We start from the raw sequence: 144,179 nt of genomic DNA, 5'->3' as shown, positions 1-144,179 counted from the left end.
ACTCATATAAACTATGAGATAATAAATGTGTGCTTTTTTAGGCCACTAAGTTTATGGGGATGTAGAGCCAGGCAATTAGGGACTGGAGGGTCAGTGGCTTTGTGAGGGACTTCTGGAATGAAAGCCATAACATCTTTCAGGAATGGTCAGCGTTTAGCTGCTCCATAAGTCAGTTTTGGAAACTATGCGGGTCAGTAACTGGCAGTCTGGGAAGACGGATGATTGGAAGCCTGCTGGGGGTGTGGCACTGGTGTGCCCGTGTTGGGCATTATTCAAGGTTCCTGTGGTCATCATGGATTAATGATATGAGGCGCATGGGCCATGCCAGTGACCGGGGGACTTTGAAGTATCCTCTGGCAGTCCCTGTAGTCCAACCATAGGTGGCTTCTGCTGGTCAGTAAATGATGGGCAGCCAGAGGAATCAGGGGCATGGTCCCAGGGATTTGGGACCTCACGTGACCAGAGATCAACTTTCCTGAGTTCGTCAATCACTGGAGGACCTGGTGCACACCTGGTTTTCAGTGTCTAAGAAGTGGGTGGGGAGGGTGAGTTTGAGTTTTCATCTCTGTCAGAAGAGGGAGGACCAGCTAGGTTGCCCTGGATGTGCACTGAAACATGCAGAAGCTCAGTTTATGCACACAAGATGTTGTCTCCCCTCAGCCTGAGCACTTTGAAGACAATGGAAAATAGGAATATTGTTTATTGGGAGCCAACCCTGCATGGGGTTCAGAATCGCAGAGTGACAGGGACTTCCCTGGTGGTCCAGTGGTTAAGACTCCGCGCTCCCAATGTAGGGGGCATGGGTTTGATCCCTGGTTGGGGAAGATCCCACATGCCGCGTGGCACGGCCAAAAAAAAAAAAATAAAAGAATCGCAGAGTGACTGAGTATGGGCACTTTGGAGTCAGCTGAACTTGGCTTAAGTATTTCCTGGTCCTTCTACTTGCTAGCAGTGTGACCTTGGGCAACCGACTTCACCTCACTGTGCTTCCGCTGCTTCTACTGTCAAATGGTCCAAATGATGATCATTGTCAGGTAGCTGACAAGGTTGCAGTGAAAATTAAATGAGGTACCTGATATTGATCACCAGGGCCTCAGGGCAGAGGCAAGTTCCAGACTTGGTGTCCCTGAGACAGGTCACCATCTTCCTGCTGCATGAGCACCACGTGGCTGGTGTCCCACATCCAGAGCCCTTCCTGTTTCAGTGGAAAATGTGGTGCAGCCGGTGGAAGAAAGGTGAGATGGGAGGGTCAGCCCCACAGCCTAGAGGAGGGGGAGGCAGCTCCCTGCAGGGTGTCTGCGAGCGAGGTCTGGGTCGGGGTGACCACCGGCCCCAGTCAGGGAGACGCTACCCCCTGATGCCCCGCACAGGCCCTTCAGTCCTCACTGGCTCTGTGCACATGCTCAGTTGATCCCCACCAGAGCTGCTTTCCCCCAGCACAATACTGTTAAATAAGCTATAGACCTCATTCAAATTTCACCATTTTTCCCACTAGTGTTCTTTTTGTTTCAAGATCTTCTCCAAACTTTGACTGTTCCTCCGTCTATCCTTGTCTTTAATGACCTTGACACTTTTGAAAAGTACAGTTCAGGTACTTTGTAGAATGTCTCTCAACTTAGGTTTGTCTGTTATTTTCTCATGATTAGATTGTGGTTTTGCATTTTAGCAAGAATGCCACAGAAATGTCCTCAGTGCACTTCTTGAGGAGGTACGTGATGTCGATGTTAAACTTGATCATTTGGTTAAGGTAATATCTGCTGGTTTCTGCATTGTAAAGTTTCTATTTTTCGCATTGTACTTAATAAATACCTTGGGGAAGATACTTTGAGACTATGCGAATATTCTGTTTCTATTCAATCTTTTGCCCACTAATTTTAGCATTTATCAGTGGATCTTGCCTACAACAATTATTACCGTGGTGTTTGCCCAATAGTGGTTTTGTATTTCCTTCATTCCTTCTACATTTATTAATTGGGATTATTCTCTAAGAAAGAGCTGTCCCTCCCCTCTCACTTATTTATTGTCTTTTTATTCACTTTTTAATTTATATCAGTATGGACTCATGGATATTTATTTTATTCTCTGGGTTATCCTCCAATACAGTAGCCCCTCCTTATCCGCAGTTTAGTTTTCCACAGTTTCAGTTACCCATGGTCAAATGTGGTCCAAAAATATTAAATGGAAAATTCCAGAAACCAACAATTTATAAGTTTTAAAATTGTGTGCCATTCTGAGTGGTGTGATTAAATCTCCCGCCATCCCGCTTCGTCCTGCCTGGGGCTGTGAATCATCCCTTCATCCAGTGTATCCCACCCGTTTGTTGCAATATAGCAGTGATTGTGTTCAAGTAACCACTATTTTACTTAATAATGGCCCCAAAGTGCAGGAGTAGTGATGCTGGCAGTTTGGCTATTCTCTACTGTGCCTAACTTATAAATTAAACTTTATCATAGGTATGTATGTGTATAGGGAAAAATAGTATGTATGAGGTTCGGTACAATATGTGGTTTCAGGCATCCATTGGGGATCTTGGAACATATCCCCCATGGATAAGGGGGGAGCTACTGAACTAGCATTATTTATTGTGTTGCTCACATTGTCCCAGCTGTGGCCATTGGGAGCTCCTTCACGTTGGCTCCTGTGTCCTTTTTTTTATTGTTTAAATAAACTTTAAAAAATCTACAATAGCTTTCGATTTATAGAAAAGTCTAAAAGATAGTTTTCTCCATCGTTAACATCCTACATTGCTATGGTATGTTTGTCACAACTAAGGAACCAACATTGGTACATTACTGTTAACTAAACTACACACTTTATTTGCATTTCTTTGGTGTTAAACTAATGTTTTTTTTTTCTGTTGCAGGATCTCATCCAGGACACCACATTACATTTATTCATCATGTCTCTTTGGCTTCCCCTAGACTGTGAGTTTCTCAAACTTTCCTTGTTTGTGATGACCTTGACAGTTTCTAGGAGTACTGGTCAAGTGATTGATAGAACATTCTTCAGTTGCTCTTATCTGACATTTTTCTCATTACCAGACTAGGGTTTGAGATTTTGGGAAGAATACCACAGAAGTGAAGTACCATTCTCATCACTTCATATCAGGGGTACATGCTATCAACCTGACTTATCCCCAATAATGTTAACCTTGATCACTCCCTTGGCAGAGGTTTGCCAGCTTTCTCCACTATAAAGATACTCCCCACCCCCTTTCTATACTCCAGTCTTAGGAAGCAAGTCACTAAGCACACCCAGGGATGGGGAGAGGATGTTAACCACTACCTCCTGGACGGGGAAATATCTACACACATTATTTGAAATTCTCCAAGTTATCTGTCTCATCTCTCCCATTTATTAGTTTATTCAATCATGTATTTATACCAGTATGGACTTATGGATATTCATTTTTATTTCATGGGTTATAATCCAATACTATTGTTTATGTTTTGTTGCTCAGATCTCTAGCTTTGGCCATTAGGAGCTCCTCTGGGTTGGCTTCTGTATCTTTTTGACATGCCCTGCCTTTTTTGAGTACGTTCTTACTTTTTGGCACCACAAGATGTTTCAGGTTCATCTTGTAGTTTCCCTGCTCCAGCCCTGGACTCAAGCACTTCTCCAAGAAGCCCTAACTCCTTTTATTGGAGAATGGTATTGAGAAACAGGATCTGGGCACTAAATGTGCTCACTGACTAGGCAGAACACTCCAGTGTTACCTAGTATATTCTTAGAGCCCAATCAAGAGACAGAAATCACACAGGAGTTTGAAGAGAGCATGTTTAATATAAGTAATTAACTATAACAGGGAATTGGAGGAATGGGAGATTGGCTACTAAGAGGTAAAGAGCACTCCAAAGAATAGCAAATATAGGGAGTAGCCTTTATCCCTAGTGCTGAGATAAAGCACCTGAGAAAGAGGCCACTCCCCATCTCTCCACCCCGGCTTAGAATTTGATCTAATTGGAAAGGGCACGACCAAGACCCATTGGATGGCAGAGAAGTTTGCTGAGCTGGTTGGCAGGGCTTGATGGAAGTCTGCCCTCTGGGATGACGGGGGAAGACGTTTATGGGATGTGCCACATGCTTATGGCCGCTGGGTGCTACTGTCCACCTAGGGATGCACTGCAGAAGCCATGGGTGCTGCAGGAACTTGGTGAGAGCAGCACACCAGAGCTAGGAAGAGAAGTCTCTTCCTCCTCCAGTGTCTTTCTATGCCCTCTACTGATAACTGAAATACTTAGGCTAATTTCTTTCCTTTCCCATCCTCTTCAGTGCCGTTATACTATTCATTTTTAATATAGGTATGTTCATTTGTTAGTGTATATGTCATTTAGGGTTCACCCCACATTGTAGTTAATTTTAATTTTTTTGGAGGATGTGAAACAGTATGGTTTCATGAATCAAAGCTACACAAAAAGGTATATTCAGAGAAGCGCCACTTATCTCCTTGTCCCTACTATCCTGTCCCTTTCCCACCTATCCCATGTAGGTAAGTGAGCTCTTTAGTTTCAAGTGTATCCTCCTGTATTTCTTTTGCAACGACATGTATGTCTTCTTATATCCCCTTCTTTCTAGACACTCTTTAAAGCTTCACTTTTTTCATTTAACAGTATGAAATCATTCCATATCCATTCATAGTCTTCCTTTTGTTGGAGATCTTTAAGATGAATTTCTAGATGTAGGATTGCTGACTCAAGAGGTAAGAACAAATGTAGTCTAGTTAGATATTACCCAATTCCTCGCCAGAAGGATTGAAGCAGTTTGTGTTCCCAACATAAATATACTAGAGTGCTTTTTTCCCCACAGCCTCACCAACATAACATATTGTCACACTTTTAATTTTTACCAGTCTGATAGATGAGACATGGCATCTTGGTGTTATTTTAATGTGCATTTTGCTAATTGTAAGTAAGTTTGAGCTTTAAAAATATATTTGGTGGCCATCGTACATCTCTTTTTCTTTTTGTGAATTACCTGTTCATGTCTTCCCATTTTTTAAATTTGTTTTGTATTAAAGTATAGTTGATTCACAATGTTGTGTTAATTTCTGCTGTACAGCAGTGATTCAGTTATACATATACATACATTCTTTTTAAAATATTTTTTTCCATTGTTTATCCATTCCATATATAATAGCTTGCATATGCTAACCCCAGCGTCCCACTCCATCCCTCCCCCACCCTCCATCCCCCTTGGAAACCACAAGTCTGTCTTCTACGTCTGTGAGTCTGTTTCTGTTTCGTAGATGCATTTGTGTCAGGTTTTAGATTTCATATATAAGTGATATCATATGGTGTTTGTCTTTCTCTTTCTGACTTACTGCACTTAGTATGATAATCTCTAGTTGCATCCCTGTTGCTGAAAATGGCATTATCTCATTCTTTTTGATGGCTGAGTAGTATTCCATTGTATATATGTACCACATCTTCTTTATCCATTCATCTGTCAATGGACATTTAGGTTGCTCCCACATTTTTAAAATGAGGTTTTTAGGCCCATGTTTCTCAATTTTTAAGAGTTCTTTATATCAGGGATCAGCAAACTAGAACCCATAGGCCAAATCTGGCCCACCACCAGTTTTTATAAATAAAGTTTTATTGAAACACAGCCACACTCATTTGTTTACATATTGTCTATGCTGCTTTCACACTACCCCTGCAGAGTTGGTAGTGTAGATTGAGTCAATTCTTTTCGTTCTTTTTTTTTTAAGAATTTACCAAGTGTAATAAATTAGAGGTGAAGTCACAACAAAAGAATTTATGGCGTCCAAAAAAATTCACAAGTAGAAGTTTCCTTCTATCAACTTCTCAGAGTCCCATGAGCTCTCCCCTGACCTCTGAAAGATGGGTTTTACCAAAATCTGGTTTACACTGAACTTTTCAGGTATATATGATCTGAAAAGAAAGAAGTATCTGATAAGAACCTGCCTGGTGCTCCTTCCTTGTTGCAGCCCTTCTTTGTGTAAGTGATCAGAATCAGGTCCAAGTGACACAGAACCAAGCATGACATATCACACCAAACACCATTTCCTGTCCAACCAATTCTCATCTCTCTCCAGTAATGAAGAGGTGGACGTTCTTCTTGGACTGCAGCATCTGTGCAGCCCGCTCGACCCCGACCACAGCAGCCAACCTCTGGGCATCGTACTTGGAGTAGAGGACAGTGCAGGTCCAGGCAGCTTCCTCTCCTCTGGTGGTGGCTTGCAGCATGTTACAGACTTCACTGTAGAAGTGGGGATATGTTGGCAGTTCATAGAAAATCAGGTTCCTGATGCCTTTTATTGTGTATCTTTTGTAGAAATGGAAGCTCTCTGTGAGGAGCAGGAACTGCTTCTCTCCTTGAAGGAAGAAGTGTCTGGCCCTGGAGACACCAGACTTCTGGGCACACTCGCAGATATGAGTGAAGTTCAGTTCCTCCTTCCTGAAGTAATTTCGGAGACGCACAAAGTCCAAGTAGGAGGGGACATAGATAAGCGTGTGAGACATGACTGCATCACGATACTGAGGCAAAATCTTGTTGACGAAAAAGTTAAACCTGGCATCAATCACTGAAGCTAGGTTTTCAGCTTCCATCCTCTGGAAGACACGTGGGAGCTGCACCAGGACATGACTGATGCAGCCTGTCATCGGGACGTTCCTCACAGCCACCTGGCCTTGCCCATGGACGCAGTATTTGATGAACACAGAGTTGATCTGGGCATCCTGCAGGGCCCCAGACAGCAGCGTCTGACGATAGTACTTGGACCAATTATTGAGGCTCCACATGCGCACTCGAGAAAAGTCCACCCCATGTGAGTCCAAGGGCAGTAGGTCCATGTGGTTCATCAAATGCAAGACATGCTCCCAGTTCTGCATCAGGTAAATGTCAGCTTGATCAATGATGAGAAGCTCAATAGAAGACAGAAAGTCAAAATCTCTCTTCTTCTCTCCTTCTCCACCAATGATGGTCCTCAAGCCCAGAGGGGAGGCAATGAGGATGTCTGACGAATAGAAGGGGGCATAAAGTCGGATGCTTCTCTGCAGTATTGCCACTCCAGTCCTGAACTGGTCATCGATGTTGCCGACAAATACAGCTTCATAATCCTCAGGCCTCTTCAGGTTGGGTGGTCTCTCCTCGGGATCTGAGCCATACTCTCCATTAAACCTTTTTGTTGCCTACAATTATTTTCTTCTTGCTGTCGCCCTCAAGAAGACTGATGAAGAGCTGTACCACCCGCAAAGCAGCTTCCCGGAATGGCACCACTATCAGCACCTTGGGCCTCGTTAGCCCTTGGTCCCTGAAGTCATCATCATCACCCACCCCAAGTTTCTGGCTTCGGCACCTGCTGTTGTTGGTAAGCACCTGGGCATTGGCTTTGAGGACGTGATTTATCACATGCAGGCAGTACACGTGGCGGATCTCTTCCCCATTCTTCAGGGCAGTCCTTTCTGGGTAGAACAGGTCCCGGTAAGAATTCATAATTAAGAAGAGCTCTTTCTGGAGGGGTGTGAAGGGGCTACTTGAATTTGGGGGACCAGAGAGGAACTGGCTGTTGGTCTTGATCCAGGTGGATTCCAGAGGCTTCTGGAGATGAAGTGACTTTAAGTCAATGTCCTTTGGGGGTTTACAGGTTTCCGGTTTCCAACTGTTGAAACCTGGATGAAAAGACAAGCTGGCCCAGGATGGGCCATTTTAGCTGGTGGGTAGTTTTGGGATTTGTGGCAACAGCCTGGATTTCTTTTTCTTTCAGTTCTTTGTTTACATGTTGTGCAAATGGATCTTGTAATGCTTTCAGAGAACAGTTGCCTTCTCTTTCCTCTTCGAGAGAGTTGGTTTCTAGGCTGAAGAGTGACTCATGTTTTGCATCTGTAAACTCCTCTGGGGATTCCTCTGATGTGCCAGGTGGCCCGTGCCCATCTTTTCCCTTAGGGTCAGCAGGTAAGGCCGCATTCTTCTGCATGTCAGTAGACGCTACTGCCGTCTCTTCCTCCACACTGATGTCACTATCGCCATCTTCAAGATTCATTTCTGTCTCATCTATAACACTGTCTTCTTCTTCCTCTTCCTCCTCCTCATCTTCCTTGGAAACATCCTTTAATGTGGCAAGTAGTCTGTTGTAACCAGAAACTTGTTCTGGTTCACTCTCTGCTTCACTTTCAGAACTTGAAGTATCTAAACTCTCTGACAGTTGACAAGTCTGTGGTTTTGCTTCCTTTCTGGAAACCCTTGGAAGGTGGAAAACAGAAGTTCAATGTTTTGAAATAAAAGATTTGGTAAAGCTGTCTTCTCTTGTAACTTAGAAAGAAGATCAGTGGACGAAAGCAGTTCAGGAGCTTGTAGTTCTAAAGAAGTCATGATCCACACCATTGTAAAGAAATCATACCCCAATAAAGATGTTAAAAAAAAAAAAAAGTCATGATCAAGTGGGGTTTATTCCAGAGACGCAAGGATAGTTCAACATCAGCCCGAGAGGCTTGTCTGCTCACCCGCCGGGGTGGGCGGGGCTGGGAGCTCAATTCTTTTCATTCTTGTTTCTTTATTCTGCTCTGTGGTAGTTATTTCCACTATTTTATCTTCCAGGTCACTTATCCGTTCTTCTGCCTCAGTTATTCTGCTATTGATTCCTTCTAGAGAATTTTGTATTTCATTTATTGTGTTGTTCATCATTGTTTCTTTGCGCTTTAATCCTTCTAGGTCCTTGTTAAACGTTTCTTGTATTTTCTCCATTCTATTTCCAAGATTTTGGATCATCTTTACTATCATTACTCTGAATTCTTTTTCAGGTAGACTGCCTATTTCCTCATCATTTGTTAGGTCTGGTGGGTTTTTACCTTGCTCCTTCATCTGCTGCGTGTTTCTCTGTCTTCTCATTTTGCTTAACTTACTGTGTTTGGTGTCTCCTTTTTGCAGGCTGCACGTTCGTAGTTCCCGTTGTTTTTGGTGTCTGCCCCCAGTGGCTAAGGTTGGTTCAGTGGGTTGTGCGGGCTTCCTGGTGGGGGGGACTGGTGCCTGTGTTCTTGTGGATGAGGCTGGATCTTGTCTTTCTGGTGGGCAGAACCGTGTCCGGTGGTGTTTTGCGGTGTCTGGGACCTTATTATGATTTTAGGCAGCCTCTCTGCTAATGGGTGGGGTTGTGTTCCTGCCTTGCTAGTTGTAGGGTGTCCAGCACTGTAGCTTGCTGGTTGTTGAATGGAGCTGGCTCTTAGCTTTGAGATGGAGATCTCTGGGAGAGCTTTCACTGTTTGATATTACGTGGAGCTGGGAGGTCTCTGGTGGTCCAATGTCCTGATCTCGGCTTTCCCACCTCAGAGGCACAGGCCTGACACTTGGCTGGAGCACCAAGACCCTGTCAGCCACATGGCTCAGAATTAAAGGGAGAAAGAAAGAAAGAGAGAGAGAGAGAGAGGGAGGGAGGCAGGGAAGGAGGGTGGGAGGGAGGAAGAGAGCGAGAGAGAGAGAGAGAGAAAGAAGGAAAGAAAAAAAGAAAGAGAGAAAGGAAGGAAGGAAGGAGAAAAGAAAGAAAAAATAAAGTTATTAAAATAAAAAAATATTAAAATTTTTTAAAAAAAGAAAAAAGAAAGAAGAGAGCAGCCGAACCAAAAAAACAAATCCACCAGTGATATCAAGCCCTAAAAACTATACTAAAAAAAAAACCAAAAGCAAAAAAAAACGGACAGACAGGACCCTAGGACAAATGGTAAAAGGAAAGCTATACAAACAAAATCACACAAAGGATACACATACACACTCACAAAAGGAGAAAAAGGAAAAAATATATATATAAAGGAAGAGTAACGAAATCAATAAAGATATCTACCAATGATAATAAACTCTAAATACTAAACTAAGATAAACATAAAACCAGAAACAAATTAGATGCAGAAGGCAAACTCCATGTCTACAGTTGTTCCCAAAGTCCACTGCCTCAATTTTGGCATGATTCTTTGTCTATTCAGGTATTCCAGAGATGCAAGTTGATTGTGAAGATTTAATCCACTGCTCCTGAGGCTGCTGGGAGAAATTTCCCTTTCTCTTATTTTTTGCATGGCTCCTGGGGTTCGGCTTTGGATTTGGCCCCACGTCTGTGTGTAGGTCGCCTGAGGGTGTCTGTTCTTCGCTCAGACAGGATGGGGTTAAAGTAGCAGCTGATTAGGGGGCTCTGGCTCACTCGGGCCAGGGGGAGGGAGGGGTACAGAATGCGGGGCAAACCTGTGGTGGCAGAGGCCGGCGTGACATTGCAACAGCCTGAGGTGCGCTGTGTGTTCTCCCGGGGAAGTTGTCCCTGGATCATGGGACCCTGGCAGTGGCGGGCCGCACAGGCTCCCGGAGAGGAGGTGTGGATAGTGACCTGTGCTCGCACACAGGCTTCCTGGTGGCTGCAGCAGCAGCCTTAGCGTCTCATGCCCATCTCTCATGTCCGCACTGATAGCTGCGGCTCACGCTCATCTCTGGAGCTCGTTTAGGCGGTGCTCTGAATCCCCTCTCCTTGCGCACCCCCAAACAATGGTCCTCCAATACTTCTAGGTAGGTCTCTGGACCTGCTGTGGCACTGTGGGGCCAGCTCAGACTCTGATCTGGCCTTACTCCTGCATGTACTTGTCTCCAAAGTCCACAGTTGCCCCCAAAGTCCACAGCCTCGATTGTGGGAACACTCGTTTTCTCTTCAGATATTTCACAGATTCAGGTTTTACCAAGCCAATTGCAGGGGTTTAATCCGCTGCTCCTGTGGCTGCACGGAGAGATTTCCCTTTCTCTTCTTTGGTCGCACAGCCCCTGGAGTTCACCTTTGGTTTTGGCCCTTCCTCTGCCTGTCAGCCACCCTCAGGCATCTGTTCCTGCCCAGCCAAGAGGGGTGAAAGCAGAGGCTGATTAGGGCTCACTTGCTCACTCAGGCCGGGGAGAGGGAGGGATACAGCTGTCACAGTTGGGGTGTGGGGGGAGTGCCTGCAGTGGCAGAGGCCAGCAGGAAGTTACTACAGCCTGAGGCATGCCATGCATTCTCCCAGGGAAGTTGGCCCCAGATAATGGGACCCTTGGCAGTGGTGGGCAGCACAGGCTCCCAGGAAGGTGTGGGCAGTGACCTGCACTTGCTCCCGGGACCCTCGGCAGCAGCAGCGGCAGCCGTCGCGCCCGCCTCTGGGATCCTAGGTAGCAGCTGCGGCTCGCATGGGTGATGCCCTGCCGTCTGTGAGTGCATGTAGGTAGAAGCTCCTATGGTGGGATTGCCCCTCTCCTTGAGCACCCTGCAACAATGGTCTCTTGCCTCTCAGGAAGGCCTAGGCTTTTTCCCAGACTCCCTCAGTTGTGGTGCACTAGCCCCCTTCAGGCTGTGTTCACGCAGCCAACCCCAGTCCTCTCCCTGGGGTCTGACCTCCGAAGCCTGAGCCTCAGTGCCCAGCCCCCACCTGCCCTGAACAGACAAGCATCTCAGGCTGGGGAGTAGTGGTTGGCACCAATCCTCTGTGCGGGATTCTCTCTGCTTTGCCCTCCGCACCCCGTTGCTGCGCTCTCTTGCATAGCTCCGAAGCTTCTGCCCCGCCACCCCCCATCTCTGCCAGTGAATGGGCTTCCTAGTGTGTGGAAACTTTTCCTCCTTCACGGCTCCCTCCCAGAGGGGCAAGTCCTGTCCCTACTCTTTTGTCTCTGTTTTTTTCTTTTTTCTTTTGCCCTACCCAGCCACGTGGAGATTTTCTTGCCTTTTTGTAAGTCTGAGGTCTTCTGCCAGCGTTCAGTAGGTGTTCATTAGGAGTTGTTCCATGTGTAGATGTATTTTAGATGTATTTGTGGGGAGGAAGGTGATCTCCATGTCCTACTCCCCTGCCATCTTGAAGGTCCTCCTGGAAGTTTTATATTTTTTAATTACAGATTCAATTTCACTTCTAGTGATCAGTCTGTTCAAACTGTGTTTCTGCTTGACTCTGTCTTGGCAGGCTGTATGTTTCTAGAAATTTGTCCATTTCTTCTAGGTTGTCCAATTTGTTGGCATATAACTGTTCACAGTATTCTCTTATGATTTTTTTTTTTTTGCAGTACGCGGGTCTCTCACTGTTGTGGCCTCTCCCATTGTGGAGCACAGGCTCCGGACGCGCAGGCTCAGCGGCCATGGCTCATGGGCCCAGACGCTCCGTGGCATGTGGGATCTTCCCGGACCAGGGCACGAACCTGTGTCCCCTGCATCGGCAGGCAGACTCTCAACCGCTGCGCCACCAGGGAAGCCCTCTCTTATGATTTTTTTAATCTCTGTGATATCATTATTATCTCTCTTCTTTCATTTCTTATTTTGTTTATTTGGGTCCTCTCTCTTTTCTTCTTTGTGAGCCTGGCTAAAAGTTTATCAGTTTCATTATCCTTTTGAAAACCCAGCTCTTGGTTTCATTTACCTTTTTGGTTTTTTTATCTCTATTTTTTTTTACTTCCTCTCTGATCTTTATTATTTCCTTCCTACTTCTGACTTTGGGCTTTGTTTGTTCTTCTTTTTCTAATTCTTTCATGTGGTAAGCTAGGTTGTTTAGTTGAGATTTTTCTTATTTCTCGAGAATGGTCTGTACTGCTATGAACTGATTTTGCTGCATCCCACAGATTTTGGAAAATTGTGTTTTCATTTTCATTTGTCTTGAGGTATTTTCTGATTTCCTCTTTGATTTCATTGTTGACTTTTTTTTTAATAGCATGTTGTTTAGTCTCCACGTGTTTGTTCTTTCCCCCTTTTTCTTTCTGTAGTTATTTTCTAGCTTTGTGCCTTTGTGGTCAGAAAAGATACTTGAAATAATTTCTATCCTCGTAAATTTGTTGAGGCTTGTTTTGTGACTTAGTATGTGATCTATCCTGGAGAGCGTTCCATTTGCACCTGAAAAGAATGTGTATTCTGCTTTCTTTGCACGTAGTGCCCTGTAGATATCAATTAAGTCCAACTGGTCTATTGTGTCATTTAGGACCTCTATTGCTTTATTGATTTTCTGTCTCAGTGATCTGCCCGTTGATGTCAGTGGGGCATTAAAGTCTCCTACTCTTATTGTACTATTGTCAATTTCTTCCTTTATGTCTGTCAGTATTTGCTTTACATATTTAGGTGCTCCTGTATTGGGCACATATATGTTAACGAGTGTAGTATCCTCTTCTTTGTCTTTCATTATAGCCTTTGTTTTAAAGTGTATTTTGATACGAGTATTGCTAGCCCTGCTTTCTTGTCATTTCCATTTGCACAAAATAACTTTTTCCATCCCCTCACTTTCATTCTGTGTGTGTTTTCTCACCCTGAAGTCTCTTGTAGGCAGCATGTTGAAGGGTCTTGTTTTTTTATCCAGTCAGCCACCCTGTTTTGTTTGGAGTATTTAGTCCATTGAGATTTAAAGTAATTATTGATAGGTATGTATTTATTAGCATTTAATTCCTTGTTTTCTCATTTTTTTGTAGTTTTTTGTTCATTTCTTTTTCTTTTTGTGGTTTGATGATTTTCTTTTGTAGTATGCCTGAGTTCCTTTCTTTTTGTTTTTTTTTGTGTATCTGTTGTTGATTTTTGATTTGTGGTTACCGTGGGATTCATATATGTTGACCCATAATTGTATCTACTTGCTATAAACTGATAATCATTTAGGGTCACACACATTCTAAAAGATGTACATTTTTTACTTCCCTCCCCCACATTTTGTGATTTTGATGTTCTATTTTACATGTTCATGCTTATCCTTTTGCTGTTAATTGTAGTTACAATTGCTTTTACAAATTTTTTGATGTTTTTTAATCTATGTACTGGCTTATTTAAGTGATCATCAATCCTTTTATATATCTGCCTTTCCAATAGATTCTTGCTTCTTTTCTTTTTAGAGAAAACCCTTCAATATTTCTTTTAGGGAGGTTAATATTGCTGAATTCCTTTAGCTTTTGCTTGTCTGAGAAATTCTTTATCTTTCTTTCTATTCTAAATGGTAATCTTGCTGGGTAGGGTATCCTAAGTTGCAGGTTTTTCCCTTTCAGGACTTTGAATATATCATGCCACTCCCTCTGGCCTGCAAAGTTTCTGAAGAGAAATCAGCTGAGAGCCTTATGGGGGTTCCCGTGTAACTGACTCCATGTTTCTTTGCCGCCTTTAGAGTCCTCTCTTTATCTTTAACTTTTTCCATTTTAATTATGATATATCTTGGTGTGAGTCTGTATGGGTTCATCTTGCTTGGGACCCTCTGTGCTTCCTGTACCTGGATATCTGTTTCTTTCTTTAGGTTTCAGAAGTTTTCAACCATAATTTCTTCAAATACATTTCAATTCCCTTTCCTCTCTTTTCTCCTTCTGGAAGCCCTATAATGCGGATGTTGGCATGTTTTATATTATCCCGTAGATCTCGTATGTTGCTTTCGTTTTCTTTTTCATTTGTCTTTCTGTCTGCTGTTCTAATTGGGTGATTTCCATTTTTCTATCTTCCAGATCAGTTATGTGTTCTTCTGTATCACCTAGTCTGCTGTTAATTCCTCCTAGTGTATTTGTCATTTCAGTTATTTTATTCTTCAGTTCTGCCTGTTTCTTTTTAATATTTTCTTGTTCCTTGTTAAAATTCTCACTGTGTTCATATATCTGTTTCCTTCCTCGGTTAGCATTTTATTGCTAATGCTTTGAACTCTTTAATAATAATAAATAATTTCTGTTTCATTAGTTGTTTTTTCAGGGGTTTTCTCTTGTTCTTTCATCTGAAAAAATTCCTCTGCCTTCTCATTTTGCTTAACTTCCTCTGTCTCTATGAAATTAGGTGAAATAGTTACCTATACCAATCTTGAAGGAGGGTCCTTGTGTGGGAGCATCACAATACTGTCTTCATGTGCCCAGTGGCTTTGATGGGAGAGCTGGATCTGAAGTGAGCATGAATCACATCTTCCCCCAGAGTGTGCTGGTAGCTATCACATTGGTAGAAGGTGGGGCTGGAAATGGAGGGGCTAGAGCCAGGGCCAGATGTGGTCTAGGGCTTCTCCTCTGCTCAGTGGCCAACACCACCCTGTTGGGGGTGGGGGTGGGGGTAGGGGTGGGGGTGGGTCCTAAGTTGCTGGAGCATAAGTCCTAAGAGTCTGGTCTGAGCTGGCTCCATTCCCTCTAAGTGTGTGCTCTCCCGTCTCCCAGCACGGGCACCCTTGTCCCAAAGGGGAGCAGTACTGGAGCAAGAGGAGCTGGAGCAGGTGCTTGGTGTGGGTCAGGGCACAGGCTGTAGCAGTACCAGCACCAGTCACTGTTCTGGACCATTCCTGCAAGTGCCAGCAATGGCTGCCTTCACCTTGTTTAGATGCCATGCTGGGTCTGAGCCAGCTCGGTCCCTCACAACTGTGCACTCCCCTCTGCCATGGTAGCCCTCACCCTAATGCAGAGCTGCACCATGGAGCAAGTGGGGCCAGAGCAGAGGCTTAGCTCAGGCTGGGTCACATGCTGGGTTGGTCATGGGAAACCAGCCAGAGTCCTGGGTAGTTTCAATATGCTTCCCCACCCTTGTTCCGGGGAGTAAGCAAGCATGTGCATGCTCTTCATGAGTGGTGTGTAGGTTTCTTACAGCCCTCCTATTAGTCTCACTGGTTTTCAAACCAGCTCCAGTTTCTTGTCTTCCCCGTGTCAGACCCCAAGGCTGGGTGCTCAATATGTGGCTTGAACTTCTCACTCCCCAGGGAGGACCTCTGAGCCTGTGCAGTCCCCTTCATCTTCTGTGCCCTCTCTCAGGGGTGCATGTCTTGACCTGATTGCTTCTCTTCCCTTCCTAGCTGATTCTGTGTGGATCATTTTTACAGCCATTTTGCCAGTCTCCAGTTTGTTTTCAGTGAGAATTGTTCCACACGTTGATGTATTTTTCATGTGTTTGTGGGTATAGGTGAGCTCTGCATCCTCTTCCTCTGCCATCTTGATCTCCCCTTCTCTCTTCCCTCCTCCTTTTTTCAATCTCCTCTTCTCCTGAACTTTGAAAAACTTTAAGAATGACAGAAACAGTTTTCAAAAAAACTGTTCTGAAAGCTGCAGGCATGAGATTGCACCTATGATCCTGAGAAGAAGGCATGGAAAACTGGAACAGTCCCTCAACAGTTCGAACCACAAATTTTCAGCAGTTACAGATAAGAAAAATTGCAGCCTGGGACAGACCACAGTCATATGCCCTTCTTGCCCTATATAAATTAATCCTGCCTCAGCTTGGGAAGTTTATCGTTCTTAAGTTTCTAACTGATGCACATCCGTTGAGTAAAATCTTTAAGTACTCTTAGAGTCACAGTTTTTCTCTCGACAGGTTCATTCTGTAATAATAAAGGGGTTAATTCATCAAAAGGACATAACAATCCTGAATGTTTAGAGACCTAATAACAGAGCTTCAAAAAGTGTCAAGAAAAACCTGATAGAACTGCAAGGAGAAATAAATCAATCCACAATTACAGTCCAATATTTCAACACCCTTCTCTCAATAATCACTAGAATAAGTAAACAGAAGAGAAGAAGTAAGGATATAGAAGACTTGGATAACACTATCAACCAACTTGCCCTCATTGACATTTATAGAGCATATCGGCAGACTACACTTCCTTTGCAAGAGCACATGTAACCCATTTACCAAGATAGACCATATTCAGGGTCATGGAACCAATCAAATACATTTAAAAGTATTCATATCATACAAAGTATGGCCTGGGACCAGAACTGAATTAAATTAGACATCAAAACCAGAAAGATCCCTGGAAAATCCCCAAATGTTTTGAAACTAAATTACATACTTCTAAATAATCTGTAGATGAAAGAAGAAATAAAACTTGAAATTATAAGATATTTTGACCTAAATGAAAATGAAAGCACAGCATATAAAAATTGGGGGATTCAGCTAAAGAAATATTTAGAGGTACATTTATAGCACTAAGCATTTATATTAGAAATTAAGAATGCTCTTAAAGCAGTAATCTCAGCTTCCTTCTTAAGAAACAAAAGCTGTACGAGCAAATTAAATCTAAAGTAATTAGAAGAAGGGAAATAATAAAGATCAGAGCAGAAATCAATGAAATAGAAACCAGAAAATCTATAGAGGAAATCAATGAAACCAGAAGCTAGTTCTTTGAGAAGATCAATAAAATTGTGAAACCTCTAACCAGAATGATCAGGAAAAAAAGAGAGAAGACACTAGTCACTAAGATTAAGAATGACAGAGGCGAAATCACTGCAGGTCCTAAAGATGTAAAAAAGGATAAAAGGGAGCACTATTAGCAAAGATGGAGGAGTAAGGACCCCTGGAATTTCACCCTTCCATAAAAGCAATGAAAAAACTGGCAAAATATTGTCAAAATCAACTTTTTCACAACTCTGGAAATCAACCAAAGTTTTTCAGTTACCTGGGAAGCATTTAATCAAGACCATATACTGAATCTCAGTACGAACAGCAAGTTCTGTGGCATTTTAACTTTCCCTACTCCCACCCCCAACTCCCCAGTTCAGTGGCAGACTTGAAAAGACCACTTTCCTGGTACCGGTAGGAGCAGAACGGAGTTATTGCTCTTTCTAAGAGCTGCTATAAACATGGGAGGACAAATATCTCTTTAAGACCCTGCTTTCAATTCTTTTGAATATATATCCAGAAGTGGAATTGCTGGATCATATGGTAGTTCTACTGTTAATTTTTTGAGAAACTGTTATATTTTTTTCATTAGTGACTGTACATTTTACATTCCCACTAACAGTGCACAAGGGTTCCAATTATTCCACATCCTTGCCAACACTAGTTATTTTCTGTTTTTTGATAGTAGCTCTGCTAATGAGTGTGAAGCGGTATTACATGTAGTTTGGATTTGTATTTCTCTAACAATTAGTGATGTTGAGTGTATTTTCATGTGCCTGTTGTCCATCTGTGTGTCTTCCTTGGAAAATGTCTATTCAGGTCCTCTGCCCACTTTTTTTTTTTTGGCCGCACTGTGCAGCTTACGGGATCTTAGTTTCCTGACCAGGGATTGAACCCGTGACCCCTTCATTGGAAGCACAAAGTCTTAACCACTGGACTGCCAGGGAAGTCCCATGCCCACTTTTTAATTGGGTTGTTTTGTTGTTGAGTTTTAGGAGTTCTGTATATATTCTGGATATTAATCCCTTATCAGATATACAGTTTGCAATTATTTTCACCCATTTTGTGTGTTGCCTTTTTCACTCTATTGATAGTGTCTTTTTAAAAATTAATTAATTAATTTTTGGCTGCATTGGGTCTTCGTTGCTGTGCGTGGGCTTTCTCTAGTTGTGGCAAGCCGGGGCTACTCTTTGTTGCGGTGCACAGGCTTCTCATTGTGGTGGCTTCTCTTGTTGCGGAGCCTGGGCTCTAGGCGCGGGCTTCAGTAATTGTGGCACGTGGGCTCGGTAGTTGTGGATTGCAGGCTCTAGAGTGCAGGCTCAGTAGTTGTGGCACACGGGCTTTGTTGCTCCACGGCATGTGGGATCTTCCTGGACCAGGGCTTGAACCCATGTCCCCTGCATTGGGAGGTGGATGCTTAACCACTGCACCACCAAGGAAGCCCTGATAGTGTCTTCTGATGCACAAAAATTTTTAATTTTCATGAAGTTCAATTTGTCAAATTTTTTTGGTTGTTGTTGTTGCCTATGCTTTTGGTGTCATACCCAAGAAACCATTGCTGAATCTAAGGTTGTGAAGTGTTTGCCCTATGTTCTTAGAGTTTTAGATCTTACATTTAGGTCATGGATCCATTTTGAATTATTTTTTTAACATGGTGTTAGGTACGGATCCAACTTCATTCTTTCCCATGTGGATATTCAGTTTTCCCAGCACCATTTGTTGAAATGGCTGTTTTTCCCCCACTGATAGCCTTGATAGTACTGATCGCCTTGATAGTCTTGATAGCCTTCTCAAAAATCATTTGATCATATATACAAGGGTTTATTTCTGGATTCTCTGTTCTATTCCATTGGCTTATATGTTTGTCTTTATGCCAGTACCATATTGTTTTGATTACTGTACCTTTGTAGTAAGACTGAAATCAGGAATTGTGAGTCGTCCAATTTTGTTCTTCTTTTTCAAGATTGTTTTGGCTATTCAAGGTCCCTTGAGATTCTATATGAATTTTAGGATTTTTTTTGTGTGAAAAAAAATTGGGATTTTGATAAGGATTGCATTGAATCTAGATCAGTATTGACATCTTACCTATGTTTTCTAATCTATGAACTTGGGTTATTTTTCCATTTATTTCTGTCTTTATTTTCTTTCAGAAATGTTTTGTAGTTTTCATTGTACAAGTCTTTTAACTTCCTTGGTTAAGTTAATTCCTAAATATTTTTATTCCTTTTGATATTATAAATGCAATTGGTTTTTAAATTTCCTTTTTGGATTGTTCATTGTTAGTGCATACAAATGCAACTGATTTTTGTGTGCTGACCTTATGTCTTGCTACTTTGCTGAATTTGTATATTAGTTCTAACAGGGTTTTTTTTTGGTGTCTCTATGGAATGTAGGGTTTTCTACATATAAGAGCATATTATCTGTGAACAGAGATCATTTTACTTCTTCTTTTCCAATTTATATGCCTTTTATTTCTTTTTCTTGCCTAATTGCTCTGGTCAGGACTTCCACTATTTTGAATAGCAGTAGCAAAGGTGGGCATCCTTGCTTTGTGTCTGACCTTAGAGGAAGTTTTCAGTCTTTTACCACTGAGTATGGTATTTTCTGTGGGTTTTTCATACATCAATCTTACTATGTTGAGGTAGTTTCTTTCAATTCCTAGTTTGTTGATTTTTTTTTATCATGAAAGAGTGTTGAATTTTGTCAAATGCTTTTTCTCCATCAATTGAAATGACCATTTGGCTTTTCGACCTTTCATTTTGTTAAGTTGGTGTATTACATTGTTCAGTTTTCATGTTGAGCCAACCATGCATTCCAGAAATAAATCCCACTTGATCATGTTGTATAATCCTAATATGCTGTTAATTTGGTTTGTTGACTATTTTTGCATCAATGTTCATAAGGGATTTTGGTCTGCGATGGATTTTTTTTTTCCTGTAGTGTCTGTCTGGCTTTGGGATCAGCATAAGGCTGGCTGATTATGAATGAATTATGAATGAATTAGGGAACATTGTCTACTCTTCAATTTTTTATTGAAAAGCTTGAGAAGGAATGATGTTAGTTTTTCTTTAAATGTTTGGTAGAATTCATTGGGAAAGCTATTAGGCCCAGAGATTTCCTTTCTTGGGAGATTTTTGATTACCGATTCAATCTTTTTACTAATTATTGGTCTCTTCAGATTTTCTATTTCTTCATGGTTTAGTCTTGGTAGGCTTTGTTTTTCTAGGAATTTGTCCGTTTCATTTAGGTTATCCAATTTGTTGGCATACAATTGCTCAGAGTACTCTCTTTTAATTCTTTTTATTTCTGTAGAATCAGTAGTAATGTACTCACTTTCATTTTTGATTTTAATAATTTGAATCCTCTGTTTCTTTCTTAGTCCATCTAGCTAAATGCTTATCCATTTTGTTGATCTTTTCAAGAATCAGCTTTGGGTTTTGTTGCTTTTCTATCACTTTTCTATTCTCTATTTCATTTTATCTCTAATCTTTATTATTTCTTTCCTTCTGCTAGCTTTGGATTTAATTTTTTCCTCTTTTACAGGTTCCTTAAGTTGTAAAGTTAGATGTTGACTTGAGATCTTTCTTGTTTTTTAATGTGTTTATAGCTATAAATTATCCCTTAGCATTGCTTTCACAGTGTCACATAAGCTTTTCTTTTTCTTAATTTTACTTATTTTTGGGCTGTGTTGGGTCTTCGTTGCTGTGCACAGGCTTTCTCTAGTTGTGGCAAGCAAGGGCTACTCTTTGTTGCAGTGCACAGGCTTCTCATTGTGGTGGCTTCTCTTGTTGCAGGGCAGGGGCTCCAGGCACCAGGCTTCAGTAGTTGCAGCACGCAGGCTCAGTAGTTGTGGTATGCGGGCTCTAGGGTGCATGGGCTTCAGTAGTTGTGGTGCGTGGGCTCAGTATGTGTGGCTCATGGGCTCTAGAGCGCAGACTCAGTAGTTGTGGTGCATGGGATTAGTTGGTCCATGGCATGTGGGATGGTCCTGGACCAGGGATTGAACCCATGTCCCCTGCATTGGCAGGCAGATTCTTAACCACTGCACCACTAGGGAAGTCCTCCATAAGCTTTTGTATGTTATGTTTTCTTTTTCATTTGTCGCTAAGTATTTCCTAATTTCCCTTGTGATTTCTTTATTGATCCATTGGATGCTTAAAAGTGTGTTGTTTAGCTTCCACAGATTTCTGAAATTTCCCGTTTTCTTTCTGTTATTGATCTCTAATTTCATCCCATTGCTTTTATTTTTTTAATATTTTATTTTATTCTTATTTTTTATACAGCAGATTCTTATTAGTTATCTATTTTATACATATTAGTTTATATATGTCAATCCCAATCTCCCAATTCATCCCACCACCGCCCGCACCCCACTTTCCTCCCTTGGTGTCCATACGTTTGTTCTCTACATCTGTGTCTCTATTTCTGACTTGCAAACCGGTTCACCAGTACCATTTTTCTAGATTCCACATATATACATTAATATACGATATTTGTTTTTCTCTTTCTGCCTTACTTCACTCTGTATGACAGTCTCTAGATCCATCCACGTCTCTACAAATTACCCAATTTTGTTCCTTTTCATGGCTGAGTAATATTCCATTGTATATATGTGCCACATCTTCTTTACCCATTTGATTGTCGATGGGCATTTAGGTTGCTTCCATGCCCTGGCTATTGTAAATAGTGCTGCAATGAACATTTGGGTGCATGTGTCTTTTTGAATTATGGTTTTCTCTGGGTATATGCTCAGTAGTGGGATTGCTGGGCCATATGGTAATTCTATGTTTTGTTTTTTAAGGAACCTCCATACTGTTCTCCACAGTGGCTGTATCAATTTACATTCCCACCAACAGTGCAAGAGGGTTCCGTTTTCTCCACACCCTCTCCAGCATTTGTTGCTTGTAGATTTTCTGATGATGCCCATTCCCATTGTTTTTAGAAAAGATACTCTGTGTGATATCTAACTTTTAGAAAATATTGAGATTTAATCTGTGGCCTAACATGTGGTCTATCCTGGAATATGTCCCATGTACACTTGTGAAGGATATGTATTCTGCTGTAGTGGGTAGAGTGTTCTGTATATGTCTGTTAGATCGAGTTTGTTTACTGTGTTGTTCATGTCCCCTGTTTCCTTAGTTATCTCTTGTCTGGTTGTTGTATTCATTATTGTGAGTAGAGTATTGAAGTCTCCAACTATTATTGTAGAACTATCTATTTCTCCATTCAATTTTGTCAATTTTTGCTTCATATATTTTGATGTTCTGTTATTAGGCATGTAAATGTTTATAATTGTTATATATTCTCACTGTTTTGAACTTTTTATTAATATATAATGTCCTTCCTTGTCTCTTGTCAAGAGTTTTTGACTAAAAATTTATTAGTCTGATATTCGTATAGCCATCCCTGCTCTCTTTTGTTTATTATGCATGGAATAACCTTTTACATACTTTCACTTTCAGCCTATTAGTGTTCGGGGATCTAAAATGAATTTCTTGTAGACCCCATACAGTTGGATCACTTTTTTGAAAAAAATCCTTTCTGCCAATCTCTATCGTTTGATTGGAGAGTTTAATCCATTTACGTTAAAGTAATTACTGATAAGGAGGGACTTACTTCCATTTTGGCATTTGTTTTCTGTATGTCTTTTAGCTTTCTGTCCCTCCTTCCCTGCAACACTGTCTTCCTTTGCGTTTAGTTGTTGGGTTTTTTTTTTTTTTTTGATAATGAAATTTTAAAATTCCTTTGTTATTTCCTTTGGTGTATATTTTATAGCAATTTTCTTTGTGGTTACCATGGGGGTTTCATTTAACATCCTAAAGTTATTACACTCTAATTTGAATTTACACCAGCTTAATTTCAGTAACATATACAAATTTCTCCTTTAATAGCCCCATCCCCACCTCTTTCAGTTGTTGATTTCACAAAATTACTTCTTTATACATTGTGTGTTCAATAACTTAAGCTAATAATTTTTAAAGAATGCATTAGCCTGTCAAATTATGAAGATAACAAAATGTGGAGTTACAAACCAAAGTTATAATTATAGTAGCTTCTAGATTAATAATTGCTTTTTTTAATGTAGTAGTCTTTTAAATCATGTAGAAAACAAACAATGTGGTTATGCAGCATTGTTACAATAATTCTGCCTTTTATAATTGCCCATGTATTTACCTTTACTGAGATCTTTATTTTTCATATGGCTTCAAGTTACTGTCTATTGTCCTTTCATTTCAACCTTCAGGACTCCCTTTATCATTTCTTTTTTTTTTTAACATCTTTATTGGAGTATAATTGCTTTACAATGGTGTGTTAGTTTCTGCTTTATAAGAAAGTGAATCAGTTATACATATACATATGTTCCCATATCTCTTCCCTCTTGCGTCTCCCTCCCTCCCACCCTCCCTATCCCACCCCTTTAGATGGTCACAAAGCACCGAGCTGATCTCCCTGTGCTATGCGGCTGCTTCCCCCTAGCTATCTATTTTACGTTTGGTAGTATATATATGTCCATGCCACTCTCTCACTTTGTGAAGACTATTTCTTAAAATAAACCTTAAAACTTTGGTTTTTATAACATCCAATATATGAATCACCAACAACTGTTGTAGGAACACTGTGCTGGGAGTCCTTCACACTCCAGCATTGCCTTAACTGTCTAGTAGAGGAGAGAAACCTGCAACCCACACAGTGACACAAAGCAGAATGACAGAGGTGTTGTGAGAAAACTGAAAAAGGAGGAGCAAAGGGTTTGGGGAAGGCTTCCCAGTGGGGCAGGCACCTGAGCTTAACGTTGAAAGATAAGCAGAAAGTTGACAGGCAAAAGCAGACAAATACAAAACAGACAAGTACAGGCAACTCTCCCCCATCCTTTATAATTCCAAGGTTAAAATAAGAGGAACACCACTCACTATTATAACTATTTCCACAAGTGCATTCAGAAGAGAAGCAGGTCACTTGGTTGGAAAGGAAGTAGAGGGAACTTCCCAGATGGTGATGCCAAAGCTGAGTCTTGAAGGGTGAGCAGGACTAAGCAAAAGAGAAGGACAAGCCTGAGCAAAGGCCTGGAATGTGGAAACCCATGCTGCATTGACAAGAGAGTGACTATCCAGGATGTCCTGAGTGTTTGACACCTGGAGGGCCTGGGAAGAGGATTTGTCTATCACAGGAAAGTGGGGCCCTGTCATAGAGAACTTTGATGGGCACACCACAGAGTGGAGAACTGATTCTGAATACCCTGGGAATCCAGGGAAGATTCCCAAGGAGAATGGTGACATAATTTTTTCATCTGTGGCCCTTTGGGAAGACAACCCTGGAGGCAAAATGGATTAGCCAGCCACATGTCAGAGGTGGGAGTTCATTATAATGTAAAATACAGGAAACCTGAACTAGGGCTTTGGAACTGGGAATGAAAGAAATCAGCAGTAAAGAGACAGGAGATATTGGAGAAGTAGGTCTGAAGTCAGAGATGAAGAGCAAAACGCTGTCCGAGATTCTTTGAATGAGCCACAGTGATGAAAAATAACTCAAAGGGAAGTTAAAAGTTTAGCTGGGACAAAACAAGTAGTGCTTATAAACATTCACAGCCATAGAGAGGTAGTAATGCTTTCTTTAGAGCTCGCAGACTACTTCTTAGTTCAGCTCGAATTTCTCACCTCTTGCCCCAATCCCTAAACTGGATTTGATAAAAACTGTGAAGATTTAGCAGGGGATACTGTTGTAGTTTATCTTATGACAGGGCCGAAAGTAAGCTCATCACACGAGATGAATTGTGCCGAAGCACAGCAGTAGAGGGCTGCCGCTCGCTCAGGCAAAACAGCCCCGTCTGTCCTGCTGTGGTAGCTTTTATTAAAGCATTATCTACGTTTACATTTTAAGACTTGTTTTCTTAACATTTCAGAAATGCCAAAGCAGCAACCTATGTTTTTATTAATTATACAAGCAATAATTGGCTTTCTTGAAAACATGCCGTGCTTCGTTCTTGAGCGCAAAAGCAGCACAAAGTTCCCACCATTATTTTGATTATACTGAAGTAGCACAAGGACATTTCCTTGCGTTCCCACCACTCTGATTATACTGAGGACATCTCATGGATCAGTGCCCAAAGCGCTCAATGCTTCTTTTGCAGGCCCCCGGTTTGCTGGGGTGGGGGCTCAAAGCAATCAGGACTGTTCAAAGCTCTGGCTTATTCGCATGCCCCCAGCTTGCCGGGGAGGGGGGGCTCAAAGCAATCAGGACTGTTTGCAGTTCTGGCTTATTCGCCAGCCCCCAGTTTGCTGGGGGCGGGGGGGCTCATGGGTCACGTCTCCTTTCCATGTCCTCAGTTATTCCATTACAGGATACTGTCTTTAGAGGCTAGGCTCGAACCAGGACAATAGCTTCTTAACAGCAACTTCTTAACATTTTTGAACTTTGCTTTTCTACATGATTATTAGTTAGATGCAACTCTAGTGTAAATTACAGCATTTATTTGCTCTTATCTTCAAGGAATAATATGCAGCCAGATAAATTGCAGTAATTTGCCACTTTGCAACAACACCAGGCAAGGCACCTGATCATCAGTAGCTACTGGACACTCGTGTGTCATGTGTAAGCAGGGCACTGCACAACCAGTAGTGAGCAAGACCAACATTGTCCCTGCCTTCATTTCTAGTTGAGGAAGATGGGTGTGACAAAACAGGTGTGAGGGGTTCAGACAATGCCTCCATTTACTTCTTAATTTCAAGATTAAAATAAAAGAAACATTCTTGCTATATAATTATGTCCACAAATTCATTCAGAAGAGAGGCTGGTCATCCAGATGGAAAGGAAGCAGAGAGAGCTTCCCAGACGGTGATGCCAAAGCTGAGTCCTGAAAGGTGAGCAGTGTGATTGTAATCTTTCACAATGATAATGTTTTTTTCTATTTTACTTTTGTTTTACTTTTACTAATATATTTTTCTTTATTTTCATTTTACATCATTTTAATCATGTATTATATAAGATTGGAATTTTTACATGTTCATGGTGAATCAAATCATTATAGAATGACCATTTGAACCCCAATTAATACTTTTTGTCTTAGTATTTTTAGTCTGATATTAATATAATTGACCTTGCTTTATTTTGATTAGCATGTACCTGGCAAATTTCCTTCCATCCTTTTATTTCAAACGTTTCTGTAGCCTTATGATTTGCCAGGTTTGGCATAAACAGCATATGGCTAGACTTGTTAATTTTCATCCAAAATGACAATCTCTGACTTTAACTGGAGAGTTTACCCCATTGACAATTTTTTATTACTGATTATGTAATAAAGTATAAATTTCAAATATGAACTTATTACTACCTTCTTACATTTTTCTTTCTATTTTTCCTGCCTTTCCATAAATCTTTTTCTACTTTCTCGACTTCTAAAAGCTGATTTACTTGTTTTTCTTTGTTTTTCTCATTGCCTACCTCATGATTGAAATAGCAGATAGTAAAATGGTACTAATATGTAATTATTCAAAATAATTGGAAATGATAAAGGGATCAATTTTCCTGCCACATACAATAATGCGGTGAAGATCACTCGGATGTGTGAAACAGTGAGGCGCTGACGTCAAAAGAGACTAGTGTATCCTTCATGACGCACAGAACACCGTGCATGTAACTATGGTTTCTCTGTAACTATGGTTTCTCTGTAACCATTTGCTTCAAACTTTGGGCTGTACAGCAGCTCCGATATTAAGGGTCTGGAGCAAGTGCAAACACAGTACTTTCGGGAAGGGGTGGCGCTAAGTTCGATACCGGACTGGAAGTCGCTTTGCTGCCATTTTTATCTCAGCTGCCTTGAAGCTCTCCTCCGTGTAGCGCCTTCCGGGCGCTGAGGTATCTTGTGAGGGCTTTGAAGACGGAGGGGTGGGTGAGGGGGTCGTCGAAGGGGATTTGGGGGTTGATAATGGGTGGCTTTGGAGGCAGTATAGGGACTTGTTCGAATTTGAGTTGAGCGCTCAGATCATTATTTTCTGTCTTCTTATATTGTCAGCTGAGACCACAGTTGGGTATGTATTGCTTTCGTTTTCGTTAAGTTCTAAGTACTTTCTAATTTCCGTTGTTATTATTTTTTTTCCTCAGAGTTTAGATATCCCTTTTCAATTTTCAAAAGTTAAGGTTTGGGCTTCCCTGGTGGCGCAGTGGTTGAGAGTCCGCCTGCCGATGCAGGGGACACGGGTTCGGGCCCTGGTCGGGGCGGGTCCCACATGCCACGGAGTGGCTAGGCCTGTGAGCCATGGCCGCTGGGCCTGCGCGTCCGGAGCCTGTGCTCCGCAACGGGAGAGGCCACTAAGTTAAGGCTTTTGTTTCTAACGCGACTTCTCTGTGCCCTGTGTGATGCTTACTCATTGGAAAGTGTTCAGACTTCCTTTAAGACTAAGGCCAGGGTGAGTTTTTATTAATATTGCATCTGTAGCTCGAAACTAGTATGTGTTCTCTGGTTGATAACTGTCTTAACCAAAACGTGTGTATTCTTTGTGTGTGTGCTTGCTCTTTTAATCTTTGAGAGTAATGATTTGCGTGTGTGTGCAAATGCACGCAAACATTTAAAAACATTTGTATATTTATATATTTTAGCAGGCGTTACTGGGTTCAGGTAGGAGTAGTTTTCAGAATAAAGACTGTCAAATTATTCTAGGTGAGTGAGTCAGGGCAGACAGCGCACAGCGTGGCACGTGCAAGTGGGGGAGGGGGCAGGGCTTGGCATGGCTCAGCATGTGAGAGGTAAGGCAGAGCAGAGTATGTACAGGAAGTGGGGAGGGGTATATGAGGCTGAGAGTCTGGGAGGCGGGCAGGGCCTGGCAGCACATGGGACCCACAGGGCTGGGAGCCTTAAGGCAAGACAGAGTGTGTCCAAGAAGGCAGAGTCAGGCATGTGGAGCCTGGAGAGACTAGGCAGACTGGGCGGGACAGAAAGGTGGGCGGAGCATGTCTGAGGGGCTGGGCCGGCTGGGCAGAGGAGGCTTGTCTGGGACCATGGTGTAGGGCAAGCAGGGTAGCAGGTGTGTCCTGGAGGGTGGACAAGGCAGGCTGAGCCCTCTAAGTGTAAGGAGGTGGAGTCTAGCTTTTCTGGGTGGATATGCAGGGCCTTATGAATTCAACTGGGCAAGATGCAGCCAGATGGACTAGCCAAGTGTGTCTGGATAAGGTGGGCAAGCAGGGCCAGGTGGTGCCAGTCATTCCCAGGCAGGCAAGACCTAGTGCATCCAGGCAGGTGCTGTGGGCCCCAGCCACAGTGGCCAGAGGGTGAGGCCAGGAGTGTTGGGGCAGGGTGAGCCCATCCCCACCCACTTAGTGCTGACCCAGAGCCCTCCTTCCATCAGCACAGGAGCGCTACTTATAATCCCTGGTCTCTGGTGAATCTAGGACACAGGGTGGTTGGGGGAATGGAGCTGGTGCGAGGGTCTGCCCGTCAGTTCTTAACTGTGATACTCTCAGAGACTTTGCCATAGTCCCCCTGACAACTGCTCACTCGATCACACCTGCCTCAACTACAGAAGTCTGAGCTGTCCCAGAAGTACCAGGTGGGGGCAATGCCATCGGCAGGAAAGGAGGCCATACACCAGCTGTTGTCTGAAAAGGACCTGCCTCAGTACTGAAGCTTATACCAGGACTTTTATATACGAGATTCTTGACAATCAAAGCCTGATGAGTGTATGGCAGGGCCCCTGCGTGGAAGGGTAAGGACATTGAAGGCAGGGAGGCTCAGCAATGAAGAGAGAGGCGGCACGGAGTGTCCAGAGGTCATTTAAGAAACAAATTGGGGAGACCTGTCAGCATTTTTCTCGCCTACAGCCCTGGATGAATGACACTGAGGACTTCCCATTCCTAGATTCTGCACTGCAGAAGCAGGCAATGGATACGAAGAAAAGGAAGAATTTGAAGAAAAAAGTGGAGTGGAAGGTGACAGAAATGGTGGAATGGGGGGCATGGAGGCAGAGGTTGGGGGCAGAATGCAAGGTAGTAGTACAGGGTTAGGGGCTGACACTGATTCCCCTGCCCCTGCTTTGACCACTCTTGTCTCACAGAAGGAGAAGCAGCAGAAGCTCATGGAAAAGTCAGAAGACCCAGAGCAGTCAGGTGCCGAGCACCCAGCCTCACTGCGGCAGTGCCTGGGGCCTGACTGTGTGCACCCCACCCGGCCAGGCTCCAAGTACTGCTCGGACGACTGTGGCATGAAGCTGGCAGCTGAGTGAGTGCACCTGGAGGTTAAGCAACAGGGAATAAAGTAGGGCATGATCTATGCCAGCTGTAAGTCCATCTACCCCGCTACCTATGCATCCTCCACCATTCGTCCACTCATCCACCTATCCATCCACCCTTACATCCACCGACCCGCTGAACCACCCATCCACATTCCATCCACCAACCCACTCATTCACACTCAACAGTCACTTACCCACCCAGCTGTCTAGCCATGCACCCAACCATCCACCGTCCAAGCACGCATTCACCAACATTCACTCATCTACCATTCATTATCCTAAACATCCACCATTCGGCCACTCATCCATTTCTTCTTATTTTGATGCCCCCACATACGCATTCCATTCTTGCTGTCTCCCCTTCCAGCCGCATCTATGCGATCCTGCCCAAGCGCATCCAGCAGTGGCAGAAGAGCCCTTGCATTGCTGAGGAGCATGGCAAGCAAATGCTCGAGCGCATCCACCGTGAGCAGCAGGACACCCACACCCGCCTGAAGGACTTAGAGTGCCATTTCCATGAACTTGAGGCCATCATTCAGCGTGGCAAGCAGCAGGCTGTGTGCAAAGATGAAGAGGTGAGTGGGAATGGGTGGGGTGGAGCAGAAAGGTGCCTGATATCTTGCCCTGCCGTCCCCACCCTGCACTGCTTTACTGGCCCTTCTACTGTCCTATGCAGAGTGACAAGCATGGCAGGAACAGCGTCAACCTGCAGATCTTCTGTGTCTCCTGCGGGCAACCCATCAATACGCAGGTTGCCCTGCGCCACATGGAGCGCTGCTTCGCCAAGGTTGGAGCATTGGCTGGGGGAAGATGGGGCAAGGGTGTTTTTGGCTGGGTGGGGTCCATGAGGAGGGGGGCAGGTTTGGTGCCCGGGTATTTGTTGTAGAAGACAATACAACACACATCCATGGCTCTACCCATTTGTGCTTTTCTTCCACCCCCAGTAAAGGGGCCAAGATTTGGGCATCAGCCACTGGTGAGGGGGGGACATCGGCTGAGCAGACAGGAGCGTAGGGTCCACAGGGAGCAAATGTGTTGTTTGGGGCTTTTTCATGGGAGGTTACGCAGTGTGTGTCTATAGTTCCTCCCATTTGTACTCTTTTTTCCCCAGTATGAGCGCAAATCGCCCTTCACGTCCATGTACCCCACTCGCATTGAGGGGTGAGTGTGAGTGCTGCTCAGGGTCAAAGGCACGATGTGGACAAGGTCAGGAGCAGGGTGTGCAAGATCAAGGGCAGGATGTGGGTAGGCTCAGAGACAGAGGTGGGCAGATTAGCGGCAGGGTATAGGTGGGGTTGGGGACAAAGTGTGGGCAGGGTTCAGGGTGGGACCAGCCTCCTCCTGACCCTTAGCACCTCACTTTCACCTCTCCCCAGAGCCACAAGGCTCTTCTGTGATGTTTACGACCCACGGAGTAAGAGGTACTGTAAGCGACTCCAGGTGTTATGCCCTGAGCACTCGAAGGACCCCAAGGTGAGACTTTTCTTTCTCTACCTCATCGCGCTCCATTCCTCCCCTTCTCCCTACCTGACCACCTTCCTCTCGTCCTCCAGTGCTTGATTGCCTCCTATTCCTTCTTCCTTCTGCCTGACTGCCTTCATGCCTCCTGACCAATCCCTATGTATCCCCTCCTCCTTTCCTGACCTCCCCTACACCCCCCTCCTCACTGCCCAATCACTTTCTAGTTTTACTTTTCTCCCTGCCTGTTTATTTATTCATAATCTCCTTGCCTGACCCCGCACCCCAACATTTCTCTCTCCCTCTGCCTGACCAGCCTCCGTTCCTCTGCTCCTCACTGCATAACCATTCCCCATTCTTCCCTTCTCCTTGCTTGCTCATCTCCCTTCTTTTCCTAGCCCCTGCCTGACCACCCCACAATCCCCCCTCCCTCCCTGCATGGTTACCCTCAATTCCTCTCTTCTCACTTGCTGACTTCCTTCCATTCTTATTCTCCCTGCCTCACTTCCCCAATCGCCTTCTCACTGCTTGTCATGTCCTAAATCCCTTCTTCTTCCCTGTTTGATCAGCCCCCATCCCTTTCACCCTCCCAGCCTTATTCCTCACCTCCCCCATGCTTTACCAACCCTCATTCATCTACTTCTCCCTGTCAGACCCCCCCTCCATCCTTCCTCTCCTTCCTGTTTGATCTCTTTCTGTTCTTCCGTCCTTCCTGCCTGATCACCTCCATTCCTACATCCCTGCTTAACTTCTTCCTCCATTCTCCATGATTGATCATCCCCCTTTGGCCCCCTCTTCTTTACCTAATCACTGAATTCCTCTCTTCCCCCCGCTAGGTCACCACTCCCCATTCCTCTCCTTCCTGCCTGCCTGCCCTCTATTCCCCTCTTCCTTGCATCCTGCCTGCCTGATCACCCTCCATTTGCCACCCTTCACGTACCTCAGCATCTTTCATTCTTCCCCACAGGTACCGGATGAAGAAGTGTGCGGTTGCCCACTAGTGAAAAACGTCTTTGAGCCCACCGGTAATTTCTGTTGCCTCCCCAAACGCTTGTGCAATCACCACTACTGCTGGGAGAAGCTGAGACGTGCCGAGGTGGACCTAGAGCGCGTGTGCATGGTACGTTACGTGGTACGTTACATGGTACATTACATGGTACGCCCCTTAGGGGCTGAGAGGCGGGATGGAATCCTAGAAGGCCCTTCTCATGCTTGCCCCCCACAGTTGCTCAAGCTGGAAGAGCTGGTTGAGCAGGAGCACAAGGTGCGCACAGCCATGAAGAATCGGGCAGGGCTGCTGGCCCTGATGCTTCATCAGACAACCCAGCATGACCCGCTCACCACTGACCTACGCTCCAGAGTAGACAGCTGAGCTCTGCTCAGCTGAGGTCCTGTACTCAACACCCTGTGCAAGGGAGACACTCTACGAATTCCTCACACACCTCTTCCTCTAATATATTTTTCAGGGCATCTCAGAGTTTCTCTGTGCTTCTCTGTTCCCCATTTAGTCTCCTGTCTCGGTCTACGCCTCCTTGAGGTGGGGTGGTCCTCAAAATCCCCCTCTTTCTGTCCGTTCCTGTATCCTCCGTCTCTTTCTTTCCTGAATCTGGGTGGGGCCAGGAGACTGCCCTGCCCTCATCTCCCACCATCCAGAGTTTTGTTTAAAAACTTTAGAACAAGAGATTTTAATATTCTTTGGTGGCCCCTAAGCCGTTCTCTCTGGCCACAAACCCAATTCCGAACCTCCAGTGGTGGTGGGTGACAGTGCAGCTTTACTTGGGGGGTGGGCTACAGTGCACATTTGGGGGTGCCTGTGATGCCCGGTGTGCTCAGTGCAGGTCCTGGTGCACACCTGGTTTCCAGTGTCTAAGAAGTGGGTGGGGAGGGTGAGTTTGAGTTTTCATCTCTGTCAGAAGAGGGAGGGACAGGTAGGTTGCCCTGGATGTGCAGTGAAATATGCAATCAGTTTATGCACACAAGATGTTGCCTCTCCTCAGCCTGAGCACTTTGAAGACAATGGGAAATAGGAATATTGTTTATTGAGAGTCAACCCCATATGGGGTTTAGAATCACAGAGTGGCTAAGTGTGGGCACTTTGGAGTCAGCTGACCTCGGCTTAAGTATTTCCTGGTCATTCTACTTGCTAGCTGTGTGACCTTGGGACAACCAACTTAGCCTCACTGTGCTTCAGCTGCTTCTATTGTAAAATGGTCCTAAGGATAATCATTGTCAGGTAGCTGGCAAGGTTGCAGTGAAAATTAAATGAGGTACCTGATATTGATCACCAGGGCCTCAGGACAGGGGCAGGTGTGTCACAGGAGGAGCAAATTCCAGACTTGGTGTCCCTGAGACAGGTCACCATCCTCCTGATGTGTGAGCACCATGGGGCTGGTGTCCCACATCCAGAGCCCTTCCTGTTTCAGTGGAAAATGTGATGCAGCCGATGGAGGAAAGGTGGGATGAGCGGGTCAGCCCCACAGACTAGAGGAGGGGGAGGCAGCTCCCTGCAGGGTGTCTGCGAGCGAGGTGTGGGTGGGGGTGACCACCGGCCCCAGCCAGGGAGACGCTCCCCCCTGACGCCCAGCACAGGCCCTTCAGTCCTCACTGGCTCTGTGCATACACTCAGCTGATCTCTACCAGAGCCTGCTTTCCCCTGATCCTTGGGGATTTGCTGATTTCTCCTCTATCCTGATCTAGGGCAGAAAAATCCCTTTTCTTTGGAACTTAGAGAATGGCAGGGTAGTAGGGTGACCACGCTCTCTAGGGCCCTTCTGCTTCTTCCTCCTCCTCTCAAAGATGAGTAAAGTGGCCTGAGAAGGTACATGACTTGCCCAGGCCTCTGGGATTGTGAGTGACAGCAGTGGACTGGAACCTGGTCTCCTGACTGTGCCTTCCACCCTCAGCACACAATAGCCAAGACCAAGTTTCCCACTAAAAGTTCCCCTCAAGGGATTTCCCTGGTGGTCCAATGGTTAACACTCTGAGCTTCCATTGCAGGGGGCACAGGTTCAATCCCTTGTCAGGAAACTAAGATCCTGCATGCCGAGTGGTAAGACTAAAAAAAAAATGTTCCCCTTGAGAGTCCGTAAACAGAGGCAGACGATGAGGGAACCACACCTTGCCCCACAGTTCCCTCCTTCCTGTGGATGTTGTCACCTCTGGGGACAGGCTCATTTTCACAGGGGCTCAGGGTCATGTGGTCAGTAAGACAGTATATATGACAAAACTCATTTTAGTTTTGTTTATTATACAGTTATATTTGTAACTATTACAAATATAACTATTTGTATAATAAAACTAAATATAAAGCAAGTTACACACTACAAATAAGTAGAAAGAATAAAATTTAAATGACCTCTGTTATCTCCTAACTAAATTCTATTAACATTTTGATTTTTTTTTTTTTTTTTTTTGCGGTACGCGGGCCTCTCACTGTTGTGGCCTCTCCCGTTGCAGAGCACAGGCTCCGGACACGCAGGCTCAGCAGCCATGGCCCATGGGCCCAGCTGCTCCGCAGCATGCGGGATCTTCCGGGACCGGGGCACGAACCCGTGCCCCCTGCATCGGCAGGCAGACTCTCAACCACTGTGCCACCAGGGAAGCCCCATATTTTGATTTTTTTGCTTTCAGATATTTTTTCTGGCTCTGAGCTTTGGTGTTTATGTTCATGAGTGTTTAGTATATTCATACATGCACATTTAATTTAAATGAAAACAAGAATTGTTTGGTTACCTTCTCTCTTTGCTCTGTATTCTAACTTAAGTATTTTTCCACGTCAGCAAATATTTTTGTATACAATTTTAATAGCTGCATAATATTGAGTCTTTGAATATATCATAATTTTTATAACCAATATACTGTTAGGTAACATTTATGAAGGATAGTTTTGGTTTTGACTATTAACATCACAGTAGTGAAATTCCTGCATTTAAATCTTCATGCACATACATGATTGTTTTCTAGAAATTGAAATCTTGGATCAGGGTGCAAGGACAGATATTAAACGACTTAGGAGGCGATAGTTGTACACTTGGTCCCAATGAGAAACCTGCCTTTTCCAAGTGTCACACAATCATATCAGTCACAGATACACAGATTGTGGCCACAGAAATGTGGTGCCCCCTGGGTCTCCCACAGGGTGTGGCCCCCAGCTGAAGTGTGGGTGTTTCCGGGCTGGTGAATCTGATCTCTGCAACGTACCTGCACATCATCCCCTCTGCAGCTTTGACTTCACAGACCCAAGCCCCTTCCCAGGAACAGCAGGAAATAACCAAGTTTTTAATAACCAAGTTTTTAATTTAATAGATTAATTCATGTATTTGTTTGTTGTACCCATTGCTTTTCCAGTGTTTTTAGGGGGCATTAAAGAATCCCTGTAGTAAAATGTCCAGGTATGACTCTATTTTAGGTCAGAGAAGATATAGACAGAACGAACAAAGTCAGCACTAGAATCTATTTGGACTATAGGCATTTGGGCCTGATGGTCCTGCAGAGTAATTAAATTTGAGCTAGAAGTTTTTTTCTTATCTTCCTATCAGATATAGCTGGAAAGGAAACGCAGTCGTTTGTAAGATTTACATTGGCCACAGGGAGAAAATGTGACAATTCTTCCAGGGTAAAGGTTTCCTGATAATTGAATTTCAAAAACAAATTTGATCTCATTATGGAGTATGGGTGAGGTAACCTTATACTTTATCATCCAAATCAGGACACTTTAGAATGGGAAGGGGCATCATTAATAATTATGCCGGAACAACAGGTGTAAACTGGACAGAGGATCAGCCTAATGAAAAAGACGAGTGTCGTCAACAGTAATCTTGTCATAAGTGTATGATGATAGGGTTTGCCACAGCCATCTTCTAGAACAATGGTTCTCACAGTATGTTTCTTGGACCACCACCAGCAGCATCATTTGAGAGACTGGTAGAAATGCAAATTCTCGGGTCCTACACCAGACTTTTGGTTATGAGGTTTAGTAGTCTGTGTGTTGACAAGCCCTCTAGGTGATTCTGATGCATGCTCAAGTTTGAGAACCGCTGGTTGAGAACCATCTAAAAGAAGCCGAGGGCGTAGGGCCCAAGCAGAACACAGTGGATAGGGTTCTTCATGTGCACACCTCACTGATGATTTCATTTCATACAGGTGCAAACCATCCTACATTTTAACTTTCCTCTGGGGCTTTTGACACTACTTGGGCCTTAGGTAGGTCAAAGTTAAAAGAATATATTTATATCAAAACACCATATTGGGGGCTTCCCTGGTGGCACAGTGGTTGAGAGTCCGCCTGCCGATGCAGGGGACACGGGCTCGTGCCCCGGTCCGGGAAGATCCCATGTGCCGCAGAGCGGCTGGGCCCGTGAGCCATGGCCGCTGAGCCTGTGCGTCCGGAGCCTAGGCTCCGCAACAGGAGAGGCCACAACAGTGAGAGGCCCGCGTACCGCAAAAAAAAAAAAAACCAACCTTACCATATTGTATACCTTAAGTATATATAATTTTTAATTTGTCAACCATTCCTCAATGAAACTGGAAAATTTTTTAAATATTTAAAAACATTGGTAATAGAATATGCCATTTTCAGTCTGGGCTTAAAGTTCTGTGCAAAGACTCTGTGGTCAGTTCCTCTTTTAATGTTGTTTTTAAAAATCTCTACTTAAAATATATTATCCTGAAATATAAAATACAATTGCAATAGGGACTATAATTCTTTCAAGATACAAAAGTTAGTTAATATATCTTCCCTGCATATATAATCCCTCCATGGTGATCCATTAGATCAAGGAAAAAATTCTTACTTTTTCTATGATGGAGTCCAGCATTTGTCCTCAGATTTTAAATTTATTTTGCTTCCCTGAATGTCACATAGACCCTTCTTCTTCTACACAGAGCTATTTGACATCAAATAGTTTTTCTTTTTCACTTCCATACCTTTGCACTTTGTATCACATGCCTTATCATCCAATTTAAGCTTCTCCAACACTGGCGGGTAAACTTACTCCCTCATGGAGAACTTACCTTTCCTACCTACCTGTATTTGTTTTTCACATTTCAGGGTTGCTACAGGACAAGGGGTGTGTGTATAATATATTTCTCCCTTCCCAATTCCTGGCATAACATTTGCTACTCGGTACTCAACGGCCCAGGAAAGGTGTTTCTGGCAGTTCTCAAAATAGCAGGAGGACTTAAGAGGGTTGTTTAGTCCTTATTTTTATCAATATTTTTTAAATTGAAGTATAGTTGATTTACAATGTTGTGTTACTTTCTGCTGTACAGCAAAGTGATTCAGTTATACATATATATACATTCTTTAAAAAAATATTCTTTTCCATTATGGTTTATCATAGGATATTGAATATAGGTCTCTGTGCTATACAGTAGGACCTTGTTGTTTATCCATTCTATATATAAAAGCTTACATCTGCTAACCCCAACCTCCCACTCCATCCCTCCCCAGCCCCCTCCCCCTTGGCAACTACCAGCCTGTTCCCTATGTCCATGATTCTGTTTCTGTTTCACAGATAGGTTCATTTGTGTCATATTTTAGATTCCACATATAAGTGACACCATATGGTATTTGTCTTTTTCTTTCAGACTCACTTCACTTAGTATGATAATCTCTAGTTGCATCCATTTTGCTGCAAATGACATTATTTCATTCTTTTTCATGGCTGAGTAGTGTTCCATTGCATATTTGTACCACATCTTCTTTATCCATTCATCTGTCAACGTAGTTCTCATTTTTAGTAAAGAATAACTTTTACTGCATGAACACAGTGAATTGCAGAAATTTCAATTATATTTCTTTCTCCTATAAAATATTATATAATATTAGGTATTTAGTAGTAGGCATACTATGTTATATACCAGGATAAAAACTCATTAAAAAATTATTAACTAGGAGATGTGGGTTATTCTGGGCTGGGGTGGGAAAAGTACCGGATGAACCTGAACATTTTGTTGTACCAGAAGGTCAGGATGTGCTCAAGGAATCATGGGACATGTCAAAAGGACATAACATTCCAGCTGCAAGTGACTCCCACTGGCCAAATCTGAGAATATTTTAAAATTCAAATTAAATATAGTAATAAATTATTAGAGAAATGCAAATTAAAACTACAGTGAGGTACCATCTCACACTGGTCAGAATGGCCATCATTAAAAAGTCTACAAATAACAAATGCTGAAGAGGGTGTGGAGAAAAGGGAACCCTCCTACCCTGTTGGTGGGAATGTAACTTGGTACAGCCCCTATGGAGAACAATATGGAGGTTGTTCAAAAAACTAAAAATAGAGTTGCCATATGATCCAGCAATCCCACTCATGGGCATATACCCAGACAAAACTATAATCCCACTTGTGGGCATATACCCAGACAAAACTATAAAACCACCCCTCTAGGTGGTCACAAAGCACCAAGCTGATCTCCCTGCATACAGGTCTTTTGTCTCCTTAGGTAGATTTATTCCTAGATATTTTATTTTTTTGTTGCAATGGTAAATGGGAGTGTTTTGTTAATTTCACTTTCAGATTTTTCATCATTAGTGTATAGGAATGCAAGAGATTTCTGTGCATTAATTTTGTATCCTGCTACTTTACCAAATTCATTGATTAACTGTAGTAGTTTTCTTGTAGCATCTTTAGGATTCTCTATGTATAGTATCATGTCATCTGCAAACAGTGACAGCTTTACTTCTTCTTTTCCGATTTGGATTCCTTTTATTTCTTTTTCTTCTCTGATTGCTGTGGCTAAAACTTCCAAAACTATGTTGAATAATAGTGGTGAGAGTGGGCAACCTTGTCTTCTTTCTGATCTTAGTGGAAATGGTTTCAGTTTTTCACCATTGAGAATGATGTTGGCTGTGGGTTTGTCATATACGACCATTATTATGTTGAGGTAAGTTCCCTCTATGCCTACTTTCTGGAGGGTTTTTATCATAAATGGGTGTTGAATTTTGTCTCACACCAGTCAGAATGGCCGCCATAAAAAAATCTACAAACAATAAATGCTGGAGAGGGTGTGGAGAAAAGGGAACCCTCTTGCCCTGTTGGTGGGAATGTAAATTGAGACAGCCACTATGGAGAACAGTATGGAGGGTCCTTAAAAAACTACAAATAGAACTACCATACGACCCAGCAATCCCACTACTGGGCATATACCCTGAGAAAACCATAATTCAAACAGGGTCATGCACCACAATGTTCATTGCAGCTCTATTTACAATAGCCAGGACATGGAAGCAACCTAAGTGTCCATTGACAGATGAATGGATAAAGAAGATGTGGCACATATATACAATGGAATATTACTCAGCCATAAAAAGAAATGAAATTGAGTTATTTGTAGTGAGGTGGATAGACCTAGAGTCTGTCATACAGAGTGAAGTAAGTCAGAAAGAGAAAAACAAATGCCACATGCTAACACATATATATGGAATCTAAAAAACAAACAAAAAAATGGTCATGAGGAACCTAGAGGCAAGACGGGAATAAAGACGCAGACCTACTAGAGAATGGACTTGAGGATATGGGGAGGGGGAAGGGTAAGCTGGGACAAAGAGAGAGTGGCATGGACATATATACACTACGAAATGTAAAATAGATAGCTAGTGGGAAGCAGCCACATCACACTTGCATTGGAAGAATCAACATTGTGTGGTGATATGTCTGGATAGAATTTTGAAAGCAGAATGCTGTTCTCCTCCAGCCAGCACTATGGTAAAAATTCTTTTAGGATTTTCCCTGATTTTCCCAGTTAACAGGTAAGTTTCCTGGAGGAAAAGCCTATAAAAGCTTGGAACACCCCATGCCTATAGGCATCAGGGACTTCACACTAGAACAGTGACCCACACATAAACTTTAAAAATTTGTTAAGTATTTCTAGCTGAATCTTCTTACTAGCTTAAATGGCATATGGTAGTATCTGTACCAGGTAAGCAAATGATGGCCTTTTTTCTCCCTGTAGGCACCTATTTTTCTCCAGATATTGGGTTACAGTCATACTTCATTTTATTGCACTTTACTATACTTCGGAGATCTTGCATTTTTTGTTTGTTTGTTTTTAACGAATTGAAGATTTGTGGCAAACCTGCATTGTCAAATTTTGGTTAGCATATTTTAGTAATAAAGTATTTTTAAATTTAAAAAAAAGAATCAACATTGTGAAAATGACTCTACTACCCAAAGCAGTCTACAGATTCAATGCAATTCCTATCAAACTACCACTGGCATTTTTCACAGAACTAGAACAAAAAATTTCACAATTTGTATGGAAACACAAAAGACCCCGAATAGCCAAAGCAATCCTGAGAACGAAAAACGGAGCTGGAGGAATCAGGCTCCCTGATTTCAGACTATACTACAAAGCTACAGTAATCAAGACAGTATGGTACTGTCACAAAAACAGAAAGATAGGTCAATGGAACAGGATAGAAAGCCCAGAGATAAACCCATGCACATATAGGGTCACTTAATCTTTGATAAAGGAGGCAAGAATATACAGTGGAAAAAAGACAGCCTCTTCAATAAGTGGTGCTGGGAAAACTGGACAGCTACATGTAAAAGAATGAAATTAGAATACTCCCTAACACCATACACAAAAATAAACTCAAAATGGATTAAAGACTTAAATGTAAGGCCAGACACTATAAATTTCTTAGAGGAAAACACAGGCAGAACACTCTATGACATAAATCACAGCGAGATCCTCTTTGACCCACCTCCTAGAGAAATGGAAATAAAAACAAAAATAAACAAATGGGACCTAATGAAACTTCAAAGCTTTTGCACAGCAAAGGAAACCATAAACAAGATGAAAAGACAACCTCGGAGTGGGAGAAAATATTTGCAAATGAAGCAACTGACAAAGGCTTAATCTCCAAAATTTACAAGCAGCTCATGCAGCTCAATATCAAAAAAACAAACAACCCAGTCCAAAAATGGGCAGAAGACCTAAATAGACATTTCTGCAAAGAAGATATACAGATTGCCAAAAAACACATGAAAGAATGCTCAACATCATCATTAGAGAAATGCAAATCAAAACTACAATGAGATATCATCTCACACTGGTCAGAATGGCCATCATCAAAAAATCTACAAACAGGGCTTCCCTGGTGGCACAGTGGTTGAGAGTCCGCCTGCTGATGCAGGGGACATGGGTTCGTGCCCCGGTCCGGGAAGATCCCACATGCCGCAGAGTGGCTGGGCCCGTGAGCCATGGCTGCTGAGCCTGCGCGTCCGGAGCCTGTGTTCCGCAACAGGAGAGGCCACAACAGTGAGAGGCCTGCATACCGCAAAATAAAATAAAATCTACAAACAATAAATGCTGAAGAGGGTGTGGAGAAAAGGGAACCCTCTTGCACTGTTGGTGGGAATGTAAGTTGATACAGCCACTATGGAGAACAGTATGGAGCTCCTTAAAAAACTAAAAATAGAACTACCATATGACCCAGCAATCCCACTACTGGGCATATACCCTGAGAAAACCATAATTCAAAAAGAGTCATGTACCAAAATGTTCATTGCAGCTCTATTTACAATAGTCAGGACATGGAAGCAACCTAAGTGTCCATCAACAGATGAATGGATAAAGAAGATGTGGCACATATATACAATGGAATATTACTCAGCCATAAAAAGGAATGAAACAGTTATTTGTAGTGAGGTGGATGGACCTAGAGACTGTCATTCAGAGTGAAGTAAGTCAGAAAGAGAAAAACAAATACCATATGCTCACACATATATGGAATCTAAAGGAAAAAAATTGGTCATGAAGAACCTAGGGGCAAGATGGGAATAAAGATGCAGACCTACTAGAGAATGGACTTGAGGATATGGGGAGGGGGAAGGGTAAGCTGGGACAAAGTGAGAGAGTGGCATGGACATATATACACTGCCAAACGTAAAATAGATAGCTAGTGGGAAGCAGCCGTATAGCACAGGGAGATCAGCTTGGTGCTTTGTGACCACCTAGAGGGGTAGGATAGGGAGGGTGGGAGGGAGGGAGACTCAAGAGGGAAGAGATATGGGGACATATGTATATGTATAACTGATACACTTTGTTATAAAGCAACAACTAACACACCATGGTAAAGTAATTATACTCCAATAAAGATGTTTAAAAAATCTTTTTATTGGAGTATAGCTGATTTACAATGTTATGTTAGTTTCAGGTGTACAGCAAAGTGAATCAGTTATACATATGCCCACTCTTTTTTTAGATTGTTTTCCCATATAGGTCATTACAGCGTACTGAGTAGAGTTCCCTGTGCAGTCGGCTCTTATTAGTTATCTATTTTATATATAGTAGCGTGTATATGTCAATCCCAATCTCCCAGTTTATCCCTCTCCCCTTCCCCCCTGGTAACCATAAGTTTGTTTTCTACATCTATGACTCTATTTCTGTTTTGTAAATAAGTTCATTTGTACCATTTTTTTAGATTCCACATATAAGTGATATCATATGGTATTTGTCTTTCTCTGTCTGACTTACTTCACTCATTATGACAATCTCTAGGTTCATCCACGTTGCTGCAAATGGCATTATTTTGTTCTTTTTTATGGCTGAGTAATATTCCATTGTATATATGTACCACATCTTTATCCATTCCTCTGTTGATGGACATTAAGTTTGCTTCCATGTCCTGGCTATTGTAAATAGTGCTGCGATGAACATTGGGGTGCATGTATGAATTCTTTGGATTAGTGTTAGCATGGTACATGTTTTGCCATCCATTTACTTTTAACCTATTTTTGTCTTTATATTTAAAGTGGATTTCTTGCACAGAACATATAGTTGCGTCTTGCTTTTTTATCCAATTGAAAAATCTCTATTTGCCATTTACATATAATATGATTATAGATGTGGTTGTGTTGAAATGTATCATATGGCTATTTGTTTTCTATTTGTTCTATCTGTTCTCTTTTCCCTTTTTCCTTTATTTCTGTCTTATTTTGAATTAAGTATTTTTTATTATTCCATTTTATATTCCTCGTTGGGTTTAAGAGCTTTAATACTTTCTCGTTTTATTTTAGTTGTTGCTTTAGAATTTATAGTATTAATATCATTAACTTATTACAGTCTACCTTCAAGTGATATTATAGCACTTTATGTATAATTCAAGAACTTTTACAACATACTTCAATGTACCCTCCTAAGTTTTGTGCTATTGTTGTTATATATTTCAATTTGCATATATTATAAATGGCATGATTCATTGTTATTTTAATTTTAAACAGTTGATTATCTTTTAAAGAGATCCAAATAATAAGAAAAGTATTTATATTTACCCATGTAGTTACCATTTCTGGTGCTCTTCATTCCTTTGTGTAGATGTAGATTTCCATCTGGTATCATTTGCCTTCTGCTTGAAGGACTTCCTTTAACATTTTTTGTAGTGCAGGTCAGCTGATGATGAATTCTTTAAACTTTTGTATGTCTGAAAATGTCTTTATTTTGTCTTCATTAAAAAAATAATTTTGCAGGTAGAGAATTCTAGGTTGCTGGTTTGTTGTTGTTAATTTCAGTAAAGTTCTTGCTCCACTGTTTCCTTGCTCCACTGTTTCCTGGCTTGTTACTGACAAGAAAACTGCTTTCGTCCTTATCTTTGTTCCTGTGCATTTTCTTTTTTTCTCTAGGATTTTCTCTTCACCAGTGGTTTTGAGCAACTTGATTATGACGTGCCTTAAGTAGTTTTCTCATGTTGTTGTGCTTAGGATTTGTTGATTGTTGTATCCTTGGGTATATATTTTTTATCTTATGTGGAAATATTTCAGCCAATATTTTTTCCAGACACCCATCTCTCTCCTCTCTTCAGGAAGCCCCACCTCCTAATACATTTATGAAATGACAAAATTTTGGAAATGGAGACCAGGTTAGTAGTTGCCAGGGGTTAGGGAAAGGTATAGGAGGGGGAGGTAGGTGTGGTTGTAAACTGCAACACCAAGGATCCCTGTGATAGAAGTGTTCTCTACCTTCATTCAAACCTCTAACTGTGATAAAATTGTATGAAACTAAACACACACACACAAATGAATACAAGTAAAACTGGGAAAATCAGAATAAGATCAGTGTACTGTATCAGTGTCAATATCCTGATTGTGATCATAGTTTTGCAAGATCTTACCACTGGGGGAAACTGGGTGCTATGAACTAAATGTCTGTGTCCCCCACAGATTTCATAGGTTGAAATCGTTACCCCCAAGGTGACAGTAGTGGGATGTGGGGCCTTTGGGAGGTAATTATGTCATGAGAGTGGAGCCCTCATGAATGGGTTTAGTGCCCTTATAAGAAGAGACATGAGAACTAGCTCTCACTCTCTGATCTTCACCATGTGAGGATACAGTGAGAGGATGGCCACCTGCAAACCAAGAAGTGGGCTCTCACCAGACATCAGATCTGCTGGCACTTTGATCTTGGACTTCCCAGCCTCCAGAACTGTGAGAAGTAAATTTCTGTTGTTTAAGCCACCCAGTCTATGGTATTCTATTATAGCAGCCTGAATGGACTAAGGTACTTGGTAAAGGATACACAGGACCTCTCAGTATTATTTGTCATAATTGCATGTGAGTTCACAATTGTTTTAATTAAAATTCCAATTTAAAAAGGCATGTATGGGACAATTAAAGGACATTTGTATAATAAGTAGGTAACAAATGATATTAAGAAAATATTGTTAATGTTTTAAGTATGTTAATGGTATTGCAGTTAAACAGAGATACATACTAAAGGAAGTAAGGACAAAACATATCATTTCAGTGATTTGCTTTAAAATAATCCTTCAGTAGTAGATAAAACAAGATTAGTCATATGTTCATAACTGTTGATAGTTGTTGTACATGGGCGATGGGTACAAGGGGTTTATTATACTATTTTTTGCATTTCTGAATAGCTTGAATATTATGCAGTACACGTGGATAAGTTCTGTAATGCCAAAAATTAAAAGATAATTTCTAAGAAAAAGGGAGGAAATGACCACAGGAAAAAACTGGACTGAAAATGTTGTATATGACTAATGCCACTTATAATTTTGACCTATCTGTTCCTCAAGCAGTGTCAAAAGGCTGACCAAGAAAAATTATTACACAGTATTACTGAAGTGCATTTAGCCCACGCATTGATACATATAATTTAGTCTTTTCTGTTTGTATGATGTCAGACCATCAGAAAGGTGTGCCCTCAGACAGTTTTGATTTCTTGTTATAATACATTTGCTGAGATCTGCTTTGACTGTAGGGCTTTGGCTTCCTCTGGAAAAAAATGCTCTAGAATAGGGGTAGGCAGCTACACTCATTTGTTTACATATGGACTATGGCTGTTTTCATGCTACAAAAGCCGAGCTAAGTAGTTGTAACAGAGACTATGAGCCACAAAGCCTAAAATATTTACTACTGGGCCCTACAGAAAATATTTGCCAAGGGCTGCTTTAGAAGACAGCCAAAGAAAACACACAGTACTACATGCAAGATGGGGTTGCTATAACAGGGAACTATATTCAATATCCTGTGATAAACCATATATATATATATATATATATATATATATATATATATATATATATATATATATAACTGAATCACTTTTCTGTACAGCAGAAATTAACACAACATTGTAAATCAACTATACTTCAATATAAAAAAGTAAAGGACTTCCCTGGAGGCACAGTGGTTAAGAATCCGCCTGCCAGTGTAGGGGACATGGGTTTGAGCCCTGGTCCAGAAAGATCCCACATGCCGTGGAGCAACTAAGCCTGTGCGCAACAACTACTGAGCCTGTGCTTTAGAGCCCACGAGCTACAGCTACTGAGCCCGTGCACTGCAACTACTAAGCCCACGTGCTGCAACTACTGAAGCCCGCGTGCCTAGAGCCCATGCTCCTCAGCAAGAGAAGCTACTGCAATGAGAAGCCAGTGCACCGCAACTAAGAGTAGCCCCTGCTCGAGAAAGCCCGCACGCAGCAATGAAGACCAAATGCAGCCAAAAATAAACTTTAAATTTTTTTTAAAAAGTAAAAAAAAAGATGGGGTTGCTGTAAGTGACATCGTTTCTCTATTATTAGGCTGACTATATGTCCAAGTTGTCACAGCATAATTATGAACAGAGTCCCCTCTATCAATTTATATGAATATCTATCAAAAACCTTTTGAAAACCCCATACCAGGAAGTTTCTACCACAGAGGAACTGTCATGCTGTCCTGTGGACAATTTAATCACCTAACTGCTTGTGTTTCTTTTATTCTGTATCTGCCACAAAGAACACAAATTTGCAGTTGGATTTTAATAGCCATGTTACTAAAATTCATTCAGCATTGTGTGAATAGCTACAGTCTAATTGTGCTCTGTTGTTGACTTTGTCCACTCTGTCTATATTTTCCCTGATCCTAACTTTATAGATTCATATGTGTTCATTTTACTATACTGATTATAAACCTCATAAATCCAATGGTAAATGGAAGCAGCAACTAAACAAATAAAGGAACAAACAACAATGCACCAGAGACTGAGTATTTTCTAGTTCTTTTTTGGGAAGGAGAAGAGATCTATGGTCAGAGCTGGGGAAATGAGGGGTTACAGGTGAGAGGGTACCTTCCAGAGTCTGGAATCAGCTGGGAGCTGCCTCCCCCTCACCTAGGCTGTAGGGGTGACCCTCCCATCCCACCCTTCCTCCATCAGCTGCATCAGTTTCCATTGAAACACGCAGGGCTTTGAATGTGGGACACCAGTGACTTGGTGCTCACGCAGCAGAAGGATGGTGATCTGTCTCGGGGCAGCGAGTCCAGAATCTGCTGCTTCTGTGAACCACATGCCCCTGCCCTGAGGCCCTGGTGACAGGTTAGGGCCAACTCCTCACTGAATTCCTGCCCCTGGAGACCCCTCCCTCCTCACCTCACACATGCTGCCATGTCCCTCTGCAGCCAGGGCTGGGGACCACTGGGGAGAGCTCCAGTTGGCTGGCATCTTCTTGCTGGGCCTCAGCCCCCAGGCTCTCTTGCTGACAGCTCTGCTCTTCCTGGGAGCCCGAGGCCAGGTGGGCACCCATGGACTCAACCAGAGCTGCTGAGGCCGGAAGGAAGATTCTGCAGCCTTCACTATGGGGTCTTACCCAGGGGCTCCGCAGAGACTTCAAGAAAACTGGAAAGACAGTGTCCACATGGTCAGTTACTCAACATTCATCCCACGAACACTTCCTGCAGGCACCAAGGAGTGGCTAGCTGTGTTGAATACAGCTATTCTGTATTCAAAATACAGATACAGCTATTCTGTATCTGAAAATACAATTTTCTCTGAAGAGAAAAATTCAGAAAAAAACGAACTCTAGTTTATAGTCATGGTGGAATATAGGAAAGATGATAAAATTTGGATTAAAATTACTGAAGGTTTGAATCCCAGGTCTCCCACATGTTAGCTGGGAGTATATGAAGAAGTTACTTTCAGATACAGGTTCCAAAACAAGACAGATATGCGTATCTTAAGAGACAGTAAAAACTACATGAGATGATACTTGTAATGGTAAGCATTGAATAAATATTAGCAATTACTGTTATTGAAAGGCACACATCAGGTACCTCATTTAATTTTCACAACTCTGACAATCAGTTCTGACTATTATTATTCTACCCATTTTACAGATAAGAAAATAGAGGCGTAGAGATTTTTTAAGTCATGTGTACTAAGATCACAAAACTAAGTGGAAAGACAGGATTCAACCCAGATCTGTTAGTTCCAAAATTCACACTCTCAGCCACTCAGTAATATTGCATCAAATGCCCAATCCCTGACCTGCTCTGGCCTGTTGATAATTGGTCACTACGGGTCCCAGATCCCTGAGACCACATCACTGTCATCTCTGGCTGGTAGTAGAAGCCATCAATGACTCACTGAACCACATCAAATGCAGGGTGCTACTGAAAAACTAACCAAACATTGACATGGCACAGACTCTTAACATTAATTCAAACAGATTGCAAATTACTTTTCCAAGAGGGTAATTAGCCTGGCTTTCAAAGGCCCCTCAAATAATCCCCAGCAGAGGATCCCAGTAACATACCCCCACCAGGAATCCAATCATTGATCTGTCTAGACAGCTAATAACTGATCCTTACAGTACCTGAAATGGACTAAAGGAGAGGCCAGATGCTGACCTTCCAGGCCCCAATTAACTGACTTCACATGGCCACAATTCCTGATACCCATAGGACACCAAATCACTGATCCCAAGTATTTTCAAAATAAGACTGCCCCAAAGTCTCCAGTTGCCAAAGCTCCAAGGCTCTCAGTCAACTCACTGACTATGTCAGCCTTTCAATCATTATCTTGCAGAGATCTTAATCACTGACTTCTACAATCAATGATTCCTACAGAGATGTAATCACTTTCCCCCAAAATGCCCAAGTATTATTTGCTAAGGGCTCCTTCAAATGCACATTCACTGCTGACAAATTAGTAACTCCAGCAGGACTTCCCATCACTGATACCATTAGGCCTGAAATCAGTGGTTCCTAACTCTGCCTGCACATCAGAATCAAACTAGGATCTTCTAAAATCTTCTAAAAATGCTTATGCAAAGTTCCACTCCTGAATGAATGTAACTTAGTATCTGTGGGCCCAGGCATCTGTATTTGTAAAAACTGCATAAGCGATTCTGATGCACTGTGAGGAGTGGGAACCACTGTGTTAAATCTGATCCTCCCCCACATGCATCCTCCTAGCATCAGACTTCTCACTTACAACAATGGAAGCCAGAGTCATTTAACATCTACAGACCATGGAGAGAAGAGGACTTCAGTGTAAGGAGATTGTATCCCTCCTAAAGATCCTATTTCTCAGCCAGAACAAAAGAAGGACAGTTTTAGACATGAAATAATTTGAAGAGTGTTCCATCAATTTACCATAGTGAAGGAAAACATTCAAGGAAGTATTCTAAATAAAAGAAAATTGAATCAGAAGTGAGATCTCAAAAGAACAAAACAATGCATATGCAAACACACACGTTCACCAGGTCATCGTGAGATCTTTGAAAACAACAGGACTTGTATGTATGTAAGTGCGTGTACAATCATAACAGAGGAAGAAAATGTGACTGGGAATTTGAAATTTAAAATGCTAAGTACCTTTTAAAGCAGAAACCTAAAGAAAATATAAACGACCTGTAATAAAAAATTTTAATTATCTTTGAAAGGTCCAGAAGTATAACTGTCTTGCTGAAGAAAATTGAAAGGAGAGGGCATGTCTCTATAGGTATAAATGGGGAAAATATAAACTTAATTATGTTTGATAGAAATGGGAAGATATACCTTTAAAGATTTTATAAAAGTTAAAATTCCCTGACTTAAAAGGTGAGTGGGTTGGGGAGAGAGGGGGTGAATGGTCATGCCTGCATTAAGTCATCAAAAGTAAGAACAGGAAAAAGAAAGCAGAAAATAATATAAATAGTAAACATAAAATAAGAAACAAGGCATAGAATTAGGTATACTATGGTTATGTGAAATTGAATCAGTTGATTCATTCTGTAGAGAGATAAGATTGGAATAAAAAAGCAAGCACAATGAGACATAGTTATAAGAAGCATAACTAAAACACAGCAGCAATTTGCAAAATAAAGGGCTGGGCAAAGATATGCCAAGCAAAGTCCAGAAAAAGGACAGCCAGTTTGGTGATATAATTATAAAAGGGAATTTCAAGGTCAGAAGCATCCAATTGGTATAAACAGGTTATATATAAAGGCAGAGCTAGTAGACTAAGGAACTTAGGAAGAGTGAACTTAGGAACTCTAATTCAAAAAATTAAACCCAACCCCAAATAGCCCAAAACAATCTTGAAAAAGAAGAACAAAGTTGGAGGTCTTACACTTACTGATTTCAAAACTTATTACAAAGCTACAGTAATCAAAACAGTGTGGTACTGGCATGAAGACAGATATATAGACCAATGGAATAGGGAACCCAGAAATAAATGGGTCATATATGGTCAAATGATTTTTGACAAAGGTGCCAAAAGCATTCAATGTGGGAAAGGTTAGTCTCCTCAATAAATGGTGCTGGGAAAAAAACTGGATATCCATGTGCAAAAGTATTACCTTACACCATATACAAAAATTAATTCAAAATATATCAAAGACCTAAATATAGGACCCAAAACTATTAGAAGAAAACACAGGGGAAAAGCTTCATGACATTTGTATTTGGCAAAGATTTCCTGGATATGACACCAAAACATAGGAAACAAAAGCAAAAATAGGCAAATTGGACTACATCAAAATTAAAAACTTCTGTGCATTGAAGGACACAATCAATAGAGTGAAAAGGCAACCTAGGGAATGGAAGAAAATATGTGCAAATCATATATCTGATAAGGGGCTAATATCCAGAATATATAAAGAACTCCTATAACTCAACAACAACAAACCCAGATAACCCAATTAAAAAATTGGCAAAGGATTTGAACAGACATTTCTCCAAAGATGATACATGAATGGTCAACAAGCATATGAAAAGATGGTCAACATCAATCATTAGGAAAATACAAGTCAAAAAAAGTGAGATAACACCTCATACCCACTAGGATGTCTACTATTAAAAAAAAAGAAAATAACTAGTGTTGGCGAGGATATGGAGAAATTGGAACTCTTGTGCACTGCTGATGGGAATATAAAATGGTGCAGCCACTATGGAAAATAGTACAGCTTTCCTCAAAAAAAGAAAAATAGCAATCTCACTTCTGGGTATATATCCAAAAGAATTGAAAGTAGGATCTCAATGACAAATTTGCACACTCCTGTTCATAGCAGCACTATTCACAATAGTCAAGAGGTGAAAGCAACACAAGTGTCCATCAGGAGATGAATGGATAAAAAAAATGTGGTATATTCATGCAATAGTATATTATTCAGCATTAAAGAGGAAATTCTGACACATGCTACAACATGGATGAAACTTGAAGACATTATGCTAAATGAGGTAAGCCAGTCACAAAAAGATAAGTCCTGGATGATACCACTTACATAAGGTATCTAGAATAGTCAAATTCATAGAAACAGAAAGTAGAATGGTGGTTGCCAGAGGCTGAAGGAGGGGGAAATGGGGAGATGTCGTTTAATGGGTATACAGTTTCCATTTTGTAAGGTGAAAAAGTTCTAGAGATTGTTTGCAAAACAATGTGAATATACTTAACACTATTGAACTATACACTTAGAAACGGTTAAGATGGAAAATTTTATAGTACATGTTTATTTTTGCCACAACAAAGGTAATTAAAAATAGATAAAGAAATAAAAATCAAACTCAAAATGCACCCACAACACTGAAGTTATACACTTTGTACCAGATGTTATTTCACACAGCAAAAGCTATATTTATAAGAAAATGTACAGTCCTACATGATTCGTTATTAAAATGAGAGAAAACCTCAAAAAAGCTAAGTACTCAATCTGAGTAATTAGAAAAAGAAATTAGAAAAAACTCAAAATATGCTAATAAATCCCCTAATAAAACCTAAATGCGATATATATTTGTATATTATATGTCCATTGAGAGTATAAATAAAGTGAAGAGCTCATCCTTTGAAATGACCAGTTACATGAATAAATTTCCAGCAAATCTGATAAACGAAATAGAAAAAAAATACAATATTAGGAAGGAGGAGATATTACTACTAGAGGAGATATTCCACTAAACATTATTTCTAGGAGAATATTATGTGCAAATCCATAGCAACATTTAAATATGGAGGTGAAACAGGTGCTTCTCCAGCAAAAAAATATTAATGCAAAAAAAGAAAGAGCAAAAGAATCTCTAAGTGACCAGTGTATAGAAGTCAGAAAGTTTGTAATGTGTATAATTTTTAAAAAAACACCAGCTTTGGGATTTCCCTAGTGGCGCAGTGGTTAAGAACCCACTGTCAATGCAGGGGGCACGGGTTCGAGCCCTGGTCTGGGAAGATCCCACATGCCGTGGAGCAACTAAGCCTGTGGGCCACAACTACTGAGCCTGTGCTCTAGAGCTCGCGAGCCACAACTACTGAGTCTGCATGCCACAACTACTGAAGCCTGTGAGCCTAGAGCCCATGCTCCACAACAAGAGAAGCCACCGCAATGAGAAGCCCGCGCACCGCAATGAAGAGTAGCCCCTGCTCGCTGCAGCTAGAGAAAGCCTGCGCACAGCAACGAAGACCCAACGCAGCCAAAACAAAAACAAAAACAAAAACACCAAAAACCCAGCTTTCTGTACTATTTTTTGCAATGTCCTGTGAATCTATAATTATCTCAAAATAAAAAGTTAAATACAGTATGGTGACAGACAGTTACTAGACGTATCATGGTGATAAATTTGTAAGAAATATAAATGTTGAACCACTATGCTGTGTACCTGAAACTATTATAATATAGTATGTCAACTCTACGTCAATTAAAAAAGGAAAGTTAAGTACAAAAAAAAAGGTACCAGGATGAAACTGACTTAATATGGAGTGCAATCTAACTTTTAAAAAACAGTATTTCTACAGTTTTTAAACAGTTCTAGACCAGGGGATGGCAAACTACAGGCTGCAGGTCAAATCTAGTCCTTGGCCGGTTTTGTAAATAAAATTTTATTGGAAAACAACCATGTCCGTTCGTTTACATATTGTCTGTGGCTGCATTTGCTACAGCAGCAGAGTTGAGTAGTTGCAAGAGAGACTGCAGTACTGGCAAAGCCTCAAATATTTACTATTTGGCTCTTTACAGAAAAAGTTTGCTAATCCCTGTTTCAAATAATAATAGAAAGTTGGAAATCTTCCAAATTTATTTTATGAAGCACTGTTACCTTACCTAAAAAATATAGTCCTAATACAAACAGTTATCTGGAGATTATTTCATCTTATAGATGCAAACATCTTTAATAAAATATTAGCAATTTGAGTCCAGTAAGGCTCAAAAGAAAAATTTACCCCATGAACAAATTGGGTTTTCTGATAAGACAAAGATGGTTAATGCTAGTCCATTTATCAATTTACCTATTACATCAACAAATTAAGAAGAAAAACTATACAACCGTATCAATGGATATAAAAAGGGCATTTGACACAATTCAGCAGTAATTCTTAAAATTTTGTAGGAAACTACAAAAATTCGGCAAAGATCATAGTCTCAAAACCACCAGGAAGTATAAAACTAAAAGGTAAAATGCTGAAGACAGTTTCCATTAAAACCAGTAACAACATGGGGTTGTTCCTATGCCAACAGTGTTTGAAAGCTCTAGCTGATGCAATTAAATATGAAGATGAAATAAACTGCTTCAATATCAAGAAAGGAGAGAAAATCATTTTTATTTGCAGGTTATATCATTGTATACTCAGAAAACTAGCACAGGGAATTTTGACAAGGTGATGGGGTACAAGATTGAAACAGATGGAGAGGAAAAAAATATCCTATTTCCAATAATGACAACACAAAATACCTAAAAGTGAATGTAACAAGAACGGTGCTGGACTCAAAATAGAAAAACTAATAGTTATTATTCTAGAATATAGTATAAAACTTAAGCACATGGAGAGGCAGACCATATTCCTGGGCAGGAATATGGTAAAATAAAAATATCACTGGTTCAATATTAACCGTATTGACAAGTGCCAAGCAGAATTCCAATTCTTTTCCAGCTTGGTAAAACAATTTCAAACTCTGTATGCACGTATAAATAGCCAAGAAAATTATGTAAAGGAATACTGAAGGGATGCTTGGACTAGCAGATATTAACATTTACAATAAAACTAATGCAATCAAAACAGAGATAAATAGGCCAGTAAAATAAAAGAAAATGTCCATACTTTGATCTTAATATGTACAGGAATAGATATGACACCAGCGATGTTCAACTGAGGGAGTACAGAAAAGTTCACTATGTAAAAGCCAGGGGAAAGAGGAGGAATGAACAAAGGCTATGGAAATGCAGAGAAGGAATCAAAGTGCCCAGATAACCAGAAAAGATCTCAACCACTAATAGGTGGAAAAGGTAAAACAAAACTAGATATAATTATTCAGCCCTCAGAATAATAAAAAATGAAAAAGAACATCATACAGTGCTGGAGAAGATTTGGGGAAATGGGGGTATTTATATATTGCTGATGGGAATATTTCATACACATTTCCGTATACATAGATATATGTATTACACATTGTATATATCGATATAATATATACACAATGTATTATAATATATATATAACACTTTTGAGAGGCATTTGGCAATGTCTATTTTAAAAATACACACACTTGTACCTAATAATAAGGTTCAAATACAGCAAAAGCCGACACAAGCAAAGAGAAACGCACAAATCACCATTACACTGCCCTCTACAGAGCAGGTAGGTGAAAAAAAAAATCAGAGAGGGTATACCAGTTTTGAACAACACAATTAACAATCGGAGAACACATATTCTTTGAAAGCAATAGATGGCACATTTACGAGACTTGGCATAAGGCAAGTCTCCACAGGTTTCTAGGAACGTTCATGACACAAATCACATTATCTAACCTCTGAGAAATTAGGTTAGAAATCAATAACAAAAGGATTAACTGTTTATTGCAAAACAGAAACGCGCTTCAAAGTGACACGTGTGAAATGAAGAAAAATCATAACTGAATTTTAAAATACTTGGAAATGAACAATAATGATAATACGATACAACAAATCTTGTGGGTCTTAGATGGAAATGTATAGCCTTAAGGCTTAAATTAGAAAGAGAAAGGCTGACTAACAATTAGCTGGGCATCCGATGTAAAAGAGCCCACCACTGAATCCACAGTAGCCCCATCACCCACCCAGATTCCGCCCCCCACCATCACTCAGCTCAGAGTAGCCAATCCCCTTCAAAATCACCTCTGCGTGTCGCTAACTCGTAAACAGCTGAGAACCGCTTCCCTTCCAAGTGCCGACCTCTAACACCCGGGTGTTTAGTGGAGGGGCGGGGGGTATCTCATGCGCATGCTCAAAAGCACTTGCGAAGCTCCGTTCCCCAATCAACAGGGCACTTTCACGCAGAGTCCGTGAGAGTTCCCTTACCCTCTGCGGCTTTGCTGGGCTCGGAATATGGCCGCATCCAAATGTTGCTGCTTCAGGGGGCCGCCATCATGGAAGGGTGTCCGTGCCGTACAGTGGAAGAAGCTGTTGCCTCCTGCCTCACGCAGCAGAACAGTGGGGCTGCCTTGGGAGGAGGTGGACTACCCTTCTTTGGGTAGACTTCCTGGTGCATGGGGGTCTTTGCATTTAGCCTCTGAGGGGCTCCAAGGGACATGGCACGGGTGAGAGGGGAGCCATTACTAATGAAAAGAGTAAGAATAAGAACCCAGAGTGTGTCTGGGAGATACCACTGGAGTTGAGGGGAGAAATGTCAGGATGGTACCCTCCCCTGGCCGATACTATGGAGTGTTGTAGAAGGGAGAGTAGGAGCGATACTGTACCCCTCCCCCCCGATACCACGAGGGGAGAGAAGTCGGGGTGGGAGCGTCGGGGTAATCTCAATCAACCCTCACACTAGTCACTCCAACTGAAATAATTGGTATCAACAAAAATTAGTTTATTTATTTTTGGGCCGCACCTCCTGGCTGGTAGGATCTCAGTTCCCCAACCAGGGATTGAACCCGGGTCACCACAGTGAAAGCCCAGAATCTTAACCAGCAGGCCACCAGGGACACCCCCCCCAATTAGTTTTAAATTGATATGGCTAATGGTTGTTTTCTCTGTCTAATGTAATGTGTCAGTAAAAACATCTTCCAGGATTATTCATACTTCCTTGTAAAATAACATCTAAGTAATAATTATGCAAGTACAGCCTTACAACAAATTTCCAATCCTGTCCCACAAGGAGTTTGTTGCCCCTTAGGGCCTCAAATATGGAAATTATGGAGAAGCCATTGCCCCTATGGGAGATGTCGTGGGGGCAGAGGTGAGAAGAATCCACCATATCCCCTCAATGGATGAACTGCTACACATTCTTCAAAACCCATCTCACATGTGTCCTGTGGGAAGCCCTCTCTGACGGTGGTAGAGGCTCAATGCCAGCTGAAGGTCCTTCTGACGCGCAGGTCCTATTTGAAAGGACCTGGCCCTGAGCTCTGGTGTTCTCTATGTCTTTGTGCCCTCAGACCAGTCACGTCCTTTTTGAGCCCCAGTTCAACATTCTGGACAGCAGAGGGCTGGACTCTGTGATTACCCAATAATAGTGTGAAATTTTTCCATTAAAAAGCTGGGTGTAAAATAAATAAGCTATCATTGCCTTCTATCTACTGACACATGTAAATGGTTGTGGCTGTTTGTCCAGAGGTCCCTGCTCAGTAAATATTGTAAACTATTTTTTACCTACTAAAGGAAGGCATGCAAGACAAGACTGATCAGAAGACTGTGGATATTACTCCTTGCATCTACCGTAGGGCAAAGAGGTACTCATCATTACATCCTTAGCTGCAGATATGAAAATATTCTGACCTTGCGTTCTTCCTCGTTTTCAACTACATGCCCATATAAATGTGAGGATTCGAGACTGGCCTGCTCCAGGATGCAGGGCAGTCGGTGGTAGAGTTTAAAAGGAGACTCTGATCTTCCTAGTTAAAGTGCAGTCCTCCAGCATTTCCAATTCACATCACTCTGCCCTATCCACCCCTCTTTAGCAGTTATCACCTTTCAACAATGTTTATTGCCTCTCTTCCCCACTAGGAGGTCAGGTCCAGGAAGCTAGGGACTTGGGGGCTGTTTTGTTTTACCAAACAACAAGTACCAAGAGCAGTGACTGGTGATCAATAAATATTTGGTGAATGAACGAATAGGGTCTTACATACTTAGAAGTTCTCCATCTCTAGTATTTTCTGCATTACTCTAGAAGACAATTTTATAATTAGTCATGTCATCCAGAGATGCCTGTAGAGTCTTTAGGAGGGAGTAATTAATCTTTTAAGAAAATGAATCCAGTGCATGTGTTTTGCTGCTCTCTACATGTATGGTAAGATACTAAAAATAAGGCAGTTGATTACTCCACATACGTGAGAAGCAGAAATCACTGCAGTATCAGCACGAACAAAGAAATGTGCAAACAGTAAATGAATAAGATAATTTCTGATAAAAAGGAAGGCTATGAAGAAAACGAAAGCATGGCGAGGAGCTAGAGAGTTGTGGGGGTAGATCGGGGAAGAAAAACATCCGAAGAAAGGACATTTGAGCAGGTGCACGAGTAGTGTGATGGAGTGAGCCCTGGGGCCAGAGCACTTTTGGCAGGGGCCACAGAAAGTATCAATGCCATGGAGCTTCTGCCTCCCTGCTCATCCCACAACTGAGTGGCATCTCTGGGCTGGAGCCAGAGATTTTCTTACCCCATTCAAGAAAGGGACATCACTTTTCTCCATGCAGACTTCCTCTTTTTACATTTAAGTGTTTATCTAACAGTTTAATTTTCCCAATTAACTTAAATATTAGTTAGTTTCAATAATATAATTAGCACTTATGCACCTACCACCCAAAAGAAAAGGTATGGCCTTAATAACCTCCATCTATCCATGTGTTCCCCCAATTGATGGCCCTGCCTGCCCTCAGCTGAGGTAAGTATCATCCTAAATCCCAAGTTCATCAATTTTTGATTTCCTTTTTATATAATTTTATCACAACTATACAAAATCCTAAATAGTTCATGTTCTTTATATTAGTAGCTTTTAATTTTATAAACGTGTGTTATGTTTTATATACTATTTTGGGAATCACAGGGTTTGTTTTTTCCCTTAAACTCATCCTTATTGTTGGGTACTGTTCTAGTTCATTCATTTTGACTCCATCCATTTTTGTTTCCAGGTCTTGCTATTGTGAACAGGATGCCATGCATATCCTAGGTTTCATGTGCAAGTGTTTCTCGTGGATATATTCCTAAGAGTGGACTGGATAGATTGTGAGGTATGTACATATTCGCTGTAGGAGGAAATGCTAACTATTTTCTAAAGTAGTTACACTGGTCTATATTCCTTCAACAGGGCAAAAAGATCCTGTAGCTGTACATCCTCTGCAACACTGTACTGTCAGACTTAAATATTTGCAAATTGAATGGGTGTAAAATGTCATCTCATCCTGTCATGATTTGTATTTCCCTGATCGCTGATGACTTTGAACATCTCTTCATATGTTTTTTTTTTTGAGCCAGCAATAAAATGAAGACTATATTATTAAACTTACGTAACAAAAGTTCCAGTCCCCAACTCTAACTACTTGAATATGTTGGCTCCTTTTGGTCATTTTTTATTCTTCAAAGGAAAACAGCCATGAAGTTGATACAATGCAGAAAAGAAAACTTTACATGCTGAAAGGAAAGTAATAGCACTCTTATTTGCACTTGACTCAATCAATTATGCAACCTCAGGAACACAATAAATGCACTTGACTGTTTATACATCATTAATATTGCAAAATCAACTATATTATCATAAATTTTCTTTACTTATCTCAGAATATAATCTCCAAAGACTGTAGTCTCCATGAAACAATTGTCCATCTGGAATTACTTTGTCCCCCTAAATGAGGCTAGTTACTTTTTTCCTATTAGGAAGCCATCCAAAGTTTGATTCCTTTCAGAGTCATATCTCAAATGTCTATTTCTGAATTTATTTTGTTGCAAGCTTACAGTTAGCAGTTGACAAAACCTTTAACTTTTTTTATACCCACAACAATTTGACAAAATATTTTTTACGTTTCATATGTTTATTGGCTCTTTTTTTTTTCCTTCTCTGAAATAGTCTAATAGACTTAGTTTTTTAAAAACGTAACCATAGTGCTATTACGACACTCACATTAACAATGATTCCTGGAGCTCTATTAGACATGTATGCATGCCAAACATGCTTCCACTTATTCCATTTCTTCTTTCATTTATTCATTCAACAAACACTCAGACCAGGGCTATAGGGGCAGAAAGAGAATCTGGGATAATCAGAGAGTCCAACCCTCTAAGAAAGTAAAAATTAGCTCAGGGTATAAAAGTCTGCTCTGCCACTCATAAGGCTGGGAGAACAGACACAGATTAAGTCAGATGCGAAATTAACAGAAAATATTATTTCTCCCAAGGATGTCCTGCAGCTGTAATGCCATAAATAACTCCTACTTTGAGTGACTACTGCTTTTTTACTCACTGAGAAACTGTTCTCTACAATCATAGGCTATCAGAAACTACTGTTTGAAGTGATATCAGTACAGATAAAACATCTCACTCTTGCTGAAGATTATAAGTCACTTAGACACCGCAGCTAAGATTTCTAACCCCAGTGCAGAGAGAAGGGGTATCTAGATACAAAATTCTGTATCTATCTTAACTTTATGGTTTCCAAGGAAACAGGATTCTGGGTTCACTTCATAGTCCACATACAGCCCTGCTTTGCTTTGAGTTTACCAGAACACTGCTTCATTCACATTTCACCTGAACTTCACCATTCCTCAGAATTCCATAATAACTCTATTTTTTCCTTGTTTAGTGAGCCACCCCATGGTTCCTCTGGCGTGTGGTCTCCCTCACTGACTGATAGATTTGTCTGACTACAGATTAATCCCAGATGGTCTTAGGCTAATTGGGATAGGACACCCTTACATTCCAGATTGTTAAACTGAGGCCCAGAGGGGATGTGACCGGACTGAGAGCATCCAGCAAGTTCACACCTGAGCCCCTCAAAACACCTTCTTCACTTGAGGATTCAAAAAGGCCTTCAGAGGGTTACAGAGCCTTCTATCTCTTTCAGGAAGATTCCCTGGAGGAGATAGCTGAACTTGGTTTTGAAAGATAAGTAGGCATTCCCAGGTGAAGGGTAGCATGACTTCTTCCCCTTCTGCCCCAGTAACATCTCCCAGAAGGCACAGGCATCTCCAGAATTTCCATATTGGGGGTGATAAGGGGCAACAAATTGGTTGAAGGGCAGAATCAATCTTGTCTTAAAGCTACAATTTCAAAGTAAGGGCACTATTACTATATAGATTTTATTTTATAAGAACATAAAAATAAATTTTCCTAAAGATACTTTTATTGACATATTGCATTAGATTAAGGGAAAAATCAAAAACCTTTATTGGTAAGAACTTCTACTTTAGCTCGGGTAGCTGGAGTGGGAGATAATGTAGATTATGGGAGCATCCAAACCCCACAGCCAACCCCAACAAGCCCAGCAGAGGGGAATCTAACACTGACTCCTCCCCCTTTTCCCCAGGGCTATATCCTAGGAGGACTTGCAGGTCCCTGATTTCTTCCCTTTCTCCCCTCGTGGTATGTTCCAGGAGAGGCCCGCAAGCAGTCCTACTTCTTCTCATCCTGTGGTATCTGCCAGGAGATAACAGCCACTGGCACCTCTGCGTCTTTCCAGAGGCCTCTCAGCTTCTCTGAACATTATTACACAGATCCCAGGATGCCCGCCCAGAGAAACGTCCCCACCCTCTCTCCCCACCATCTGTGAGACAGCGCCAGTGCTCAGCAATGTGAGTTTAGAGGCTTCCTCATCCTCTGTACGGAATGGACACTCCTCCAACATGGCGTACTCCATGAGGAAGCGCAACCTGGGCGCGGCCATGTTCCCCGCCTGACAATGCTGCCTAGGGGCACTGAAGGCAACTAAACACAGACTCCGTAACATCTCCATGTTGGCTCTGGCTGACTGCGGCTTCGAATGTGATTTTGCGCATGTGCAGAACCACGCCCCTTCGTGTAAAGCCCCAAACCCCGAGAAGGGGCGGTGCTAGGGGTGGTGACCGGAAACTGCTGCGGTTTTCGGCCGCGGTTTAATAGTTGTTGTCAAGAGGATCCCAGTGCTCTTTGCCGGAGGGATGTGGAGGTGATGGGGACCCGGGGAGGGTGAGTGTTGAGGAATTCTGTGTGGTCAGTGATGGAATCGGTTGTCTGAATGTAGTTGGATGATTCGCTTGTTATTTTTCAGGCTTTCCTCTTTTCTCATATCAACGTTAAGGTCTTAAAATTCACTCTGAGACCCACAAGGTTTGGTGCATTATAAGTGTTTTCTAAGAGTTGATTATTATTTTTTTTGCTCATGAATTATTTAAAAGTGCGCTTTCATTTTACAGAAGTTTATCTTTTTACTAGACTTCTAACCTTAGTTTTCTGTGGTTAGAAAAATGTCTACATGAAGCTCATTCCTTGAAATATGAGGGGAGTCATGGCCTAGTCCTTGGTGAATTGTTTTATAAATGTTCCATGTATAATTCGAAAATAATATTTAATTGTTTAGTCGTCAATTGTGTTGTACAAAATTTGTACTTTTTTTTCCCTGCTAGTTCTATTACAGAGAAAGGAGAGATTAAGTCTTCACTGTGATGATGATTTGTTCATTTCTCCTTCCTGCTGTCCATGATACATTTTGAGTTAAGTTTTGTATAAAGTGTGAGACTTAGATCAAGGTGCATTTATTTGGCTGTCCAATTACTCAAGCACCGTTTGTTAAAAAGACGGTAGTTCCTCCACGGACTCGTTCTGTACCTGTGTCAAAAATAAATTTGCCATACTTTTGTGTGGCTATTTCTAGGTTCTCTATTATGTTCCATTTATTTATGTGTCTATCTATGTGTCTTTTATCATGAATGTGTGTTGAATTTTGTCAATACTGTGTGAATTTATATGGTTTTTCTTCTTTGGCTTGTTAATATGGGGGAATGCCCTTATTGATTTTTGAATATTGAATCAGCTTTACATTCCTGGAATAAGCCTCACTTGGTTGTGGTGTATAATTCTTTTTTTATATTGCAGGAATTGATTGGTTAATGCTTTTGTTTTTGAGGATTTTTGTGTCTAAGTTCGTGAGAGATGTTGGTCTATAGTTTTCTTTTTTTGTACTTTCTTTTTCTGGTTTTAGTATTAGAGTAATACTGATCTCAATAAATGAGTTAGAAAGTGTTCTCTTCTATTTTCTGGAAGAGATTGTGTAGAATTATGTTATTTTTCTTTAAATATTTGATAGAATTCTCCAGTGAAACCATCTGGGCCTGGAAATTTCCTTTTGGAAGCTTTTGATTATGGCTTCAATTTCTGTAGTAGTCAAATGACTATTCGGGTTATCTATTTAATATCTTTTCAGAGTATCTTCATATTTAATAGTGGGTAAGTTGTGGGAGTCTCTGTTTTGTGAGGAATTGGACTATTTCATCCAAGTTGTTGAATTTATGTGCATAAAGTGGTGTGTGGTATTCCCTTACTTTTCTTTTAATGGCTGCAGGATCTATAGTTATATCTCCTGTTTCATTTCTGATATTGGTAATTTGTGTCTTATCTCTTTTTATCTTTGTCAGTCTTGCTAGAGGATTACCAATTTTATCGGTCTTTTCAAAGAACCAGCTTTTGTTTTCATTGATTTTTCTCTATTGTTTTTGTTTTCAATTTTATTGATTTCTGCTCTTATATCTATTACTTCTTTCTTTCTATTTGCTTTGGGTTTTCTTTGCTCTTCTTTTTCTAGTATCTTATGGTGGGAGCTTACCTTACTGATTTAATACCTTAATTCTTTTCTAATATAAACATTTAGCATTATAAATTTCCCTCTCCATGCTGCTTTATCTGCATCCCGCAAATTTTGATATGTTGTATTTTGATTTTCATTCATTACTTTTTAATTTCCCTTGAGACTTCCCCTTTGATCCATGGATTATATAGAAATGTGCTGTTTACTTTCCAAATGTTTGGAGACTTTCCTGTTACCTTTCTGTTATTGATTTCTAGTTTGATGCTGTTATAATCAGGGAACATATGCTGTACGATTTCAATTTATTAAGGTTTGTTTTATGACCCTGGAGAATGTAGCACAGGTGCTTGAAGAGAATGTGTATTCTATTAGTGTTTGGCTGCAGTAGAATGGGTATGTTCAGTTAGGACACCCTTTTCTTGGTCCTTTGATTAAGGGGAGCAGGCTTTTCTTAGAGCTTTTTTTGTCTGTAGCTATTGATGGTTCTGAGTTATAAGCTTTTCTAGTGCCCTGTTTGTGATATATGGGAGGGAAAATGAAACCCAGGGAACTCACCGCTGTGTTGTTCCTTAGGCCCTGAGGTCTGTGGACTGTCTGCCTTTCCTTTTTACCTTTCAGAGTCTTTCTGTTTGTATTTGCTGTTATGTCATTTTTTCCCTGGTCTCTTCTACATTCATTATTCTCTTCTACCTGTATTTTCCTGTATTAACTTTGTTAATTTACATTTTGCTAGGGAAGCATCTGCTTCACATCAATATTAAAATATGTTGCTATACAGTTATGCATAATATCCCGCAATAACTACTTTGAAACACTGCCTGATCTGGGAAAGATTCTCATTCTGTCTCTCTCTCCCTCTCCCTCTCCCTCTCCCTCGCTCTCGCTCTCTCTCTTTCTCTCTCTCTGTGTGTGTGTGTGTGTGTGTATATGTTTTTAAACTCTTCTTTATCTCATTTGCTAGGGGGTTATCTGTGACATCCGTCATTTTAAAGGACCAGCTCTTTGTTTTCTTTAAACTCCCATTGTTATATTTATTTGACTTATTTAAGGTTTTTATTAGTTACTATTTTCCTTTCGGGGGGTTGCTTCATTTTGGTTTTTTTCTACTTCTGACGTTCTCGATTGAATACTTAGCTCTTCTTTGTTTTTATTTATTTATTGTATAAAACATTTACTTTGTTGGTCTTTGGGGGCAGTTTGATACATCACCAGTGTATTACAGCTGAGCCATTAATCTTGTAGCTTCCTCACCATTAACTGGTTCATTTTTATGACACTGCTGAGGAGTCTGCTGTTTCTGCAGAGGTTCAAGAGAAAGGCCTTTTAAGAAATGTGCAGGTTCCTTTTGTATATCTCCAGAAGCTGTTTCCACTCTATTAACTTTTTCATCATTCACAGTGTTTATCTTCTTAAGATTAGTGGTAACTGGTTTTTGCTGTATTTTTTTTTTTTTTTTTTTTTGCGGTACGCGGGCCTCTCCCTGCTGTGGCCTCTCCCGTTGCGGAGCACAGGCTCTGGACGCGCAGGCTCAGCGGCCATGGCTCACGGGCCCAGCCACTCCGCGGCATGTGGGATCCTCCCGGACCGGGGCCCGAGCCCGTGTCCCCTGCATCGGCAGGCGGACTCTCAACCACTGCGCCACCAGGGAAGCCTGTTTCTTTTCTTTTAAAACAGATTTATTTATTTAGATATATAAAACAGACTTATTTATATATATTCAATACCTTAAGATTCACCCATTTAAAGTATACAATTCAGTGGTTTTTAGTACATTCACAGAGTTGTTCAGTCATCACCACAATCTAATTTTAGAATATTTTCAACACACCAGAAAGAAACCTTGCACACATTAGCAGATATTCACCATTCATGCCACCCCCTACCCCCAGCCCTAGGCAACTTCTAATCAGTTTTCTGTCTCTATATATTTGCCTATTCTGGACATTTCATATAAATGGAATCATAAAATATGTGGTCTTTGTGACTGGCTTCTTTCACGTACGATAATGATTTCAAGGTTCATTCATGTTACAGTGTGTATTGGTACTTCTTTTTTTATTGCCAAATAATATTCCATTGTATGGACACACCAAATTTTGTTTATCTGTTCATCAGTTGATGGACATTTAAGTGCTTTCTGCTTTTGGGCTATTATGAATAATACTGCTGTGAATATTTGTATACAAGTTTTGGAGTGGACATGGGTTTTCATTTCTCTTGGTAGATACCTAGGAGTGGAACTGCTGGGTCATATGACAACTCTATGGGTAGCATTTTGAGGAACTGCCAACCTGTTTTTCAGAGTGGCTGCACCATTTTACAATTCTACCAGTAATGTATGAGCTCAGTTTCATTCACATCTCACAAACACTTGTTACTATCTTTTTTTTTGCCATCTTTGTGTATATGAAGTAGTCTCCTAATGAATAGAACATTTTTGATTTTTAAAAATATTTATTTATTTTTTGGCTGCGTCGGGTCTTAGTTGCGGCATGCAGGACCTTTTGTTGTGGCGTGCAGGCTCTTCGTTGCAGTGCGCGGGCTCCAGAGTGTGTGGGCTCTGTAGTTGCAGCAGTCAGGTTCTCTAGTTGTGTCGCACGAGCTTAGTTGCCCCATGGCATGTGGGATCTTAGTTCCCTGACCAGGGATCAAACTGGCGTCCCCTGCATAGCAAGACAGATTCTTAACCACTTGACCACCAGGGAAGTCCCAGAACATTTTTGGTTTTGATTACATTTCCCTAAGGACTAATGACGTTGAACATCTTATACTATAATCAGAGAATGTAGTCTGTCAATTCCCAACATTCAGACATATACAAGATTTTTTGTGTGGCCAGGTTATTTGATAGAATTTTGTAAAAGTTCCATGGGTGTAAGAAAAGAAAGCATATTCTCTTTCTCTGGCACAACATCATCTTTATGTGTTTAAAATTTAATTTGTTCATACCTTTAATTTTATTTTACTCCTTATTTCTTTTACTCTGTTGTTTCCTCTTCATCTCATTTCTTACTTTTGTTGTCCTAATTAAGTTCCTCTTCATTTTATGTGATATTTACCCTTTCCCAACAAGAATGACTAAATCTGTAGTGCCTGTATTAGTTGATCGTAATGAAATTGTACTTCAATTTGGACACAGAGACACCCTCCCCTCCCTAGTTCCCTCAACAGGAGAAACATTTTTCACCTCTGGATGTTTTTGAGGTAATTAAAAATTTTAGTCCCAGGCTACTAGTATTTTCCTTATTGCATATCTCTTCTGTTTTAAGAAACTTTACTTAACATTTTTTTTTTAATTTTTATTCCAAATTACGGTCATGTTTTCAACATTTGTTAAATAGAACCATGTTTATTTTGAGCCTCCCACATAAAAGGTACCATGTGATGTACCACTGAGAATGTAGACTGAGTTTGATTTAACATCACAAACCTCTGTTTCTGTATGCATAAAATGAGATAATAATAACTACAGCAACACATGGATGACGTGATTGTTGTGCAAATTAAATGAGGTACCTCCTTCTGTATATTACATGAGTCCTTGTAATAACAGTACTTGCTAATATGAATTAAATGTTTACCTGGGCCAGTCTGGTGCTGAGTGCCTTAAAAACATCATCTCATTTAATTTTCACAACCCCTTGAAATAAATAGTTTTGATTTGTTTTGGGGAAAAAGTCTGAAGAAACATTTTCATATTCATATAGCTAAAGGTTGGCAGAGCTAGAAATGAAGCTTTTATTAATTTTAGTCTAAATCTCATGGTCTTGCTCATATTCCATTGTAATGAATAACTTGAATCGGTGTTGATGTGGCTTTGTCTACTCCACAGTATCCAGTGTCGTGAGCTATACTTCGGTGCCCTCAGGAAGCGCTTGTGGGGTGAATGTTGAATGCCTGACCAAGTGGACACTGTCTTTCCAGGTTTCTTGGAGTCTCTGTGGAGCCCCTGGGCCAGACCCCATAGTGAAGGCTGCAGGATCTTCCTTCAGGCCCCAGCAGCTCTGGTTGAGTCCACAGGTGCCCACCTGACCTCGGGTTCCTGGGAAGAGTGGAGTTGTCAGCAAGAGAGCCCGGGTGCTTAGGCCCAGGGGGAAGATGCCAGCCAACCGGTGCGCTCCTGGGCCATCCCTGGCCCTGACTACAGGGGGGTGTGACAACTCCTGTGAGGTAAGGAAGAAGAAGAGGTGCCCAGGGACTGGAATTCATCCAGAATGAAAGATAATATCTCATTATTTGAATTTGTATGACTTTTTTTTTAACCAGGCAACATAATCAGGGGGTTTTTATTGGATTTATTTCCCTTATGTGAATTTCCTTTTCCTGTCCATTGCTGAGTTATTTATTTTAGCTTATGGATGTTTACAGTTTTTTTTGAATATTAAGGTTAATAACCCTTTATCTTTCTTATATATTTTTGTGAATATTTTTTGCCACTTTGTAATTTGAAATTAGTTTCTAGTTTTATTTATAAGTGGCAAAAGGTGCCAAGTAGTTTTTGAAGTCTTCTTAAAACAGTGGCTCTTCCCTGCTTTGTTTCTCCCAGATTCCAACTCCCTAGAAGCAAGCATTCTTAATCTTTTTAATGGATTTATTTTTTTTCGTTTTGGGCATTATCTATTGACTTTCCACTATGGAAGGTAGAGGTTCAGCTTTTCCTTGCACCTCCACTCATATACACATTTGCCTCTAGCTATCACTGTTTTTATTAGATCTACTGTCAGGGTTTATTATTGTGACTGTTTATAGTTAAGTCATGTAGTGTCCATGCTGTGATTACTATTTCTGTACAACTTTTCCTTTTGCCTGGAATTAACTATTTTTTTTCTGGTTTAGTCATTTCTTTGCTTTACTATATACATATCAATAATTCAACTCCAAATTCTTTCCAGTTGTTTAAATCTCCACTCTGTATATTCAAACATATTAGGTAATGATCATAGTGACAATAATTATAAACACTCATATAATGTTTACTATATGCCCAGCACTGTTACACACACACTACATATACTAACTCATCTTCCTAACAACCTGGAGAAGTAGGTACCATTGTTATTCCCACTTTATAGAAGGGGGAACTGGGGCATAAAGAAAAACTATCTGGCCCAAGTTAACACAGCTAGTAATGGAGGGGGGGCTATCTCAGCTCTGGGTATCATGTCTTCTCTTTGAAGAAATCTCTCCTGGACCTTACTGATTCACTGAAGGCTGGTTTGGTTGCTCTCTCAGCTTCACACACAGCTATGACCTTGGTGTGTTCTGTTCGCCATCCCTCAGGAAATCCTTTTTACCTCTGTCTTGTGTCAGATTTCCTTTCCTGGGAATCCTGTCCTTCCTTCCTGTTTCCTGGATCCTGTGTCTTCCTCTTTCTTGGTTTACCCCCTAATTTTTTGGAGCACATCCTCCAATATGTCCCTGAGAATGGATGCATGACAGGTGAACTTTATGAAGCTTTGCATGTCTGAAAATGTCATGCAAAAATGTATTTATATAATATATATAATTGTATAAATAAACTTATAGAAGTAAAAAAAAGTAATAAATACCATGGAAATATATTTATTTGACCCTGACACTAAATTTATCTTTTTGGCTGGGTATAGAATTCTAGGTTGGAAATCATTTTTGTGTAGAATTTTACAAGTCTGTTTCCAGTCTAGTCATTTTCTACCCATACACACGTTTTCTCTGCTTTTCAAAAAACTATTCTTGTTCAGTTGTTGATCCTCCATATTTTAAATTCTTTGTCCTACTGATTTCCATTTCTTTTTCTTTTGCTCACCTTTCTAGTTCTTTTTTAAACTTCACCTCCCAGGTTTTCTTCTATGTCTCTCATTAATGCTGTTCTATATTGTTGGAGGATGGAAGCAATGAAAAGTGCCCACCAAACTGGGAAGGTATCTTGAGACTGAAAAATGAGGCAGGCAGCTCCATATAATCAATGGATCAGTTTATTGTTATAGGGTAACTTACTCACAGGGTGGGATCAAGGGGGCGATGATCCAGAAGTATTTGCAGCTGCATTCCGCACAGCTGAGGGACGATTGGGACAATTTCATAGTTAACCTAGGGTATGGGGGTACGTGCTTGGAAACAGGAAGTGCATTCCTAAGTCAAGATTTATGAATGGGTAACTGGTCTTATGAGCACTGGGAATATGTCAGTGAAGGTCTTCATTATTGTTTATAAATTTATTTTATTTTTATTTATTTATGGCTGTGTTGGGTCTTTGTTGCTGCACGTGGGTTTTCTCTAGTTGAGGCAAGCGGGGGCTACTCTTCGTTGTAGTGCATGGGCTTCTCTTGTTGCGGAGTGTGGGCTCTAGGCGTGCAGGCTTCAGTAGTTGTGGCACGCGGGCTCAGTAGTTGTGACTCATGGGCTCTAGAGCACGGGCTCAGTAGTTGTGGCTCATGGGCTCTAGAGCACAGGCTCAGTAGTTGTGGCACACGGGCTTAGTTGCTCCGTGGCATGTGGGATCTTCCTGGACCAGGACTTGAACCCCTGTCCCCTGCAATAGCAGGCGGATTCCCAACCACTGCGCCACCAGGGAAGCCCTTCATTATTGTTTAAAGACTACCAGAGCGTAGAGGCCACCAGACCTAACGATCGTGAAACAATATCTATTAACTACAAAGCCCTTGGTGACAGAGAAGAGGCTTACCACACAGTACAGCTCTAGGCAGGGTCATTGGAAGGACAGGAGGAACTGCAGAGGCCCAAGATGGCATCTGTTATGATGACAACCATACATAAGTTTTTATTTTAAATAGCTCTGTTTCTTTTCAGGATATTCCCTTATAATAGCATACTATTTTTGTTTTATGGATGTAGCATCTTATCACTCTAAGGACATTAGTAATAGTTTTTTAATCTAATTTTTAAAAAGTAATAGACACATGGCTCAAAAATAAAAAATTAAAAAGTATATAAAAATTTAAAATATACAAAGCTATATAGTCTAAATTCTCTTACCCATCTTTCTCCTATCTGTTCATCTCTCTTTAATATGTATAACCAAGTTAGTTAGTTTTCTCTGCATGAGTTTCTTTATGCAGATAAAAGCAGCTGAGAACATATTCTTATTTTCTCCTTTTAAGTTCATGAAAGGTGTCCCACAAAACAAATTGTTATCAATTTTTAGTAACTTTAGGTCTTTTGGTGAGATAGAATATGAATTATAAACAATGCTGCCATGAACATTTTTGTTCATGTCTTGTCATGTACATGTGTCCACCCCTCTCTTGACTATATGCATAGGGGTGGAGTTAGTGGGTCGTAGATTCAGCCTATCTTTAAAAAATGTTTTTATTGTGAAATATAACATATATCCAGAAAAGTGTGCAAAACAGACATGTACAGCTCAGTGATTTTTCACTATATAGGTCTAGAAAATACCCATAGTCAGCATTCCAGAATCCCCCTACTTCCAAAGATAACTACTCTCCTGACTTTTATGATAATTACTTCCATTGAGAAGAAAATCACAAGACACAGAGTGGAAAAAGAAACAGACAACAGAGGAGTTATATCCAGGATGTATAAAGAACAACAAAACAATAAGAAAAAGCAGACTACCCATTAGTCAGAGGCCTTATTTGAATAGGTGTGTAACAAAGGAAGAAATCCAAATGACTAATAACACCTGAGATGGTACTCAATCTCTTTAGTCATCAGGGAAATGCAGAAGTTAAACCACAATGTAATACCACTACACTCCCACCAGAATGGCTAAAATTAAGAAGTCTAACAATGACAAGTGTTAGCAAGGATAGGGGGTCATATCAGTAGTTCATATACTCATTTCAGCACATATAGCTGCTGCTATGTTAGCTCATATCAGCAATTCATATGCTGCTGGTGGGAGGGTAAATTGGCACAATCTCTTTGGAAAACATTTTAGCCTTCTTTATCAAAGCATACGTAGACCATATGAGGAAACACTTCTAGGAAAATACCCAAGAGAAATCCTTGGCTAATGTACCGGGACACACATTTAAATGTTCCCTGTAGCATTACTTGTAACAGCAAGAAACTGGAAATAACTTAAATGTCCATCAATAGTAGAATAGATACAAAAATTGAACATAATATTGAGTGAAAGAATCCAGACACAAAATAATTTGTATTGTTTTAATTTATGTAAATTAAAGCAGAACAAAACCATATTGTACAGGGATGTATGGTTAGGTGGTGAAACTCAAAAGCAAGTGCTTACTATCAGAGGCAGGATAGTGGTTTCCATGATTGATGGGGAGGCTGGGTGGAAGGAGGGAAAGAGGCATGAGGAAGGCTTCTGGGCAAAGAGGTGGCAATGTTCTGTTTCCAGACCAGAGTGGGAATTATGTAGGTATTTGCCTTGAATAATTAGTTAAGCCAAATATTTATGTTTCATGTATTTTTTGAATGAGTATTATATTTTATAAAAATCTTTTGAAAAGGAAAAGAATATCTACCCTCCAATTTTGACCGCAGTCTCCCATAAACCCTTTCCAAAGACAGCTACAAAAACATACATACATACACACACAGACACACACACACTCTGCTATAGCCATTTTTAAACTTCTAACACTTTTCTCATTTAACAGTAAATCTTGGTGATCATTAAATGTCAGTAGATGTAATGAGTTGCCTCATTCTTTTTAAAGGCTGAATCTTATTCAATTATATGGATATATCACAATATAACCAGCCCCCCGTTAATAGACATTTAAGATGCTTCCAGTCTTTTGCTATTACAGACGATGCTGCAATGAAAATCCTTATTTCATCCTTATACATATTTCAGTTGACACAAGAGGGAATATGTTTAAAGAGAAATTTCTGCAAATGAAATTCTCAGGACAAATGATATATATGCATTTTTATTTTTGATTGATAGAGCAAAATGACCTTCTTTGTGAGTTGTATCAGTTGTATAAGAATGCCTGTTTTCACCATACCCAAGACAGAAGAGTGTCTTGTCATATTTTTCTTTTTGGCCCATATAATAAGTTAAAACATGGTATATTAGTACAGATCTAATTTGCATTTCTCATGTTATGACTAAGGTCGAATATATGTAATTGTGTTTAAAGATCCATTTATATTATTTTTCCTGAGCTGATTTTAAATTTCCTTTGTCCATTTTTCTATTAGGTTTTTGCTATTTACGTATTAATGACAGTAGCTCTTTGTCTGGGTCTGTCTCTGGGTCCCAAATATTTTCCCTCAACTTCTCAGTTGTCTTTTAAAGGAAAATATTGACTTTTTCTCCGTGCATTTCACATAATTGTGCTTATCAATCTTTTATGTCCTCCAAGCTTTGTGTCATAAGTAGAAGGCCTTCCCCATTGCTCAGCTATATTTAAAAAAAAATTCCTGCATTTTCTTTTTAGTATTGGTACTTTCATGTTTTTAGTTTTGCTTTTACTTCTGTGACTATCTGGATTTTTGGTTGTTGTTGTAAAGCCTTAGCTAGGGATCAATCTTCATTTTCTTCAAGATGCCTACAAATTTGTCCCATTACCAGTTATTGAATAACCTATATTTTCCCCACTAATATGCAGCACTACATTAGGATATATATATATATATATATATATATATATATATATTCTAATACATAACTCTGGGTATATTTATGCACCTTATTCTCTTCTGTTGATCTAATAGTCATAGTCTTTATGATTCTAATTCCTCTGTATTTATAGTTTATTCTAATACATCGGAGGGCTAAGTCTCTGATTACTCTTCTTTTTCAGAAATTTACTGTTTTCTTGACTATTTTATTTTCCGTACACAATTTATAATCAGCTTACCAAATTTAAAAATAATCCTCTTGTCATTGTCAGTGAGTTTGCATTAAACTTGTATTTTAAGATACGACCATTTGTCTCTTTATAATTCAGATTTACTACTGAAGTACAGAGTATGTCTGTGTTTTTTTCAAGTAATCTTTGCATTTTCCATTAGTGTGATAAAGTTTTCTTCTTCAAGTATATTTTTGACATCAGTGCTTGTTTCTGTTATCTAAATGAAAAAATACAATGCAAATGTATATGAACTTATATCATTACAAAATGGAACTAAAATGACAATTATACACACAGATAGTTGGAGAGTGAGTGAAAGGAAAAACAAAGAATCCTATGGTTCTCTTATTCTTGTTCAGGAGAACGATATAGATATTGATGGACCTTGTTAGAGAAACAAGCGAATACTTATGGTTCCCTTTTCTCCACATCCTCTCCAGTATTTATTGTTTGTGATCTTTTTAATGATGGCCATTCTGACTGGTGTGAGGTGATACCTCATTGTAGTTTTTATTTGCATTCCTCTAATAATTAGCAATGTTGAGCATCTTTTCATGTGCCTATTGGCCATCTGTATGTCTTCTTTGGAGAAATGTCTGTTTAGGTCTTCTGCCCATTTTTTTGATTGGGTTTTTTTGTTGTTGTTATTGAGTTGTATGAGCTGTTTGTATATTTTAGAAATTAAGCCCTTGTCGGTCACATCATTTATAAATATTTAAGGGAGACAGATTTCTAATCTCAGTCATTCATGAGACAGAATGGGGAGTTGGAGGGTCTGTGTCTGGCCTTGTCTGCAGATACAGGCAAAAGGAGAAAGGTCTGCATTTGTTCTTGTCACAGGTAAACAAGGGAGTCGTTTGCAAGTCGTATGGGGGTCATGGGAAAGAGTGGACAGCCAGACTTAGATAAGTCATGTGGGAAGAATGGTTGTTTGTGGTAGGTCATTTCTCAAAAAGGAATACAAGTAGGTAGGAGGGATTTCTTAATTGTCACTGTTTTCAGGGCTCAGGTGAAGTTCGACATTGTCAGGGGTTCTCAGTTCTGTTTGAAAACTTGCGTCCTAGATGTCCATGCCCCCGGCCACATGGCATTCTTCTGCCCCACAGAATGGCTGAGTGATGACCAAGAGAAGTGGTTCAGGGAGACATTTGGAGGTGTTGGCAGGTGTTTTGCGTGTGAGATGCAGGAGCTGGGACCCTACCTGCTGTTTCTGACCGACTTCTTAGCAAGATTAAGGGGAATGGTGATAGCATCCTGGTCGTAGGTATTGGAAGACCTGACAGTTAAATTTAAGGCTTTTGCAACAGTTTGGGAGAGATGTGCCAGGGCATTTTCCTTTGTGAGGAAGGCTCCAGGGGGTGGTTCTGAAAGGCAAAGATCATTAATGCCTGTCCCTTTCCTGTACCTCCTGAGGTCTGAGGTGTTTCCTCTTCAGGTTCTGTGTTGTTCCTCATCCTCTACTGACACAAAATCATTATGGCCCATTCTAGTAGCTATAAATTCACCTCCCCCTGCCCAATTATCTTCTACTAGTTCCCAGACCTTTCATCTGAATGGGTCAGGTACAAGAAAGACAAGGGCATTTTTATAAACTCACAGAGATCTGTTATGTTGTGCACTTTGGCCCATAGTAAGCAATGTACTGAACCAAGTAGTAATTAGCCTTGTGATCTAGGACAGTGTCCATCCAACCAGAGAATCCAGGTAGCTGAACCAGAATTAAATTTCAGTCTCTCAGGCTCCCTCCCTGCTGGCTGGGCTGCCACACAGAGGGTTACCAGCCAGGCTGGTCTGGGGTCGCTAGGTGAAGGAAAGATTATACCCAGGAATGTTCAACGGAGGATCCCAGATTGTCAAAATATGTCCATATAACCCCTGATCACTAATTACCCAGGGAGCAGCTGAAAGGAACTGATTACTTTCTGGGGAGAGCCATATTCATTGACCCAACTGCTTTACTAGGGTGTATGGCCCAGAAGGAGGCAAGGGTGATAGAGTCTGAAATCCTTTTGAGTCCATTTCTGAGGAGGCCATTCCAACACTCGACAATACCAGATGCTGGTGGATGGTTGGGGAGTGTGGAAGTCCATCAGATACCTTGACTATCAGCCTATCATTACATGGCTTTTGCAGTAAAAGGTGTACCGTTTTCAGGCTGCAGATAAATAGTCCAGGATGCCGAAAACTTGACACAGAATAATTCTAAGGGCCACAGCGGTGTGGCTGGAGTCAGCTGAGCAGACTGCAACACTTCAACCTGAAAAAATGTCAACAATGGTGCAACAGTGGTGACATCCCTGAGAGCAGGCTCTTGAGGTGTGATGCTGTATGCCAGGAGCAGGCGGGCCCACAATTCATGCAGTGTGTCCTTCCTCATCCCAATGGGTCATCTTTTAGAAGGAGTCATGTTTTGGCAGGCAATGGTAGCTTCTGCATCAGAAAGCTATAGTCTTGCAATTTGCGCCCAGTCTGTGATGATGGTTATGTTGCCATGTCCGTGTGATGATGGATGCAGAAAAGCAATAGCAGTAATATAGGCCCTGAAGGCTCCATCAGCAGTGTGATTCCAGTCAGTATCATCAGAGACTGGACCCTTACCATGGGCACCTACGTGGGTGACCCAGACCGTTCAATTAGTAGCCTTGTTTTGTTTCCATGGCCCACGATACCAAAGAAGGCTGCCCAGTCTCCCAGCCTGTAGTCTTCCAAGTGGGAGACTGAACAGCTGGACATTGGCAATAGCTTAAGAGTCAATAGATATCAAAGGGAATATTGGCCAGAGTTACAAGCATAGGCTTGAGTTCTGCCTGCTGAGGGGAGTGCTCACATCCATCCTCAGTTCTACTAAGGTTGAACAGCCACAGAGCCTGGTAGAAACCATTAGATTCCAGCTTAGACCACTCATTAGTGGATCAGGTCTAGGCATTTGAGGGATCTTCTATGAATCGAGTGCCCCATGAAGCCCAGCAGCCTTGCTCCACGGTTGGCAGAGTGGGAAACAGATTTTCCCCCAAAGGGAAAATCTGTCCCATTTTCATGTGAAGCCAGGCCAGCTGTGCTCTTGAATATATTCTTTCCTTTTGACAAATGAGGCTTTTGGGCCCTTCCCATCTTGTTAGTCATCGAGTCTGAATTGACCTACCCCCAAAGGGGAGTATCAAGCTGGAGGGTTTGCAAGGCCTCCATGAGTCAGGTGTTCAGTTTCGACAAGGGCCCAGTAGTAAGCTAATAGCTGCTTTTCATAAGGGGTATAGCTGGTAGGTGTGTAAGGAAGACGACAAAGCCTGTACCCTAGGGGGCTTTTCCAAACGGAGGCTGCCCCCCGTTGCTAGCAGCCCCAGTAGGCAACACCATCAGTTACACGGACTGGTAGTTCAACAGGGTCATTTAGGCTTTGGGGACCCTGAAGGCAGAGAGCAGAGAATGTGCCACAGTGAGCCGGACAGCATCCTACACTGACGGTTGGTTTGGGCCGCACTCAAAAGACATTGTGGTTTAGCCAACATAAAGGATCAAATAGAATGTCCAGGGGAGGCACATATTGTCTCCCATTCCCAAAGAGCCCAGTGTGATGTTGGGCTTCCTTTTTGGCATAGGGTTCAAAGAGATAGAAGTTTTTCTTTGCAAGAGGGATAGAGCATCGTCCATCCACCCAGAGGTCCCAGACACTTTAGTCGAATTTTGTCAGGGTTTACCAGCGACCTCTGATGGCAAAGGCGTAATAATACTATGGGCGGAGCCATTGAAATTAAGGCTTCCGACTGGCTAACCAAGAAGACTTCATCTATATAGTGAAAAGTTTGGACAGCAGAGGGTAGAGGCAGTCTCGCCAAAGCCTGACCCACTCACTGGTGTGAAACGCCGAGGTACTCTCATTACTTCTGGGAGAGCACTGCCAACGTATATGGAAGGCCTTGCCATGTGAATGCAGATTGGTCGTGGTCCTTGGTGTCAAGAACTGTGTAGGGGCTGAGATTTTACCCTACTAGTAAGCTAAGAAGTTGGCTTGCCACAGTTTCAAGTATGTTGACAGAGGCCATGAGACTCCTGAGTCAGTGATGGGAGACTTTATTTGTCACAGAAAAATCAGTAGCCAGAGTCAGCATGGTTGCATGTTAGGGAAAAAAAATTAAATCTCATAGCAACCCAGGAAATATAAATACGCAAATATAAAATAGAAAGAAAATTATTTTGTTATTGAATAAGCATCAAAGCAGACCACAGTGTGCATCACAAGCAATTAGCTAAAGAGATTGCAAAGACAGAAAGAAATCTCACCCTTTTCTGGGACAGAGCAGGTAGAGTCCATTACCTGCTTGTTTTCAAAATAAATGATAACTTATCAAGTCCTCATGCAAGAGGACTTGACAGGACAATTCAGTCTACATTCTTTCATAGTTCATCCTAAGTTCACCTGGTAATGGGAGTGGCCATCTGTGCTAGTTAATTGCCTTTATCTAAAGGCAAAATCAAACTGCTCCTGTCTCTATGACAAGCAGGTAGTTCCAGCTTAGAGCCAGGTGCCTAGGCTAAGCTCCCAGGGTGACAGGGAGATAGGGTGCTATCTTTCTTCCTTGTTATTTACATGTCAATGAGGTGTCTCCCAGACCCTTAAGAAAAACAATCCTGGGTTATAATGCTGACAAAAGGCTTATTTAACCTTTTAAAAGATTTACATACATATAAAAGGGGCAGAGGGAGGATTTACAAATACCAGGTTTCTCAAGGAAATACTCTAAGAAAAGGGAAGCGGTGGGGGGGGGAGTCTCCTCTTTTGGCAACAGGGAAAATTCCATTTTTTTTATCCTTACAACTTTCCTTTTATAATAACACCACACTTTTCTAATTATCTCACTGCATTTTCTACCTTTCTGTGGGCAGTTTGCTGCCACCTAAATATCTAGTAAGTCCACACAATAGCTAAGCACAGCAATTAGGAAAATAACCATAGGGTGAATTTTAAAAGTCAGTGCAATATATGTGTTGGGGAAAAAAACCTTTAAATATGTCTTACCAGTAGTTAAAGCACATTCTTGATTAGCAATGTGCAAAAGCTCTCTGTTCCTCATACATTACTTTTACAAACTGTTGTATTATCTTTATTCCTTGCTCTTTCAAATGATTAATTATTTAAGTATTATTTTGTAGTTCCTTATGAAGTCTTACCCAGTCCAAGGCCAAGGAGTAGCTCTCTGGGGGCCTGATAATTAATTTTTGTTTGTTTGTTTTTTGATGTGGACCATTTTTAAAGTCTTTATTGAATTTGTTACAATATTGCTTCTGTTTTATGTTTTGGTTTTTTGGCTGGGAGGCATGTGGGATCTTAGCTCCCTGACCAGGTATCCAACCTGCACCCCCTGCATTGGAAGGTGAAGTATTAATCACTGGACCACCAGGGAAGTCCCTAATTAAGATTTTTTTGTGGCTGCTTCCCACTAGCTATCAGTTTTACGTTTGGTAGTGTATATATGTCCATGACACTCTCTCACTTCGTCACAGCTTACCCTTCCCACTCCCTGTGTCCTCAAGTCCATTCTCTACATCTGCGTCTTTGTTCCTGTCCTGCCCCTAGGTTCTCCAGAACCATTTGTTTTTAGATTCCATATATACCATGTAGCATACGGTATTTGTTTTTCTCTTTCTGACTTACTTCACTCTGTATGACAGACTCTAGGTCTATCCACCTCACTACAAATAACTCAATTTTGTTTCTTTTTATGGCGGAGTAATACTCCACTGTATATATGTGCCACATCTTCTTTATCCATTCATCTGTCTATGGACGCTTAGGTTGCTTCCATGTCCTGGCTATTGTAAATAGTGCTGCAATGAACATTGGGGTACATGTGTCCTTTTGAATTATGGTTTTCTCAGGGTATATGCCCAGTAGTGGGGTTGCTGGGTCATATGGTAGTTCTATTTTTAGTTTTCTAAGGAACCTCCATGCTGTTCTCCATAGTGGCTGTATCAATTTACATTCCCACCAACAGTGCAAGAGGGTTCCCTTTTCTCCAGCATTTATTGTTTGTAGATTTTTTGATGATGGCCATTCTGACTGGTGTGAGGTGATACCTCATTGTAATTTTGATTTGTATTTCTCTAATGATTAGTGATGTTGAGCGTTCTTTCATGTGTTTTTTGGCAATCTGTATATCTTCTTTGGAGAAATGTCTGTTTAGGTCTTCTGCCCAGTTTTGGATTGGGTTGTTTGTTTTTTTGATATTGAGCTGCATGAGCTCCAACATTTTGGAGATTAGTCTTTGTCAGTTGCTTCATTTGCAAATAATTTCTCCCACTCTGAGGGTTGTATTTTCGTCTTGTTTATGGTTTCCTTTGCTGTGCAAAAGCTTTGAAGTTTCATTAGGTCTCATTTGTTTATTTTTGTTTTTATTTCCATTTCTCTAGGAGGTGGGTCAAAAAGGATCTTGCTGTGATATATGTCATAGAGTGTTCTGCCTATGTTTTCCTCTAAGAGTTTTATAGTGTCTGGCCTTACATTTAGGTCTTTAATCCATTTTGAGTTTATTCTTGTGTATGGTGTTATGGGGTGTTGTAATTTCAGCTCGGTGCTTTGTGACCACCTAGAGGTGTGGGATAGGGAGGGTGGGAGGGAGGGAGACACAAGAGGGAAGGGATATGGGGATATATGTATATGTATAGCTGATTCACTTTGTTATAAAGCAGAAACTAACACACCATTGTAAAGCAATTATACTCCAATAAAGACGTTAAAAAAATAAAAAGAAAGAAAAGATTTTTTTTTCTTATAAGCCCACTGAATTTCTCCCGAGTTCCTGTTGTTCAGTAATTAACATCACACGGACATAATGTAGCCCTGCAGTAATGGTTCCATCTCCCCAAATAGTATTTCCCAGATGCAAAACACAGAGACAGCCATGGTCATTTCTAGTATATTATTATGAGGCACTCTTTGAAGGGTACAGATTGAACTTCCAATGCTTAATGTAGTTTTAATTATTTTAAGTCTTGAGGAACAACCCCGCCTGTGGGCCGTTGCTTGCATTGGTCCAAATCAATAACAGGCATGCAAATCTCCCTGAATAATAGGCATCTACTTTTGTTTATCCATACTGGGACTGGAGAGAACTTGCATCCTAAAATTAATACAGTGACATAAGACCTATCTTCTGCAGTCGCTATCTATAAATGCCAGGTTTCTGTTTGTCTATTAATTAGATGCTGTTTTAAACCATTCTTCTGTCCCTTCTGGTATAGTCATAGTGCAATACCTGTTTGTTCCCTTGAATATGCTGTAATTCTGAACTCGTGATGCTATCCTAGAGTTATTTGATAGCTAACTGCTCCTGGACTGTACAGATGAGTGGCTCTGAGACCTATGTGGTGATTTTTTTGCCCCATCATTAAATTATTCCAAACAGTCCAATTCCAGAATTTTCTCAGTTTCCATTTGACTTGAGTTTCCATGGCTTTTAAACATCTTGCATGATGTGATTCCATGCAGTTTGCCATTGTATTATGTGTTTTTGTAGTTATCCCAAAGCACCAAGTTTATTATTCAAAATCTCATTACCGAAAGAGTTAGCTATACCTGTGCCTGTTCCTGTTTCTTCCAGGATTGTATTCCGATAAGCCTTCTTTTGCCCTTGTGTGGTCCCAAACAGGCCCCTTAAACAGATTCCATAGTGGGAGGGCTCAGGGATACAAGTCTAGTTGTGAAGACTGATTTTAGCCTCAGATATATTAAGAGAAACTATCCACCTATAATCCTAGGAGCTATTAAAATAGACTCAGGGCATTACCATGTTCCAAACGTAGTAGGGAGATCTCGTTTATACATATCTTACAGGGTCTGTTGATAGGATTCTTACCAGTTTTTATGATGTAATTTACCATCACTATCTTTACAGCTATCAGTAGTCTTATTGAACCAAACCCTTACCATAGTAAAGGCAAGAGAACAGTTCCCTAGTAGGATTACTCCTACAGTTCTCTTGATTGTAGTATAGTTAAGAGAGTTCTTTCTTCTATAACGATCCTTCCAGTCAAACTAGTTAAAACATTTTTGTGTCAAATTTAGGGCTGGAGTATCTTGATGCATATTAGTTACTTTACTTTGGTATTATAAAAAATTACTAATGAATATGGTTCCACCTTTACTCTGCCAATAATTGACTTGTTTGACTTAAAAGTCCAGATCATGTCTATTCTGAGAATACAATATGGAGTTGATTAGAAATATGTAATTGTGGAGACCATTACTTGGAGTACAGAAAAAAAAGCAGTGTAATATGTGTTTTCTAGTAAAATCTGATTCTTAGGTAGTTGAAATAACTCTGCTGTGACTAGGACAGCAAGGCAGTTATGAGAATGGTAATGTTTGCTTGTAGGGGAGGAAAAAATAATTTTCTTTCTACCCTTCTAAGTTCTTGGCTGAGACCCCTTTAATAAAAGATAAATTAATAAGAGAAAACAAGTTTATTAACTTACATACCTCTTGTATATATGGGAGATACCCAGGGAACAATGAGTCACTCAAAACGGTGGCTTAGAATTCCGGCTTATGTAGCATCTTCAGGAAAGAACAATAAATTTATGGGGAAACGACAGGACAAAGGAAAGCAGTTTTAGGTTTCCAAGGGCAGCATACTGTGGGAACATAAATATATGGGAGAAGGCTAATGGTAGATAAAGGCTAGTTAATAAAGTTTGTTATGTAGGTGCCATCTCCAGGCTGATAGGGTCTAAAGTTGCCTCCTGTGATTAAATTTTGTCCTTCCTGGGAGAGAGGAGAGGAGAGACACCTTAGAAAATTTATATCTTTTTAAAAAAAATTTTTATTGGAGTATAGTTGGTTTACAGTGTTGTGTTAGTTTCTGCTGTACAGCAAAGTGAATCAGTTATACATATACATATATCCACTCTTTTGTAGATACTTTTCTCATACAGGTCATTACAGAATATTGAGTAGAGTTCCCTGTGCTATTCATTGATCCTTATTGGTTATCTATTTTATATATAGTAGTGTGTGTATGTCAGTCCCAATCTCCCATGAAAATTTATATCTTACTTTTAGGCAAATGGGAGGGCAGGGAGCTTTTCTTGTACCTGCTTCTTCTCAACTGCATTCAGCTCAAAATAATCCTTATGCCAAAGTGACATATTCTGCTACTCTTCAACCTCATTTCAGTTGAGCTCAATACCAGTATCAGTCACTCTAGAAAACTTAAGTTTCAAGTCCTTTGTGGGAGAGACAGTCCAGTCCTCCTGAGGTACTGGCTTCATAGGGAAAGCATGAATCCAACTGTATTTTTTCTTTTACTTGGAAAGATCCCTCCCAGTGTGGTGACAGCCTGTCTTTTCCTGGGACTCTTTTATGTAGATGAAATCTCCCTTTTGATAGAGGTGGCAGACTTTCCAGGGGGTCTTTCCAGGTTCTTATGACTTTATGTCTCAGGGTTTCTGGGGAAGAGAGAAACCCTTTTAAGAATTGAATATGATTATGGGAAGATTCAGTTAAATTAGGCACAGGACATGGTCTCAGACCAAAATTCATAGGCCTGCTAAACATAAGTTCAAAGAGAGTGATTTCATGCTTGCTGGCAAGGGTTGCTCTAATTTTTAACAAGCTAGTGGTAAAGCTGTAGGCCTTTTTAACCCTAATTGGTTGCTGAATCTTGGCCAATGAGTTTCTTTAGAGTTTGATTCATTTGCTGTACATGTCCACAGGAATAAGAATGATAGGCTATATGATAGCTTGTAGAAATCTGTAAACATTTTTGTAATTCCTGAACAGCAGTGGAAATAAATTGACTTTTTCTGTCTGATTCAACGTCCTCTGGTATCCCCAAAGTGGAAATTACGTTTATTAAGGGAACCTATACCATTGCCTGAGCACTGGCTTTTTGAAGAGAGGAAAACTTCAGGCCATTCTGACATCATACACACCATAAGTAGACAAAACCTCCTATGTTCTGCACGCATTACTTCTATGAAATCCAACTGCCAGCAGTTCCTGTTGGATGGGAAGTTGGTTGGGGAAAACTTCTGGTGCTTACCTTGGGAGTGGCCTGCAAAGAATTCTGCTGACAGATAGCACATCTCTTTAATATGTTTTGAATAAGTTCATCTCTTTGGTAGGTGTAGTGAGAGTCTTTAAAATGCCTTTATCAATGGTGAAAAACTGAAACCATTTCCACTAAGATCAGGAACAAGACAAGGTTGCCCACTCTCACCACTGTTCACCATAGTTTTGGACGTTTTAGCCACAGCAATCAGAGAAAACAAAAGAAATAAAAGGAATCTAAATTGGAAAAGAAGAAGTAAAGCTGTCACTGTTTGCAGATGACATGATACTGTACATAGAGAATCCTAAACATGCTACCAGAAAACTGCTAGAGCTAATCAGTGAATTTGGTAAAGTAGCACTTCCGGGGGCTGGAATGGGGGAAGGGCTCTCCCACCTCCATGGCCTCCTTGCCTCCCCAGGGAGAGGGGAAAGGAGTCAGCCAGCTGTCAGTGCTAGAAGCTTCAGGATCACGCGCTCGGACAGCGGACTTTCTCTAAGAGCCCGTGCACCCATCCCCAACCAGGAGAAGACGCTCAACCTCCCATATGTCCTGTCCACCTGGGTTTCAGAGGATCTTGCCTTCTGACCCGGAGGCAAAGGGATTGAAGCCATCGCCTTCCTCCCTTACTAGAAACACAAGAAGAAGCTGAGAGTGAAACACAAGAAGAAGCTGAGAGTTACGTGGCCGGATCAACCCAGGCTCCCAGTGCAGTGTTAGGACTGAGGGCCCCAAGGGGGGAAAGTGGGAGACTCGCCCCTTCCAGATCATTCGCACCTGCTCCCTCCGCCCTGCTGTGGGTCGGGCTCTCTGCCAGGGTGGCCTACCCCTTGCGTAGCTTTTGTGATTTGATGTTCTGTTTATTTACTAAGTGGGCAGGTTACAGGTGTGGTGCAGGAGTCCTGAGGTTTTGCTGCTGTATACTTTTTTTCTTTTTAAGATTTTGGTTTGTCAGGCTTGCTATGTTCATTTCACACAGCGAGGGTTTTCTCGTGCCCGAGACGGCCACGGCCAGCAGGAGTGAGCTTTATTGTGTGAAGAGTTCAGGGAGATCTGTGTCTCTATGCCTGTCTTACCCCTAAGTACTTCATGACCTTTTTTTTTTTCTTAGATTCCATATATATATGTGTTAGCATACGGCATTTGTTTTTCTCTTTCTGACTTACTTCACTCTGTATGACAGACTCTAGGTCCATCCACCTCACTACAAATAACTCAATTTCGTTTCTTTTTATGGCTGAGTAATATTCCATTGTATATATGTACCACATCTTCTTTATCCATTCGTCTCTCGATAGGCATTTAGGTTGCTTCCATGACCTACCTATTGTAAATAGTGCTGCAATGAACATTGGGGTGCATGTGTCTTTTTGAATTATGGTTTTCTCAGGGTATATGCCCAGTAGTGGGATTGCTGGGTCGTATGGTAGTTCTATTTGTAGTTTTTTAAGGAACCTCCATACTGTTCTCCATAGTGGCTGTATCAATTTACATTCCCACCAACAGTGCAAGAGTGGGGGAAGGGTAAGCTGTGACAAAGTGAGAGAGTGGCATGGACATATCTACACTACCAAACATAAAATAGATAGTGGGAAGCAGCCGCATAGCACAGGGAGATCAGATCAGCTCAATGGTTTGTGACCACCTAGAGGGGTGGGATAGGGAGGGTGGGAAGGAGGGAGACGCAAGAGGGAAGAGATATGGGAACATATGTATATGTATAACTGATTCACTTTGTTATAAAGCGGAAACTAACACACCATTGTAAAGCAATTATACTCCAATAAAGATGTTAAAAAAAAAAAGAGTTCAGGGAGGGAGGTGCCAGCCTGGGGTATCAGTTCCCAAAACAAGGGTGACGGTACCGTTCTGAACACTTCACTCACTCGCCTTTTACTTGGGCCGCCCGACTTCCTGTTCTCACTAGAAAGAGAAGTAATTTTCCAAACGAGGAGCAGGCCAAACACCGAAGGAGCTGGGCTTGCCGGCCGCTTCCCACCCTGCAAGAGCTAGCGTGGTTGGTTTGGGGTTTGGTTTTCACGATTTCTGAGTTAAAACTGCAGGCCGCTTCTGCCTCCCAAATCCCGCACGAGGGCACAGGTGCGTGGCGAGCATCCCAAGTGGCTGTAGCCATGTTTTAGCTGCTTGGAGACAGACAGTGGTGTTGAGGATGACACGGCCTGTCAGAAAATACCGGTTGAGGCAGACTTCTTGTATGCATATTCTACAGCACCTGGTTACTATTCCTGGCAAAATTCAAAGGACGGATCCTGGTTCATCCAGTCACTTTGTGCAATGCTGAATCAGTACGCTCACAAGCTTGAGCTTATGCATACTCTCATTTGGGTTAACCGAAAGCTAGCGATAGAATTCGGGTCCTTTTCCACTGATTCTGCTTTTCACGCAAAGAAACAGATTCCTTGTATTGTGTCTATGCTCACAAAAGAACTGTTATTTTTAATCACTAAAGAAATGGATGATTTTTTTTTAATTTGTATGCCAAGTGAGGAAACGGTGTAACTCATACTATATTTTCCTCTCTCATTTAAATCTAATCTAATCCCCCAGGTGATACTTGGAAACATGTCACTTTCATAGAAATAAAACTACTATGAAGCTACTTCAGACACAATCAGGTAGTTGAAATTGAATTTAAGAATAAATAAAAATGGATAGTGGTACAGTCATTATGAGAGGATTGTAAATTAACAGCTCTCATAATTAGTAAGTTTTAGTGCTTATGCTATGCTACAGATTTTCAAGGAATTATGGAATTATGTTGTTGTATCAGAGAATGTGTTATGGTTTTTGTCAAACTATAGAAATGATGATGTGGAATAATGTATCCTAGAAATTGGTGGTCCGTGTGCGTGGTCAAAGGCTTGAAGACCTTGATCTTAGAATTAGTATTTGGAGATAAGACAATGGTATTTTTACATCACTTCTCTGAGCACATGGTTTTTTGATGCATGTCTTTGTTGTTAAAAGAAAAAATCATGTTTAGTATTGAAAAAGGAACTAAATGTTTTAATTGAAAATGTGTGAGAAAACTAAGTTGATGCTCTCAAGGTTAAATGCAACATTAATAGAGGGAGACAGAGTTAGGACTATAAGGTGCTGAAACGCAACTCTTCCCACTAGCTGCTGGGCCTCGCATTCCCACAGAATATCTGAAGGGCTCTTATGTCAAAACCTCAAACTTTGATCACACTGATAGCAGCATGAATTGAAGAAACTCTGTGGGAACGTACTAAAATACAACTTGCAGAATACACAGTGAGGTGTAAGGAAGAAACAGTAAATCAAGCATCTGGGCACTCCATAATTAGAAGAATAGTTGGAGGTTGAACAGGGACACAGCGCAGCCTATGTGATGAAGGCAGAGCCATAGACTGCGGCTTCAGGAAAAGGAATGCTGGCTAATTATCTTCATAGGTACTGGTGTGCGTGGAGGATGCTCCCAAGGCAAGAAGCTCCAAGAAAGTGAACCAAATCAAACTTCTGAAATGGAAATTTTCCAAAGATGGTGAGAGTCATAATAAAAATCATAGCACTCTTTTTTTTTTTAATTTTTCAATGATGGCTTTTAACTGGATGTTAAATCAAATTCTTATCTGCCTTTTTGTAGATAGCACATTATATAAAATACACTTAGCACCACTACCAATGTAACGGATACACTGAATAACAGTTCACTTCTCACTTTACACTGAGGGGGAGAAGGGCTGCGGTTGTCAGCCTGTCAGAAATTAAGTATGTAAATTAATGCTTAAGTGTATGAATTTGAATATGCTTTACAAGAGGCTTGGAGTGTTGTTGGGGGGAAATACTGAGGTTTCTCTCTCCCCTTCAAGGTTAACACGTGCTCAGTGACCTTTACAGACTGCATGCGGGCATGGGTGTGCCCATGTGTGCACTTGGCCACCGAGCTTTGGCCGGGAGCTGAAATACTCATGAAGAGCAAATCCTGGACTCCTTCTGGAACGCCCCTTTCTGCCATCCATGAATGTCAGCCCATAAAAGCAATTTCATTAGCATTTCCTCATTTTCCAATATAAGCAGTGAGTGTGGCCTGATAATATGGGCCCTCATCCATCCTTTGCAGAGTATGGGAAAAATCATAGCACTCTTTGTAGTAAAATTTTTAAGTTGTATTCTGTTGACATTTACAATCAAAGGAGAACGATACTGTTATGATCATATACTGTTCTCTGAAATGAATGGACCATGGCACCCAGGACTTTATCAGTCATCCAGTCTTCCCTCCTTTGGTGCCAGGGAAACTGAAGGCCAGAGAGGAGAAGCAGCACAGCCCCCAGCCAGGGAGGCCTGGCTCCGAGCCTTCTAGCTCAGGAGGTGTTGAGCTGTCCCTGCATCGCTGTATCCTGCTGGTTTTCAGTCTGACATTTCCTGTGAGCTTTCTTTTTTTTTTTTCTTTAAAGCAAGATTTATTACTAGAGATATTTCATAATATAAAAGAGCCAATTTAACAAAACAATATAAAAATTTTATATCTGTACACAGCTAATAACATAGCCTCAAGATAATAAAACATAAACGGAGAAAAAAAAGAGAAATAATCAAATCCATACTCAGTGGAAAATTTAACATACCTCTTTCAGTTACTGAAAGAAAAAACAGGCAAAAATTCAGTAGATATAAAAGACCTGAACAACATAATTAATGAACTTGAGCCAACAAAAATATATAGAGCACTGTAACCAACAACTTCCGGGTACATATTCTTTTCAAGAGCACAAGGAATGATTATAGAAATAAACCACATGCTGTGCAATAAAGTTTTTAATATGTCATTTTAAATTATCATTCAGCTAAAAATATTTTTAAATTTCCTTTTTTTGTCCCGTGAATTATTTAGAATCTGTGAGCTTTCTTTTGCTAAAAGAAACGAACTCACATTTATAAATGAGAGCTATTTGTTTTGACTATGTCTGTAACTTTTTCTAAGTGAAGCATGTAGTGGTATCTTAAGGTGTGTTCCTGTGTGGCAGTTTTATAAAAAATTTGTTACTATGAATTTTTATTCCCAAATATAAATTTTAACTTAAAAATATAAAACTAAAACACTTCAATGGTGATCTATTACTAAAGGAATTCATACTATTTCATGATCAGACTCCAGCCTACTTCCTTGGATTTTTTTTTTCTCATAATTGCCTCCTTGACATATTATATAATCTCTCCTTTTCACAAAGCTGTTCGCTCTTTCCTTAATTACTGTGTATTTTCCTGTCTCCACACCAATTTCTTCGTCTTTTCTGGAAAACATTTTCCCTCACTTATCTCTATCACACTTATTTTTTCCAGGATTCAGTTTAAACTGTACCAGCTCTATGGAACCTAAACCTACATCCCCAGTAGAATCAACTGTTTTCTCTTTGGGGCCCACATTGTACCCTGAATATATTTATAATATGCACTTTTTTGTGTGTTTTTTGAAATGAGTTATATTTGAACGACATTGAATTACCCAGATCTTAAATGGTATAGTTTAATGAATTTTGACAAATATGTATACCCATCACTCAAATTAAAATATAGACCATGTCCATCACCCTTGAAGGTTCCCCCTTAATCAGTCAATATCCTCCCCCTGAGGCAATCATTGTTAATATTTTTAATCCCTATAGATTAGCCCTGCTGGTCCTTGATTGTCATATAAATAGAATCATATGGTTTGTGTTTGGCTCTGTGTTTGGCTTCTATTTGTAACTTTTTGAGAGTCATCCAGGTTGTTTGTTCTACCAGTAGCTCTTTCTTTTTTATTGCTGAATATTCAGTTATATGAATATGCTATAATTTGTTTATGCATTTACCTGCTGATGAACATTTGGAATGTTTCTAGTTTTTTTATCATGATAAATCCTGCTATAAATATTCTTGTGGAAGTTTTCTGAGGATATATTGTTGTCATTTCTTTTTAGTATCTACCAAGGAATGGAATTGCCAGATTACAGGCTGGTGTATGTTTAACTTTATTAGAAACTGCCAAACCAGGGACTTCCCTGGTGGGGCAGTGGTTAAGAATCTGCCTGCCAATGCAGGGGACACAGGTTCGATCTCTGATCTGGGAAGATCCCACATGCCGTGGAGCAACTAAGCTCGCACGCTACAACTACTGAGCCTGCATGCCCTAGGGCCCACGTGCTGCAACTACTGAGCCCGCACGCTTTAGGGCCCACGTGCCACAACCATTGAGCCCGCGTACCTAGAGCCCATGCTCCGCAACAAGAGAAGCCACCACAATGAGAAGCCCAGGCACCACAACGAAGAGTAGTCCCTGCTCAACACAACTAGAGAAGGCCTGCGCACAGCAGCGAAGACCCAACACAGCCAAAAAAAAAAAAAAAAAAAGAAACTGCCAAACAAGTTTCCAAAGTGATAGTTCAGTTTTACATTTCTACCAGCAATTTTTCAGTTTTTTTTAATTTTAGCTTTGAAAGTGAGTGTATAGTGCTATCTTAGTGTAGTTTAAATTGCATTTCCCTTATAACTAATGATGTTGAACATCTTTTAATATACTTTATTGGTATGTCTTTTTCATGTGTGTCTGTTCAAATATTTTGCCCATTTAAAAAAATTGGGTTACAGGCTTCCCTGGTGGTGCAGTGGTTGAGAGTCTGCCTGCCAATGCAGGAGACACGGGTTCGTGCCCCGGTCTGGGAGGATCCCACATGCCGCAGAGCGGCTGGGCCCGTGAGCCATGGCGGCTGAGCCTGCGCGTCCGGAGCCTGTGGTCCGCAACGGGAGAGGCCACGGCAGTGAGAGGCCTGCGTACCGCAAAAAAAAAAAAAAAAAAAAAAAAAAAAAAATTGGGTTACATGTCTTTTTCTTTTTGCTTTGTAGGAGTTCTTTATACATTCTTAATATGGGTGTTTTGTATACATATTGCAAATATTTTCTCCCAGTCTGTGTCTTGGCTTTTTGTTTTCTTAATGACATCTTTTTTAAATTTTTATTTTATTGAAGTATAGTTGATTTACAATGTTGTGTTCAACATTTCTGCTGTACAGCAAAGTGATTCAGTTATACATATATATATTCTTTTTCACATTCTTTTCCATTATGGCTTATCACAGGATATTGAATATAATTCCCTGTGCTCTACAGTAGGACCTTGTTGTGTATCCATTCTGTATGTAATAGTTTGCATCTGCTAACCCCAAACTCCCAATCCATCCCTCCCCCACTGCCCCTCCCCGTTGGCAACCACAAGTCTGTTCTCTATGTCTATGAGTTAATGACATCTTTTGATGAGCAGAAGTTTTAATTTTGATAAGGTCCCATTTATCAAAATTTTCTTTTGTGGTTGTTGCTTTTTGTACTATGTCAAGAAATCCTTGCTTGTCCCAGCATTGCAAAGATGTTCTCTTATGTTTTCTTCTGGGGCATTTTTAGTTTTAGTTTTTATGTTTAGGTCGATAATACAGCTTGAATTAATTTTTTGTTGACTTTTTCTGTCATTTGTTTTCTATTTCATTAATTTTTTTGATCTTTGCTAGTTCTTTTACCTTCTTTGGGTTCATTTGGTCTTTTACTTTCTAGCTCCTTGAGGTTAAATTTTAGGTCATTGATTTTAGACTCTTTTCTAATATAAGCATTTAAAGCTATAAATTTCCTTCGAAATTTATCTTTATTTGCTTCATGCAAATTTTGATTTTTTTTAGTAAGCAGCCTTCTAAGTTGGCTGTCAGTGATCCCCACTTCTCGGTATTCATACCCTTGTGTAATCCACTCCCCTTTGTATGTGGGCTGGACCTAGTGACTTGCTTCTAAGAAACCGAATAAGGTAAAAGTGTTGGGATGTCACTTATGTGATTAGGTTATAAAAGACTGTAACTTCCATCTTGCTGGCACTCTCTCTCTCTGGTTCTTCTTGTTTGCTGGCTTTGATGAAACAAGCTGCCATGTTGTGAACTTCCCTATGGAGAGATCCACGTGGCAAAGGACTGAGGGCAGCCACTGGCCAACAGTCAATAAGGAACTGAGTCACTCAGTACAACAGACCTCGAGAAACTGAATGTTATCAACAACCACTTGCCTGAGCTTGGAAGTGGGTCATTCCAAGTCAGTGTTCAAGATGAACGTAGCCCTGGCCAACATCTTGATTGCAGCCTTTTGAGAGATCCCAAGTGAGAGGACCTATTTAAGCCACACCCGGGCCCCTGACCCACTGTGAGATAACGGATATTGTTGTAACTCACTAAGTTTTCGGGTAATTTGCTATTCATCAGATAGAAAGCTAACACAGATTTTGGTCATGGGAGTAGGGTGTTGTCATAACACACCTAAAAATGTGGGAATATCTTTCAAACTTGGATGTGGGTGGAGGCTGGAAGGATTTTAAGGAGCATATTAGAGAAATCCTAAATTGCCTGAATAGACTATTAGTTGAAATTTGGACTATAGGATGCCGATGAAGGCTCAAAAGGAAGTGAAGAACATGTTTTGGAAACTGGAGGAGCTTATGTGATAGAAACTTAGCAACACTGTCGTCTGCAGTTATGTGGAAAGTAGAGAATTGTGCTTCATGAACTTGGTGATCTATCTAATATTTCCAAGAAAAGTGTTGAAGGCATCAAGTTTCTTGCTGCTTTTAGCAAAATATGAAAGGAGATAAATTGAGAGAAAGACTGTCAAACACAAAGGATCCAGGACTTGATGGTTTTGAAAATTATTAGCCTCTTCAGATAGCACAAGATTCTAAAGTTAAGAAATAGCTCTGCGAAATTGAGCTATTTGTAATGAGGTGGATAGACCTAGAGTCTGTCATACAGAGTGAAGTAAGTCAGAAAGAAAAAGACAAATACCGTATGCTAACACATATATATGGAATTTAAGGGAAAAAATGTCATGAAGAACCTAGGGGTAAGACAGGAATAAAGACACAGACCTACTGGAGAACGGACTTGAGGATATGGGGAGGGGGAAGGGTGAGCTGTGACAGGGTGAGAGAGAGTCATGGACATATACACACTAACAAACGTAAGGTAGATAGCTAGTGGGAAGCAGCCGCATGGCACAGGGATATCGCCTCGGTGCTTTGTGACCGCCTGGAGGGGTGGGATAGGGAGGGTGGGAGGGAGGGAGACGCAAGAGGGAAGAGATATGGGAACATATGTATATGTATAACTGATTCACTTTCTTATAAAGCAGAAACTAACACACCATTGTAAAGCAATTATACTCCAATAAAGATGTTAAAAAAAAAAAAGAAATAGCTCTGAAACACTATCAGGAAAATATGATCTAGAAATAAAGCAAAAGATGTGACTATACAACCTTTTCTTAAGACCTCAGATCAGAGGACCAGAGCATTCAGCCACACAAAACTCCCCTTGAAGAGATTAAGAGTGCCTCATAGATCTCAATCAAGCAAGAGGGCCTCTAGGAAGCTTAAGAGTGTGTCCCTCAGCCCTCTCAGCAGGAGTCCAAGATAAAGAATGGCTTATCTCAAACAGATCTGTAGGTGCACTTTTCGTCTAAGGGAGTGAATCCAGTGAGATTCACAGACAACTCATAAAATTTTAGAGCAAATTATATGAACAGAAACACTACCACTTTAGACTTAAAGGGATAGAGACAATACAAAAATGGAAAGATGTCAGACCTTCAAAATGCTACCGGTAGGAAGCAGACTGAGAAAACTCTTCTGCTATCTTTCCTGAAATGCTACCTTTCAACCTTTCATGAAATAGGAAAGATGGCTCAGAGGGTGGGACCAGAAACACAGAGGGTAGTACCAAAAGCCATGAAGAACTTATCAAGGCACTCCTAAATTTGCCCAGCCAGATAAAACTTATTTTCTTCATCATTTAAAAATTTTGTAGTTTGTATTCTGTATTTTGACCTCTGTTTCTTCTGTTGAGCACTGAGTGGTCATTTTAATCACTGTTACCCTGTATGTAATATGTCTTTTTTTGTTTGTTTTCTGGCTGCTTTCTTCTTTGGTTTTCATTAGTTTGACTACACTGTGCATAGGTGTGGTTTTCTGTGGATTTATCCTGCTTGAATCTGTAAATTTATGTCTTTTACCATATTTGGGAAGTTTCTGCCTCTTATTTTTTTATATAAATTTATTTATTATTTATTTTTGTCTGCATTGGGTCTTCGTTGCTGTGTGCGGGCTTTCTCTAGTTGCGGTGAGCAGGGGCTACTCTTCGTTGTGGTGCATGGGCTTCTCATTGCAGTGGATTCTCTTGTTGCAGAGCACAGGCTCTAGGTGCACGGGCTTCAGTAGTTGTGGCACGCGGGCTCAGTAGTTGTGGCTTGTGGGCTCTAGAGTGCAGGCTCAGTAGTTGTGGCGCACGGGCTTAGTTGTTCCACAGCATATGGGATCTTCCCGGATCAGGGCTCAAACCCGTGTCCCCTGCATTGGCAGGCGGATTCTTAACCACTGTGCCACCAGGGAAGTCCATGCCTTTTTTATTTTTATTTTTATTTTTTGCAGTACGCGGGCCTCTCACTGTTATGGCCTCTCCTGTTGCGGAGCACAGGCTCCGGACGCGCAGGCTCAGCAGCCATGGCTCACGGGCCCAGCCGCTCCACGGCATGTGGGATCTTCCCGGACCGGGGCACGAACCCGTGTCCCCTGCATCGGCCAGCGGACTCTCAACCACTGCGCCACCAGGGAAGCCCCACTTGGTTATTTTTTTAAATGAGGTATAATTGACATATAACATTATATTAGTTTCAGGTATATAACATGATCATTCAATATTGTATATATTGTGAAATGATCACCACAATAAGTCTAGCTAACATCCATTACCATACATAATTACAAATATTTTTCTTGTGATGAGAACTTTTTTTTTTTTTTTTGTGATGAGAACTTTTAAGATTTACTTTCTTAGCAACTTTCAAATATGCAATACAGTATTATTAACCAGAGTTATCATGCTGTATATTACATCCCCATGACTTCTTTATTTTATAACTGGAAGTTTGTACCTTTTGACCCCTTCACGCATTTCGCCCACCACTCACTCCTGCCTCTGGCAACCACCAACTCTTCTCTGTATCTGTGAGCTCTGTTTTCTGTTTTTTGTTTTTCTTAGACTCCACATATAAGTGAGATCATATGGAATTTTCTTTCTCTGTCTGATTTATTTCACTTAGCATAATGCCCTCAAGGTCCATCCATGTTGTTGCAATGGCAATATTTCCCTCTTTTTTATAGCTGAATAATATTCCATTGTGTGTGTATGTGTGTGTGTGTGTATGTGTGTGTGTGTATATACACACACACCACATTTTCTTTATCCATTTTTCCATTTATGGATGCTTAGGTTGATTCTATATCTTGGCTATTGTAAATAATGCTGCAGTGAACGTGGGAGTGCAGATATCTTTTTGATTTAATGTATTCATCTTCTTTAGATAGATACCCAGAAGTGGAAGTGCTGGGTCATACCTAGTTCTGTTTTTAATTTTTCGAGGAACCTCTATCTTGTTTTCCATAGTGGCTGCACCAATTTACATTTCCACCAACAGTGCACAAAGGTTCCCTTTTTCCTGTGTTCTCACTAACACTTGTCATTTCTTGTCTTTTTGATGATAGCCACTCTAACAGGTATGAGGTGATATCACATTGTGGGTTTGATTTGCATTTCCCTGATGATTAGTGATATTGAGCACCTTTTCATGTACATGTTGGCCATCTGTATATCTCTTTGGAGAAATGTCTGTTCAGATCCTCTGCCCGTTTTTTAATCAGATTTTTTGGGGTTTTTTGCTGTTAAGTTGTATGCGTTCTTTATACATTTTGCATATTAACCCCTTATCAGATATATGATTTGCAAATATTTTTTCCCATTCAGTAGGCTGCTGTGTCATTTTGTTGAAGGTTTCATTTGCTGTGCATAATATTTTTACTTTGGTATATTCCCACTTGTTTATTTTTGTTTTTTCTTGCCTTTGCTTTTGGTGTCAAATCCAAAAATTTATCTCCAAGACTTATGTCAAGGAGCTTACCACCTATGTTTTCATCTAGGAGTTGTATGATTTCTGATCTCATGTTCTAGTCTTTAATCCATTTTGAGTTATTTTTTGCATGTAGTATAAGATAGTGCTCCAGTTTCATTCCTTTGCATGTGGCTGTCCAGTTTTCCCAACACCATATATTGAAGAGACTGTCCTTTCCCAATTTATGTTCTTGGCTCCTTTGTCATAAGTTAATTGACTTTATATGTGTGGGTTGATTTCTGGGCTTTCTGTTCTATTCTGTTGATCTGTATATTTGTTTTTATACCACAATCGAGTTACTTAATACATTCATCACCTCACAGAGTTGCTTAGTTTGAGTGTGTGTGTGTGTGTGTGTGTGTGTGTGTGTGTGTGTGTGGTGAGAACACTAAAGTTAATTTTTGTATATGGTGTGAGATGTGGGTCAAGGTTTGTTTTTTTCCTCCAAAACTCATATCCATTTGTTCCAGCACAATTTTTAAAAAAGACTTTTCCTTTCCCCCTTTGGCACCTTTGTCCCTTTCCCCTTTGGCACCTTTGTCAAAAACCAGTTGTCCATATGTGTGCAGATCTGTTTCTGGATTCTCTATTCTGTTCCATTGATATATGTGTCTGTTCTTAGATCAATACCACACTGTCTGATTATTGTAGCTTTAAAGTAAGTCTTAACATTGCATAGTATAAATCCTCCATGCTAATCTTTGCTTTGTGTATTCTAGTTCCTTTGCATAGCCATATAAACTTTTAACATCTCCCTGTCAATTTTTACCAAAAAGTTGACAAATAATTGGCTGAACAATTAGAAGACAAATGAGTAAAGTGATATAAAATTTCAGCAGCACTCAATCAAGTTGATTTATATATTATAACTGCACCCACCAATGACTGAATATGCATTCCTTTCCAGGGACACATGAAACGTTCTTCCGGATAGAACATATGTTGAAATCATACAGAGTATGTTTTCTGACCACTATGGAATTAAATTAAAATTGGCCAAAAAAAAAAAGGCATCAAGAGAAAATGGTTATGTTTTTGAAGACTAAATGAAAGCAGCAGTAGAGGGAGCTATGTAAAGTGAAAAAAAATGTACATTCTTCCTTCTAAAAGTTATAAAACACAAATTCCCATTAAAATGAGCAACAAAATAGGATCAAGTTCAAATCCTGTACAGAAATATTATTTTTAAAAATGAAAGACTGAGGCGCTTCCCTGGTGGAGCAGTGGTTGAGAGTCCGCCTGCCGATGCAAGGGACACGGGTTCGTGCCCCAGTCCGGGAAGATCCCACATGCTGCGGAACGGCTGGGCCCGTGAGCCATGGCTGCTGAGCCTGCGCGTCCGGAGCCTGTGCTCCGCAACGGGAGAGGCCACAGCAGTGAGAGGCCCGCATACCAAAAAAAAAAAAAAAAAAGAAAGACTGAGTGTTGTATACAATGAATAGCAGAAATTTCCAATTAGATATTTGTATTCTGTACATTATGTATAAGTAGGTATTTAATAGGCATACCCTATGGGATATTATGGTAAAAGTTACTAAAAACAATTTTCTATCTCTTCCCTATCCCGCCATGCTGACCATGTCACCCTGAATGGGATTGTGTTGTTACAGGTGTCAGTGTCCTTTGAGGACGTGACTGTGGACTTCAGCAGGGAGGAGTGGCAGCAGCTGGATTCTACTCAAAGGCGCCTGTACCAGGACGTGATGCTGGAGAACTATAGCCACCTTCTCTCACTGGGTAAGCAGAGCCACTCTGTGAACCTACAAGGACCTTGTTATGGGTAAAATTGTGGCCCCCCCAAAGAAAATATGTTGAAGCCCTAACCCCCACTACTTCTGAATGTGACCTTATTTAGAAATAGGGTCTATCCAGAAGTAATCAAGCAAAAACAGGGTCATTAGATGGGCCCTAATCCAATATGACTGGCATCCTTATAAAAAAAGGGACATCTAGACACAGAGACACAGAAACACAGAGGGAAGGCAATGTGAAGACATACAAGGAAAAGATGACCATGTGACTGGAGTGATGCATCTATAGGACAAGAAATGCCTGAGGCCACGAGAAGCCAGGAGTGAGGCATGGAACAGTTCCCTCCCTAGCACCTTCAAAAAGAGCATGGCCCTGCTTACACCTTGATTTTAGACTTCTGGCCTCCAGAACTTCAAGACAATAAATTTCTGTTGTTCTGAGCCACCCAGTTTGTGGTACTTTGTTACAACAGCCCTAGGAAACTAGCACAGCTTTCTGTACTGGGAAGTGGGGTGCTGCCGTAACAAATACCTACAAAATCCATGGAGGTGGCTTTGGAATTGGGCAATGGGTAGAGCCTGGAAAGATTTTCAGGTGCTTGATAGAAAATGTCTAGATTGCCTCAGAGAAACTGTTGGTAGAAATAGGAGTGTTAAAGGTGTTTTTGGTGAGGTCTCAGATGGAAGTGAGGAACATATAATTGGAAACTAGTGGAAAGGTGATTCTTATTATAAAGTGGCAGAGAATTTGGCTGAATTGTGGGTAGAAAACAGAAGTCGTGAGTGATGAATTTGGATATTTAGCTGAGGAGATTTCTAAGCAAAGTGTTAAAGGCAGGGCTTGGTTTCTGCTTCATACTTACAGTAAAATGCTAGAGGAAAGAGAAATTGAAGAAGGAATTGTTAGTAAAAAGGAACTAGAATATGAAGATTTGGAAAATTCTCAGCCTATCCATACTGCAAAATATAAGAAGGTGTACTCTGGAAAGAGCACCAAGGGTGTGGCTGGACAACCAGTTGCTAAAAAGATTAGGTATATGATTTGTGGATCCAGTCAACCATCTCAGAAGAAACGCTGCCAGCTTGGGCTGAAGAGGCCGGAGGCAGGGAAAAAGGAAGGAAGGCTGGGGTTCTGGGATTCTACAGACAGGAAACAGTCCAGTAAAGCTATTTGGCTATGAACACGCTTCAAGAAAAGGGATGAATGACCCCCAAAATGGTTCAGAAGCCAGCAGGGCTGTCACTGCCATCACAGGCCCAGAGGGCACAGACTGGGGAGATGCAGGGTGACTGGCTGTCACCTCTTTGTTTCCAGAAGGTGAGCCACCTAATTAGTTCCAGAGCTAAGAGGGCAGGGCCACCACCCAGGTGTGAGGTCGCCACATCTGATCTGAGGTCACACCTCTTAACATGCTCTCTTGAACTCTCTCTTCAACTGTCCCTTATGGTACTTGTTGACTATCAATTTTGAGCCAGTATTTAGCCTTAGACGGAGTTTACCGCCCACTTTAGGCACATTCTCAAGGAACACGACTCTGGGAGGACCCAGTCTCAGTGCTCCAAGGGCGGCTCCTGGCCTCATACCATCCACAGGCTGGGCCTCCATCATAAGGACTTGGGCCCCTTACGAGCAGCACTGGGAGGCAGGTGTTGCCCCTCCTTTTGTTTATGGAAAAGCCAGACACAAAAACTTACTCTTCAAGACCTTAGAAGGGATATCTCAACATGCCCCACACCACTGGACCCCTAGAAATTTCACTGCGATAGAAGGCTCCTAAATTTTTGTCAGATTTATTTCCCACCTTCTGCCACACAAATGTCTTATCCATAAGTCTAGAGTAGTTGCTCCTCCTTGCTCACTAGGTCTAATGAGCATAGTATCATCCATGTAATGGACCAATGTGATGTCCTGTGGAAGGGAAAGTTGATCAAGATCCCTGCAGACTAAATTATGACATAGGACTGGAGAGTTGATCTGCCTCTGAGGTAGGACAGTGAAGGTGTATAGCTGGCCTTGCTAACGGAGAGAAAACTGCTTCTGCTGGTCTTGACTAACAGGTATTGTTTTTTAGAAAAGCATTTGCCAGATAAATAGCTACATACCCGGTATCAAGGAGTGCGTTCATTTGCTCAAGCAACAAAACCATATCTGGTACAGCAGCTGCTGTTGGAGTCACTAGCAGGTTGAGTTTATGATAATCCACTGTCTTCTGCACAGGCCAAATAGGCACGGTGAATAGGGATGTAGTGCAACCACCACCCTGCATCCTTCAGGTCCTTGATAGTGGCAGTAATCTCTGCAGTCCTTCAAGAATGCGGTACTGCTTTTGGTTTACCATTTTCTGAGGTAGAGGCAGTTCTAGTGGCTTCCACTTGGCATTTCCCACCATAAAACGCCTCACTCCATAGGTCAGGAAACCAATATGGGGATACTGCCTGTTGCTGAGTATGTGTATTCCAGTTATGCATTCCTGGACCAGAGAAATAACCGCAAGATGGCTTTGGGGATCCACTGAGCCCACTGTGTGTGATGGACCTGAGTGAAAACTCCATTGATCACTTCACTTTTATAAGCCCCTACGCTGTCTGGTGGGCCACAGTGATGTTTTGGGTCTTTTGGAATTAGTGTCAGTTCAGTGCTAGGGTCCAGTGATGTCTGGTAAGCCTCATTGTTTTTTTCCCCAACGCACAGGTACCCTGTAAAGGGCTATAGGTCCCTTTAGGGAAGGTTGGGAGAAAGGTTAGTAGTATAAATTTTTGGCAGTGTCATGGGTTCCTTCCTTCAGGGACCCAGCCTCCCCTTCATTCAAAAGTGTTCATTCCGGGTATATAAACTGGCTCAAGTCTGAGAATTGATTGAGGAGCCAGGACTCTGTGTTTTGATGTTTCAAGTTAGACTTCTGTTCACTTGACCTAGGACTCTTCTCCTTATACAGATCAAGTAAGAATTTAGTAGATGGCCCACCTGTTTCTTTTCTAGGGATGTCAGGATCAACTAGCCAACCCCATAGATCTCTGTGAATTGGACTTTTTGTTTGTTTGTTTGTTTTTTTGGCAGCACAGAAAGTTTGTTTTATTTCTAATGTATATTAAAGACATGTATGCATTTTTTCCTATTTGACAGTAGTATGGTATATGAGAAAGAAGTTTAAATCTTCACCCGGCCACTTGTTGAGTGAATAACTAAGCCTCTTACTAGCTATGTGATTTTGGAATTTTACCTCTCTGAGCCTCAGTTTCCTTATCTAAAGGGACTAAGAGGAGAGTTATTTTCAAGATGAAATGAATGAATTTATCTAAAGTGCCTAGGGCAGTGTCTGGTACATAATGAATACTCAGTATTCTTTCATTTCCCCTTTCCTTGCTCTTAATTTGTTGATATGTCTGTCTGTGAGCAGATGAGCCACTCTGTAACAGGTGTTATATTTAATGCTATTCCCCTATTCTCATATAGTGTTAGAAGGATAGAGAGGTATAGACATATAACACATAAATATATGAGTATGTAGCATAGTTTCATAAATATCTGAAAACTGTTCTTTGCTAAATGTTCATATACTGTTTTTGTCCTGCTTTTCTTAGACTGTCCTAACTCTGCTGCCTTGAAAGAAGGTTATCTCTTAAATAATGGAACACTAAGATAAAGGTTTGTTTTGAAAGATGTCTGAAGTCTAATGAGTAGGAGAATAAATTAAAACAGTATTATAAAAATGTCTACTCTTATGTGTGAATCGGACTTTTCTGATTACTGCTTTGACCCTGTGGTAACCGCATCCACCTTGCATTTGACAACTCAATGCCTCTGTTTGGCCCCTGCCACCCCAGGATCCAATTACTCCCATTGCATTTAGGTTTCCCAGTTCACTGGCAGAAGTTCCCACTGAAATTTCTGACCTACAGCAAGGAGCTTGCAGCAAAGAGCAATCACAGATTACCCGGGGCCCCTTCACAAATTTATTAGTCACAGTCATCATGACAGGTGTGTCTCTGGACCCTCCCAGTGTGAGTGAGCAGACCTTCCACGATAAATCCACTCTAACATTCCAATCTCCCGAAGCCTTTGGATGCCTTCCTCTGTAGTACACCAAAGTAGTCCTGGCATTTCAGCTACATTTAGTGTGGGCCATGTTTTGGTCCATGTTTCAACCAACCAGCCAAACACACTGTTTCAGCCCTTCCTAACCCCTCAAGTGGCAACATTACATTCAGAATCTGCTTAGTGTACACATATCAATAATTTTGGCCTGATCCAACTTTATGTTCTTTCCATTATCCCACACTCTTAATATCCATTTCCACACATATTCCCCAGATTTCTGTCCGTATAGATTGGACAAATCATGCAGTTCTTTTGGAGTATCTCACACCTCCTCATGGGTCACACTCTGTACCTCACCCTTGGGCCTTGATGAGACTTAAGTCTAGTTATAGGTCTGGAAGCAAAGAAGGGTGGTAGACATAGGTCCTGAGGGGAACCAGCAGTACCTTACAAGGCAAGTCCCTCAGGGGAGCCCACTGCAGGCTCCTCTGGCAGAGGAGGGTTAAACTTCTCAGTTGAGGGTAAAAGGGCTGCTTCTACTGGCAAAGACTCATCTGAATTTAGAAGTTCAGTGTCCTCATATGTCTCCATTCCAGTTTTCAGGATCCTGTTCCTTCCTCATCAATGCTCTCCTTTAACAGCAGACACTCTGTGAAGTTGGGAATTCAATTTGTGTTGTAATTTAGCCACTCACAGGATGAGACTCTGGGTTTGGTTTTCAGCCATCTCAGCTCTGCAGCTATAGGAGCTAAGGGTTACTTTCAGGACAGACAGAGAAATTTTCAGGTCACTTATGCGATGCATGATCTGGAAAATCAAATCCCTGAGCTCATCCTTTTCTTTCCCCACTTCATCCAGCGCAATTAGGAGTAACCAGGCAATCTTATTATACTTGGAAGTTTGACAAAAATTTCCAAGGTATCAAATACAAGGTTATCCAGAACCTCACTTCTTACAAGCATTTGATTAGGAGTATCCAGTGTTGACATTTTGCATATCTCTATTGCCATGTTACAGCAGGGACTATTAGTGCCCTCCTTACTACTGAAATAGAGTCATTAGTGCTTTTGAATCTAATCAGAATAAGGAATCAATTCTAGAAATCCCATAACTAATTCAGAAAACTCATCCTTGAGATTCTGTTCCTCTAGAGCCACTCTCTATTATGGTTCTGCAGAGAAATAGAACCAATAGGATACAGGTATATACATATAGAGAGTATACACATACGTGCACGCGCACGTGTGTACATAAATACAGAGTGGGGGGAGAGATATATTTTAAGGAACCAGCTCACCCAGTTGTGGGGACTGGCAAGTCTGAAGGGCAGGCCAGCAGGCTGGAAATTCAGGTGAGTTGATGTCGAACTTTTGAGTCTGAAATCCACAGGGCAGGCCACAGACTGCAAACTAGGCAGATTTCTTATGTCGCAGTCCTGAAGCAGAATTCCTTTTTCCACTACCCCGTTTTTTGTTCCCTTTGCTCTCAGCAAGCACCTCAGCTAGTTGTGGTTTTTTACCAAGTGGGATGACCCAAAACTTTATTCCTGAAGGGTCTGGCCCATCAGTAGTGCTGCCTGAGTTGAATTGTTGTAGTTTTCCATTGACTTTAATCACAGGGCATGATAGTATGCCTTATGGGGTCTCCTGTATTCTAGACATACTCTTCTTTACCTCCATCATGATATAGCAGTCCAATTTCCCCTTGGTGGTCAAGATCAACCACCACAGCCAGCACAGTAACTCCCTTCTTTGCCTGTCGATTCAGAGACATGAAAAGACCAAGATTTCCAGGTGGCAGACTTAACTTCCAGTTCAAGGGAATCATTGTTGTGTCTCTCGGTGGAAGTGTTCCTCCCTTTGGAACTAAAACGTGTAGAACAGCAGAGCATAAGGTTGCCGGTACAGGAAGCAAAATTTTTGCTAATGGGTCACTAGTGGTAATAGTAAGTGGTGCCACTCCTGGCCCGGGGCTGAGTGGGTGGGGCTACCACCCTCGTGGGCTTGGAGGACAGAGTGTTGTACCAATGAGAATTATTGTGAAGCCTTAAAATCTAATGGAATTTGCCCTGCTAGGTTTCAGACTTGCTTGAGACCTCCCATCCCTTTTTAAATTCTAATTTCTCCCTTTTGGAATGGGAGTATCATCTATCCTCTGCCTGTCCCACCACTGTATTTTGGAAGCAGATAACTCATCTGTTTCCGCAGGTTTGCATGAAGAGGAATGTTGTCCCAGAATGACTCATACTCAAGTCTCACCTGTAAGATTTGGATGATTTAGATGATGTGATTTGAGACTTTGAGTTGATGTTTAGATGAGATTTTAGGCATAAGAGTTGATGCTGGGATGATTAAGACTTTGGGGGATACTGGGATGGGGTTAGTGTATTTTGCACATGGGAAGGACATGAATTTTGGGGCATCAGAGGGCCGGCTCTTACGGGTTGAATTGTGTCCCCTCAAAAAAATATGTTAAAATCTTAACCCCCAGTACCTCAGAATGTGCCCTTATTTGCAAGTAGTAATCTTTACAGAGGGGATCAAGTTAAGATGAGGTCATTGGTGTGGGCCCTAATTGAGTGGTATCCTTACAAAAAAGGGAAATTTGGGCACTGAAATAGGCACACATAGAGGGAAGACAATGAGAAGAGACGCACAGGGAGAAGACAGCCATGGGACTGGAGTAAAATGCGTTTACAAGCCAAGGAATGCTAAAGATTTTTGGCAAGCACAAGTGCTAGAAGATGCAAGGAAGGATTCTCCCTTATATCTGCCAGAGAGAACATGACCCTGCTAACACCTTGATTTGAGATTTCTAGCCTCCAGAAATATGAGACAATACCTTCCTATTGTTTTAAGCCACCCAGTTTTCAGTACTTTGTTAGAGCAGCCCTAGGGGAACTAACACAGAACCTCAGAGAGGCTGCTTCCATCCTCAGCTGCTGAGTGCTCTGGGGCATCTGAAGTGTGTGATGGTGTCATCCTTGATTGGTCTGAGATTCTTCAGTCCCTTTGCACCTTTGCGCTTATTACTCTTTTCCCAATGAAATGTGGTCACTTTTCCAAAGAACAAATGGAAAGCAATTAGCTGGACCCCATTTTCTATCATTTCCTGTTAACAGGGTGTGAAATTCCCAAGCCAGAGGTCATCTTCAAGTTGGAGCAAGGAGAGGAGCCTTGGACGTTGGAGGAGGAAACCCCACATCAGAGCTGCTCAGGTGAGCGAGTGTGATCCGGGCAGAAGGGAGACATGGAAATACTTGAGGCTGATACTTGTAAAAGGCTATGATTGCTACCCTTTTTTTTTTTAACATCTTTATTGGAGTATAATTGCTTTACAATGGTGTGTTAGTTTCTGCTCTACAACAAAGTGAATCAGTTATACATAACACATGTTCCCATATCTCTTCCCTCTTGCGTCTCCCTCCCTCCCACCCTCCCTTCCCACCCCTCTAGGTGGTCACAAAGCACCAAACTGATCTCCCTGGGCTATGTGGGTGCTTCCCACTGAAGGTTCCAAACTTTAGAGACTTCTTGAAAATAGATAACATTGGCCTCTCTGGTACCAAATTGCTCTCTCCCTTTATTTCCCTTACTGTTATCAACTGTCTTCTTGGCTTGGCTTTCCTCCAGGAGAATTGCTGCAATATGTATAGTCTCGATCATATGACAGGCTTCCTCAGTATGGATCTGGTTTTCTTGGATATTCTCTCCTTCCATCACATTTTTATGCTTTAGTACCGAAACCCCACTCCCAGGGTCTTAGATCCTTATCATATACATTCAGGTTTTAATGGATTTACCATCTTTGAAGATCAGTTGGTTGCCTCACTCCTGTTCTCCCTGGTGCCCTTTCACCTTCTTCCCCATCTCATTTTCATCTTCTCACTCTAAGATACCAATAAACTGTCATCTACAACCAGCCTCACCTTCTTTTCTCTTTGTAGGTATTGCCTTTAGATTCCTCACTTCTCTCTACCTTCCCTATCTCACGCCTCTCTCCCATCTTCTGACTTTATGATCACTGTCACTTAGCATTTTTTCTTTTAAAATCAGCTTTATTAAGGTATAATTTACATACCATAAAATGTATCCATTTTAAGAGTACAGTTTCCTAAGTTTTGACAAAGGTACACACTGATATAACCACCACCCCAATCATGACATATTACATTCCATCACACAGAATGCACCTTCATGCCCCTTGAAGTTAATACTCAACACCACTTCGGCCCCAGGCAACCATTGGCATGCTTTTTGTTATTATAGATTAGATTTGTCTTTATTAGGGTTTCATATAAATGGAATCATACTGTATATACCCTTTGGCGTCTGACTTTATTTGTTCAGCATAATGATTTTGCAATTCATTCATGTTATTGAGTGTATCACTAATTTGTTCCTTTTAAATAGTGAATACTATTCCGTGGTATGACTATACTGTAATTTGTTTATCTCTATACCTGTTGATGACAGGTGGTCATTGTTTGGTTATTATGAATAAAGCTGCAGTGAACATTCTGATATGTCTTTGTGTGAACATATGTTTACATTTCTCTTGCGTAACTCACCTAGGAGTGGAGTTGCTGGTATAATATAATCAGTGTTTGCTTATGTTTCTTATAATTGCCAAACTGTCTTCCAAAGCGGCTGTATTATTTTACATTCCTAACAGCAATACATGAGAATTTCTGTTGTTCCAAATCCTCACTAACACTTGCTATCGTCAGTCTCTTTAATCTTTGCTATTGTAGTGGATGTATGAGTTTAAGTTGCATTCCTCTGATGAGTAATGATAAGTATCTTTTCATGTGCTTATTGACCATTTGTACATTTTTGTGAGTTGTCTATTCAAATATCTTTCCCATTTTTTATTGGGTTGTTTGTCTTCTTTTTATTGAGTTTTAAGAGTTGTTTATATTTGCTCTATACAACTCCTAAGCCAGATATATGTATCACTGATATTTTGTTCCAATCTGTGCCTTGCAATTTTTTAAAATATTTTTTTAACTTTTATTTTATATTGGAGTATAGCCGATTAACAATGCTGTGATAGTTTCAGGTGCACAGCAAAGTGACTCAGCCATACATATACATGTATCCATTCTCCCCCAGCCTCCCCTCCCATCTAGGCTGCCACATAACATTGAGCAGAGTTCCCTGTGCTATACAGTAGGTCCCTGTTGGTTATCCTTTTTAAATATAGCAGCGTATACATGTCAATCCCAAACTCCCTAACTATCCCTTCCCTCCACCCTGCCCCCCACTGGTAACCATAAGTTCATTCTCTAAGTCTGTGAGTCCGTTTGTGCCTTGCAATTTTATTTTCTTACTGTTACCTATCAAAAGGCAAATATTTTAATTTTGATGGAGTCTAATTTATCATCTTTTTCAAACTTTTAGTATTTTTTGTGATCTGTTTAAGAAATCTTTGCCTACTACAAGGTCACAAAAATTTTCTCATATTTTCTTCTATAAGTTTTATTATTTTAGCTTTTTCAGTTTAGGTCTATGATCCATTTTGTGTGTTTAATGTAAGGATTGATGTTCATTTTTTTCAATACGACATTCAGTTGTTCTAGAACCATTTGCTGAGGAGACTTTTTTCCCACTGAATTTCCTAGGCACATTTATTAAGATCAATTGATTTCATATATGTGAACCTATTTCTGGATTCTCTATTCTGTTCAATTGATCTATATGTCTTTCTGTTTTAAAATGAAGGTTTTATTATTATTTATGTATGGTGAGGTCAACAGATCCAGAGACAACTGCCATTGAAAATAGTTTGTAACTCACAGTTCTCAAGAGGAGGAGGCATGCCACACCACGTAGGGTCACACCAGGGAGCACCAGGGTCAATCACGAGGTAGAATTTGTGAGGAGGAAGCATGGGCAAGAGACTTTATTGTGATTTTCATGGAAATAATGGGTGAGCCAGAGTAATCAGGCTGGGGAGGTTTAGAATTAGCTAGTTTGAGTAATTTCAGCTGGCTCTGGGGTGTAGGGAGTTGCCTGGTACCCAGCCCTGAGGTGATTTGGGCATGGGGCTAGTGGCTCAACCTGTGAGATCCTGATGAAGGAGATAATTGGTGGATATGGGCTCTGGATTGGTTGTTTTGCATATGAAAGGTACGTTAAAGGGAAGTCATTTACTGCCTCTAGGAAATAACTAGGCCTGGGAGGGGCAGTCTCTCCAGGATCAGCAAGGCATCGGATGCCAGAGCATCAAGAATACAGAAAATAAGAAAATATAGTTAATACACTGTCCTTTTGCCAGACCCATACTTAATTACTGTAGCTTTTATAATGAGTCTTGAAGTCAGGTAGGGTAAGTTCTCCAGCTTGGCTTTTTAAAAAAATTACTTTAGCTCTTCTAGGTCATTTGCATTTCCATATAAATTTTATAATCAGTTTGTAATTTTTTTGAAAAAGCTTGCTGGGATTTTGGTATTAATTCTGTAGATCAATTTTAGGAGAACTGACATCTTAATAATATTGAGCCTTTGAATCCATGAATATGGCAACTTCCTACATTTATTTAGACCTTTGATTTCTTTCAGCAATGTTTTATAGCTTTCTGTTTAGAAGTTTTATGTATCCTCCATTAAATTTATCCCTAAGTATTTAATGTTTTTTGATACTATTATAAATGGCATTGTGTTTTTTTTATTTTCAGGTGGTTCATTGCTAGTATAAATTGCTAGTGATTTATTTTTGTATGTTGACTTTGTATCCTGAGGCATTTCTAAATCCACCTATTAGTTTTCTTGTAGGTTCCTTGGGGTTTTTCATGTAAGTAATCATCATCACTTTAAGGGCACTTTTACTTCTTCCTTTCCAATCTCATGATTTTTATTTCTTTTCCTTTCCTTATTTCAGTCTAAGACCTTTAGTTTGATGTTGAATAGGAGTGTTGAGCATGGGCATGCTTGCCTTGTTCTGATATTTGGGGCAGAAAGTTCATACCATGAAGTATGATGTTAGCTGTAGGTTTTTTGAAGCTGCCCTTTATCAGGTTATGTAAGTTCTTTCTAATCCTAGCTTATTGAAGAGGTTTTCTCTTATCATGGTTACATATTGTATTTTGTCAAGTGCTTTTTCTTCATCTTATTAGAGTGATCATATGATCACTTTTATTTTGTTAATATGTGAATTTATTTATTGATTTTCAAATGTTAAATTGACCTTGCATTTTTGAGATAAATACTAGTTGATTTTGATTTATTAACCTTATTATATCAATGCATTGTTGGATTCTATTTACTGATTTTTTTAAAAATATTGGCATTTTTCATGAGTGATATTGGTTTGTAGTTTTCTCTTCTTTTGCAATATCTTTGTCAGGTTTCAGTATTAGGGTTATGCTGGCCACAAAAAAAATGAGTTGTGAAGTTTTCCCTTCTCTATTATCTGAAATAGTTTGTGTAAGACTGTTACTTTTTTACTGTTTCATGGAATTCACCAGTGAAACCATCGGGCTTGGAATTTTCTTGACGAGAAAGCTTTAATAACAAATTCAATTTCTTTAATAGACATAAGGCTATTCAGATTTTCTGTTTCATCTTTTGTCAGACATAGTAAGTTGTATTTTTTAAGGAATTTGTCTATTTCCTTTATGTTGTCTAATTTAATTCTGTTGTGGTCTGAGAAAAGAATATATTTAGCTGTTGATGGGTGTTGTGTACTAATACTGTATATATATATATATATAATCTATATATAGATTTAAAGTTGGTTGTGTGTTGTTGATATCTGTTGCTTTATGGAATTATATTCTACTTTTTCAATCAATTATTTGTAATTATAGGGGATTAAAACTGACAAGGAGATTTTAAAGTTTATATGGATATACAAAGGACCTAGAATAGCCAACACAGTCTTGAGAAAGAAGAAAAAGTATGAAAGATTTACACTACCTAATGTTCAGATTTACTATAAAGCTACAGTAATTCAGACAGTGTAGTATTGGTGTAAGGACAAACAGATATATAAATGGAACAAAAGAGAGTCCAAAAATAGACCCACATGTATATGGACAACTGAGTTTTGAGAAAGGTGCAAATACAATTCAGTGGGAGAAAGGAACATCTTTTGAACAAATTGCACTTGAACAAATGGATATTAGTATCAAATGAAAAAAACCTTGACCCAAACCTCACACTATATACAAAAATTAACACGAGCCATAGTAGGACTGAATTGTTTCCATTGGACCAACCCATCTAACAGATCAAAACTGTTAATTCTATCCATCTCTTTTTTTTTTTCGGTACGTGGGCCTCTCACTGTTGTGGCCTCTCCCATTGCGGAGCACAGGCTCCGGACGCACAGGCTCAGCAGCCATGGCTCACAGGCCTAGCCGCTCCGCGGCATGTGGGATCTTCCCAGACCGGGGCACGAACCCGTGTCTCCTGCATCGGCAGGCGGACTCTCAACCACTGTGCCACCAGGGAAGCCCCTAAACTGTTAATTCTGGAAAATATATTTTAAAAACTACTGAAGACACTGGAGAGTGACCAAAAGAACATTTTTCTAGGTCATCATATATTGAGTAATTTTGGATTGTATCTTGAACATTATCAGTGTTATGTTGTAGTAACACTATATTCTGTTACACTGTTCTGCGTTTTTTCACAGTAGGCAATTAACCAGGTTATACTCAAATCGGAGATGCTGTCTCACCTAAGGTGGATAGCAACTCAGATCTCTGTTCAGACTTCCTCTAACTTCTGACTTCTCTCCAAAATCTGCTTGCTTTTATTCACTCTACCAATACCTGTTTTGTTTTGTTTTGTTTCTCTAGAGCTTACAGTTACTGTCTGTAGAATAATTTTTGTTTAGGAGGTTACTTCTCCATACTAGAAGTGGAACTCTTACAGTTGATCCTTGTACATTTACCCTGTATTCTGAGACCTTGCTAATAAATTCACTCATTAATTCTAGTGAGTCTTTTTGTAAATTCCTTAAAATTTTCTGTATCCATTGTCATGTCTTTTTATCATTTCCTTTTTAGTCTGCATGCCCTTTATTTTTATTTTATCTTGTTCCCAATCTGAAGGCAAAGTCTTTCAGTCTTTCAGCATTAAGAATATTAGCTGTGGTTTTCCTTAATTAATTTGTGGCAATTTATTTTTATTCCTAGTTTGAAGAGTTTTTAACATGAATGGATATGAGATTTTCAAAATGCTTTTTCTGCATTTATTGATATGAACATTTTATTCTGGTAATGTGATGAATTTCACTGATTTTCAGATGTTAAACTGACCTTGCATTCCCAGGATAAACCTTACTTGATCATGATGTATTATCTTCTTTCATGTATTTCTTGATTCAATTTGCTAGTATTTGGTAAGGGTTTTTATCTCATGTTTCTGAGAGATATTAATCTTTAGTTTGGGGGGATTTTTTTCATCTTTGATTTCAGTATCATGTTAATGCTAACCTCATAAAATGAGTTGAAATTCCATGCCTGCTCTGTCTTCTGGAAGAGTTTATGTAAAATTGCTATATTTGCTAGAATTTTTCAAAGTTCACTCCTCTGTTTGGTGATTTTGTATAAGATTGCTTTAAATTTTATAATTTTTCCTTAAATATATGATAAAATTTACCAGTGAACTCATCTGGGTCTGAAGTTTTCTTTGTGGGATTATCTTTAATTTCAAATTCAGTTTCTTTAATAGATATAGGAATGTTCACATTTTCTATTTCTTCTTGTTTTGATAATTTTTCTTTCAAGGAGTTTGTGCATTTTATCTAAGTTGTCAATATTTGACATTCAGTTGTTTCATAATATTCCTGTATTATCATTTTAATGTCTGTTGTATCTTCAGTAATGTGCCCTCTTTCTCTGAAATTGATAAAATTTCAATTCAACAGGATTACAAAAATATAAATTTGTATGCACTTAATAACATAGCCTCAAAATATATACAGAAAATATGGATTATACTAAAAGGAAAGATAAATACACAATCATAGTTGGAGATTTTGATATGCCTATCTCAGTAATTGATTTTTATCTGTTTACAGACAAAAGAGTCTGTAAAGATGTAGAGGATTTGAACACAATAAACCAGTATGACCTAACTGACATACATAGGTCACTCCATCCCACAACTGTAGATTACACGTTCTTCTTAAGTGCATGTGGCACACTGACCAAAATAGACCCTATTTTGGGACATAAAGCTAATTGCAACAAATTTCAAAGGATTGAAATCATACATTATATGTTCTCTAGTTACTGTTGAAATAAATCAAAACTCTGAACAGAGAGACAATTAGAACATCCAAATGTTTAGAAAGTAAGCAGCATATATACACATAGCTCATAAGTCAAAGAAAAAACCACAGTGGAATTAGAAAATATTTTGAGCAGAATGATAATGAAGATATGACACATCAGGGCTTCCCTGGTGGTGCAGTGGTTGAGAGTCCGCCTGCCGATGCAGGGGACACGGGTTCGTGCCCCGGTCCGGGAAGATCCCACATGCCACGGAGCGGCTGGGCCCGTGAGCCATGGCCGCTGAGCCTGTGCGTCCAGAGCCTGTGCTCCGCAATGGGAGAGGCCACAACAGTGAGAGGCCCGCGTACCGCAAAAAAAAAAAAAAAAAAAAAAAAAAAAGATATGACACATCAGAACTTGTGGGATGAAGCTGAAGTACCACCCAGATAGGAATTTATTGCTTTATATCAAGATGGTAGAGTAGGAAAATCCTGAGCTCATCTCCTCCCACAAACACACTTAAATTACAGCTACACAGAGAACAACTAACTATCTCCGAGAATGACATGAAGACTAGCAGAACAGATTTTCTACAACTAAGGATATAAAGAAAAGGCCACATTGAGATATGTAGTAGGGGCAGAGACACAGTCTATTCAGAACCCACACACCCAGTATGATGACCCACAAGCAAGAAGGTATCATAACTGCAGAGGTCCCCCTTGAAAAGTGAGGGGTCCAAGCCCCACGTTGCACTCTCCAGCCCAGGATACCTGCACTAGGAAGACAAGTCCCCCAACATCTGGTTTTGAAAACCAGTGGGGCTTACATCTGGGAAAGCTGGATGGCTTCAGAAACTAAGACTCCACTCTTGAAGGGCTCACATACAGACTTACTCTCTCTGAGTCCCATTGCAGAGGTAGCAGCTTGAAAGTGCCTGGGTTATACGAGAATGAGATTCACTGACTAATTTTAGAGCATGTGCCAGAGGGGCAGGGATCTAGTGGAACTTCCTCTAGGGACAGAAGTGCTAGTGCATTTTTTTTTACTCTCCTTCCACCTAGCTGGCCTGGTGCTGGCAGGTACCATTTCTGTCACTCTCCCACTCTCCATTAGCCTCACTAACACCATGCACCCAATGTTCCTCTAAGGACCCACCCCACTCCACCCAGTGGGCAGCCTCAGCTGGCACCAGTGCCCCCCCCAAAGTGGGTCCTGCTCCAGGGGGCCATTCCACCCTCCAGCATGCTCACAGCAATCATGGCCCAACCACAACAGGTGAGTACATGCAGCCCACACAGGATACCCCTGGAGCACCTGGTTCTGGTGACCAGGGGGGATTGTATCACTGGATATTAAGAAGATATTATGATGAACTTTATGCTAACAAATTTGATAACTGAGACGAAATGGACACAATCCTAGAAAAACACAAGTTATAAGAAATGTCACAAACAGAAAGAGAAAAATTTTAGTAGTCTTTTTATCTATTAAAGAAGTTTAACCTAGAATTTAAAACCTCTCTCCATTGGTAAATTCTTCCTGTCGTTTAAAGAAATAATACCAGTGTCGTACAAGTTCCTTTGGAGAACAACAAAACCAAAAAATAATATTTTCCACCTCATTTGATAGTAAATTGAACTATATTAGAATAAAAAATTACTCTTCTTGCAAAGGTATCATCATGGTCAGAATGGTGGTCACCTCTGGAGGTCAGTAATTGACTGGGAAGGACCACAAGGAAACTTCCTGGGATAATTAAAATATTTTATATTTTCATCTAGGTGGTGGTTACATGGGGTATAATATGAAAAAACTCATGAGTTCTACATTTAACATCTGCATTTTACTGTATAGAAATTATACCTCAATAAATGAAGAATTTCTTATGCAGATCACCTTATGAGCCTGTGAGATTACTCCTTGGAGATATTTATATAGGAATGGTATTGCTTGATCATTGGAGTATACATGCTGTACACAAGTGTGCCCATTTCACCACATCTATGCCAGTACTTGGCATTACCCAGATTTCTTATTTTGTGGCCAATCTAATGGATGTAAAGTGGTATTGTGGGATTTTTTCCCCTTTTTAATATCTGTTATCCATTTGGGTTTCCTCTCCTGTGAATTTCTTGTTCCTATTATTTTATCTTGTCTAACCATATAGTTTTTTTCTATTCTTGACTTGTACCTAATTTGCTCACTTCCTTTTCCATTGAGCCTTTTCCCCCCACTGAGATGCCACTGGCTATGGATGTTGTTTACTGGCTTCTGGATATTTGTTCCCGTAGTAATTAATTCAAAAGATTCTGAACACTTAAGCTTTTTATTTGTATTCTTAGGAGTTCCATATTGGCACCACTAGTTGCTATATTATAACTGGGCTTTAGTACCACACTTACCTACATATTAGACAATTCCCACAGAATATTCTACTTTATTCATCCTTACTTAGTATGTGAGGAATTGGCATTATCATTGCCCAAATCAGGAATCTTCAACATTCCAAACTTTGTCAGATTCTGCTGTTTCTTGTTTCTTCCCTCTTAGCTATCTTCTCCTACTCATTACTCTGCAATTCCTTTTTTTTCTTTTTAAAAGAATACTATTTAGATATCCTCTCATCTTAACTCCTAGTATCATCACCTAGAGCAAGTCTGTATTTTCTTATGCTTGGATTTGCAGATTCCATTCTTGTTTCTAGTTCATCTTAAATACCACTGATAGATTTCATTACCTGAGACACTGCATTTCTCTTTACCATTAGCTTTATGAAGTAAAGCTATTAATATTAAATATTAACTTTTTTGCAGTCCAAATGATTTTATTTTTTAAAATTTATTTTATTGAAGTATAGTTGATTACAACATTGTGTTAATTTATGCTATATAACACAGTGATTGTTATACATATATACTTTTTCATATTCTTGTCTATTATAGTTTATCACAGGATATTGAATATAGTTCCCTGTGTCAATTACTCCATGTTATATAATACATGACCAATAGCTCTTCTCTCAGTGCCACCTACAACATGGCCATTTATTTCCAATAAAGGTTGTATCTGTGCAGTTTCCTTAATTCATGCTTTCCTCAGATTTTCACCTTGTCTTTAATGCCTACCAAATATAAAGTTCGTCTCTGCATCTAGTCTCTTTATTATTTTGTGCTTTGCCTATCTAGGCAATAGACACTTTCGTTTTGTTTCATCTCAGGTTATTGTCTATTACATAAAACTCCCCTTACCTACTCCAAAGTAATTGCTCTTTTCCGTTTCTGTTCCCCCAACACTCAGATGCTTCTGCCCCTAGTAATTTTGAAAGTCCCTGAAAATAAGAGCCTGTATCTTATTTTCATTATCCAAATACTAAGCACAAAGAAAATACCAATATTAACTAATCAAATTTGTGGGGGACAAGAATATGAGTATTTTGCTCTATTTCAGAAGGGTTTTTAAAAGTTCTACTGAGAGGAATTCAATGGAACATAGACTGCAATTGGAAAGTAAAGACAATGGAATCAAATATTTAAAAGTTTACTGTCTATGCATTGTGTTTCTATTTTTAAAACATTATTTATTTTGGCTGCTATTAGTCTATTAAAATGATTAGCAAAATGAATAGCACATAGGGTGTCTGCTTCTGAGGTTCAGAAAAAAGTCTCACTAGCAATATGATCAGATTAATTTTCAAAATAAAAGACTCAAACTATTTGATGAAGCATACATACATTTTTAAATGGCACAAAAGAAGATGCTAAGCAGGAATGGAGGAAGAGGATATGAACATGTCATTTTATTTGGGAATAAACTGGACTTTTGTGAGGCATTTTTTTGAGTGGCAAAGAGAATGCCAGCTTGCATGTACAGTTCTTTCTAGACTGATGACTCTCCATTTATGTACTGTTCATTGAATATATGGGCTCAGGAAAGGTGTAGAGAAGCTTTTTATTGCAGGAGCAAATTTTTTACAATGAATATTGGTGCTGTTGATCTAAATATTGTCCAATACAGCAGGGGGTTAGAAGTTAAGTTCTATTTATGTTAGACATTTTATATAAATTTAAGTGTTAAGTAAAGTGAGAAGTGAAGCCACTGCTAAAACCAAGCCTAGGAATCCAGGACTTAATAACTTACAAATAAAGTAAAGCCAAATGTGTGAGAATAAAATGCAACTTAAGAATAAGAGGAGGGGGCTTCCCTAGTGGCGCAGTGGTTGAGAGTCCGCCTGCCGATGCAGGGGACATGGGTTTGTGCCCCGCTCCGGGAAGATCCCACATGCCATGGAGCGGCTGGGCCCGTGAGCCATGGCTGCTGAGCATGCACGTCTGGAACCTGTGCTCTGCAAAGGGAGAGGCCACAAAAGTGAGAGGCCCACATACCACAAAAAAAAAAGAAAAAAAAAGAATAAGAGTGGGAAGAGGCCTTCAAGATCGTGGAGGAGTAAGACGTGGAGATCACCTTCCTCCCCACAAATACATCAGAAGTACATCTACATGTGGAACAACTCCTACAGAACACCTACTGAACGCTGCCAGAAGACCTCAGACTTCCCAAAAGATATATATTATTTTCCTTTTTCCCTTGCAAAAATTCCCTTGCAAGTGTGTATGTGTATGCTTCTTTGTGTGATTTTGGCTGTATAGCTTTGCTTTTCCATTTGTCCTAGGGTTCTGTCTGGTTTTTTTTTTTTTTTACACTATAGTTTTTAGCACTTGTTATCATTGGTGGATTTGTTTTTTGGTTTGGTTGCTCTCTTCTTTCTTTCTTTTTTTTATTACTTTTTAATTTCTTTTAATTTTTAATAGTTTTTAAAATTTTTTATTTTAATTTAATTTTATTTCTTTCTTTCTTTCTTTCTTTTTTCCTCCCTTTTCTTCTGAGCCATTTGGCTGACAGGGTCTCGGTGCTCCGGCAGGGTGTCAGTCCTGTGCCTCTGAGGTGGGAGAGCCGAGTTCAGGACGTTGGTCAACCAGAGACCTCCCAGCTCCATGTAATATCAAATGACGTAAGCTCTCCCAGAGATCTCCATCTCAATACCAAGACCCAGCTCCACTCAACGACCAGCAAGCTACAGTGCTGGACACCCTATGCCAAACAACTAGCAACACAGGAACACAACCCCACCCATTAGCAGAGAGGCTGCCTAAAATCATAATGTCACAGACACCCGAAAACACACCACCAGACAGGGTCCTGCCCACCAGAAAGACAAGATCCAGCCTCATTCACCAGAACATAAGCACCAGTCCCCTCCACCAGGAAGCCTACACAACCCACTGAACCAACCTTAGCCACTGGGGGCAGACACCAAAAACAACGAACCTGCAGCCTGTGAAAAGGAGACACCAAACACAGTAAGTTAAGCAAATTGAAAAGACAGAGAAACACACAGCAGACGAAGGAGCAAGGTAAAAACCCACCAGACCAAACAAATGAACAGGAAATAGGCAGTCTACCTGAAAAAGAATTCAGAGTAATGATAGTAACAGTGATTCCAAAATCTTGGAAATAGAATGGAGAAAACACAAAAAACGTTTAACAAGGACCTAGAAGAATTAAAGAGGAAACAGACAATGATGAACAACACAATAAATGAAATTAAAATTTCTCTAGAAGGAATCAATAGCAGAATAACTGAGTCAGAAGAACGGATAAGTGACCTGGAAGATAAAATAGTTGAAATAACTACCACAGAGCAGAATAAAGAAAAAAGAATGAAAAGAATTGAGGACAGTTTCAGAGACCTCTGGGACAACATTAAACACACCAACATTCGAATTATAGGGGGCCCAGAAGAAGAGAAAAAGAAAGGGACGGAGAAAATATTTGAAGAGATTATAGTTGAAAAATTCCCTAATACAGGAAAGGAAATAGTCAATCAATTCCAGGAAGCACAGAGAGTCCCATACAGGATAAATCCAAGGAGAAACACGCCAAGACACATATTAATCAAACTACCAAAAATTAAATACAAAGAAAAAATATTAAAAGCAGCAAGGGAAAAACAACAAATAACATACAAAGGAATCCCCATAAGGTTAACAGCTGATCTTTCAGCAGAAACTCTGCAAGCCAGAAGGGAGTGTCAGAACATGTTAAAGTGATGAAAGGGAAAAACCTACAACCAAGATTACTCTACCCAGCAAGGATCTCATTCAGATTGGATGGAGAAATTAAAACCTTTACAGACAAGCAAAAGCTAAGAGAATTCAGCACCACCAAACCAGCTTTACAAAAAATGCTAAAGGAACTTCTCTAGGCAGGAAACACAAGAGAAGGAAAAGACCTACAATAACAAACCCAAAACAATTAAGAAAATGGTAATAGGAACATACCTATCAATAACTACCTTAAATGTAAATGGATTAAGTGCTCCAACCAAAAGATATACACTGGCTGAATGGATACAAAAACAAGACCCATATATACGCTGTCTACAAGAGACCCACTTCAGACCTAGGGACACATGTAGACTGAAAGTGAGGGGATGGAAAAAGATATTCCATGCAAATGGAAATCAAAAGAAAGCTGGAATAGCAATTCTCATATCAGACAAAATAAACTTTAAAATAAAGACTGTTACTAGAGAGAAAGAAGGACACTACATAATAGTCAAGGGATCAAACCAAGAAGAAGATAGAACAATTGTAAATATTTATGCACCCAACATAGGAGCACCTCAGTACAGAAGGCAAATGCTAACAGCCATAAAAGGAGAAATCGACAGTAACACAATCACAGTAGGGGACTTTAACACCCCACTTTCACCAATGGACAGATCATCCAAAATGAAAATAAATAAGGAAACACAAGCTTTACATGATACATTAAACAAGATGGAGTTCATTGATATTTATAGGACATTCCATCAAAAAACAACAGAATACACTTTCTTCTCAAGTGCTCATGGAACATTCTCCAGGATAGATCGTCTCTTGAGTCACAAACCAAGCCTTGGTAAATTTCAGAAAATTGATATCGTAACAAGTATCTTTTCTGACCACAACACTATGAGATTAGATATCAATTACAGGGAAAAATTCTGCAAAAATTACAAACACATGGAGGCTAAACAATACACTATTAAACAACCATGAGATCACTGAAGAAGTCAAAGAGGAAATCAAAAAAATACCTAGAAACAAATGACAATGAAAACACAACAACCCAAAACCTATGGGATGCAGCAAAAGCAGTTCTAAGAGGGAAGTTTATAGCAATGCAATCCTACCTCAAGAAACAAAAAACATCTCAAATAAACAACCTAACCTTTCACCTAAAGCAATTAGAGAAAGAAGAACAAAAGAACCCCAAAGTTACCAGAAGAAAAGAAATCATAAGGATCAGATCAGAAATAAATGAAAAAGAAAAGAAGGAAACGATAGCAAAGATCAATAAAACTAAAAGCTGGTTCTTTGAGAAGATAAACAAAATTGATAAACTGTTAGCCAGACTCATCAAGGAAGAAAGGGAGAAGACGCAAATCAATAGTCTTGAAAAAGGAGAAGTAACAACTGACACTGCAGAAATACAAAGGATCATGAGAGATTACTACAAGCAACTATATGCCAATAAAATGGACAACCTGGGAAAATTGACAAATTATTAGAAAAGCACAACCTTCTGAGACTGAAGCAGGAAGAAATAGAAAATGTAAACAGACCAATCACAAGCACTGAAATTGAGACTGTGATTAAAAATCTTCCAACAAACAAAAGCCCAGGACCAGATGGCTTCACAGGCCAATTCTATCAAACATGTAGAGAAGAGCTAACACCTTTACCTTCTCAAGCTCTTCCAAAATATAGCAGAGGGAGGAACACTCCCAAACTCATTCTGCGAGGCCACCATCACCCTGATACCAAAACCAGACAAATACGTCACAAAGAAAGAAAACTACAGGCCAATATCACTGATGAACATACATGCAAATATCCTCAACAAAATACTAGCAAACAGAATCCAACAGCACATTAAAAGGATCATACACCATGATCAAGTTGGGTTTGTCCCAGGAATGCAAGGATTCTTCAATATATGCAAATCAATCTATATGATAAAACATATGAACAAATTGAAGGAGAAAAACCATATGACCATCTCAATAGATGCAGTAAAAGCTTCCGACAAAATTCAACACCCATTAATGATAAAAACTCTCCAGAAAGTAGACATAGAGGGAACTTACCTCAACATAATAAAGGCCATATATGACAAATCCACAGCCAACATCGTTCTCAATGGTGAAAACTGAAACCATCTCCACTAAGATCAGGAACAAGACAAGGTTGCCCACTCTCCCCACTGTTATTCAACATAGTTTTGGAAGTTTTAGCCACAGCAATCATAGAAGAAAAAGAAATAAAAGGAATCCAAACTGGAAAAGAAGAAGTAAAGCTGTCACTGTTTGTAGATGATATGATACTATACATAGAGCATCCTAAAGACTCTACCAGAAAACTACTACAGCTAATCAATGAATTCAGTAAAGTAGCAGGATACAAAATTAATGCACAAAAATCTCTTGCATTCCTATACACTAATGATGAAAAATCTGAAAGAGAAATTAAGGAAACACTCCCATTTACCATTGCAACAAAAAGAATAAAATACTTAGGAATAAATCTACCTAAAGAGACAAAAGACCTGCATGCAGAAAACTATAAGACACTGATGAAAGAAATTAAAGATGATACAAACAGATGGAGAGATATACCATGTTCTCAGATTGGAAGAGTCAACATTGTGAAAATGACTATACTACCCAAAGCAATCAATGCAATCCGTATCAAACTACCAATGGCATTTTTCACAGAACTAGAACAAAAAAATTCACAATGTGTATGACAACACCAAAGACCCCAAATAGCCAAAGCAGTCTTGAGAAAGAAAAACAGAGCTGGAGAAATCAGGCTCCCTGACTTCAGACTATACTAAAAAAGCTACAGTAATCAAGACAGTATGGTACTGGCACAAAAACAGAACGATAGATCAATGGAACAGGATAGAAAGCCCAGAGATAAACCCACACAGATATATGGTCACCTTATCTTTGATAAAGTAGGCAAGAATATACAATGGAGAGAAGACAGCCTCTTCAATAAGTGGTGCTGGGAAAACGGGACAACTACATGTAAAAGAATGAAATTAGAACACTCCCTAACGCCATACACAAAAATAAACTCAAAATGGATTAAAGACCTAAATGTAAGGCCAGACACTATAAAACACTTAGAGGAAAACATAGGCAGAACACTATGACATAAATCACCGCAAGATCTTTTTTGACCCACCTCCTAGAGAAATGGAAATAAAAACAAAAATAAACAACAGAGACCTAATGAAACTTAAAAGCTTTTGCACAGCAAAGAAAACCATAAACAAGACGAAAAGACAACCCTCAGAATGGGAGAAAATATTTGCAAATGAAGCCACTGACAAATGATTAATCTCCAAAATTTACAATCAGCTCATGCAGCTCAATATCAAAAAAACAAACAACCCAATCCAAAAATGGGCAGAAGACCTAAATAGACATTTCTCCAAAGAAGATAATACAGATTGCCAACAAACACATGAAAGAATGCTCAACATCATTAATCATTAGAGAAATGCAAATCAAAACTACAATGAGATATCATGTCACACCGGTCAGAATGGCCATCATCAAAAAATCTAGAAACAATAAATGCTGGAGAGGGTGTGGAGAAAAGGGAACCCTCTTGCACTGTTGGTGGGAATGTAAATTGATACAGCCACTATGGAGAACAGTATGGAAGTTCCTTAAAAATCTAAAAATAGAACTACCATACAACCCAGCAGTCCCACTACTGGGCATATACCTGAGAAAACCATAATTCAAAAAGAGTCATGTACCACAATGTTCATTGCAGCTGTACTTACAATAGCCAGGACATGGAAGCAACCTGAGTGTCCATCAACAGGTGAATGGTTAAAGAAGATGTGGCAGATATATACAATGGAATATTACTCCACCGTAAAAAGAAACAAAATTGAGTTATTTGTAGTGAGGTGGATGGACCTAGAGTGTGTCATACAGAGTGAAGCAAGTCAGAAAGAGGAAAACAAATACTGTATGCTAACACATATATATGGAATCAAAAAAAAGTGGTTCTGACGAACCTAGGGACAGGACAGGAATAAAGATGCAGACATAGAAAATGGACTTGAGAGAATGGAGTTGAGGATACGGGGAGGGGGAAGGGTAAGCTGAAATGAAGTGAGAGAGTGGCATGGACTTACATATACTACCAAATGTAAAATAAATAGCTGGTGGGAAGTAGCTGCATAGCACAGGGAGGTCAGCTCCATGCTTTGTGACCACCTAGAGGGGTGGGATAGGGAGGGTGGGAGGGAGATGCACAAGGGAGGAGATATGGGGATATATGTATATGTATAGCTCATTCACTTTGTTATAAAGCAGAAACAAACACACCCTTGTAAAGCAATTATACTCCAATAAAGATGTTAAAAATAAAAAGAATAAGAGGATGAGATTTTATATGGGAGATGTGTTCAGAGTACAGTATCAAAATGACTAACAGGGGAAAACTGGATTTGATGATTCAGAGCATTCTCCGTATCTAAAAACTCTTGCTGGTAAGATAGTGTGTAATTCTTCATTTTACAATTATTATTGAGATTCGCATATGTCTCATGAACTATACTGGTAATGGAACAATCTGTGATTCCCACTCTGGGCAAGAATAGTATAATAATTGTGTTAAAGATAATTCACAGTAGTAAAGAGAGCATTAGATACAGTGACTTAAATACAGAATTTTATTTCTCTCATATAAAGTCTCTAATATCACAGGCCATTGGAAAACCTAGTTGCTCCTGCCTATTTATGAATCCAGGTTCCTTCCACTACTCAACTCCACTGTCTCTTGGATTCTTTGTGGCATCTGCATGTTTGAATCCATGTTGCTGTCACGTCCAGGTTTTAGTAAGCAAGAGGGTAGAAGAAGGTATAGAGAAAACACGCCTACTGTTTCAATGCTCAGGTTTGAAGGTAGCACCCGTTTTTTTCTCTCACATTCTGTTTAGAACATTGTCACATGGCCACACCAATTTTCAAACGAGGTTGAGAAATGTTATATGACTGGGCAGCCATATGGCTGGCTACTACTCTGGTATTGCAAAAGAATGATGAAACAGATTCTAGTGGGCAGCTTTCAGTCTACCACAGTTGGTTTGTCATCTCTCTGATTTTGTACTTCTTGTTAAATATATATAATTTTTGTTCCAAGAAAACAATAACACCTGGATGGAGAGTTGGAGTATAGACATCCATTTATTGTTTGTATAGGTCAAGATGGCTGTGATCACAATATTTTTCCTATAGGCATGAATAAATTAATTTTTCAGTTTTATTGAGATATAAGTGACATACAGCATTGTATAAATTTAAAGTGTACAGCATAATGACTGGACATATATATATTGTGAAATGATTGCCACAGTAAGTTTAGTTAACATCCATATCATATAGATACAAAAAAGAGAAAGAAAAAATTTTTCCTTGTGATGAGAACTTTTAGGATCTACTCTCTTAGCAAATTAAACTGTTTTTTATCACCTTAATTTGATATTGTTGCTAATAAGCAAGAATCAGTGAGATAAGTGAGGATTTAGAATTGAAAGCTAATGAGGACTTAGACTCTGAGTCACCCCTTCAAGCCAAGCTAATGAGGACTTAGACTCTGAGTCACCCCTTCAAGCCTAGGCTCTCCACAGAAATTTCCCCTTTAAACCCTTGTCTGTTTAATCTTCTCTTCACCCTACTTGATATCCCCTACCAAAATAGAGCTAGATTGCTTAGCTGAACTCCAATCTCCAATACTGAATATATATATATATATATATATATATATATATATATATATATATATATAAAATCATTCTGAACTTCACTTTCCTTATCTACAATGGTGAATAATAATAGAAAATACCTCATAGGGCTTTTGAAAGGATTAAATGAGTTCATATATATATATTTCTTAGAACAATGCCTGGAACATCATGTCATATAAGAGCTTGGCACATAATAAGTGCTATATATGTATTTTCTGTCATTATCATCATCATCATCATCAAATTTACTGGTTTCCCTGTGTTCAATTTGGATTAATTTATGTGTACCTTTTAATCTTCTGCCATCTATTCTTTGTGTCAATTTTACTTTTTCATTCTGTTTTTAGATGAAAAGTTTGGGATTAAGACCTCACAAAAAAGAATTTCTGGAAAAGTTTCATTTCATAGTGAAATGGAGGGTGAAGATACAAGAGATGATTCATTGTATTCCATTTTAGAAGAACTGTGGCACGGTGCTGAACAGATAAAAAGCTATCAGGAAAAACAGAACAAACCTCTGAGTCATGCTGCTTTCATCAATAAGAAAATATTGAATACAGAATGGGATTATGGATATAAAGACAGTGGAAAATTTGTTCATCCAGGCCCAAATCGTATTCCTTCACAGAAAAGATCCCATAAACGTGACTCATTTGGAAAGAGTTTAAAGTATAATTTAGATGTACCTATTCATAATAAAAACAATGCAACAAAGAACTTTGATAAAATTATTGGACACGGTGAAGTTTTCACCCAGAGCTCTTCTTATACTAACCATGAAAATACACATACAGGAGTGAAATTCTGTGACAGCAATCCATGTGGAAAAGTCTTCAGCTTCAAACAAGCACTCAGTCACAATCTGAAATTTCCTGTTGGGGAAAAAGCAAATATGTGTACTGAACTTGGGAAGATCTTCACCCAGAGGTCACACCTCTTTGCACCTCAGAGAATTCATACTATGGAAAAACCTCATGAACTTAGCAAATGTGTGAATGTTTTTACACAGAAGCCACTACTCAGTATATATTTGAGAGTTCATAGAGATGAAAAACTGTATATATGTTCTGAGTGTGGGAAGGCGTTCATCCAAAATTCAGAATTAATTATGCATGAGAAAATTCATACTAGAGAAAAACCCTATAAATGTAGTGAATGTGGAAAATCATTTTTCCAAGTGTCATCTCTACTTAGGCATCAGACAACCCATACTGGAGAAAAACTTTATGAATGCAGTGAATGTGGGAAAGGCTTCTCCCTCAACTCAGCCCTCAATGTACATCAGAAAATTCATACTGGAGAGAGACACCACAAGTGCAGTGAGTGTGGGAAAGCCTTTACCCAAAAATCAACGCTCAGAATGCATCAGAGAATTCATACAGGAGAGAGATCCTACATATGTACTGAATGTGGGCAGGCCTTCATCCAAAAGGCACACTTGATTGCACATCAAAGAATTCATACTGGAGAGAAGCCTTATGAATGCAGTGACTGTGGGAAATCTTTTCCTTCTAAGTCACAACTCCAGATGCATAAGCGAATTCACACAGGAGAGAAACCCTATATATGCACTAACTGTGGGAAGGCCTTTACCAACAGGTCAAATCTCAATACTCACCAGAAATCTCATACTGGAGAGAAGTCTTATATATGTGCAGAATGTGGAAAAGCCTTCACAGACAGGTCAAATTTCAATAAACACCAGACAATTCATACTGGAGAGAAACCCTATGTCTGTGCTGATTGTGGGAGGGCCTTCATCCAGAAGTCAGAGTTAATTACACATCAGAGAATCCATACTACAGAGAAGCCTTACAAATGTTCTGACTGTGAGAAATCCTTCTCCAAGAAACCACATCTCAAAGTACATCAGCGAATTCACACAGGAGAGAAACCATATATATGTGCAGAATGTGGGAAAGCCTTCACTGACAGGTCAAATTTCAATAAACACCAGACAATTCATACTGGAGAGAAACCCTATAAATGTAGTGACTGTGGAAAGGGCTTCACTCAGAAATCAGTTCTGAGTATGCATCGCAATATTCATACATGAAAGTAAACCTGTTTCTTGAAAATGAGAAAACCTTATCACAGAAATCAGGTCTAAGTGTGTATTATAAAATTCAACCAAGACCGATCATATATGAATACATTGTATAATAAAAAGAATTCATCAGGCTGTTTCACCTGAGAGGAGAAAAATTATTTGGAAGAGACCCTCTAAGAATGCACTGAATGAAGGGGAACTTCCATATTTTCACAGCCTCACAAAATATAATAGAATTCATACCAGGGAAAATGCTGTCAGTTTGAGGCATTAGGAAAAGCCTTCCTGTACAAATATTATATAAGGCAAGTTATTATCAAATTCTTTATAGATGGAGTATGCAAAATCATATAAATGACTGTAATGTTTACTGTGTTATATTAAGCAATTTAAAGTGGCAACAAAACAAAAGGTAGGACAACAAAATGATATATTTAATGTGTAGACCTGCTCTCAGTTCTGTAGAGTATTTGCAGCAGAACACATTGCACAATGGGAGGAATAATTGAATTGAAAATTTTTTTTGGATTTAATGTAATTGTGTCTATCAAATATGTTTCCTATTGAATATTTTGCTCATGTGAATCCACAGTTTTAAAGTCATTATGGTTTTATATATACACACATCTGCTGATACAATTTTACATGAATACATACATATAATCCTATCATTCATACTGGTTTCCATGACATCGTATTTTTATCTTCCTTCATTGTGGTACAATGCAAAATAGCCACAGATCTCTCCCATCCTTTTATGCACCCCCCTTTGTAATATTACTCTGTTGTTTTTCTTATTAAGAGGTGGAGCTCTCTCTCTACTCCTTGACTCTGAGCTTGGCCATGTGACTTGTTTTGGCCAATGTACATTAACAAAGAGATTCAAGAAGATGCTGGGGAAGTGTGTAAAGCCTGCCTCGAGTCTTACCCTCTCTTGCTGCTCTTTGGAATTTCAAGACCTTCATGTGAAGAAACTCAGATTACTGAGGGATGAGAAGCCACATGGAACAGAGATGAACCAGGCCAGCTGAAGCCCCTTAGACCAAATGCCAGACATGGGAGTGAGGCTTTCATCAACCTCCAGCCCCAGCCACGCCAGCCCACACCAGAAGAGCCACACCAGTTATCCCAGCCAACCTGGAGAATTATGAGATAAATAAAATGATTATTGTTTTAAGCTACTAAGTTTGGGGTAGTCTGTTGCACAGCGAATGCTAAGTAATACCTAAAAGTGTACGTCTACTGGAGGTATTGTTTCAAAATATAAGACGTGACATTAGCTTTGGGCCTGGGCAGCAGGCAGAGACTGGAAAAACAATGAGGAAAACTGTTAAGAAAGGCTGGAAAAGATGGCAGTCTGTGTTGTTTAGTAAGGGAAAGAAATAGCAAAACAGTCACCATCCTCTGTGGAAAGATAGAGAATGTACCAAATGAACTTGTGGATCTGGCTAAAGAGATTTCCAACAGAATGTTGGAATTATCAGTTTGCTTCTTTTAGCTGCATGTGATAAGATACAGAAAGAAAAGTATGAACTAAGCAAATAACTGTTCCATTTGTGAGCAGAATTCAGAAGAAATAACAGAAAAGCCAGGACTTGGCTGGGTTGAAAATAACTGCTTCACATCTCCAGTCTCTCCAGCCACCAAAATATTCTCAAGGTGAAAAAATGGCCCAAGGGTAGAGATCAAATCGTAGATGTGGTTCTAAGACCCTTTGTTAAAATGTGTGAAATATTTAAGTTGGAGTTTGGGAGACTCTCTCAGCTAAGTCAAACAGCTTCTTAAAACTTCACATTTTCCCAGTAGCCTGACACACTGCTCAAAGTAGGGAGGGTAAAAAGAATTGTTGATGTCGCATTTGGGACATGGAGTAAATACAAACCAGATTCATAGAAACTTGTAACATTTTTAATAGAGTTTTACCTCCAGGTTGGACTTAAAGGGACTGAAACAGTCCAAAATGAAAAGTGGCCTCTGGACTCCCCTCTCTAACTTCTGTGAACAGGAAGCAAGCTGAGAAAGTTACTCAGCTGCAGCTGCAGACATGGGCCATTTCTTATGGGAAAAGAAGGCTGTCTCAGAAGACCCAAGAACGATGTACTAAAATGGACTGGGAAGCCATTCCCAGGTAGAACCGTGACCTAAGCAAGAAACATTATTTGCCCCTGGGGCAGGGAAACCTGACAATTTTTGCTCTCTGGGATTTCAGAATTATTATGGAACAGTGACATATGTGCCTCTTGTTCCTCCCCTTTTTGAATGGGAGTATCTGTTGCAGTTATCTTGTCCCTATCTCATTATTGTATTTATATTTATGTGTGTGTGTGTGTTGGGTTGGGGGGGTGGTCATATAACTTGTCATTTAACTCACAGGTCTCTGGATCAAGAAACTGAGAAACTGCACCCAAGGAGCCTCAGCCATATCTGAACCTGATGCAGAAGACTTAAAGTCTTAGATTTGAGCCTGATGCTATAATTTGGGATAAACGTTTAGAGGTCTTGGAATGGAGGTGAACATATTTTGCATGGTATGATAATGTAAATAATTTATGACCAGAAGAGAGACTGTTAGACAGAAAATGCTACAAATTTCTATCCTTATATGTATGCCTGTTTTCAGTCATTATTTTGCTTTGTGTTTCAGTTGGGATAATTTCTATTAACCTATCTTCAAGTTCACTGATTTTTAACCCCTACCCTGGCTCTGTTAGATCCACTGATGAACCCATTGAAGGCATTCTTCATCTCAGTTATGTTTTCTTTTCATTTCTAGTATTTCCATTCTCTCTGCTGAAATTCCCCATCTGTTCATACCTGTTGTTTACATTTTCCACTACCCTCTTTAACATATTAATTAATCATTGTTATTTTAAATCCCCTGTTTGACAGTTCCAACAACTGGATCAACTGAGTCTGGATCTGTTGATTGCTTTGTCTCTTGACAGTGGATTGTTTTCTCTTGCTGTTTTGCATGTAATTTTTGGCTGAATATCCAATGTTGTATGTAGGAGAGTAGAAACTAAGGTAAATATTTATTCCTGGGAGTAGATAATGGCTGCTTTCCTTATAGGTCATTAGCATAGGGGAATTGAGTCCATCTAGTCAGGATTTAGGCTGGGTTTAGGTTTTGTTGCTCTCTTTACCTACAGTGTGTCAATGACTTCAAATTTCTCTAGTGTTACCTTGTGCTTAGAGTAGGCACTGGTTTTCCAGATAATTTTTCTCAATATTCCTGAACGACCCTTGCCTTTAGGTGTTTCCTATGTGCCTGCATCTCAGAGAGACTCCCTCTCTATGCTCTTGCTTCTCCCTTAGTAGTAGACTTCTATTATTACCTGGGTCTTGGTGACCTGATGAGTGGGGGGACAGGAGTTGTCCTGGGCCAGCCTCAGTCTTAGGCAGGCCCTGTATCCCTAGGTCTTGGAGGGTGAGGCTTTTTCAGTGATCCTACCCTCCCCATTAGTATAAAGCCTTAAATGGTCTGGGCCTAGGATGGTTTCCTGCCCTTCCTCTGTGAGTGGAAGGTTTTTTTCCCTTTTCCTTTCCTCTAGCCACAGTGGATCTTCACCTATGTCCTGTGGGCAACAAGGTTTGCTGCACTTCCCCCAGTGGCTTAAGGCTTTTGTTTTGTAGGGGAATAGGGTCCCATTGGGGCTTTGTGCCATTTCTGTATCAGCAGCTGTCCCCTTGCAGGCCTACACCACTGAGAGAGGCTTTCTCCAATCCCACCCTATCCCCAGTGTTTCTTGTGAGCACCCAGTGGAGGTCTGTGGAGAAGAACCTGCAAATGGGGGCTAACTACCCCTAGGTCTGCAGCTCTCAGAGGTCCTATATTCTCACACTATCCCACACTCAGCCTTTAGAAATTTATTTAAAATTCTTGCTGAATTCTTACTGCTGGTGTGGTAGACCCATCTTCCTTCCTGCTCTGCCATAGGTGACCAGTGATAACTTCCTGTCTCCTTTGAGGCATTTGCCTTATATATCAAGCTAGTTGGTTGCTCTATGATGAGTTCAAGAAAAGTTATGATTTTGTAGATTACCTGAATTTTTTCTAATTATAAGAATGGGAGCTCTTTTCAGGTGTCTACATTCTAGCCAGAAGCCAGAAGTCTGGATGGTCTCCTTTAGTCACTACCATCAGAATATATGCCACCTTTCAATATGACTTTGCCACTTCACCCAAGAGGTAGAGTCCATTTCTCCAGCCCTTGAAACTGGATTTGGCCACTTCTTTGGCCAGTAGGACATTAGCAAATATGACACAAGCAGAGGCTTGAGAAGTACTTGCACACTGAGGTTTGCCCACTCTTGCTCCTCTTTGAAATCCTGAGCCCAAGTGTGAAAAAGCCTGGATTATGCTATTAGAGGATGAGAGACTTTATGGAGCAGTGATGGAGCAGAGATGAGCCATCCCAGTTGATGTGCCCTAGACCAACCATATTTCATCTGCCAGATGTGTGAATGAAGCCATTCTATCCATCTAGCCATGGTCAAGCCTACTGTGGTCGGCAGCCTCTGAGATGACCTTGAATTATCGCCACCTCCTGGTATCTACACCCTTGTGTAATTCTGTTCCCTTGAGTTTGGGCTGGATTAGTGACTTGGTTCTAGTGAATAGAATGAGGCAGAGGTAATGGGATGTCACGTCCAAGATTAGGTTACAGAAAGATGGGGGCTTCCAATTTGGATGCTGTCACTCTCAGAGGGTTTACTCTAGGGGAAGCATGAGGCAGCCCTATGGAGAGACCCACATGAGTGAGTTTTGGAGCATATTTTTCCAGTCTAGCCTTCTCATAAGACCAGAGCCTCAGCTTACAGCTTGACTGCAACCTTATGAGAGACCTTCAGCCAAAGGCACCCTTCTGAGCCTCACCTGAATTCCTGACCCACAGAAACCGTGAGATAATAGATGTTGTTTTAAGCTGCTAAATTTTAGGGTAATTTGTTAGATAGTAATAGATTACAATAGTAATACACTGGCCTAGACTAGAAAAGCTCTGCCATCCACTCCACCCATCCCAGACGACTCACAGAATCGTGGATTAAAATGTTGATTGTTTTAAGCCACTAAGTTTTGGGTGGCTTATTACCGAGAAAAAGCTAACTAATACATTTATTATTTACTGAATTTCCTCCTCCACTATTTATCCCCAACAGATAACCAGTACTAATTAACCACTATGAACACTTTCATGTTTTAATCTGTGCTCATAATTGTATATAGATATACATATGTTACATGCTTATAATCAGACAGAAGCTGTATAAGGATTGTTTTCTTCCTTGATTTTCAAATATGGGATCATGTCACACAACTATCTCTGCTTGCTTTATTACTCAACAATAACGCATTTGAATGATTGCATGATAGTTCGTGGGGTGGATATGCAATAATTTATTCAACCATTTATATATTAAGATTTATTTATACACCCCCTTTTCAACTTAGGAGCAATGCTGTTCAAAATATTGAGGCAATTTGCATAGTGGTTGGGTAGATAGGCTCAGGAACCAGTCAGCTAGGGTTTCAATCCTGGTTCTACCAGTTACTAGCTATGTGACCTTGGACAGGTTAGTTAACCTCTCTGTCCTGATTTCTTCAGCTGTAAAGGATGGATGTTCACAGTAGTACCTATCTCATAGATTTGACATGAGATGTGTATAAACTTCCTAGGGCTGCTGTAATAAAGTACCACAAACTGAGTGGCTTAAAACAACAGAAATGTATTGTGAGGGCAGAAGTCTGAAATTAAGGTGTCAGCAGGGCCACACTCCCTCTGAAGGCACTAGAGAAGGAATTGTTTTGTGCCTCTCACCTAGTTTTTGGTAGTCTCAGTCATTCCTTGGCTTGTGGATACATCACTCCAGTCATACAGCCATTTTCTTCCCGTGTGTCTTCACATCGTGTTCCTTCTGCTAGTCTGTCTCTGTGTCTAATTTTCCCTTTTTTTTTTAATAAGAATACCAGTCATATTGGATTAGGCCCACCCTACTGGCCTCATTTTAACTTGATTACTTCTGTAAAGACTCTGTTTTCAAGTAAGGTCACATTCTGAGGTACTGGAGGTTAGGACTTCAACATATCTTTGGGGGGTACACAATTACTCATAACAAGAAGTTGATGCACTTATCTGTGTAAAGCACTTAGAACTATGTGTGGGGAGAAATTCTTGATGAATACTAGATACACCCCACTTCCTGAGCCTGCCAAGTCCCCCCTACCATTCTCTATGCTTGGGCAGGATTTGAGAGCTTGTGTGTGGTATCTTAGTCTCATCCAACTACCTAAAGAAAATGTTTAGAGTGACAGGGAAAGCAGGCCGAGGACCAAGGCTTGTGCTATCAGCATTTGAGGACCAGGCCAAGAAAGATTCATCTACAGAGCATAATGGGAAGGAACAGCTGGAGTGGTGAAAACATACCAGGTGAGCAAGGGGTTCACAGAGAACAGAGTGTTTCCAAGGAGTGTTTCAGTGGAGGAACTGTCCACACTAGAGGTCAATTCACATGAGGAAAGAAAACCGGTGCTTGGATTTTGTGACAAGGAGGTCATTATTAACTTTGGTGAGTGTTATTTTAGAAGTGAATTTAACTAAGGAAAACAATTGAGCAAATTTGAAGGAGTTTCTGAACTCAGGTGGTGTTACTTCACCACAAAACTTTTCCAGTAGAAAAAAAAAATTAGGTTATTGGGCTGTATTGTTCTACTGTTGTCTGGGTTATGCTGAGAAATGTGTTTTCAAGAATCCTGTGTGACTCCAGGTTAGAGTCGGCCAAAAGTAGAAATTGCATGAGATTCGGGAGGTCAAAGTGAAGGAACAACCATTACTCCAAAAGTTTGAGATTAGATACAGGGAAGGACAGATGCAGAGATACCCGGAAGGTCTTAATTTTTCCTCACTCTCTTCCACTCTGTATTCAGCCCTTTCTATCTCCCAGCCCTGCTTACCTACAGTGGCCCCAGGCCTGCCACCAGATGCCTAGCTGCAACCCACAAAGGCAACAGTTCTTCATATATTTCTCCATCAGCTCTCCTTTCATAGTCTCACTTAAGCAGCTGGATGTGCCTGGCTTCTCAGATTTTCTTGCAAGCACTGACTTATCCACCCATGCCAGTGTTTCAAAAGGGCTGGTTTAGTGACTTCTCTAATCTTCCAGCTTCCCCTTCCATACCTTTACTTCCCCAGCTACTCCCACAATTGTGCATGATCTAATTCATATAAAAATTCCTTATTCCATAATACTCATAATGAATCCACTTCCCTGATTGAACCCTGATTGTTAAAGTTACACTTTCTTTTCCTGACAACTTGGTAAGCATTGCTCTTCTAAAATTGAGTGGTACCATTGAGAAGTCTTAGATTAACCTGATATTTTTCTTGTATGTTTCTGCCACGTGATTCTTTTTTTATGCTGGAAGTTAAGGATCTTTAGAAGCATATGCCTTAGTCTTGATTTTTGTGAGCTAATTTTAACTGGGTTATAGTTAGCTGTTCCAATCATGATTCAAGCCTTTTATTTCAGGGAAGTTTTATTTTGTTTAACTTTTTTATCTGGTCCATCTCTTCTCTTCTTCAGGGACATCAAGTATGCATATGTAATATGTCTTTGTCATCTTCTCCGTCCATTTCTTACCACTCTACATTCGTTTCATACATTCGTTTCATACATTCGTTTCATTATTCTTTTTGGTTGTTTGTGATTGGCTCTAGCCTCCTGTTCAGAGATAATTCTCCATGAATTCTTAATGTCTAGACATCAAGCCAGTGTGCTCAGGTTTATTTACATTCCAGAACAGTAAAGATAGAGAATGTCTCCCTCCCTGGAGACATTCCCAGAGATTTACTTACATTCTAGGACAATAAAGGTAATGTCTCTCTTCCTAAGATGAGGATGGGCAATAAATCAATATAACAATATTGTGTTTTCCCCACATTTTAATTATGTCAATTTTCAATCATGTAGAAGTACTGAAAGAACAGTACAATGAACACACATACAACTTTCATCTAGATTCAACAATGTATATGTAAATTTTTCCCTGAATAATTGATGGTAAGTTATAGACATTATAACATTACACTCAAATATTTGAGCATCCATATCCTAAAAATAAGGACATTCTCCCCCATAACTAGATCATCATTATCAATCTAATTCTCATATGATATCTAATACGATATATCCAGTCCATTTTCAAATTTCTCTCATTGTCTCCAAAATATATTTTACAACTTTATTGAGGTATAATAACATATAGTAAATGGAACTTGTTTAAAGTGTACAATTTGATGAGTTTTGACATAAAACCATCACTTTAAAACCATCACTACAATAAAAATAACATATCCATTACCCATAAAAGTTTCCTTATGCCCGTTTGTCATCCAACCCTCCCTCCCCACACCCTTCCCCCCATCCACAGGCAACCACTGATCTGTTTTTTCTCACTATAAATTAGTTTGAATTTTCTACAATTTTATATAAATGGAATTGTACTGTAGGCATTCTTGTTTTGTTTTGCTTCTTTCATTCAGCATAATTATTTTGTGATTCGTTTTTGTTGTTACATGTATCTATAGTAATTACTTTTTACTGCTAAATGGTATTTCATTGTATAGATGTACCAAATTTGTTTATCCATTCATGTGTTGATAGAAATCTGTGTTGTTTCTAGTTTTTGGCTATTACAAATAAAACTGATATGAACATTTGAATACAAGTCTTTGTGTGGATGTAGCTTTCATTTCTCTTGTGTGAATACCTAGGATTGAATAGTTTGGTCACACACTGAGTGTATATTTAGCTATTTAAGAAATTTGCAAACTGTTTTCCAAAGTGCTGTACCATTTTACATTTCCACCAGCAGCATATAAGTGTTCCATTTGCTTCACATCTTTGCCCTCACTAGGAATGATTATTCCTTTTAATTTTAGCCATTTTTGTGGGAGTCATGTGGTGTCTCACTGTGGTTTTAACTTACACTTTCCTAATAACTAATGCTATAGATCATCTTGTGCTTATTTACAATCTATATATCATCTTGGTTGATATATCTTTTCAAATACTTTGTCCAGTTGTAAGAGTTCTTTATATATCCTAGATATAAGTCCTTTGTTGGATATATATTTTGCAAACATTTTCTCCCAAGTTTGCCTTTTCATTTGAATAACAGAAGAGCAAAAGTTTTTAATTTTAATAAGTCCAGTTCATTTATATGTTCCTTATAGTTCATGCTTTTTGAGTCATGGTTAAGAAATTTTTGCAAAACTCAGGGTCACTAAGACTTTATCCTATGCTTTCTTCTAGACATTTTATAATATTGGTTCTTACATTTAGTCCTGCTATCCATTTTGATTTAATTTTGTATATGGTCTTAGGAAACGGTTTGGGTTCACTTTGTTTTGCATATGGCTGTCCAATTGTTCAAGAACCATTTGTTTAAAAAAAATTATCCTCCCTCGATTGACTTGCCTTGTCATTTCTGTAAAAAAGTCAGTTGATTGGTTGTATTTCTGGAAGTACTTCAGTTCTGTTTTTCCATTTGTCTATCTTACTGCCAGTACCACTGTTGGCATTGTTGTAACTTCTGTATTACTCTAGCATTAGTGATTACTGTAGATTCATAATAAGTCAAAGTCAGATAGTGTTAAGTTCTCCAACTTTACTTTTCTTTTCCACAATTGTTTTGGCTATTCTAGGTCTTTTAAATTTCCATATGAATTTTAGAATCAGCTTGTTGGTTACTATAAAAGGCCTGCTTGGGTTTTGATTGGGATTGAATTGAATCTATAGATCTATTTGGAAATAATTGACATTATAATAATATTGAGTTTTCAGATCCATGAACAGGGTATATATTTCCATTTATTTAGGTCTTCTTTCATTTCTCTCAGAAGTGTTTTGTAGTTTTTAGTATGCAAGTTTTATACATTTTGTCAAATTTATCCCTAAGTATTTCATATGCCTATATTATTTTAAATGGTATTAATTATTTTAAAATTTCCAACAGTTATTTGCTAGGATAGAGAAATACAATTGACTTTCACATGTTGATCTTGTATCCCATAACCTTGCTAATCTCACTTATTAGTTCTAGTAGTTACTGTTGATCCTCTTAAGCTTTTCTACATAGACAATCATGTCATCTGTGAGAAATGGTAGTTTTGCTTCTTCTTTTCCATTATAGGTGCCTTTTATTTATTTTCTTGTCTTATTGTACTGGCTACAGTACAATGTTGAATAGAAGTGATCAGAGTGGATATCTTTGCCTTTCTCTTGATCTTAGGAAGAAAATATTTAGTCTTTCACCTTTGAGTATATTAGCTGTGGGTTTTTCATATATGCTCTTTATCAGGTTGAGGAAGTTACCTCTATTACTAATTTGTTGATAGTTTTTATCAAGAAGAGATGTTGGATTTTGTCAAATGTTTTTTCTCCAGCTATTGAGACAATCATATAGCTTTTCTTTTTTAATTTGTTAATCTGTCAAATTACATTGATTATATTGATTTTTGATAGTTAAATAAATCTAGCATTTCTGGAATTAAACCCCTCTTAGTCATGATGTATTATCATTTTTATATATCACTGGACTCAATTTGCTAAAGTTTTTGTTAGGAATTTTTGCATGTATTCTTATTTAGGATGTTGGTTTTTAGTTTTCTTATATTTTCTTTGTCTGCTTTTGGTATCAGGATAATGCTGACTTCATAGAATGAGTTGGGAAGTGGTCCCTCCCCTGGAAGATTTGGTGTAGAAATGGTGTTATGTCTTCCTTTAATGTTTGGTAGAATTTGCCAGTGAAGCCATCTGGCACTGGTATTCTTTTATAAAAGATGTGGTGTATATTTCATGGAATATTATTCATGAAAAAGAAGAAAATCCTGCCATTTGTGACAACATGGATGGACCTTAAGAGCATTATGCTAAGTGAGGAAGTCAGACAGAGAAAGACAAGTACTGTACGATATCACTTATATGTGGAATCTTAGAAAACCAAACTCATAGAAACAGAGAACAAAATGGTGTTTACAAGGAACTGGGAGGGGTGAGGCAATGGGGAGATGTTAAAGGGTACAAACTTGCAGTTAGAAGATGAATAAGTTCTGGGGAGCTAATGAATGGCATTGTGACTATAGTTAACAATACTGTATTATATACTTGAAAGTTGCTAAGAGACTGGATCTTTAATGTTCTCACCACAAAAAGAAATGATAATTATGTGACATCATAGGGGTATTAGCTAATGCTATGGTGGTAATCATGCTCCAGTATATAAGTGTATCAAATCAACAGGTTGTACACCTTAAACTTACACAACATTAAGTGTCAATTATGTCTCATTTTTTTAAAAAGTTTTAAACTAAAAATTCAATTTAACGGTTATAAGGCTATTCAGGTTATCATTTTCTTCACTGAGCTTTAGTAGTTTGTATTTTTCAAAGAATTTGTCTATTTCACATAAGTTGTCTAATTTAGGAGCAAATTGTTGTTCATCATATTCCTTTTTTATCCTTTTAATAAAATCTGGAGGATCTGAAGTGATGTTCCCTTCTCCCATTCTTGATATTAGTAATTTGTGTCTCATTTTTCTTCTGGGCAGTTTGGCTAGAGATTTATGAATTTTATTGATTTTTCTCAAATATCCAGCTTTTGGTGTGATTGATTTTTCTCTATTGTTTTTCTGTCTTCAATTTTATTTATGTTCCCTTGTTTATTATTTCCTTTCTCTGCTTACTTTGAGTTAAATTTGCTCTTCTTTTTCTAGTTTCTTATGGTTGAAGCTGAGTCACTAATTTGAGACGTTTCTTCTTTTGTAGTATAAAGCTTTAGTGATATAAATAACCCTTTAAGCACTCATTTAGTAGCATCTAATATATACTGATATGTTGTCTTTACATATTCATTCAGTTCAAAATACTTCCTAACTTACCTTGGGATGTCTTCTTTGTCCCGTGTGTTATTTAGATGTGTGTTACAGTATCCAGATATTTTAGAATTTTCCACTTTCTGTTATGATTTATAATTTGATTCCATTGTGATCAGAGAATATACTTTGTATGACTTGAATACTTATAAATTAATTGAGACTTCTGTTACGGTACAGAATATGGTCTATCTTGGTAAAAGTTTTATGCACACTTGTAAAGAATGTATTTTTCTCTTGTTATGTGGCATGATCTATAAATATGAATTAAGATCTTTGATAGTATGATTCAAGTCTTCTGTAGCCTTACTGATTTTATGTCCATTCTATCAGTTATTGAGGGAGAGGTATTGAAATCTCCAACTAACATTGTGCTTCTTTCTATTTCTCCTTTCAGTTATACAGTTGATGCTTTATCTATTTTGAAGCTCTGTTATTAGGTATACAGCATTTAGGACTGTTATGTCCATTTGTTGAGTACGCCCTTTTTTCATTATGAAATGACTCTATCATGGTAAAATTCTTATATTAATAGCCACTTCTTTTTTTCTTTTGATCCGTTTTAGCAAGTATGTATTTTCCCATCACACACACTTATATATAGTCTCCAGCCCTTCCAGAGGCTGAACTGATACCACATGGCTCAAAACCCTTACCATAAATCCCATTGTTGGCATAGACTACCCAGCATGGCTCCAGGCTCCCAGGTAACAGACACTCTTATCAGGCAGGACACTCCAAGGGCTTAGAGGTTACCTCCTAGGAGCTGGGTCAAGGGGCCAAGCCTTTCTTTGGGCAAGGTTTATCCTTTACTGAACACCAACCTTTTTTCTGTTTCAGGATCCAATGCAGTTTATCACATTGCTTTGAGTTGTCATGTTTCCTCAGTCTCCTCCAACCTGTGACAGCTTCTTTGGTCTTTATCTTTCATGATCTTGACACTTTTGAAGATTAGTCTTGTAGACATGATAAGTAGTCTTGTAGAAATGTTCCTCAATTTGCATTTGTCTGATGTTTTATCATGAACATATTGAGGTTATGGATTTGGGGGATGGATATCACAGAGATTATGTGCCCTTCTTATTGCATTATTTCAGGGGACAGATTATATGAACGTGACTTATTACTAAGTGATATTACTAAGTGACATTAACCTTGGTCACTTTGTTATGGTGGTGTCTCCCAAGTTTCTCTGTTGTAAAGTTACTGTTTTTCCTCTTTCTATACTCTTCACTGACTCAAAAGTCCTCATACTGAAGGAAAGGGCGATTAAGCTCTACCTTCTGGATGGAGGGGCATCAAAGAGTTTGTAGTCATATGTTAAAACTACCACAAGGGAAATATTTTGAGGTTGTGCAAATATCCTGTTTCTCCTTAAAGTTTCATCCATTAATTTTAGCGTTCATCAATGGCTCTTTTTTGTTCTAACAGTGATTTTCTTTCCCTCATTGCTTCTACATTTATTAACTGGCATTCCTCTATAAGGAATATTTGTCTTTTCTATTCTTTGTATTATAATCCAGTACTACATTATGTATTATGTGGCACAAATTGTTATAGGTTTGGCCATTGTTAGGTCTTTCAGCTTGCCTCCTGAGTCCCTTTAACATGCCCCCATCATTTTATCGTGGAGGAGGGTACTTCCTTATTTACTGGAACTATAAGAAAGTCCAGGTTCATCTTGTAATTTCCCTGATCCAGACCTAGAATCAGCTATTAATTTCTCCAAGGAGATCTGGTTTCTTTTGTTGGAAAGTGGCATTTAGAAACCAAGCTATCGGCATTATGTATGTTTATTGCTACTGGTGTGTCACTGCTAGGAGTGTCAAAGAGCTAGGAAATACATGTATGTATCCTACCCATGTATACACATATTTATTTTTATTTCTTTAGCTATTTATCTGTATATATTTTAAAAGAAACATGAGTTCATGCTGATATTCCTGACTTGAACCCAGTACTATGGGGTTCCTTTAGCCTTCTCCCAGCCCTTGCTTATTTGCACTTTTTTATCTTGACAGGAAAGAAAAACAGTTAACTCCATTTCTGTGGGCCAATTTTGGGGTTCCCTATTCTCTATTCAGTTCCACTGATCTGTGTTTCTGGATTTTTGTCATTACCACACTGTCTTGATAACTGTAGCTCTACAGTGAGTCTTGAAATTGGGTAGTGCAAATCCTCCAATTTTGTTTTTTCATAATTTTTTTGGCTATTCTTGCTCCTCTATTTTACCATAACAATTTTAGAATTAGCTTGTCAAGGGTGGTGGGGTATAGCTCAGGGGTAGAGCATTTGACTGCAGAATTAGCTAAAAAATAACTTTAAAATGCTTGTTGGGAATTTAATTGGAATTACTTTGCATCTATAGGTCAAATTGGGGAAGAATTGGCATTTTAATTATATTGGGTCTTACAATCCATGAGCATGGCCTATCTTTCCATTTATTTACATGATATTTTATTTCTTTCATTGATGTTTTTTTCAGTATACAGATCCTGTACATATTTTGTTAGATATATACCTAATTAGTTTGTCTTTGTGGTCATATTATGTGTGTTATATTTTTGGTTTTTGTGTTTTTTTTAACATGTGTTATATTTTTAAATTTCAAATTCCAATTGTTCATAGCTGGTATGTAGGATATAATTGACTCATATATTTGACAGTGTATCCTGAAATCTTGCTAAACTTGCTAGTTCTAGGAGCTTTTTTCTAGACTTTAAATTTTTATCTACATAGACAATAATGTTGTCTGAAAATAGAGTTTTCTTTCTCTCCAATCTGAATGTCTTTTATTTCCTTTTCTTATCTAATATAGCACTGTCTAGGACTTCCAGCAGAATATTGAATAGGAGTGATCAGAGAAGACATACTTGCCTTGTTTCTAATCTTAGAACGAGAGCATGCAATTTCTCACCATTCAGTATGATGTAAATTGTAGGGTTTTTGTAGATTCCATTTATTAGGTTAAGGAATTTCCATTCTGTTCTTAATTTGTTTTGAGTTTTTATCATAAGTGGGTATTTATCAAATGCTTTCTCTGCATCTACTGAGATGATTATATGGCTTGTCTTATTTAGTCCATTAATATGGTGAATGAAAATGATTTTCAAATGTTGAAACAGCCTTGCACTCCTGGCATGAACCCCTCATTGTTGTGATATGTGAAATACATATGTGTTTGTATGTACGTGTATACATATACATATGTGTATATGCATCTCTTATAAATTGTATATTTTTATAAATCTTTTACAAATTGTATATTTTTATATCTTTATAAATATAAATATATAAAATATATTTATATATTTATACATATAACTAATATTTTAATTAAGATTTTTGTGTCATGTTCATGAAGGATATTGGTCTTCAGTTTTTTCTGTCATATCATTTTCTGGTTTTAGTATTTGGGTAATGCTGCCTAATAAAATGAGTTGGGAAGTGTTCCCTCCTCTTTTTTTCTGAAAGAAGTTATGTTTTCTGAAATGTTGGCAAGGGTATGGAGAAATTGGAACTTTCATGAATTGCTTTTGGGAATATAATATGGTACCACCTCTGTGGAAAATAGTTTGGCAGTTCCTCAATAAGTTAAACGTAGAATTACCAAATGACCCATCAATTCCACTTCTAGGTATATACCCAAAATAGTTGAAAACAAGTGTTCAAACAAAAACTTGTACATGAACGTTCACAGAAGCACTATTCACGATAGCCAAAAGGTGGAAACAACCCAAGTGTCCATCAGCTGATGAATGGATAAACAAAACATGGTATATCCATAAAATGGAATATTATTCAGCCATAAAAAGGAATGAAGCATAGATTCATGCCACAACATGGATAATCTTTGAAAACATTACACTAAGCGAAAGAAGACAGACACAAAAGGCCACATATTGTATGATTCCATTTAAAGGAACTATCCATAACAGGCATATCTGTAGAAACAGAAAGTGGTAGTGGTTGCCAGGGGTTGTGGGAGAGTGGGCTGAGGGGTGATTCTTAATGGGTAGGACCTTTTTTTTTTAAGAAGTTTTTTTTTAATTTTTAATTTATTTTTGGCTGCATTGGGTCTTTGTTGCTGCATGCGGGCTTTCTCTAGTTGTGGCGAGTGTGGGCTACCCTTCATTGTGGTGGGCGGGCTTCCCATTGTGGTGGCTTCTCTTGTTGCAGAGCATAGGCTCTAGGCGCGGGCTTCAGTAGTTGTGGCTCGCCGGCTCTAGAGCGCAGGCTCAGTAGTTGTGGCGCATGGGCTTAGTTACTCCGCGGCATGTGGGATCTTCCCAGACCAAGGCTCAAACCCATGTCCCCTGCATTGGCAGGCGGATTCTTAACCACTGACCCACCGGAGAAGCCCCAGGAGGTTTCTTTTTGAGGTGACAAAAATATTGTGGATGGGCTTCCCTGGTGGCGCAGTGGTTTGAGAGTCTGCCTGCCGATGCAGGGGACATGGGTTCGAGCCCTGGTCCGGGAAGATCCCACATGCCGCAGAGCGGCTGGGCCCGTGAGCCATGCCCGCTGAGCCTGCGAGTCCAGAACCAGTGCTCTGCAACGGGAGAGGCCACAACAATAAGAGGCCCGCGTACCGCAAAAAAAAAAAAAATATATTGTGGAACTAGATAGTGGTGATGGTTGCTCAACATTGTGAATATACTAAATGCCAAAAAATTTCTGAGAGAGAGGAAGGGAAGGAGGAAGGAGAAAGGAGGAATGAGGGAGGAAGGAAGGAAGTGGGGGGAGGGAAGGAGGAAAGGAAGGAGGGAGGGAGGGATGGAAGAAGAAAAAGAAAATGTGTGTAGCTTGAGTTAATATACATTCATATACAGTCCTCCCTGGGTAACCATGGGGATTGCTTACAGGACTCCTGCAGGTACCAAAATCTGAGGATGCTTAGGTCCCTTACAGTTGGCCCTCTGTATCTGCCGATGCAGAACCCACAGATATGGAGGGCTCACTGTATTTCCAAGCCTCCAAGTTAGCTAAGAGGGCCTAGAAGAAATAATAACCCAATGAGTACCAATGAACATACACAGCAACCAGATCTAGGTTTCTAAATATCATTTTCTAATAAAAGGAACCAGAGCTCCTTGAAATAGTTGAACTGGGGCAGGGAAAATACAAAATGAGGTGGAGCAACTTGTAGTTCCAGGAAGTAAGGAAGTACTCAAAAAAAAGATGCGGGCATACCAAAAGGGCACCATAGCCAACCTGAGTCTGCTTGCAATGGCCAAAGGTGGAACAATTTGAGACAGAAGATAAATAACCATATTATTAGATTATAACCCATAGAATAAAATAAATATGAGTACAAGTTGATATAAATAAATAGATGGGGGAAAGGGACAACTCTTACTTACAGAATAATTCTAATTAATAAAGGCAAAAGGAATGAGGGGAGTATAAAAGCACTGTTTTTTTTAGAACACCACAGTAAAAAATGTTGCAGACAAGATCCATCCACGGGTGCTAAAATTAGTAGGTGAAAATTTGATAGGAAACAATGTATTTGCATAGTCTCAACATATTTTTCCCAAGATATTTGTTAATTACAAAGGGAAAATAGTAAAATTAGAGTGGAGAAACCTGGCAGACACCACTGGGTTAACCAATCAAGGTTAACATCACCATGGTGGCACAAGAATGGGAATGTAGTTAATGCCACTGAACTGTACGCTTAAAAATGGGCTAATATTGGCTGTACAGCAGAAACTGACACAGCAGTGTAAAGCAACTATACTCCAATAAAAAAATAAAATAAAAAATAAAAGCAGGCAGACTGGCAAAAAAAATTGGGTTAATATTGGGAATTTCCTCGCGGTCCAGTGGTTAGGACTCTGTGCTTTCACTGCTGAGGGTGCGGGTTCAATCCCCAGTCCAGGAACTAAGATCCCTCAAGCGCACAGCACGGCCAAAAAAATGGGGGATTAACATGGTAAATTTTATGTTACATGTATTTTGCCACAATTTTTTAAAAAGTAATCTTACATCTATGACTGAGGAAGAAGGGGGCACTGACAGCCCCAAGTTATGATATGTCCTATGAAATACTTGGGACAAACTTATACTAAGAAATGATTTATTGTTTATCTGAGATCCAGATTTGTCTATTTTTATTTGCTAACTCTGGAAACCCTACCCAAGAGGCCACACTTTCCATTTGAACCAGAACTTGCTCTGAATGAACAAAGCTTGCAATAGCGTTCTAAGAAACTCAAAACCCCAAAGAACTCTGGCATGTCCTTTTTCACTTGTATTACTTCCCTGTGTGAGCCAGCTCTTTACACTGAGAATGATATAAAAGGAAAGAAAGATCAGGCAACATAGAATTCCTCTTCCTTTCAGTCCTTCCTTGCTCATCAGTAAGCCTAAGGTAGAGAATGTGCATGTATCAAGAAGGGAAATAAAAACAGTTGAGTTCATTTTGTGCAGTGTTTCCACTGTTTTCATAAGAGCTAAATAGATATACAAGCTATGAAATCTGAAAAAAAAGGTTTAACATCACCAGGAAATAACATAGACATTATGTGCCCCCTGATATATAGCCCTGGGAAGGGTATATCACTTCTGTAGTACTCAAAAATGTGTAACTTCGACCTAATAATAAGAAAACACAAGACAAACTCAGATTGAGGAACATTCTACAAAATAACTGATTAGTACTCTTTAAAGTGTCAAGGTCATGAAAGACAAGAAAAGACTAAGGGACTTCCACAGATTGGAGGAGGCTAAAAAGACATGAAAACTAAATGCCATGTGGTATCTTGGATTGGATTCTGGAACTAAAAAAGGACATTAGTGGAAAAACTGGTAAAATCTGATGAATAAAGTCTGTAGGTCAGTTAATCATATTGTTCTAATGTTAGTTTTTAGTTTTCATAATTATATCATGGTTATGTTAACATGAGAAGAAAGTGGACAAAGGGAATATAAGAACTTTGTGCTATTTTTTTCAACTTTTCTGTGTCTAAACTTATTTCAGCATAAATGGCTAAATAAAAGTTGAATGATCATGATCAAAAACATCTTAGATGTAGAATTTAGAACTGTTTGTCATATAGTAAGTATATGCTTTATAAGAAACTGTTGAACTGTTTTCCAAGGTAGTTATACTATTTCACACTTCCACCAGGAATTTATGGGAGCTCCAGTTGCTCCACATCTTCACCAGCACTAGGTAGACCAATATGTATTGTGGTAGTCAGCTTCTAAATGGCCCCAATGATAGCCACTTTCTGTTCACTCCCTTGTGTAATCCCTTCCCCCTGAGTGAGGCTAGATGTATTGATTCACTTCTAACAAGAATACAGCAAAAGTGATGGGATATCACTTCCAATATGAAAAGACTGTGGCTTCTATGTTGGGCACTCTCTCTATCTTGGATAACTTACACCGGCAAAAAAAAAAATTCCATATTTTGAGCAGCCCTATTGTGAGGCCCACGTGGTGTGGCAGACTGAGGTCCATAGTCCATCAGCCCACAAGGAACTGAGGCCCTCAGTCCAGCAGCCATGTGAATTAGCTTAAAAGTGGATCCTTCAGATGACTGTATCCCAAGGTGACATCCTGACTGCACCCTCTTGAGAGATCTTGAGTCAGAAGCACCCAGCTGTGCCAATCCCAGATTCATGGCCCACAGAAACTGTGATATAATAACTATTTGCTGTTTTAAGCCACTAAATTGTGAATAATTTGTTACTCAGCTATAGATAACTCAAACATATTTAAACCACATTGAGTTATTATCCTTTACCTATGACAATGGCAAAAAAAAAAAAGGTTGATGAGTGGGAACACAGTCACTCTCATACCGTGATGTTATAAGTGCAAAATAAAAATAGTACAGATCTGAGGAGGGGCAATATAGGGGTAGGGGATTAAGAGGTACAAACTATTAGGTATAAAATAAGCTACAAGGATGTATTGTACAACACAGGGAATATAGCCAATATTTAATAATAACTATAAATGGAGCATAACCTTTAAAAATGTGAATCACTATATTTAAAATTTTTTTAAAGATAGCATTGTTTGCAAAATATTTTCTCCCAGTCCATAGGTTGTCTTTTCATTTTGTTTATGGTTTCCTTTGATGTGCAAAATCTTATAAGTTTGATTAGGTCCCATTTGTTTATTTTTGTTTTGATTTCTTTTGCCTTGGGAGACTGACCTAAGAAAATATTGCTACGATTTATGTCAGAGAATGTTTTGCCTATTTTCTCTTCTAGGAGTTTTATGGTATCATGTCTTATATTTAAGTCTTTAAGCCATTTTGAGTTTATTTCTGTATATGGCGTGAGGGAGCGTTCTGACTTCAC

General features: G+C 39.8%; 2 protein-coding genes, 1 long non-coding RNA gene and 1 pseudogene across 3 annotated transcripts; 2 read left to right on the top strand and 2 right to left on the bottom strand.

Moving 5' to 3' along the window:
* Positions 1 to 5,683: 5,683 nt before the first annotated feature.
* Positions 5,684 to 8,227, bottom strand: LOC115847153 (U3 small nucleolar RNA-associated protein 25 homolog pseudogene; annotated as a pseudogene).
* Positions 8,228 to 28,869: 20,642 nt separating this feature from the next.
* Positions 28,870 to 32,080, top strand: LOC132593291 (CXXC-type zinc finger protein 1-like). Its single transcript, XM_060292049.2, has 8 exons — positions 28,870 to 28,948; positions 29,074 to 29,237; positions 29,618 to 29,825; positions 29,927 to 30,037; positions 30,362 to 30,411; positions 30,627 to 30,723; positions 31,676 to 31,828; positions 31,934 to 32,080. Exons 1-8 carry the CDS (start codon positions 28,901 to 28,903, stop codon positions 32,078 to 32,080), a joined length of 978 nt encoding a protein of 325 aa, XP_060148032.2. The 5' UTR covers positions 28,870 to 28,900.
* Positions 32,081 to 43,026: 10,946 nt separating this feature from the next.
* LOC138842300 (uncharacterized) lies at positions 43,027 to 54,629 on the bottom strand. The gene is made up of 3 exons (XR_011377161.1): positions 54,551 to 54,629; positions 46,587 to 46,832; positions 43,027 to 43,532 (listed from the first exon to the last, which is right to left on the bottom strand). It is a non-coding gene; the product is annotated as an uncharacterized lncRNA (long non-coding RNA).
* Positions 54,630 to 60,398: 5,769 nt separating this feature from the next.
* Positions 60,399 to 124,704, top strand: ZNF81 (zinc finger protein 81). Its single transcript, XM_030846655.2, has 5 exons — positions 60,399 to 60,530; positions 66,070 to 66,315; positions 95,587 to 95,713; positions 102,888 to 102,983; positions 122,224 to 124,704. The coding sequence occupies exons 2-5, from the start codon at positions 66,244 to 66,246 to the stop codon at positions 123,930 to 123,932; spliced, it is 2,004 nt and encodes a 667-aa protein (XP_030702515.1). The 5' UTR covers positions 60,399 to 60,530; positions 66,070 to 66,243; the 3' UTR covers positions 123,933 to 124,704.
* Positions 124,705 to 144,179: the final 19,475 nt, after the last annotated feature.

This window comes from Globicephala melas, chromosome X (assembly GCF_963455315.2).
Source record: "Globicephala melas chromosome X, mGloMel1.2, whole genome shotgun sequence".
In the NCBI taxonomy this organism is placed as follows: Eukaryota; Metazoa; Chordata; class Mammalia; order Artiodactyla; family Delphinidae; genus Globicephala; species Globicephala melas.
Note: the sequence above shows the minus strand (reverse complement) of the source record. Positions and strands in the feature narration are given on the sequence as shown.

Coding starts and splice junctions, on each gene's coding strand:
- LOC132593291 (XM_060292049.2), top strand. CDS start 28,901: ATGGATACGAAGAAAAGGAAGAATTTGAAGAAAAAAGTGGAGTGGAAG. Junction 29,826..29,926: donor CTGTGTGCAAAGATGAAGAG/GTGAGTGGGAAT, acceptor TGTCCTATGCAG/AGTGACAAGCATGGCAGGAA. Junction 30,412..30,626: donor TACCCCACTCGCATTGAGGG/GTGAGTGTGAGT, acceptor ACCTCTCCCCAG/AGCCACAAGGCTCTTCTGTG.
- ZNF81 (XM_030846655.2), top strand. CDS start 66,244: ATGCCAGCCAACCGGTGCGCTCCTGGGCCATCCCTGGCCCTGACTACA. Junction 95,714..102,887: donor TAGCCACCTTCTCTCACTGG/GTAAGCAGAGCC, acceptor TCCTGTTAACAG/GGTGTGAAATTCCCAAGCCA. Junction 102,984..122,223: donor CCCACATCAGAGCTGCTCAG/GTGAGCGAGTGT, acceptor TTCTGTTTTTAG/ATGAAAAGTTTGGGATTAAG.